Source organism: Phyllobates terribilis, unplaced genomic scaffold, assembly GCF_046119375.1.
Source record: "Phyllobates terribilis strain yellow unplaced genomic scaffold, ASM4611937v1 Scaffold_316__1_contigs__length_2197552, whole genome shotgun sequence".
NCBI classification, from domain to species: Eukaryota; Metazoa; Chordata; class Amphibia; order Anura; family Dendrobatidae; genus Phyllobates; species Phyllobates terribilis.
In genome coordinates this window covers 382,692-526,870 of record NW_027363076.1, presented here as the reverse complement: position 1 = coordinate 526,870, position 144,179 = coordinate 382,692, and positions in this window count along the sequence as shown.

Sequence of the window (144,179 nt, the reverse complement as noted above, 5' to 3'; positions counted from 1 at the left end):
AACATTCTTGTTAAGCTACTGCGACCTGCACATCTCTTCCAAGGGGCATTTAAACTGTCTTGTTAAGCTACTGCGACCTCCACTGCTCTTCCAAGGGGCATTTAAACAGTCTTGTTAAGCTACTGCGACCTGGACGTGTCTTCCAAGGGGCATTTAAACCGTCTTGGTAAGCTAGTGCGACTTGCACGTCTCTTCCAAGGTGCATTTAAACCGTCTTGTTAAGCTACTGTAACCTCCACCACTTTTCCAAGGTGCATTTAAAGCGTCTTGTTAAGCTACTGCGACCTGCACGTCTCTTCCATGGGGCATTTAAACCGTCTTGTTAAGCTACTGCGACCTGCACGTCTCTTCCAAGGGGCATTTAAACAGTCTTGTTAAGCTGCTGCACGAATACAAAAAGAATAGTCGGCACTCCGTAATCCTCGTTAGTAGTAGTGGTGCACGTGGAGAGATTACAAGTAAAATGAAGAAAATCCCAGCACTCACGTGTATACAATCTGTTCATTTATTCCACATGTAGGAAAACTACAACAAGACGTTTCAGCCCCTCACAGGCTTTTTTCAATTGTGGATAACAAGGAAAACTTTCACATATATATAAAGGAATTCAAAAGGAAATGACATCATAAGGAAGTTTTTACAAAAAGACAACAAAGGAATATACAATAGAATATAACACAAAATACAACATACAGAAGATGATAAAGTATCATAAAAAGCAAAATATAATAAAAAACAAAATATAATAAAAAACAAGTGACATCTCCATGTTGATATAAAAACAAAAAATGAAAATTAAATGCCACATTTTAAATGATCTAATCCACCTAATCATGATATGTAGATGAACAATCCACAGATTGCTATAAATAGTACAATTTTATAGAATATTTTTATACATCATTAATTATATATATTTTTTTGTATTTCTGTTAATTTTATAATTTTTTTATATATTTTATAATGCTCACCCAATCTAATTAGTGACCCCAATATACTATCACCAATCATTAAAATGTTACCAACATATAAGTCATGTCATATATAATGTAATATCACAACTGTAACGTCACAAAAAGCAATTATTACATAGAGAGTTCCCTATATAAACATCATATCAAAGAGAGATTTTTGCTGAAGAAATTTTAATTAATTTATTTACTATTATTATTCATCTCATAATGCTCTCTAGATTGAAAAGAAACTAATCTCTATATATATATACTAGATAACTAGATCTTTCTATGTAGAATCAGATCACAATTATATCATCAAATATCGTGCTCATAATCATCCAACTATTAATCCTATTGTGAGGATAAATTAATTCCAGGTGATGGAAAGTCTCAAAAACATAAAATTTCATATCACAAATAATGTATTATGTTGCTACAAAATGTAGCCATATCCCCAAATCACTTCTTTATAATAACGATATTCAAGTGATATCATGCATAGTCAAATCATGATGATTCCATGAAAAGTTATTATACAAATATATATTCCTCATTATAGAGGTTTTTTATATTCTATTTATTAATTAATTTATTTATTTACCTTGCGATATTCTCCAAATTAATATGCAAAGAGATTGATATCATAAAGTAGCCTCAATAATACATCCTTTAATAAAAGTAAATAAATAAAAAATTTTTTTCAAAAATACATGATTTCATATCCCAAATAATATATAACACTACTGTAGAATATAGCCATATCCACAGGTTGTTTTTTCTTGACCTCATCCAATATTGTAATATCCAGAAAAAATGTTCAATGATTTTGAATAGTCTAAAAAAGGGGGAAAAAGGAAAAAGATTTTTAGAACATTTGACTTATATTATAATCCCTATTAAGACCATTGGGAAATAAACTATTAAGTGTAAAAATCCAATATGCCTCTCTCTTCAAAAGCAATTTTTTGAGGCTTCCCCCTCTTCTAGGTGTACAAATTTCCTCAATTACTTGATATTTTAATTGTGCCACAGAGTGTTTTTTTTCTTTAAAATGTTGTGGCAACGGGAGTGTAATATCGCTACATCTAATAGTAGATTTATGCTTGTTAATACGTACACCGACAGCCTGCGTAGTCTCTCCTATATAAATAGAACCACAGGGGCACTTAATCAAGTAGACAACATTGGTAGATTTACAAGTGAAGAAACCTTTTATATCGAATCTCTTCCCAGTATGGGGATGGCAAAAATATTCTCCTCTGATAACGTTATTACATTGCGCACACCCAAGACAAGGATGTGTGCCTCTATTTCTTGTACTAAGGAATGTCTGTCTGGGGATCAATAAATCACTGCCTACATCAGCACGTACTAATTTATCCCTGATATTAGGAACCTTTTTGTTACAAATTCTGGGAAGCGTTTGAAACTCATTCACATTTGGAAAAGCTTCCTTCAAAATATGCCAATGTTTTTTAATGATTTTATCAACTTTAACATTAATTGGGTGATATTGTCTAACAAAAGGTATCCGAGACATATTATTATCTCTTTTAACCCTGTCCAATTCCATATCTTTCTCTGCCTGATTTAAAACATGTCTGGGGTAACCACGATGTTGAAAATTGTTCCTCATTTCTTTAATGCGCTGTTCACATAATATAGGATCTGTAACAATCCTTTTTACTCTCAAAAGTTGTGATTTGGGAATTGCCTGTTTCATAGAATACGGGTGGGCACTTTTAAAATGTAAAAAACTGTTTCTGTCTGTAGTTTTTTTATATAGATCAACATCCACACGTCCAGTCCCAGTCTTAATAATCATTGTATCCAGAAAATTCATGCGGAAATCATCGCATGATAAAATGAATTTTAATTCCAACCATATACTATTTAAATAGTTCTGGAACTCCATAAGTGTTTCATGTGGCCCCTCCCATATGCAAAATATGTCATCTATAAATCTTAACCAAACTTTAGCATGGGCTATAAATAATTCATGACAATAGACGAATTTTTCTTCAAAGAATGTCATATATAAATTTGCATATGGGGGGGCCACATTAGCACCCATCGCCGATCCTCTTTTTTGTTTATAAAAAACATCCTGAAATAAAAAGTAGTTCTCATAAAGAACGATTTCAAGCAAGTCTGATACAAACTCTCGCCGTGCTTCAGAGACTTGAAATTCCTCCAATATCCAATTAACTGCATTTAACCCCTTCTGGTGTTCAATAGAAGTATATAAACTAACCACATCAATAGTGGCAATAATAGCATTTGCAGAGATATCATCAATATTTTTAATTTTTTCCAAAAAGTCTCCTGTATCAAGTAGAAAAGATTTACTTTTTTTAGTAAAGGGAGTCAAAATACGTTCCAAAACAATCGACAGAGGGCTCAACACAGATTCTGATGAAGCTACTATTGGCCTCCCGGGGGGGTCAATTAAAGTCTTATGGACCTTAGGCAACACATAGATCACAGGGGTAATAGGGTCCACTTTAATCAAATATTCAACCAATTTAATATCAATGATGCCCCTGGATCTATGTTTGTCAACCACATTTTTAATCTTAATTTGTATTTCAGATAATGGATTCTTTTTCAAAGGCATATATGTTTCAATATCCATCAATTGTCTTTGAATCTCACCAATATATTTATCACGATCCATTATGACAATTGATCCCCCCTTATCGGCAGGTTTAATTTCAATATGTTTATCCCCTCGCAATTGTTTCAGAGCTTCCCTCTCCTCAAATGTTAAGTTGCCATAAATTTCAAAGTCTCCCCGTTGTACTTGATTAAGCAAACTATTCACATCCCTTTTGACAAAATCAATATACGTTTCAATAGGGTGGTATATCTTTGGGGGTACAAAATTACTTCTGTTCCTAAGACCTAAATCAAATAACTTCAAAAGATCATCTCTATCACCTGGAGTCCTCACTAGCGAAGACGATGGAACATTAGAAAAGTATGATTTCAACCTAAGATTTCTATAAAAACGATTCAAATCGACATCTAATTGAAAACCATTTAAATCAGTCAATATACCGAAGGATAAACCTTTTTGCAAGGTCTGTATCTGCTTCTGTGATAGAGTTTTAGACGAAATGTTTATAATCAATGATTCTTCAATACCTGAGACCTGGTGGTCATTGAAGATGTAGTTTCTCCTGTGGTGGCGGCCCCCTCTCCGCGTTTTCTTGTGGAATAACGTCCTCTTCCTCTCCGAAAAAAAGGAGTACGCTGTTGATTCCAGGAGCTGGAAGTATCGCTCCCAGAGTCTGAAGAATAATAACCAGTCCGGGAAAAGGATTTAAATCCTTTTCCCGGACTGGTTATTATTCTCCGCGTTTTCTTGTGGAATAACGTCCTCTTCCTCTCCGAAAAAAAGGAGTACGCTGTTGATTCCAGGAGCTGGAAGTATCGCTCCCAGAAGTATCGCTCCCAGAGTCTGAAGAATAATAACCAGTCCGGGAAAAGGATTTAAATCCTTTTCCCGGACTGGTTATTATTCTTCAGACTCTGGGAGCGATACTTCCAGCTCCTGGAATCAACAGCGTACTCCTTTTTTTCGGAGAGGAAGAGGACGTTATTCCACAAGAAAACGCGGAGAGGGGGCCGCCACCACAGGAGAAACTACATCTTCAATGACCACCAGGTCTCAGGTATTGAAGAATCATTGATTATAAACATTTCGTCTAAAACTCTATCACAGAAGCAGATACAGACCTTGCAAAAAGGTTTATCCTTCGGTATATTGACTGATTTAAATGGTTTTCAATTAGATGTCGATTTGAATCGTTTTTATAGAAATCTTAGGTTGAAATCATACTTTTCTAATGTTCCATCGTCTTCGCTAGTGAGGACTCCAGGTGATAGAGATGATCTTTTGAAGTTATTTGATTTAGGTCTTAGGAACAGAAGTAATTTTGTACCCCCAAAGATATACCACCCTATTGAAACGTATATTGATTTTGTCAAAAGGGATGTGAATAGTTTGCTTAATCAAGTACAACGGGGAGACTTTGAAATTTATGGCAACTTAACATTTGAGGAGAGGGAAGCTCTGAAACAATTGCGAGGGGATAAACATATTGAAATTAAACCTGCCGATAAGGGGGGATCAATTGTCATAATGGATCGTGATAAATATATTGGTGAGATTCAAAGACAATTGATGGATATTGAAACATATATGCCTTTGAAAAAGAATCCATTATCTGAAATACAAATTAAGATTAAAAATGTGGTTGACAAACATAGATCCAGGGGCATCATTGATATTAAATTGGTTGAATATTTGATTAAAGTGGACCCTATTACCCCTGTGATCTATGTGTTGCCTAAGGTCCATAAGACTTTAATTGACCCCCCCGGGAGGCCAATAGTAGCTTCATCAGAATCTGTGTTGAGCCCTCTGTCGATTGTTTTGGAACGTATTTTGACTCCCTTTACTAAAAAAAGTAAATCTTTTCTACTTGATACAGGAGACTTTTTGGAAAAAATTAAAAATATTGATGATATCTCTGCAAATGCCATTATTGCCACTATTGATGTGGTTAGTTTATATACTTCTATTGAACACCAGAAGGGGTTAAATGCAGTTAATTGGATATTGGAGGAATTTCAAGTCTCTGAAGCACGGCGAGAGTTTGTATCAGACTTGCTTGAAATCGTTCTTTATGAGAACTACTTTTTATTTCAGGATGTTTTTTATAAACAAAAAAGAGGATCGGCGATGGGTGCTAATGTGGCCCCCCCATATGCAAATTTATATATGACATTCTTTGAAGAAAAATTCGTCTATTGTCATGAATTATTTATAGCCCATGCTAAAGTTTGGTTAAGATTTATAGATGACATATTTTGCATATGGGAGGGGCCACATGAAACACTTATGGAGTTCCAGAACTATTTAAATAGTATATGGTTGGAATTAAAATTCATTTTATCATGCGATGATTTCCGCATGAATTTTCTGGATACAATGATTATTAAGACTGGGACTGGACGTGTGGATGTTGATCTATATAAAAAAACTACAGACAGAAACAGTTTTTTACATTTTAAAAGTGCCCACCCGTATTCTATGAAACAGGCAATTCCCAAATCACAACTTTTGAGAGTAAAAAGGATTGTTACAGATCCTATATTATGTGAACAGCGCATTAAAGAAATGAGGAACAATTTTCAACATCGTGGTTACCCCAGACATGTTTTAAATCAGGCAGAGAAAGATATGGAATTGGACAGGGTTAAAAGAGATAATAATATGTCTCGGATACCTTTTGTTAGACAATATCACCCAATTAATGTTAAAGTTGATAAAATCATTAAAAAACATTGGCATATTTTGAAGGAAGCTTTTCCAAATGTGAATGAGTTTCAAACGCTTCCCAGAATTTGTAACAAAAAGGTTCCTAATATCAGGGATAAATTAGTACGTGCTGATGTAGGCAGTGATTTATTGATCCCCAGACAGACATTCCTTAGTACAAGAAATAGAGGCACACATCCTTGTCTTGGGTGTGCGCAATGTAATAACGTTATCAGAGGAGAATATTTTTGCCATCCCCATACTGGGAAGAGATTTGATATAAAAGGTTTCTTCACTTGTAAATCTACCAATGTTGTCTACTTGATTAAGTGCCCCTGTGGTTCTATTTATATAGGAGAGACTACGCAGGCTGTCGGTGTACGTATTAACAAGCATAAATCTACTATTAGATGTAGCGATATTACACTCCCGTTGCCACAACATTTTAAAGAAAAAAAACACTCTGTGGCACAATTAAAATATCAAGTAATTGAGGAAATTTGTACACCTAGAAGAGGGGGAAGCCTCAAAAAACTGCTTTTGAAGAGAGAGGCATATTGGATTTTTACACTTAATAGTTTATTTCCCAATGGTCTTAATAGGGATTATAATATAAGTCAAATGTTCTAAAAATCTTTTTCCTTTTTCCCCCTTTTTTAGACTATTCAAAATCATTGAACATTTTTTCTGGATATTACAATATTGGATGAGGTCAAGAAAAAACAACCTGTGGATATGGCTATATTCTATAGTAGTGTTATATATTATTTGGGATATGAAATCATGTATTTTTGAAAAAAATTTTTTATTTATTTACTTTTATTAAAGGATGTATTATTGAGGCTACTTTATGATATCAATCTCTTTGCATATTAATTTGGAGAATATCGCAAGGTAAATAAATAAATTAATTAATAAATAGAATATAAAAAACCTCTATAATGAGGAATATATATTTGTATAATAACTTTTCATGGAATCATCATGATTTGACTATGCATGATATCACTTGAATATCGTTATTATAAAGAAGTGATTTGGGGATATGGCTACATTTTGTAGCAACATAATACATTATTTGTGATATGAAATTTTATGTTTTTGAGACTTTCCATCACCTGGAATTAATTTATCCTCACAATAGGATTAATAGTTGGATGATTATGAGCACGATATTTGATGATATAATTGTGATCTGATTCTACATAGAAAGATCTAGTTATCTAGTATATATATATAGAGATTAGTTTCTTTTCAATCTAGAGAGCATTATGAGATGAATAATAATAGTAAATAAATTAATTAAAATTTCTTCAGCAAAAATCTCTCTTTGATATGATGTTTATATAGGGAACTCTCTATGTAATAATTGCTTTTTGTGACGTTACAGTTGTGATATTACATTATATATGACATGACTTATATGTTGGTAACATTTTAATGATTGGTGATAGTATATTGGGGTCACTAATTAGATTGGGTGAGCATTATAAAATATATAAAAAAATTATAAAATTAACAGAAATACAAAAAAATATATATAATTAATGATGTATAAAAATATTCTATAAAATTGTACTATTTATAGCAATCTGTGGATTGTTCATCTACATATCATGATTAGGTGGATTAGATCATTTAAAATGTGGCATTTAATTTTCATTTTTTGTTTTTATATCAACATGGAGATGTCACTTGTTTTTTATTATATTTTGTTTTTTATTATATTTTGCTTTTTATGATACTTTATCATCTTCTGTATGTTGTATTTTGTGTTATATTCTATTGTATATTCCTTTGTTGTCTTTTTGTAAAAATTTCCTTATGATGTCATTTCCTTTTGAATTCCTTTATATATATGTGAAAGTTTTCCTTGTTATCCACAATTGAAAAAAGCCTGTGAGGGGCTGAAACGTCTTGTTGTAGTTTTCCTACATGTGGAATAAATGAACAGATTGTATACACGTGAGTGCTGGGATTTTCTTCATTTTACTTGTTAAGCTGCTGCGACTTGCATGTCTCTTCCAAGGGGCATTTAAACTGTCTTGTTAAGCTACTGCGACCTCCACCGCTCTTCCAAGGGGCATTTAAACTGTCTTGTTAAGCAAATGCGACCTGCACGTCTCTTCCAAGGGGCATTTAAATCGTCTTGGTAAGCTACTGCGACCTGCAGGTCTCTTCCAAGGGGCATTTAAACTGTCTTGTTAAGCTACTGCGACCTCCACCGCTCTTGCAAGGGGCATTTAAACCATCTTGTTAAGCTACTGCGACCTGCACGTCTCTTCCAAGGGGCATTTAAACTGTCTTGTTAAGCTACTGCGACCTGCACGTCTCTTCTAAGGGGCATTTAAACCGTATTGTTAAGCTACTGCGACTTGCACGTCTCTTCCAAGCGGCATTTAAACCGTCTTGTTAAGCTACTGTAACCTCCACCACTTTTCCAAGGGGCATTTAAACCTTCTTGTTAAGCTACTGCGACCTGCATGTTTCTTTCAAGGGGCATTTAAAATGCTTTGTTAAGCTACTGCGACCTGCACGTCTCTTCCAAGGGGCATTTAAACCGTCTTGTTAAGCTACTGCGACCTGCACGACTCTTCCAACTGGCATTTCAACCGTCTTGATAAGCTTCTGCGACCTGCATGTCTCTTGCAAGGGGCATTTAAACCGTCTTGTTAAGCTAGTGCGACCTCCACCGCACTTCCAAGGGGCATTTAAACAGTCTTGTGAAGCTACTGCGACCTGCACGTATCTTTCAAGGGGCATTTAAACTGTCTTGTTAAGATACTGCGAACTCCACCGCTCATCCAAGGGGCATTTAAAGTATCTTCTTAAGCTACTGCGACCTGCACGTCTCTTCCAATGAGCATTTAAACTGTCTTGTTAAGCTACGGCGACCTCCACCTCTCTTCCAAGGGGCATTTAAACCATCTTATTAAGCTACTGCGACCTGCACATCTCTTCCAAGGGCCATTTAAACCGTCTTATTAAGCTACTGCGACCTGCACGTCTCTTCCAAGGGGCATTTAAACTGTCTTGTTAAGCTACTGCGACCTCCACCGCTCTTCCAAGGGTCATTTAAACTGTCTTGTTAACCTACTGCGACCTGCACGTCTCTTCCAAGGGGCATTTAAATCGTCTTGGTAAGCTACTGCCACCTGGACGTCTCTTCCAAGGGGCATTTAAACTGTCTTTTTAAGCTACTGCGACATTCACCGCTCTTCCAAGGGGCATTTAAACCATCTTGTTAAGCTACTGCGACCTGCACGTCTCGTACAAGTGGCATTTAAACTGTCTTGTTCAGCTACTGCGACCTGCACTTCTCTTCCAAGGGGTATTTAAACTGTCTTGTTAAGCTACTGCGACCTCCACCGCTCTTCCAAGGGGCATTTAAACAGTCTTGTTAAGATACTGCGACCTGCACGTGTCTTCCAAGGGGCATTTAAACCGTCTTGTTAAGCTACTGCGACTTGCACGTCTCTTCCAAGGTGCATTTAAACCGTCTTGTTAAGCTACTGTAACCTCCACCACTTTTCCAAGGTGCATTTAAACCGTCTTGTTAAGCTACTGCGACCTGCACGTCTCTTCCATGGGGCATTTAAACCGTCTTGTTAAGCTACTGCGACCTGAACGTCTCTTCCAAGGGGCATTTAAACAGTCTTGTTAAGCTGCTGCGACCTGCATGTCTCTTCCAAGGGGCATTTAAACTGTCTTGTTAAGCTACTGCGACCTCCACCGCTCTTCCAAGGGGCATTTAAACTGTCTTGTTAAGCAAATGCGATTTGCACGTCTCTTCCAAGGGGCATTTAAATCGTCTTGGTAAGCTACTGCGACCTATACCGCTCTTCCAAGGGGCATTTAAACTGTCTTGTTAAGCTACTGCGACCGCCACCGCTCTTGCAAGGGGCATTTAAACCATCTTGTTAAGCTACTACGACCTGCAGGTCTCTTCCAAGGGGCATTTAAACTGTCTTGTTAAGCTACTGCGACCGCCACCGCTCTTGCAAGGGGCATTTAAACCATCTTGTTAAGCTACTATGACCTGCACGTCTCTTCCAAGGGGCATTTAAACTGTCTTGTTAAGCTACTGCGACCGCCACCGCTCTTGCAAGGGGCATTTAAACCATCTTGTTAAGCTACTATGACCTGCACGTCTCTTCCAAGGGGCATTTAAACTGTCTTGTTAAGCTACTGCGACCTGCACGTCTCTTCTAAGGGGCATGTAAACCGTATTGTTAAGCTACTGCGACTTGCACGTCTCTTCCAAGCGGCATTTAAACCGTCTTGTTAAGCTACTGTAACCTCCACCACTTTTCCAAGGGGCATTTAAACCGTCTTGTTAAGCTACTGCGACCTGCATGTTTCTTTCAAGGGGCATTTAAAATGCTTTGTTAAGCTACTGCGACCTGCACGTCTCTTCCAAGGGGCATTTAAACCGTCTTGTTAAGCTACTGCGACCTGCACGTCTCTTCCAACTGGCATTTCAACCGTCTTCATAAGCTTCTGCGACCTGCATGTCTCTTGCAAGGGGCATTTAAACCGTCTTGTTAAGCTACTGCAACCTGCACGTCTCTACCAAGGGGCATTTAAACATTCTTGTTAAGCTACTGCGACCTGCACATCTCTTCCAAGGGGCATTTAAACTGTCTTGTTAAGCTACTGCGACCTCCACTGCTCTTCCAAGGGGCATTTAAACAGTCTTGTTAAGCTACTGCGACCTGGACGTGTCTTCCAAGGGGCATTTAAACCGTCTTGGTAAGCTAGTGCGACTTGCACGTCTCTTCCAAGGTGCATTTAAACCGTCTTGTTAAGCTACTGTAACCTCCACCACTTTTCCAAGGTGCATTTAAAGCGTCTTGTTAAGCTACTGCGACCTGCACGTCTCTTCCATGGGGCATTTAAACCGTCTTGTTAAGCTACTGCGACCTGCACGTCTCTTCCAAGGGGCATTTAAACAGTCTTGTTAAGCTGCTGCGACTTGCATGTCTCTTCCAAGGGGCATTTAAACTGTCTTGTTAAGCTACTGCGACCTCCACCGCTCTTCCAAGGGGCATTTAAACTGTCTTGTTAAGCAAATGCGACCTGCACGTCTCTTCCAAGGGGCATTTAAATCGTCTTGGTAAGCTACTGCGACCTGCAGGTCTCTTCCAAGGGGCATTTAAACTGTCTTGTTAAGCTACTGCGACCTCCACCGCTCTTGCAAGGGGCATTTAAACCATCTTGTTAAGCTACTGCGACCTGCACGTCTCTTCCAAGGGGCATTTAAACTGTCTTGTTAAGCTACTGCGACCTGCACGTCTCTTCTAAGGGGCATTTAAACCGTATTGTTAAGCTACTGCGACTTGCACGTCTCTTCCAAGCGGCATTTAAACCGTCTTGTTAAGCTACTGTAACCTCCACCACTTTTCCAAGGGGCATTTAAACCTTCTTGTTAAGCTACTGCGACCTGCATGTTTCTTTCAAGGGGCATTTAAAATGCTTTGTTAAGCTACTGCGACCTGCACGTCTCTTCCAAGGGGCATTTAAACCGTCTTGTTAAGCTACTGCGACCTGCACGACTCTTCCAACTGGCATTTCAACCGTCTTGATAAGCTTCTGCGACCTGCATGTCTCTTGCAAGGGGCATTTAAACCGTCTTGTTAAGCTAGTGCGACCTCCACCGCACTTCCAAGGGGCATTTAAACAGTCTTGTGAAGCTACTGCGACCTGCACGTATCTTTCAAGGGGCATTTAAACTGTCTTGTTAAGATACTGCGAACTCCACCGCTCATCCAAGGGGCATTTAAAGTATCTTCTTAAGCTACTGCGACCTGCACGTCTCTTCCAATGAGCATTTAAACTGTCTTGTTAAGCTACGGCGACCTCCACCTCTCTTCCAAGGGGCATTTAAACCATCTTATTAAGCTACTGCGACCTGCACATCTCTTCCAAGGGCCATTTAAACCGTCTTATTAAGCTACTGCGACCTGCACGTCTCTTCCAAGGGGCATTTAAACTGTCTTGTTAAGCTACTGCGACCTCCACCGCTCTTCCAAGGGTCATTTAAACTGTCTTGTTAACCTACTGCGACCTGCACGTCTCTTCCAAGGGGCATTTAAATCGTCTTGGTAAGCTACTGCCACCTGGACGTCTCTTCCAAGGGGCATTTAAACTGTCTTTTTAAGCTACTGCGACATTCACCGCTCTTCCAAGGGGCATTTAAACCATCTTGTTAAGCTACTGCGACCTGCACGTCTCGTACAAGTGGCATTTAAACTGTCTTGTTCAGCTACTGCGACCTGCACTTCTCTTCCAAGGGGTATTTAAACTGTCTTGTTAAGCTACTGCGACCTCCACCGCTCTTCCAAGGGGCATTTAAACAGTCTTGTTAAGATACTGCGACCTGCACGTGTCTTCCAAGGGGCATTTAAACCGTCTTGTTAAGCTACTGCGACTTGCACGTCTCTTCCAAGGTGCATTTAAACCGTCTTGTTAAGCTACTGTAACCTCCACCACTTTTCCAAGGTGCATTTAAACCGTCTTGTTAAGCTACTGCGACCTGCACGTCTCTTCCATGGGGCATTTAAACCGTCTTGTTAAGCTACTGCGACCTGAACGTCTCTTCCAAGGGGCATTTAAACAGTCTTGTTAAGCTGCTGCGACCTGCATGTCTCTTGGAAGGGGCATTTAAACTGTCTTGTTAAGCTACTGCGACCTCCACCGCTCTTCCAAGGGGCATTTAAACTGTCTTGTTAAGCAAATGCGATTTGCACGTCTCTTCCAAGGGGCATTTAAATCGTCTTGGTAAGCTACTGCGACCTATACCGCTCTTCCAAGGGGCATTTAAACTGTCTTGTTAAGCTACTGCGACCGCCACCGCTCTTGCAAGGGGCATTTAAACCATCTTGTTAAGCTACTACGACCTGCAGGTCTCTTCCAAGGGGCATTTAAACTGTCTTGTTAAGCTACTGCGACCTGCACGTCTCTTCTAAGGGGCATGTAAACCGTATTGTTAAGCTACTGCGACTTGCACGTCTCTTCCAAGCGGCATTTAAACGGTCTTGTTAAGCTACTGTAACCTCCACCACTTTTCCAAGCGGCATTTAAACCATCTTGTTAAGCTACTGCGACCTGCATGTTTCTTTCAAGGGGCATTTAAAATGCTTTGTTAAGCTACTGCGACCTGCACGTCTCTTCCAAGGGGCATTTAAACCGTCTTGTTAAGCTACTGGGACCTGCACGTCTCTTCCAACTGGCATTTCAACCGTCTTGATAAGCTTCTGCGACCTGCATGTCTCTTGCAAGGGGCATTTAAACCGTCTTGTTAAGCTACTGCAACCTGCACGTCTCTACCAAGGGGCATTTAAACATTCTTGTTAAGCTACTGCGACCTGCACATCTCTTCCAAGGGGCATTTAAACTGTCTTGTTAATCTACTGCGAACTCCACTGCTCTTCCAAGGGGCATTTAAACAGTCTTGTTAAGCTACTGCGACCTGGACGTGTCTTCCAAGGGGCATTTAAACCGTCGTGTTAAGCTAGTGCGACTTGCACGTCTCTTCCAAGGTGCATTTAAACTGTCTTGTTAAGCTACTGTAACCTCCACCACTTTTCCAAGGTGCATTTAAAGCGTCTTGTTAAGCTACTGCGACCTGCACGTCTCTTCCATGGGGCATTTAAACCGTCTTGTTAAGCTACTGCGACCTGCACGTCTCTTCCAAGGGGCATTTAAACAGTCTTGTTAAGCTGCTGCGACTTGCATGTCTCTTCCAAGGGGCATTTAAACTGTCTTGTTAAGCTACTGCGACCTCCACCGCTCTTCCAAGGGGCATTTAAACTGTCTTGTTAAGCAAATGCGACCTGCACGTCTCTTCCAAGGGGCATTTAAATCGTCTTGGTAAGCTACTGCGACCTCTACCGCTCTTCCAAGGGGAATTTAAACTGTCTTGTTAAGCTACTGCGGCCGCCACCGCTCTTGCAAGGGGCATTTAAACCATCTTGTTAAGCTACTATGACCTGCACGTCTCTTCCAAGGGGCATTTAAACTGTCTTGTTAAGCTACTGCGACCTGCACGTCTCTTCTAAGGGGCATGTAAACCGTATTGTTAAGCTACTGCGACTTGCACGTCTCTTCCAAGCGGCATTTAAACCGTCTTGTTAAGCTACTGTAACCTCCACCACTTTTCCAAGGGGCATTTAAACCGTCTTGTTAAGCTACTGCGACCTGCATGTTTCTTTCAAGGGGCATTTAAAATGCTTTGTTAAGCTACTGCGACCTGCACGTCTCTTCCAAGGGGCATTTAAACCGTCTTGTTAAGCTACTGCGACCTGCACGTCTCTTCCAACTTGCATTTCAACCGTCTTCATAAGCTTCTGCGACCTGCATGTCTCTTGCAAGGGGCATTTAAACCGTCTTGTTAAGCTACTGCAACCTGCACGTCTCTACCAAGGGGCATTTAAACATTCTTGTTAAGCTACTGCGACCTGCACATCTCTTCCAAGGGGCATTTAAACTGTCTTGTTAAGCTACTGCGACCTCCACTGCTCTTCCAAGGGGCATTTAAACAGTCTTGTTAAGCTACTGCGACCTGGACGTGTCTTCCAAGGGGCATTTAAACCGTCTTGGTAAGCTAGTGCGACTTGCACGTCTCTTCCAAGGTGCATTTAAACCGTCTTGTTAAGCTACTGTAACCTCCACCACTTTTCCAAGGTGCATTTAAAGCGTCTTGTTAAGCTACTGCGACCTGCACGTCTCTTCCATGGGGCATTTAAACCGTCTTGTTAAGCTACTGCGACCTGCACGTCTCTTCCAAGGGGCATTTAAACAGTCTTGTTAAGCTGCTGCGACTTGCATGTCTCTTCCAAGGGGCATTTAAACTGTCTTGTTAAGCTACTGCGACCTCCACCGCTCTTCCAAGGGGCATTTAAACTGTCTTGTTAAGCAAATGCGACCTGCACGTCTCTTCCAAGGGGCATTTAAATCGTCTTGGTAAGCTACTGCGACCTGCAGGTCTCTTCCAAGGGGCATTTAAACTGTCTTGTTAAGCTACTGCGACCTCCACCGCTCTTGCAAGGGGCATTTAAACCATCTTGTTAAGCTACTGCGACCTGCACGTCTCTTCCAAGGGGCATTTAAACTGTCTTGTTAAGCTACTGCGACCTGCACGTCTCTTCTAAGGGGCATTTAAACCGTATTGTTAAGCTACTGCGACTTGCACGTCTCTTCCAAGCGGCATTTAAACCGTCTTGTTAAGCTACTGTAACCTCCACCACTTTTCCAAGGGGCATTTAAACCTTCTTGTTAAGCTACTGCGACCTGCATGTTTCTTTCAAGGGGCATTTAAAATGCTTTGTTAAGCTACTGCGACCTGCACGTCTCTTCCAAGGGGCATTTAAACCGTCTTGTTAAGCTACTGCGACCTGCACGACTCTTCCAACTGGCATTTCAACCGTCTTGATAAGCTTCTGCGACCTGCATGTCTCTTGCAAGGGGCATTTAAACCGTCTTGTTAAGCTAGTGCGACCTCCACCGCACTTCCAAGGGGCATTTAAACAGTCTTGTGAAGCTACTGCGACCTGCACGTATCTTTCAAGGGGCATTTAAACTGTCTTGTTAAGATACTGCGAACTCCACCGCTCATCCAAGGGGCATTTAAAGTATCTTCTTAAGCTACTGCGACCTGCACGTCTCTTCCAATGAGCATTTAAACTGTCTTGTTAAGCTACGGCGACCTCCACCTCTCTTCCAAGGGGCATTTAAACCATCTTATTAAGCTACTGCGACCTGCACATCTCTTCCAAGGGCCATTTAAACCGTCTTATTAAGCTACTGCGACCTGCACGTCTCTTCCAAGGGGCATTTAAACTGTCTTGTTAAGCTACTGCGACCTCCACCGCTCTTCCAAGGGTCATTTAAACTGTCTTGTTAACCTACTGCGACCTGCACGTCTCTTCCAAGGGGCATTTAAATCGTCTTGGTAAGCTACTGCCACCTGGACGTCTCTTCCAAGGGGCATTTAAACTGTCTTTTTAAGCTACTGCGACATTCACCGCTCTTCCAAGGGGCATTTAAACCATCTTGTTAAGCTACTGCGACCTGCACGTCTCGTACAAGTGGCATTTAAACTGTCTTGTTCAGCTACTGCGACCTGCACTTCTCTTCCAAGGGGTATTTAAACTGTCTTGTTAAGCTACTGCGACCTCCACCGCTCTTCCAAGGGGCATTTAAACAGTCTTGTTAAGATACTGCGACCTGCACGTGTCTTCCAAGGGGCATTTAAACCGTCTTGTTAAGCTACTGCGACTTGCACGTCTCTTCCAAGGTGCATTTAAACCGTCTTGTTAAGCTACTGTAACCTCCACCACTTTTCCAAGGTGCATTTAAACCGTCTTGTTAAGCTACTGCGACCTGCACGTCTCTTCCATGGGGCATTTAAACCGTCTTGTTAAGCTACTGCGACCTGAACGTCTCTTCCAAGGGGCATTTAAACAGTCTTGTTAAGCTGCTGCGACCTGCATGTCTCTTCCAAGGGGCATTTAAACTGTCTTGTTAAGCTACTGCGACCTCCACCGCTCTTCCAAGGGGCATTTAAACTGTCTTGTTAAGCAAATGCGATTTGCACGTCTCTTCCAAGGGGCATTTAAATCGTCTTGGTAAGCTACTGCGACCTATACCGCTCTTCCAAGGGGCATTTAAACTGTCTTGTTAAGCTACTGCGACCGCCACCGCTCTTGCAAGGGGCATTTAAACCATCTTGTTAAGCTACTACGACCTGCAGGTCTCTTCCAAGGGGCATTTAAACTGTCTTGTTAAGCTACTGCGACCTGCACGTCTCTTCTAAGGGGCATGTAAACCGTATTGTTAAGCTACTGCGACTTGCACGTCTCTTCCAAGCGGCATTTAAACGGTCTTGTTAAGCTACTGTAACCTCCACCACTTTTCCAAGCGGCATTTAAACCATCTTGTTAAGCTACTGCGACCTGCATGTTTCTTTCAAGGGGCATTTAAAATGCTTTGTTAAGCTACTGCGACCTGCACGTCTCTTCCAAGGGGCATTTAAACCGTCTTGTTAAGCTACTGGGACCTGCACGTCTCTTCCAACTGGCATTTCAACCGTCTTGATAAGCTTCTGCGACCTGCATGTCTCTTGCAAGGGGCATTTAAACCGTCTTGTTAAGCTACTGCAACCTGCACGTCTCTACCAAGGGGCATTTAAACATTCTTGTTAAGCTACTGCGACCTGCACATCTCTTCCAAGGGGCATTTAAACTGTCTTGTTAATCTACTGCGAACTCCACTGCTCTTCCAAGGGGCATTTAAACAGTCTTGTTAAGCTACTGCGACCTGGACGTGTCTTCCAAGGGGCATTTAAACCGTCGTGTTAAGCTAGTGCGACTTGCACGTCTCTTCCAAGGTGCATTTAAACTGTCTTGTTAAGCTACTGTAACCTCCACCACTTTTCCAAGGTGCATTTAAAGCGTCTTGTTAAGCTACTGCGACCTGCACGTCTCTTCCATGGGGCATTTAAACCGTCTTGTTAAGCTACTGCGACCTGCACGTCTCTTCCAAGGGGCATTTAAACAGTCTTGTTAAGCTGCTGCGACTTGCATGTCTCTTCCAAGGGGCATTTAAACTGTCTTGTTAAGCTACTGCGACCTCCACCGCTCTTCCAAGGGGCATTTAAACTGTCTTGTTAAGCAAATGCGACCTGCACGTCTCTTCCAAGGGGCATTTAAATCGTCTTGGTAAGCTACTGCGACCTCTACCGCTCTTCCAAGGGGAATTTAAACTGTCTTGTTAAGCTACTGCGGCCGCCACCGCTCTTGCAAGGGGCATTTAAACCATCTTGTTAAGCTACTACGATCTGCACGTCTCTTCCAAGGGGCATTTAAACTGTCTTGTTAAGCTACTGCAACCTGCACGTCTCTTCTAAGGGGCATGTAAACCGTATTGTTAAGCTACTGCGACTTGCACGTCTCTTCCAAGCGGCATTTAAACCGTCTTGTTAAGCTACTGTAACCTCCACCACTTTTCCAAGGGGCATTTAAACCGTCTTGTTAAGCTACTGCGACCTGCATGTTTCTTTCAAGGGGCATTTAAAATGCTTTGTTAAGCTACTGCGACCTGCACGTCTCTTCCAAGGGGCATGTAAACCGTATTGTTAAGCTACTGCGACTTGCACGTCTCTTCCAAGCGGCATTTAAACCGTCTTGTTAAGCTACTGTAACCTCCACCACTTTTCCAAGGGGCATTTAAACCGTCTTGTTAAGCTACTGCGACCTGCATGTTTCTTTCAAGGGGCATTTAAAATGCTTTGTTAAGCTACTGCGACCTGCACGTCTCTTCCAAGGGGCATTTAAACCGTCTTGTTAAGCTACTGCGACCTGCACGTCTCTTCCAACTTGCATTTCAACCGTCTTCATAAGCTTCTGCGACCTGCATGTCTCTTGCAAGGGGCATTTAAACCGTCTTGTTAAGCTACTGCAACCTGCACGTCTCTACCAAGGGGCATTTAAACATTCTTGTTAAGCTACTGCGACCTGCACATCTCTTCCAAGGGGCATTTAAACTGTCTTGTTAAGCTACTGCGACCTCCACTGCTCTTCCAAGGGGCATTTAAACAGTCTTGTTAAGCTACTGCGACCTGGACGTGTCTTCCAAGGGGCATTTAAACCGTCTTGGTAAGCTAGTGCGACTTGCACGTCTCTTCCGAGGTGCATTTAAACCGTCTTGTTAAGCTACTGTAACCTCCACCACTTTTCCAAGGTGCATTTAAAGCGTCTTGTTAAGCTACTGCGACCTGCACGTCTCTTCCATGGGGCATTTAAACCGTCTTGTTAAGCTACTGCGACCTGCACGTCTCTTCCAAGGGGCATTTAAACAGTCTTGTTAAGCTGCTGCGACTTGCATGTCTCTTCCAAGGGGCATTTAAACTGTCTTGTTAAGCTACTGCGACCTCCACCGCTCTTCCAAGGGGCATTTAAACTGTCTTGTTAAGCAAATGCGACCTGCACGTCTCTTCCAAGGGGCATTTAAATCGTCTTGGTAAGCTACTGCGACCTGCAGGTCTCTTCCAAGGGGCATTTAAACTGTCTTGTTAAGCTACTGCGACCTCCACCGCTCTTGCAAGGGGCATTTAAACCATCTTGTTAAGCTACTGCGACCTGCACGTCTCTTCCAAGGGGCATTTAAACTGTCTTGTTAAGCTACTGCGACCTGCACGTCTCTTCTAAGGGGCATTTAAACCGTATTGTTAAGCTACTGCGACTTGCACGTCTCTTCCAAGCGGCATTTAAACCGTCTTGTTAAGCTACTGTAACCTCCACCACTTTTCCAAGGGGCATTTAAACCTTCTTGTTAAGCTACTGCGACCTGCATGTTTCTTTCAAGGGGCATTTAAAATGCTTTGTTAAGCTACTGCGACCTGCACGTCTCTTCCAAGGGGCATTTAAACCGTCTTGTTAAGCTACTGCGACCTGCACGACTCTTCCAACTGGCATTTCAACCGTCTTGATAAGCTTCTGCGACCTGCATGTCTCTTGCAAGGGGCATTTAAACCGTCTTGTTAAGCTAGTGCGACCTCCACCGCACTTCCAAGGGGCATTTAAACAGTCTTGTGAAGCTACTGCGACCTGCACGTATCTTTCAAGGGGCATTTAAACTGTCTTGTTAAGATACTGCGAACTCCACCGCTCATCCAAGGGGCATTTAAAGTATCTTCTTAAGCTACTGCGACCTGCACGTCTCTTCCAATGAGCATTTAAACTGTCTTGTTAAGCTACGGCGACCTCCACCTCTCTTCCAAGGGGCATTTAAACCATCTTATTAAGCTACTGCGACCTGCACATCTCTTCCAAGGGCCATTTAAACCGTCTTATTAAGCTACTGCGACCTGCACGTCTCTTCCAAGGGGCATTTAAACTGTCTTGTTAAGCTACTGCGACCTCCACCGCTCTTCCAAGGGTCATTTAAACTGTCTTGTTAACCTACTGCGACCTGCACGTCTCTTCCAAGGGGCATTTAAATCGTCTTGGTAAGCTACTGCCACCTGGACGTCTCTTCCAAGGGGCATTTAAACTGTCTTTTTAAGCTACTGCGACATTCACCGCTCTTCCAAGGGGCATTTAAACCATCTTGTTAAGCTACTGCGACCTGCACGTCTCGTACAAGTGGCATTTAAACTGTCTTGTTCAGCTACTGCGACCTGCACTTCTCTTCCAAGGGGTATTTAAACTGTCTTGTTAAGCTACTGCGACCTCCACCGCTCTTCCAAGGGGCATTTAAACAGTCTTGTTAAGATACTGCGACCTGCACGTGTCTTCCAAGGGGCATTTAAACCGTCTTGTTAAGCTACTGCGACTTGCACGTCTCTTCCAAGGTGCATTTAAACCGTCTTGTTAAGCTACTGTAACCTCCACCACTTTTCCAAGGTGCATTTAAACCGTCTTGTTAAGCTACTGCGACCTGCACGTCTCTTCCATGGGGCATTTAAACCGTCTTGTTAAGCTACTGCGACCTGAACGTCTCTTCCAAGGGGCATTTAAACAGTCTTGTTAAGCTGCTGCGACCTGCATGTCTCTTCCAAGGGGCATTTAAACTGTCTTGTTAAGCTACTGCGACCTCCACCGCTCTTCCAAGGGGCATTTAAACTGTCTTGTTAAGCAAATGCGATTTGCACGTCTCTTCCAAGGGGCATTTAAATCGTCTTGGTAAGCTACTGCGACCTATACCGCTCTTCCAAGGGGCATTTAAACTGTCTTGTTAAGCTACTGCGACCGCCACCGCTCTTGCAAGGGGCATTTAAACCATCTTGTTAAGCTACTACGACCTGCAGGTCTCTTCCAAGGGGCATTTAAACTGTCTTGTTAAGCTACTGCGACCTGCACGTCTCTTCTAAGGGGCATGTAAACCGTATTGTTAAGCTACTGCGACTTGCACGTCTCTTCCAAGCGGCATTTAAACGGTCTTGTTAAGCTACTGTAACCTCCACCACTTTTCCAAGCGGCATTTAAACCATCTTGTTAAGCTACTGCGACCTGCATGTTTCTTTCAAGGGGCATTTAAAATGCTTTGTTAAGCTACTGCGACCTGCACGTCTCTTCCAAGGGGCATTTAAACCGTCTTGTTAAGCTACTGGGACCTGCACGTCTCTTCCAACTGGCATTTCAACCGTCTTGATAAGCTTCTGCGACCTGCATGTCTCTTGCAAGGGGCATTTAAACCGTCTTGTTAAGCTACTGCAACCTGCACGTCTCTACCAAGGGGCATTTAAACATTCTTGTTAAGCTACTGCGACCTGCACATCTCTTCCAAGGGGCATTTAAACTGTCTTGTTAATCTACTGCGAACTCCACTGCTCTTCCAAGGGGCATTTAAACAGTCTTGTTAAGCTACTGCGACCTGGACGTGTCTTCCAAGGGGCATTTAAACCGTCGTGTTAAGCTAGTGCGACTTGCACGTCTCTTCCAAGGTGCATTTAAACTGTCTTGTTAAGCTACTGTAACCTCCACCACTTTTCCAAGGTGCATTTAAAGCGTCTTGTTAAGCTACTGCGACCTGCACGTCTCTTCCATGGGGCATTTAAACCGTCTTGTTAAGCTACTGCGACCTGCACGTCTCTTCCAAGGGGCATTTAAACAGTCTTGTTAAGCTGCTGCGACTTGCATGTCTCTTCCAAGGGGCATTTAAACTGTCTTGTTAAGCTACTGCGACCTCCACCGCTCTTCCAAGGGGCATTTAAACTGTCTTGTTAAGCAAATGCGACCTGCACGTCTCTTCCAAGGGGCATTTAAATCGTCTTGGTAAGCTACTGCGACCTCTACCGCTCTTCCAAGGGGAATTTAAACTGTCTTGTTAAGCTACTGCGGCCGCCACCGCTCTTGCAAGGGGCATTTAAACCATCTTGTTAAGCTACTACGATCTGCACGTCTCTTCCAAGGGGCATTTAAACTGTCTTGTTAAGCTACTGCAACCTGCACGTCTCTTCTAAGGGGCATGTAAACCGTATTGTTAAGCTACTGCGAATTTGCACGTCTCTTCCAAGCGGCATTTAAACCGTCTTGTTAAGCTACTGTAACCTCCACCACTTTTCCAAGGGGCATTTAAACCGTCTTGTTAAGCTACTGCGACCTGCATGTTTCTTTCAAGGGGCATTTAAAATGCTTTGTTAAGCTACTGCGACCTGCACGTCTCTTCCAAGGGGCATTTAAACCGTCTTGTTAAGCTACTGCGACCTGCACGTCTCTTCCAACTGGCATTTCAACCGTCTTGATAAGCTTCTGCGACCTGCATGTCTCTTGCAAGGGGCATTTAAACCGTCTTGTTAAGCTACTGCAACCTGCACGTCTCTACCAAGGGGCATTTAAACATTCTTGTTAAGCTACTGCGACCTGCACATCTCTTCCAAGGGGCATTTAAACTGTCTTGTTAAGCTACTGCGACCTCCACTGCTCTTCCAAGGGGCATTTAAACAGTCTTGTTAAGCTACTGCGACCTGGACGTGTCTTCCAAGGGGCATTTAAACCGTCTTGTTAAGCTAGTGCGACTTGCACGTCTCTTCCAAGGTGCATTTAAACCGTCTTGTTAAGCTACTGTAACCTCCACCACTTTTCCAAGGTGCATTTAAAGCGTCTTGTTAAGCTACTGCGAACTGCACGTCTCTTCCATGGGGCATTTAAACCGTCTTGTTAAGCTACTGCGACCTGCACGTCTCTTCCAAGGGGCATTTAAATCGTCTTGTTAAGCTGCTGCGACTTGCATGTCTCTTCCAAGGGGCATTTAAACTGTCTTGTTAAGCTACTGCGACCTCCACCGCTCTTCCAAGGGGCATTTAAACTGTCTTGTTAAGCAAATGCGACCTGCACGTCTCTTCCAAGGGGCATTTAAATCGTCTTGGTAAGCTACTGCGACCTGCAGGTCTCTTCCAAGGGGCATTTAAACTGTCTTGTTAAGCTACTGCGACCTCCACCGCGCTTGCAAGGGGCATTTAAACCATCTTGTTAAGCTACTGCGACCTGCACGTCTCTTCCAAGGGGCATTTAAACTGTCTTGTTAAGCTACTGCGACCTGCACGTCTCTTCTAAGGGGCATTTAAACCGTATTGTTAAGCTACTGCGACTTGCACGTCTCTTCCAAGCGGCATTTAAACCGTCTTGTTAAGCTATTGTAACCTCCACCACTTTTCCAAGGGGCATTTAAACCTTCTTGTTAAGCTACTGCGACCTGCATGTTTCTTTCAAGGGGCATTTAAAATGCTTTGTTAAGCTACTGCGACCTGCACGTCTCTTCCAAGGGGCATTTAAACCGTCTTGTTAAGCTACTGCGACCTGCACGACTCTTCCAACTGGCATTTCAACCGTCTTGATAAGCTTCTGCGACCTGCATGTCTCTTGCAAGGGGCATTTAAACCGTCTTGTTAAGCTAGTGCGACCTCCACCGCACTTCCAAGGGGCATTTAAACAGTCTTGTGAAGCTACTGCGACCTGCACGTATCTTTCAAGGGGCATTTAAACTGTCTTGTTAAGATACTGCGAACTCCACCGCTCATCCAAGGGGCATTTAAAGGATCTTCTTAAGCTACTGCGACCTGCACGTCTCTTCCAATGAGCATTTAAACTGTCTTGTTAAGCTACGGCGACCTCCACCTCTCTTCCAAGGGGCATTTAAACCATCTTATTAAGCTACTGCGACCTGCACATCTCTTCCAAGGGCCATTTAAACCGTCTTATTAAGCTACTGCGACCTGCACGTCTCTTCCAAGGGGCATTTAAACTGTCTTGTTAAGCTACTGCGACCTCCACCGCTCTTCCAAGGGTCATTTAAACTGTCTTGTTAACCTACTGCGACCTGCACGTCTCTTCCAAGGGGCATTTAAATCGTCTTGGTAAGCTACTGCCACCTGCACGTCTCTTCCAAGGGGCATTTAAACTGTCTTTTTAAGCTACTGCGACCTTCACCGCTCTTCCAAGGGGCATTTAAACCATCTTGTTAAGCTACTGCGACCTGCACGTCTCGTACAAGTGGCATTTAAACTGTCTTGTTCAGCTACTGCGACCTGCACTTCTCTTCCAAGGGGTATTTAAACTGTCTTGTTAAGCTACTGCGACCTCCACCGCTCTTCCAAGGGGCATTTAAACAGTCTTGTTAAGATATTGCGACCTGCACGTGTCTTCCAAGGGGCATTTAAACCGTCTTGTTAAGCTACTGCGACTTGCACGTCTCTTCCAAGGTGCATTTAAACCGTCTTGTTAAGCTACTGCGACCTGCACGTCTCTTCCATGGGGCATTTAAACCGTCTTGTTAAGCTACTGCGACCTGCACGTCTCTTCCAAGGGGCATTTAAACAGTCTTGTTAAGCTGCTGCGACCTGCATGTCTCTTCCAAGGGGCATTTAAACTGTCTTGTTAAGCTACTGCGACCTCCACCGCTCTTCCAAGGGGCATTTAAACTGTCTTGTTAAGCAAATGCGACCTGCACGTCTCTTCCAAGGGGCATTTAAATCGTCTTGGTAAGCTACTGCGACCTGCAGGTCTCTTCCAAGGGGCATTTAAACAGTCTTGTTAAGCTACTGCGACCTCCACCGCTCTTGCAAGGGGCATTTAAACCGCATTGTTAAGCTACTGCGACTTGCACGTCTCTTCCAAGGAGCATTTAAACCGTCTTGTTAAGCTACTGCAACCTCCACCACTTTTCCAAGAGGCATTTAAACCGTCTTGTTAAGCTACTGCGACCTGCATGTCTCTTCCAAGGGGCATTTAAAACGCTTTGTTAAGCTACTGCGACCTGCACGTCTCTTCCAAGGGGAATTTAAACCGTCTTGTTAAGCTACTGCAACCCGCACTTCTCTTCCAAGGGGCATTTAAACCGTCTTGTTTAGCTGCTGCGAACTGCATGTCTCTTCCAAGGGGCATTTAAACCGTCTTGTTAAGCTACTGCTACCTCCAGCGCACTTCCAAGGGGCATTTAAACTGTCTTGTTAAGCTACTGCGACCTGTACGTCTCTTCCAAGGGGCGCTTAAACTGTCTTGTTAAGCTACTGCGACCTCCACCTCTCTTCCAAGGGGCATTTAAACCGTCTTGTTAAGCTACTGCGACCTGCAAGTCTCTTCCAAGGCTTATTTAAACCGTCTTTATAAGCTACTGCGACTTGAACGTCTCTTCCAAGGGGCATTTAAACCGTCTTGTTAAGCTACGGTAACCTCCACCACTTTTCAAAGGGGCATCTAAACCGTCTTGTTAAGGTACTGCGACCTGCACGTCTCTTTCAAGGGGCAATTAAACCGTCTTGTTAAGCTACTGCGACCTGCATGTCTCTTCCAAGGGGCATTTAAACCGTCTTGTTAAGCTACTGCGACCTGCACGTCTCTTCCAAGGGGAATTTAAACCGTCTTGTTAAGCTGCTGCGACCTGCATGTCTCTTCCAAGGGGCATTTAAACCGTCTTGTTAAGCTACTGCAACCTCCACCGCACTTGCAAGGGGCATTTAAACTGTTTTGTTAAGCTACTGCGACCTGCATGTCTCTTCCAAGGGGCATTTAAACGGTCTTGGTAAGCTACTGCGACCTCAACCGCTCTTCCAAGGGGCATTTAAACCGTCTTGTTAAGCTACTGCGACCTCCACCTCTCTTCCAAGGGGCATTTAAACCGTCTTATTAAGCTACTGCGACCTGCACATCTCTTCCTAGGGGCATTTAGACCGGCTTATTAAGCTACTGCGACCTCCACCTCTCTTCCAAGGGGCATTTAAACTGTCTTGTTAAGCTACTTCGACCTGCACGTCTCTTCCAAGGGGCATTTAAATCGTCTTGGTAAGCTACTGCGACCTGCAAACCTCTTCCAAGGGGCATTTAAAACGTCTTGTTAAGCTACTGCGACCTGCACGTCTCTTCCAAGGGGCATATAAACTGTCTTGTTAAGCTACTGCTACCTTCACCGCTCTTCCAAGGGGCATTTAAACCATCTTGTTAAGCTACTACGACCTGCACGTCTCGTACAAGGGGCATTTAAACTGTCTTGTTAAGCTGCTGCGACCTGCATGTGTCTTCCAAGTGGCATCTAAACCGTCTTGTTAAGCTACTGCAACCTCGACCGCACTTGCAAGGGGCATTTAAACCACCTTGTTAAGCTACTGCAACCTGCATGTCTCCTCCAAGGGGCATTTAAACCGTCTTGGTAAGCTACTGTGACCTCAACCGCTCTTCCAAGGGGCATGTAAACCGTCTTGTTAAGCTACTGCGACCTCCACCTCTTATCCAAGGGGCATTTAAACCGACTTATTAAGCTACAGCGACCTGCACATCTCTTCCAAGGGGCATTTAAATCGTCTTGGTAAGCTACTGCGACCTGCAAGCCTCTTCCAAGGGGCATTTAAAACGTCTTGGTAAGCTACTGCGACCTGCACGTCTCTTCCAAGGGGCATTTAAACTGTCTTTTTAAGCTACTGCGACCTTCACCGCTCTTCCAAGGGGCATTTAAACCATCTTGTTAAGCTACTGCGACCTGCACGTCTCGTACAAGTGGCATTTAAACTGTCTTGTTCAGCTACTGCGACCTGCACTTCTCTTCCAAGGGGTATTTAAACTGTCTTGTTAAGCTACTGCGACCTCCACCGCTCTTCCAAGGGGCATTTAAACAGTCTTGTTAAGATATTGCGACCTGCACGTGTCTTCCAAGGGGCATTTAAACCGTCTTGTTAAGCTACTGCGACTTGCACGTCTCTTCCAAGGTGCATTTAAACCGTCTTGTTAAGCTACTGCGACCTGCACGTCTCTTCCATGGGGCATTTAAACCGTCTTGTTAAGCTACTGCGACCTGCACGTCTCTTCCAAGGGGCATTTAAACAGTCTTGTTAAGCTGCTGCGACCTGCATGTCTCTTCCAAGGGGCATTTAAACTGTCTTGTTAAGCTACTGCGACCTCCACCGCTCTTCCAAGGGGCATTTAAACTGTCTTGTTAAGCAAATGCGACCTGCACGTCTCTTCCAAGGGGCATTTAAATCGTCTTGGTAAGCTACTGCGACCTGCAGGTCTCTTCCAAGGGGCATTTAAACAGTCTTGTTAAGCTACTGCGACCTCCACCGCTCTTGCAAGGGGCATTTAAACCGTATTGTTAAGCTACTGCGACTTGCACGTCTCTTCCAAGGAGCATTTAAACCGTCTTGTTAAGCTACTGCAACCTCCACCACTTTTCCAAGAGGCATTTAAACCGTCTTGTTAAGCTACTGCGACCTGCATGTCTCTTCCAAGGGGCATTTAAACCGTCTTGTTAAGCTACTGCTACCTCCACCGCACTTCCAAGGGGCATTTAAACTGTCTTGTTAAGCTACTGCGACCTGCACGTCTCTTCCAAGGGGAATTTAAACCGTCTTGTTAAGCTACTGCAACCCGCACTTCTCTTCCAAGGGGCATTTAAACCGTCTTGTTTAGCTGCTGCAAACTGCATGTCTCTTCCAAGGGGCATTTAAACCGTCTTGTTAAGCTACTGCTACCTCCAGCGCACTTCCAAGGGGCATTTAAACTGTCTTGTTAAACTACTGCGACCTGTACGTCTCTTCCAAGGGGCATTTAAACCGTCTTGTTAAGCTACTGCAACCCGCACGTCTCTTCCAAGGGGCATTTAAACCGTCTTGTTTAGCTGCTGCGAACTGCATGTCTCTTCCAAGGGGCATATAAACCGTCTTGTTAAGCTACTGCTACCTCCACCGCACTTCCAAGGGGCATTTAAACTGTCTTGTTAAGCTACTGCGACCTGTACGTCTCTTCCAAGGGGCGCTTAAACTGTCTTGTTAAGCTACTGCGACCTCCACCTCTCTTCCAAGGGGCATTTAAACCGTCTTGTTAAGCTACTGCGACCTGCAAGTCTCTTCCAAGGCTTATTTAAACCGTCTTTATAAGCTACTGCGACTTGAACGTCTCTTCCAAGGGGCATTTAAACCGTCTTGTTAAGCTACGGTAACCTCCACCACTTTTCAAAGGGGCATCTAAACCGTCTTGTTAAGGTACTGCGACCTGCACGTCTCTTTCAAGGGGCATTTAAACCGTCTTGTTAAGCTACTGCGACCTGCATGTCTCTTCCAAGGGGCATTTAAACCGTCTTGTTAAGCTACTGCGACCTGCACGTCTCTTCCAAGGGGAATTTAAACAGTCTTGTTAAGCTGCTGCGACCTGCATGTCTCTTCCAAGGGGCATTTAAACCGTCTTGTTAAGCTACTGCAACCTCCACCGCACTTGCAAGGGGCATTTAAACTGTTTTGTTAAGCTACTGCGACCTGCATGTCTCTTCCAAGGGGCATTTAAACGGTCTTGGTAAGCTACTGCGACCTCAACCGCTCTTCCAAGGGGCATTTAAACCGTCTTGTTAAGCTACTGCGACCTCCACCTCTCTTCCAAGGGGCATTTAAACCGTCTTATTAAGCTACTGCGACCTGCACATCTCTTCCTAGGGGCATTTAGACCGGCTTATTAAGCTACTGCGACCTCCACCTCTCTTCCAAGGGGCATTTAAACTGTCTTGTTAAGCTACTTCGACCTGCACGTCTCTTCCAAGGGGCATTTAAATCGTCTTGGTAAGCTACTGCGACCTGCAAACCTCTTCCAAGGGGCATTTAAAACGTCTTGTTAAGCTACTGCGACCTGCACGTCTCTTCCAAGGGGCATATAAACTGTCTTGTTAAGCTACTGCTACCTTCACCGCTCTTCCAAGGGGCATTTAAACCATCTTGTTAAGCTACTACGACCTGCACGTCTCGTACAAGGGGCATTTAAACTGTCTTGTTAAGCTGCTGCGACCTGCATGTGTCTTCCAAGTGGCATCTAAACCGTCTTGTTAAGCTACTGCAACCTCGACCGCACTTGCAAGGGGCATTTAAACCATCTTGTTAAGCTACTGCAACCTGCATGTCTCTTCCAAGGGGCATTTAAACCGTCTTGGTAAGCTACTGTGACCTCAACCGCTCTTCCAAGGGGCATTTAAACCGTCTTGTTAAGCTACTGCGACCTCCACCTCTTATCCAAGGGGCATTTAAACCGACTTATTAAGCTACTGCGACCTGCACATCTCTTCCAAGGGGCATTTAAATCGTCTTGGTAAGCTACTGCGACCTGCAAGCCTCTTCCAAGGGGCATTTAAAACGTCTTGGTAAGCTACTGCGACCTGCACGTCTCTTCCAAGGGGCATTTAAACTGTCTTGTTAAGCTACTGCGACCTTCACCGCTCTTACAAGGGGCATTTAAACCATCTTGTTAAGCTATTGCGACCTGCACGTCTCGTACAAGGTGCATTTAAACTGTCTTGTTAAGCTACTGCGACCTGCACGTCTCTTCCAAGGGGCATATAAACTGTCTTTTTAAGCTACTGCGACCTCCACCGCTCTTCCAAGCAGCATTTGAACCATCTTGTTAAGCTACTGTGACCTGCACGTCTCTTCCAAGGTGCATTTAAACTGTCTTTTTAAGCTACTGCGACCTGCACTTCTCTTCTAAGGGGCATGTAAACCGTCTTGTTAAGCTAATGCTACTTGCACGTCTCTTCCAAGGGGCATTTAAACCGTCTTGTTAAGCTACTGTAAACTCCACCACTTTTCCAAGAGGCATTTAAACCGTCTTGTTAAGCTTCTGCGACCTGCATATCTCTACCAAGGGACATTTAAACAGTCTTGTTAAGCTACTGCGACCTGCACGTCTCTTCCAAGGGGCATTTAAACCGTCTTTTTAAGCTGCTGCGACCTGCATGTCTCTTCCAAGGGGCATTTAAACTGTCTTGTTAAGCTACTGCGACCTCCACCGCTCTTGCAAGGGGCATTTAAACCATCTTGTTAAGCTACTGCGACCTGCACGTCTCTTCCAAGGGGCATTTAAACTGTCTTGTTAAGCTACTGCGACCTGCACGTCTCTTCTAAGGGGCATTTAAACCGTATTGTTAAGCTACTGCGACTTGCACGTCTCTTCCAAGCGGCATTTAAACCGTCTTGTTAAGCTACTGTAACCTCCACCACTTTTCCAAGGGGCATTTAAACCTTCTTGTTAAGCTACTGCGACCTGCATGTTTCTTTCAAGGGGCATTTAAAATGCTTTGTTAAGCTACTGCGACCTGCACGTCTCTTCCAAGGGGCATTTAAACCGTCTTGTTAAGCTACTGCGACCTGCACGACTCTTCCAACTGGCATTTCAACCGTCTTGATAAGCTTCTGCGACCTGCATGTCTCTTGCAAGGGGCATTTAAACCGTCTTGATAAGCTAGTGCGACCTCCACCGCACTTCCAAGGGGCATTTAAATAGTCTTGTTAAGCTACTGCGACCTGCACGTATCTTTCAAGGGGCATTTAAACTGTCTTGTTAAGATACTGCGAACTCCACCGCTCATCCAAGGGGCATTTAAAGTATCTTCTTAAGCTACTGCGACCTGCACGTCTCTTCCAATGAGCTTTTAAACTGTCTTGTTAAGCTACGGCGACCTCCACCTCTCTTCCAAGGGGCATTTAAACCATCTTATTAAGCTACTGCGACCTGCACATCTCTTCCAAGGGGCATTTAAACCGTCTTATTAAGCTACTGCGACCTGCACGTCTCTTCCAAGGGGCATTTAAACTGTCTTGTTAAGCTACTGCGACCTCCACCGCTCTTCCAAGGGTCATTTAAACTGTCTTGTTAACCTACTGCGACCTGCTCGTCTCTTCCAAGGGGCATTTAAATCGTCTTGGTAAGCTACTGCCACCTGCACGTCTCTTCCAAGGGGCATTTAAACTATCTTTTTAAGCTACTGCGACCTTCACCGCTCTTCCAAGGGGCATTTAAACCATCTTGTTAAGCTACTGCGACCTGCACGTCTCGTACAAGGGGCATTTAAACTGTCTTGTTCAGCTACTGCGACCTGCACTTCTCTTCCAAGGGGTATTTAAACTGTCTTGTTAAGCTACTGCGACCTCCACCGCTCTTCCAAGGGGCATTTAAACAGTCTTGTTAAGATACTGCGACCTGCACGTGTCTTCCAAGGGGCATTTAAACCGTCTTGTTAAGCTACTGCGACTTGCACGTCTCTTCCAAGGTGCATTTAAACCGTCTTGTTAAGCTACTGTAACCTCCACCACTTTTCCAAGGTGCATTTAAACCGTCTTGTTAAGCTACTGCGACCTGCACGTCTCTTCCATGGGGCATTTAAACCGTCTTGTTAAGCTACTGCGACCTGCACGTCTCTTCCAAGGGGCATTTAAACAGTCTTGTTAAGCTGCTGCGACCTGCATGTCTCTTCCAAGGGGCATTTAAACTGTCTTGTTAAGCTACTGCGACCTCCACCGCTCTTCCAAGGGGCATTTAAACTGTCTTGTTAAGCAAATGCGACCTGCACGTCTCTTCCAAGGGGCATTTAAATCGTCTTGGTAAGCTACTGCGACCTGCAGGTCTCTTCCAAGGGGCATTTAAACAGTCTTGTTAAGCTACTGCGACCTCCACCGCTCTTGCAAGGGGCATTTAAACCGTATTGTTAAGCTACTGCGACTTGCACGTCTCTTCCAAGGAGCATTTAAACCGTCTTGTTAAGCTACTGCAACCTCCACCACTTTTCCAAGAGGCATTTAAACCGTCTTGTTAAGCTACTGCGAACTGCATGTCTCTTCCAAGGGGCATTTAAAACGCTTTGTTAAGCTACTGCGGCCTGCACGTCTCTTCCAAGGGGCATTTAAACCGTCTTGTTAAGCTACTGCAACCCGCACTTCTCTTCCAAGGGGCATTTAAACCGTCTTGTTTAGCTGCTGCGAACTGCATGTCTCTTCCAAGGGGCATTTAAACCGTCTTGTTAAGCTACTGCTACCTCCACCGCACTTCCAAGGGGCATTTAAACTGTCTTGTTAAACTACTGCGACCTGTACGTCTCTTCCAAGGGGCATTTAAACCGTCTTGTTAAGCTACTGCAACCCGCACGTCTCTTCCAAGGGGCATTTAAACCGTCTTGTTTAGCTGCTGCGAACTGCATGTCTCTTCCAAGGGGCATTTAAACCGTCTTGTTAAGCTACTGCTACCTCCACCGCACTTCCAAGGGGCATTTAAACTGTCTTGTTAAGCTACTGCGACCTGTACGTCTCTTCCAAGGGGCGCTTAAACTGTCTTGTTAAGCTACTGCGACCTCCACCTCTCTTCCAAGGGGCATTTAAACCGTCTTGTTAAGCTACTGCAACCTGCAAGTCTCTTCCAAGGCTTATTTAAACCGTCTTTATAAGCTACTGCGACTTGAACGTCTCTTCCAAGGGGCATTTAAACCGTCTTGTTAAGCTACTGTAACCTCCACCACTTTTCAAAGGGGCATCTAAACCGTCTTGTTAAGGTACTGCGAACTGCACGTCTCTTTCAAGGGGCATTTAAACCGTCTTGTTAAGCTACTGCGACCTGCATGTCTCTTCCAAGGGGCATTTAAACCGTCTTGTTAAGCTACTGCGACCTGCACGTCTCTTCCAAGGGGAATTTAAACCGTCTTGTTAAGCTGCTGCGACCTGCATGTCTCTTCCAAGGGGCATTTAAACCGTCTTGTTAAGCTACTGCAACCTCCACCGCACTTGCAAGGGGCATTTAAACTGTTTTGTTAAGCTACTGCGACCTGCATGTCTCTTCCAAGGGGCATTTAAACGGTCTTGGTAAGCTACTGCGACCTCAACCGCTCTTCCAAGGGGCATTTAAACCGTCTTGTTAAGCTACTGCGACCTCCACCTCTCTTCCAAGGGGCATTTAAACTGTCTTACTAAGCTACTGCGACCTGCACATCTCTTCCTAGGGGCATTTAGACTGGCTTATTAAGCTACTGCGACCTCCACCTCTCTTCCAAGGGGCATTTAAACTGTCTTGTTAAGCTACTTCGACCTGCACGTCTCTTCCAAGGGGCATTTAAATCGTCTTGGTAAGCTACTGCGACCTGCAAACCTCTTCCAAGGGGCATTTAAAACGTCTTGTTAAGCTACTGCGACCTGCACGTCTCTTCCAAGGGGCATATAAACTGTCTTGTTAAGCTACTGCTACCTTCACCGCTCTTCCAAGGGGCATTTAAACCATCTTGTTAAGCTACTACGACCTGCACGTCTCGTACAAGGGGCATTTAAACTGTCTTGTTAAGCTGCTGCGACCTGCATGTGTCTTCCAAGTGGCATCTAAACCGTCTTGTTAAGCTACTGCAACCTCGACCGCACTTGCAAGGGGCATTTAAACCATCTTGTTAAGCTACTGCGACCTGCATGTCTCTTCCAAGGGGCATTTAAACCGTCTTGGTAAGCTACTGTGACCTCAACCGCTCTTCCAAGGGGCATTTAAACCGTCTTGTTAAGCTACTGCGACCTCCACCTCTTATCCAAGGGGCATTTAAACCGACTTATTAAGCTACTGCGACCTGCACATCTCTTCCAAGGGGCATTTAAATCGTCTTGGTAAGCTACTGCGACCTGCAAGCCTCTTCCAAGGGGCATTTAAAACGTCTTGTTAAGCTACTGCGACCTGCACGTCTCTTCCAAGGGGCATTTAAACTGTCTTGTTAAGCTACTGCGACCTTCACCGCTCTTACAAGGGGCATTTAAACCATCTTGTTAAGCTATTGCGACCTGCACATCTCGTACAAGGTGCATTTAAAGTGTCTTGTTAAGCTACTGCGACCTGCACGTCTCTTCCAAGGGGCATTTAAACTGTCTTTTTAAGCTACTGCGACCTCCACCGCTCTTCCAAGCAGCATTTGAACCATCTTGTTAAGCTACTGTGACCTGCACGTCTCTTCCAAGGTGCATTTAAACTGTCTTTTTAAGCTACTGCGACCTGCACTTCTCTTCTAAGGGGCATGTAAACCGTCTTGTTAAGCTAATGCTACTTGTACGTCTCTTCCAAGGGGCATTTAAACCGTCTTGTTAAGCTACTGTAAACTCCACCACTTTTCCAAGAGGCATTTAAACCGTCTTGTTAAGCTACTGTAAACTCCACCACTTTTCCAAGAGGCATTTAAACCGTCTTGTTAAGCTTCTGCGACCTGCATATCTCTACCAAGGGACATTTAAACAGTCTTGTTAAGCTACTGCGACCTGCCCGTCTCTTCCAAGGGGCATTTAAACCGTCTTTTTAAGCTGCTGCGACCTGCATGTCTCTTCCAAGGGGCATTTAAACTGTCTTGTTAAGCTACTGCAACTTCCACCGCTCCTCCAAGGGGCAATTAAACTGTCTTGTTAAGCAACTGCGACCTGCACTTCTCTTCCAAGGGGCATTTAAATCGTCTTGGTAAGCTACTGCGACCTGCACGTTTCTTCCAAGGGGCATTTAAACTGTCTTGTTAAGCTACTGCGACCTCCACCGCTACTCCAAGGGGCATTTAAACCCTCTTGTTAAGCTACTGCGACCTGCACGTCTCTTCCAAGGGGGATTTAAACCGTCTTGTTAAGCTACTGCGACCTGCACTTATCTTCCAAGGGGCATTTAAACCGTCTTTTTAAGCTACTGCGACTTGCACGTCTCTTCCAAGGGGCATTTTAACCGTCTTGTTAATCTACTGTAACCTCCACCACTTTTCCAAGGGGCATTTAAACCGTCTTGTTAAGCAACTGCGACCTGCACGTGTCTTCCAAGGTGCATTTAAACCATCTTGTTAAGCTACTGCGACCTGCATGTCTCTACCAAGGAACATTTAAACCATCTTGTTACGCTACTGCGACCTGCACGTCTCTTCCAAGGGGCATTTAAACAGTCTTGTTAAGCTACTGAGAACTCCACCGCTCTTCCAAGGGGCATTTAAATTGTCTTGTTAAGCAACTGCGACCTGCACGTCTCTTCCAAGGGGCATTTAAACTGTCTTGTTAAGCTACTGCGAACTCCACCGCTCTTCCAAGGGGCATTTAAACTGTCTTGTTAAGCAACTGCTACCTGCACGTCTCTTCCAAGGGGCATTTAAATCATCTTGGTAAGCTACTGCGACCTGCACGTCTCTTCCAAGGGGCATTTAAACTGTCTTGTTAAGCTACTGCGACCCCCACCGCTCTTCCATGGGGCATTTAAACCATCTTCTTAAGCTACTGCGACCTGCACATCTCTTCCAAGGGGCATTTAAACTGTCTTGTTAAGCTACTGCGACCTCCACCGCACTTCCAAGGGGCATTTAAACAGTCTTGTGAAGCTACTGCGACCTGCACGTCTCTTTAAAGGGGCATTTAAACTGTCTTGTTAAGCTACTGCTGCCTCCACCGCTCTTCCACGGGGCATTTAAACCGTCTTGTTAAGCTACTGCGAACTGGACGTCTCTTCCAAGTAGCATTTAAACCGTCTTGTTAAGCTACTGCGACCTGCAAGCCTCTTCCAAGGGGCATTTAAACTGTCTTGTTAAGCTACTGCGACCTACACGTCTCTTCCAAGGGGCATTTAAACTGTCTTGTTAAGCTACTGCATCCTTCACCGCTCTTCCAAGGGGCATTTAAACCATCTTGTTAAGCTACTGCGACCTGCACGTCTCTTCCAAGGGACATTTAAACTGTCTTGTTAAGCTACTGCGACCTGCACGTCTCTTCCAAGGGGCATTTTAACTGTCTTGTTAAGCTACTGCGACCTCCACCGCTCTTCCAAGGGGCATTTAAATCATCTTGTTAAGCTACTGTGACCTGCACGTCTCTTCCAAGGGGCATTTAAACTGTCTTGTTAAGCTACTGCGACCTCCACCGCTCTTCCAAGGGGCATTTAAACCGTCTTATTAAGCTACTGCGACCTGCACATCTCTTCCAAGTGCCATTTAAACAGTCTTGTTAAGCTACTGCGACCTGCACTTCTCTTCCAAGGTGCATTTAAACTGTCTTGTTAAGCTACTGCGACCTCCACCTCTCTTCCAAGGGGCATTTAAACCGTCTTATTAAGCTACTGCGACCTGCACATCTCTTCCAAGTGGCATTTAAACAGTCTTGTTAAGCTACTGCGACCTGCACTTCTCTTCCAAGGTGCATTTAAACTGTCTTGTTAAGCTACTGCGACCTCCACCCCTCTTCCAAGGGGCATTTAAACCGTCTTATTAAGCTACTGCGACCTGCACATCTCTTCCAAGGGGCAATTAAACCGTCTTATTAAACTTCTGCGACCTGCAAGCCTCTTCCAAGGGGCATTTAAACTGTCTTGTTAAGCTACTGCGACCTACACGTCTCTTCCAAGGGGCATTTAAACTGTCTTGTTAAGCTACTGCATCCTTCACCGCTCTTCCAAATGACATTTAAACCATCTTATTAAGCTACTGCGACCTGCACGTCTCTTCCAAGGGGCATTTAAACTGTCTTGTTAAGCTACTGCGACCTGCACGTCTCTTCCAAGGGGCATTTAAACTGTCTTGGTAAGCTACTGCGAACTCCACCGCTCTTCCAAGGGGCATTTAAACCATCTTGTTAAGCTACTGTGACCTGCACGTCTCTTCCAAGGGGCATTTAAACTGTCTTGTTAAGCTACTGCGACCTGCACGTCTCTTCTAAGGGGCATTTAAACCGTCTTGTTAAGCTACTGCGACTTGCACGTCTCTTCCAAGGGTCATTTAAAACGCTTTGTTAAGCTACTGCGACCTGCATGTCTCTTCCAAGGGGCATTTAAACCGTCTTGTTAAGCTACTGCGACCTGCACGTCTCTTCCAAGGGGCATTTAAACCATCTTGTTTAGCTGCTGCGACCTGCATGTCTCTTCCAAGGGGCATTTAAACCTTCTTGTTAAGCTACTGCGACCTCCACCGCTCTTCCAAGGGGCATTTAAACCGTCTTGTTAAGCTACTGTGACCTGCACGTCTCTTTCAAGGGGCATTTAAACTGTCTTGTTTAGCTACTGCGACCTGCACGTCTCTTCCAAGTGGTATTTAAACCGTCTTGTTAAGCTACTGCGACCAGCACGTCTCTTCCAAGGGGCATTTAAACTGTCTTGTTAAGCTACTGTAACCTCCCCCACTTTTCCAAGGGACATTTAAACCGTCTTGTTAAGCTACTGCGACCTGCACGTCTCTTCCATGGGGCATTTAAACAGTCTTGTTAAGCTACTGCCACCTGCATGTCTCTACCAAGGGGCATTTAAACCATCTTGTTAAGCCACTGTAACCTCCACCACTTTTCCAAGGGGCATTTAAACCGTCTTGTTAAGCTACTGCGACCTGCTCGTCTCTTTCAAGGGGCATTTAAGCTGTCTTGTTAAGCTATTGCGACATGCAAGTCTCTTCCAAGTCTTATTTAAACCGTCTTTTTAAGCTACTGCTACTTGAACGTCTCTTCCAAGGGGCATTTAAACTGTCTTGTTAAGCTACTGCGACATCCACTGCACTTCCAAGGGGCATTTAAACAGTCTTGTGAAGCTAATGCAAACTGCACGTCTCTTCCAAGGCGCATTTAAACTGTCTTGTTAAGCTACTGCGACCTGCACGTCTCTTCTAAGGGGCATTTAAACCGTCTTGTTAAGCTACTGCGACGTTCACATCTCTTTCAAGGGGCATTTAAACCGTCTTGTTAAGCCACTGTAACCTCCACCACTTTTCCAAGGGGCATTTAAACCGTCTTGTTAAGCTACTGCGACCTGCACGTCTCCTTCAAGGGGCATTTAAAATGCTTTGTTAAGCTACTGCGACCTGCACGTCTCTTCCAAGGGGCATTTAAACTGTCTGGTTAAGCTACTGCGACCTGCACGTCTCTTCCAAGGGGCATGTAAACCGTCTTGTTAAGCTACTGCGACCTCCACCGCATTTCCAAGGGGCATTTAAACAGTCTTGTGAAGCTACTGCGACCTGCACGTCTCTTTGAAGGGGCATTTAAACAGTCTTGTTAAGCTACTGCGACCTCCACCGCTCTTCCAAGTGGCATTTAAACCGTCTTGTTAAGCTACTGCGAACTGCACGTCTCTTCCAAGTGGCATTTAAACCATCTTGATAAGCTACTGCGACCTGCACGTCTCTTCCACGGGGCTTTTAAACTGTCTTGTTAAGCTACTGCGACCTCCACCTCTCTTCCAAGGGCGTTTAAACCGTCTTATTAAGCTACTGCGACTTGCACATCTCTTCAAAGGGGCATTTAAACCGTGTTATTAAGCTACTGCGACCTGCACGTCTCTTCCAAGGGGCATTTAAACTGTCTTGTTAAGCAACTGTGACCTGAACGTCTCTACCAAGGGGCATTTAAATCTTCTTGGTAATCTACTGCGACCTGCACGTCTCTTCCAAGGGGCATTTAAAAATTCTTGGTAATCTACTGCGACCTGCATGTCTCTTCCAAGGGGCATTTAAACCGTCTTGTTAAGCTGCTGTGACCTGCGCGTCTCTAATAAGGGGCATTTAAACCGTCTTGTTAAGCTTCTGCGACCTGCATGTCTCTTCCAAGGGGCATTTAAACCGTCTTGCTAAGCTACTGCGACCTCCACCGCACTTCCAAGGGGCATTTAAACAGTCTTGTGAAGCTACTGCGACCTGCACGTCTCTTTCAAGGGGCATTTAAACTGTCTTGTTAAGCTACTGCGACCTCCACCGCTCTTCCAAGGGGCATTTAAACCGTCTTGTTAAGCTACTGCGAACTGCACGTCTCTACCAAGTGGCATTTAAACCGTCTTGATAAGCTACTGCGACCTTCACGTCACTTCCACGGGGCTTTTAAACTGTCTTGTTAAGCTACTGCGATCTCCACCTCTTTTCCAAGGGCATTTAAACCGTCTTATTAAGCTACTGCAACCTGCACATCTCTTCCAAGGGGCATTCAAACCGTCTTATTAAGCTACTGCGACCTGCACGTCTCTTCCAAGGGGCATTTAAACTGTCTTGTTAAGCTACTGCGACCTGCACGTCTCTTCCAAAGGGCATTTAAATCGTCTTGGTAAGCTACTGCGACCTGCAATCCTCTTCCAAGGGGCATTTAAACCGTCATGTTAAGATACTGCGACCTGCACTTCTTTCCAAGGGGCATTTAAACTGTCTGGTTAAGCTACTGCGACTTGCACGTCTCTTCCAAGGGGCATTTAAACTGTCTTGTTAAGCTACTGCGACCTCCACCGCTCTTCCAAGTGGCATTTAAACCATCTTGTTAAGCTACTGTGACCTGCACGTCTCTTCCAAGGGGCATATAAACTGTCTTGTTAAGCTACTGCGACCTGCACGTCTCTTCTAAGGGGCATTTAAACCGTATTGTTAAGCTACTGCGACTTGCACGTCTCTTCCAAGCGGCATTTAAACCGTCTTGTTAAGCTACTGTAACCTCCACCACTTTTCCAAGGGGCATTTAAACCTTCTTGTTAAGCTACTGCGACCTGCATGTTTCTTTCAAGGGGCATTTAAAATGCTTTGTTAAGCTACTGCGACCTGCACGTCTCTTCCAAGGGGCATTTAAACCGTCTTGTTAAGCTACTGCGACCTGCACGACTCTTCCAACTGGCATTTCAACCGTCTTGATAAGCTTCTGCGACCTGCATGTCTCTTGCAAGGGGCATTTAAACCGTCTTGATAAGCTAGTGCGACCTCCACCGCACTTCCAAGGGGCATTTAAATAGTCTTGTTAAGCTACTGCGACCTGCACGTATCTTTCAAGGGGCATTTAAACTGTCTTGTTAAGATACTGCGAACTCCACCGCTCATCCAAGGGGCATTTAAAGTATCTTCTTAAGCTACTGCGACCTGCACGTCTCTTCCAATGAGCTTTTAAACTGTCTTGTTAAGCTACGGCGACCTCCACCTCTCTTCCAAGGGGCATTTAAACCATCTTATTAAGCTACTGCGACCTGCACATCTCTTCCAAGGGGCATTTAAACCGTCTTATTAAGCTACTGCGACCTGCACGTCTCTTCCAAGGGGCATTTAAACTGTCTTGTTAAGCTACTGCGACCTCCACCGCTCTTCCAAGGGTCATTTAAACTGTCTTGTTAACCTACTGCGACCTGCTCGTCTCTTCCAAGGGGCATTTAAATCGTCTTGGTAAGCTACTGCCACCTGCACGTCTCTTCCAAGGGGCATTTAAACTATCTTTTTAAGCTACTGCGACCTTCACCGCTCTTCCAAGGGGCATTTAAACCATCTTGTTAAGCTACTGCGACCTGCACGTCTCGTACAAGGGGCATTTAAACTGTCTTGTTCAGCTACTGCGACCTGCACTTCTCTTCCAAGGGGTATTTAAACTGTCTTGTTAAGCTACTGCGACCTCCACCGCTCTTCCAAGGGGCATTTAAACAGTCTTGTTAAGATACTGCGACCTGCACGTGTCTTCCAAGGGGCATTTAAACCGTCTTGTTAAGCTACTGCGACTTGCACGTCTCTTCCAAGGTGCATTTAAACCGTCTTGTTAAGCTACTGTAACCTCCACCACTTTTCCAAGGTGCATTTAAACCGTCTTGTTAAGCTACTGCGACCTGCACGTCTCTTCCATGGGGCATTTAAACCGTCTTGTTAAGCTACTGCGACCTGCACGTCTCTTCCAAGGGGCATTTAAACAGTCTTGTTAAGCTGCTGCGACCTGCATGTCTCTTCCAAGGGGCATTTAAACTGTCTTGTTAAGCTACTGCGACCTCCACCGCTCTTCCAAGGGGCATTTAAACTGTCTTGTTAAGCAAATGCGACCTGCACGTCTCTTCCAAGGGGCATTTAAATCGTCTTGGTAAGCTACTGCGACCTGCAGGTCTCTTCCAAGGGGCATTTAAACAGTCTTGTTAAGCTACTGCGACCTCCACCGCTCTTGCAAGGGGCATTTAAACCGTATTGTTAAGCTACTGCGACTTGCACGTCTCTTCCAAGGAGCATTTAAACCGTCTTGTTAAGCTACTGCAACCTCCACCACTTTTCCAAGAGGCATTTAAACCGTCTTGTTAAGCTACTGCGAACTGCATGTCTCTTCCAAGGGGCATTTAAAACGCTTTGTTAAGCTACTGCGACCTGCACGTCTCTTCCAAGGGGCATTTAAACCGTCTTGTTAAGCTACTGCAACCCGCACTTCTCTTCCAAGGGGCATTTAAACCGTCTTGTTTAGCTGCTGCGAACTGCATGTCTCTTCCAAGGGGCATTTAAACCGTCTTGTTAAGCTACTGCTACCTCCACCGCACTTCCAAGGGGCATTTAAACTGTCTTGTTAAACTACTGCGACCTGTACGTCTCTTCCAAGGGGCATTTAAACCGTCTTGTTAAGCTACTGCAACCCGCACGTCTCTTCCAAGGGGCATTTAAACCGTCTTGTTTAGCTGCTGCGAACTGCATGTCTCTTCCAAGGGGCATTTAAACCGTCTTGTTAAGCTACTGCTACCTCCACCGCACTTCCAAGGGGCATTTAAACTGTCTTGTTAAGCTACTGCGACCTGTACGTCTCTTCCAAGGGGCGCTTAAACTGTCTTGTTAAGCTACTGCGACCTCCACCTCTCTTCCAAGGGGCATTTAAACCGTCTTGTTAAGCTACTGCAACCTGCAAGTCTCTTCCAAGGCTTATTTAAACCGTCTTTATAAGCTACTGCGACTTGAACGTCTCTTCCAAGGGGCATTTAAACCGTCTTGTTAAGCTACTGTAACCTCCACCACTTTTCAAAGGGGCATCTAAACCGTCTTGTTAAGGTACTGCGAACTGCACGTCTCTTTCAAGGGGCATTTAAACCGTCTTGTTAAGCTACTGCGACCTGCATGTCTCTTCCAAGGGGCATTTAAACCGTCTTGTTAAGCTACTGCGACCTGCACGTCTCTTCCAAGGGGAATTTAAACCGTCTTGTTAAGCTGCTGCGACCTGCATGTCTCTTCCAAGGGGCATTTAAACCGTCTTGTTAAGCTACTGCAACCTCCACCGCACTTGCAAGGGGCATTTAAACTGTTTTGTTAAGCTACTGCGACCTGCATGTCTCTTCCAAGGGGCATTTAAACGGTCTTGGTAAGCTACTGCGACCTCAACCGCTCTTCCAAGGGGCATTTAAACCGTCTTGTTAAGCTACTGCGACCTCCACCTCTCTTCCAAGGGGCATTTAAACTGTCATACTAAGCTACTGCGACCTGCACATCTCTTCCTAGGGGCATTTAGACTGGCTTATTAAGCTACTGCGACCTCCACCTCTCTTCCAAGGGGCATTTAAACTGTCTTGTTAAGCTACTTCGACCTGCACGTCTCTTCCAAGGGGCATTTAAATCGTCTTGGTAAGCTACTGCGACCTGCAAACCTCTTCCAAGGGGCATTTAAAACGTCTTGTTAAGCTACTGCGACCTGCACGTCTCTTCCAAGGGGCATATAAACTGTCTTGTTAAGCTACTGCTACCTTCACCGCTCTTCCAAGGGGCATTTAAACCATCTTGTTAAGCTACTACGACCTGCACGTCTCGTACAAGGGGCATTTAAACTGTCTTGTTAAGCTGCTGCGACCTGCATGTGTCTTCCAAGTGGCATCTAAACCGTCTTGTTAAGCTACTGCAACCTCGACCGCACTTGCAAGGGGCATTTAAACCATCTTGTTAAGCTACTGCGACCTGCATGTCTCTTCCAAGGGGCATTTAAACCGTCTTGGTAAGCTACTGTGACCTCAACCGCTCTTCCAAGGGGCATTTAAACCGTCTTGTTAAGCTACTGCGACCTCCACCTCTTATCCAAGGGGCATTTAAACCGACTTATTAAGCTACTGCGACCTGCACATCTCTTCCAAGGGGCATTTAAATCGTCTTGGTAAGCTACTGCGACCTGCAAGCCTCTTCCAAGGGGCATTTAAAACGTCTTGTTAAGCTACTGCGACCTGCACGTCTCTTCCAAGGGGCATTTAAACTGTCTTGTTAAGCTACTGCGACCTTCACCGCTCTTACAAGGGGCATTTAAACCATCTTGTTAAGCTATTGCGACCTGCACATCTCGTACAAGGTGCATTTAAAGTGTCTTGTTAAGCTACTGCGACCTGCACGTCTCTTCCAAGGGGCATTTAAACTGTCTTTTTAAGCTACTGCGACCTCCACCGCTCTTCCAAGCAGCATTTGAACCATCTTGTTAAGCTACTGTGACCTGCACGTCTCTTCCAAGGTGCATTTAAACTGTCTTTTTAAGCTACTGCGACCTGCACTTCTCTTCTAAGGGGCATGTAAACCGTCTTGTTAAGCTAATGCTACTTGTACGTCTCTTCCAAGGGGCATTTAAACCGTCTTGTTAAGCTACTGTAAACTCCACCACTTTTCCAAGAGGCATTTAAACCGTCTTGTTAAGCTACTGTAAACTCCACCACTTTTCCAAGAGGCATTTAAACCGTCTTGTTAAGCTTCTGCGACCTGCATATCTCTACCAAGGGACATTTAAACAGTCTTGTTAAGCTACTGCGACCTGCCCGTCTCTTCCAAGGGGCATTTAAACCGTCTTTTTAAGCTGCTGCGACCTGCATGTCTCTTCCAAGGGGCATTTAAACTGTCTTGTTAAGCTACTGCAACTTCCACCGCTCCTCCAAGGGGCAATTAAACTGTCTTGTTAAGCAACTGCGACCTGCACTTCTCTTCCAAGGGGCATTTAAATCGTCTTGGTAAGCTACTGCGACCTGCACGTTTCTTCCAAGGGGCATTTAAACTGTCTTGTTAAGCTACTGCGACCTCCACCGCTACTCCAAGGGGCATTTAAACCCTCTTGTTAAGCTACTGCGACCTGCACGTCTCTTCCAAGGGGGATTTAAACCGTCTTGTTAAGCTACTGCGACCTGCACTTATCTTCCAAGGGGCATTTAAACCGTCTTTTTAAGCTACTGCGACTTGCACGTCTCTTCCAAGGGGCATTTTAACCGTCTTGTTAATCTACTGTAACCTCCACCACTTTTCCAAGGGGCATTTAAACCGTCTTGTTAAGCAACTGCGACCTGCACGTGTCTTCCAAGGTGCATTTAAACCATCTTGTTAAGCTACTGCGACCTGCATGTCTCTACCAAGGAACATTTAAACCATCTTGTTACGCTACTGCGACCTGCACGTCTCTTCCAAGGGGCATTTAAACAGTCTTGTTAAGCTACTGAGAACTCCACCGCTCTTCCAAGGGGCATTTAAATTGTCTTGTTAAGCAACTGCGACCTGCACGTCTCTTCCAAGGGGCATTTAAACTGTCTTGTTAAGCTACTGCGAACTCCACCGCTCTTCCAAGGGGCATTTAAACTGTCTTGTTAAGCAACTGCTACCTGCACGTCTCTTCCAAGGGGCATTTAAATCATCTTGGTAAGCTACTGCGACCTGCACGTCTCTTCCAAGGGGCATTTAAACTGTCTTGTTAAGCTACTGCGACCCCCACCGCTCTTCCATGGGGCATTTAAACCATCTTCTTAAGCTACTGCGACCTGCACATCTCTTCCAAGGGGCATTTAAACTGTCTTGTTAAGCTACTGCGACCTCCACCGCACTTCCAAGGGGCATTTAAACAGTCTTGTGAAGCTACTGCGACCTGCACGTCTCTTTAAAGGGGCATTTAAACTGTCTTGTTAAGCTACTGCTGCCTCCACCGCTCTTCCACGGGGCATTTAAACCGTCTTGTTAAGCTACTGCGAACTGGACGTCTCTTCCAAGTAGCATTTAAACCGTCTTGTTAAGCTACTGCGACCTGCAAGCCTCTTCCAAGGGGCATTTAAACTGTCTTGTTAAGCTACTGCGACCTACACGTCTCTTCCAAGGGGCATTTAAACTGTCTTGTTAAGCTACTGCATCCTTCACCGCTCTTCCAAGGGGCATTTAAACCATCTTGTTAAGCTACTGCGACCTGCACGTCTCTTCCAAGGGACATTTAAACTGTCTTGTTAAGCTACTGCGACCTGCACGTCTCTTCCAAGGGGCATTTTAACTGTCTTGTTAAGCTACTGCGACCTCCACCGCTCTTCCAAGGGGCATTTAAATCATCTTGTTAAGCTACTGTGACCTGCACGTCTCTTCCAAGGGGCATTTAAACTGTCTTGTTAAGCTACTGCGACCTCCACCGCTCTTCCAAGGGGCATTTAAACCGTCTTATTAAGCTACTGCGACCTGCACATCTCTTCCAAGTGCCATTTAAACAGTCTTGTTAAGCTACTGCGACCTGCACTTCTCTTCCAAGGTGCATTTAAACTGTCTTGTTAAGCTACTGCGACCTCCACCTCTCTTCCAAGGGGCATTTAAACCGTCTTATTAAGCTACTGCGACCTGCACATCTCTTCCAAGTGGCATTTAAACAGTCTTGTTAAGCTACTGCGACCTGCACTTCTCTTCCAAGGTGCATTTAAACTGTCTTGTTAAGCTACTGCGACCTCCACCCCTCTTCCAAGGGGCATTTAAACCGTCTTATTAAGCTACTGCGACCTGCACATCTCTTCCAAGGGGCAATTAAACCGTCTTATTAAACTTCTGCGACCTGCAAGCCTCTTCCAAGGGGCATTTAAACTGTCTTGTTAAGCTACTGCGACCTACACGTCTCTTCCAAGGGGCATTTAAACTGTCTTGTTAAGCTACTGCATCCTTCACCGCTCTTCCAAATGACATTTAAACCATCTTATTAAGCTACTGCGACCTGCACGTCTCTTCCAAGGGGCATTTAAACTGTCTTGTTAAGCTACTGCGACCTGCACGTCTCTTCCAAGGGGCATTTAAACTGTCTTGGTAAGCTACTGCGAACTCCACCGCTCTTCCAAGGGGCATTTAAACCATCTTGTTAAGCTACTGTGACCTGCACGTCTCTTCCAAGGGGCATTTAAACTGTCTTGTTAAGCTACTGCGACCTGCACGTCTCTTCTAAGGGGCATTTAAACCGTCTTGTTAAGCTACTGCGACTTGCACGTCTCTTCCAAGGGTCATTTAAAACGCTTTGTTAAGCTACTGCGACCTGCATGTCTCTTCCAAGGGGCATTTAAACCGTCTTGTTAAGCTACTGCGACCTGCACGTCTCTTCCAAGGGGCATTTAAACCATCTTGTTTAGCTGCTGCGACCTGCATGTCTCTTCCAAGGGGCATTTAAACCTTCTTGTTAAGCTACTGCGACCTCCACCGCTCTTCCAAGGGGCATTTAAACCGTCTTGTTAAGCTACTGTGACCTGCACGTCTCTTTCAAGGGGCATTTAAACTGTCTTGTTTAGCTACTGCGACCTGCACGTCTCTTCCAAGTGGTATTTAAACCGTCTTGTTAAGCTACTGCGACCAGCACGTCTCTTCCAAGGGGCATTTAAACTGTCTTGTTAAGCTACTGTAACCTCCCCCACTTTTCCAAGGGACATTTAAACCGTCTTGTTAAGCTACTGCGACCTGCACGTCTCTTCCATGGGGCATTTAAACAGTCTTGTTAAGCTACTGCCACCTGCATGTCTCTACCAAGGGGCATTTAAACCATCTTGTTAAGCCACTGTAACCTCCACCACTTTTCCAAGGGGCATTTAAACCGTCTTGTTAAGCTACTGCGACCTGCTCGTCTCTTTCAAGGGGCATTTAAGCTGTCTTGTTAAGCTATTGCGACATGCAAGTCTCTTCCAAGTCTTATTTAAACCGTCTTTTTAAGCTACTGCTACTTGAACGTCTCTTCCAAGGGGCATTTAAACTGTCTTGTTAAGCTACTGCGACATCCACTGCACTTCCAAGGGGCATTTAAACAGTCTTGTGAAGCTAATGCAAACTGCACGTCTCTTCCAAGGCGCATTTAAACTGTCTTGTTAAGCTACTGCGACCTGCACGTCTCTTCTAAGGGGCATTTAAACCGTCTTGTTAAGCTACTGCGACGTTCACATCTCTTCCAAGGGGCATTTAAACCGTCTTGTTAAGCCACTGTAACCTCCACCACTTTTCCAAGGGGCATTTAAACCGTCTTGTTAAGCTACTGCGACCTGCACGTCTCCTTCAAGGGGCATTTAAAATGCTTTGTTAAGCTACTGCGACCTGCACGTCTCTTCCAAGGGGCATTTAAACTGTCTGGTTAAGCTACTGCGACCTGCACGTCTCTTCCAAGGGGCATGTAAACCGTCTTGTTAAGCTACTGCGACCTCCACCGCATTTCCAAGGGGCATTTAAACAGTCTTGTGAAGCTACTGCGACCTGCACGTCTCTTTGAAGGGGCATTTAAACAGTCTTGTTAAGCTACTGCGACCTCCACCGCTCTTCCAAGTGGCATTTAAACCGTCTTGTTAAGCTACTGCGAACTGCACGTCTCTTCCAAGTGGCATTTAAACCATCTTGATAAGCTACTGCGACCTGCACGTCTCTTCCACGGGGCTTTTAAACTGTCTTGTTAAGCTACTGCGACCTCCACCTCTCTTCCAAGGGCGTTTAAACCGTCTTATTAAGCTACTGCGACTTGCACATCTCTTCAAAGGGGCATTTAAACCGTGTTATTAAGCTACTGCGACCTGCACGTCTCTTCCAAGGGGCATTTAAACTGTCTTGTTAAGCAACTGTGACCTGAACGTCTCTACCAAGGGGCATTTAAATCTTCTTGGTAATCTACTGCGACCTGCACGTCTCTTCCAAGGGGCATTTAAAAATTCTTGGTAATCTACTGCGACCTGCATGTCTCTTCCAAGGGGCATTTAAACCGTCTTGTTAAGCTGCTGTGACCTGCGCGTCTCTAATAAGGGGCATTTAAACCGTCTTGTTAAGCTTCTGCGACCTGCATGTCTCTTCCAAGGGGCATTTAAACCGTCTTGCTAAGCTACTGCGACCTCCACCGCACTTCCAAGGGGCATTTAAACAGTCTTGTGAAGCTACTGCGACCTGCACGTCTCTTTCAAGGGGCATTTAAACTGTCTTGTTAAGCTACTGCGACCTCCACCGCTCTTCCAAGGGGCATTTAAACCGTCTTGTTAAGCTACTGCGAACTGCACGTCTCTACCAAGTGGCATTTAAACCGTCTTGATAAGCTACTGCGACCTTCACGTCACTTCCACGGGGCTTTTAAACTGTCTTGTTAAGCTACTGCGATCTCCACCTCTTTTCCAAGGGCATTTAAACCGTCTTATTAAGCTACTGCAACCTGCACATCTCTTCCAAGGGGCATTCAAACCGTCTTATTAAGCTACTGCGACCTGCACGTCTCTTCCAAGGGGCATTTAAACTGTCTTGTTAAGCTACTGCGACCTGCACGTCTCTTCCAAAGGGCATTTAAATCGTCTTGGTAAGCTACTGCGACCTGCAATCCTCTTCCAAGGGGCATTTAAACCGTCATGTTAAGATACTGCGACCTGCACTTCTTTCCAAGGGGCATTTAAACTGTCTGGTTAAGCTACTGCGACTTGCACGTCTCTTCCAAGGGGCATTTAAACTGTCTTGTTAAGCTACTGCGACCTCCACCGCTCTTCCAAGTGGCATTTAAACCATCTTGTTAAGCTACTGTGACCTGCACGTCTCTTCCAAGGGGCATATAAACTGTCTTGTTAAGCTACTGCGACCTGCACGTCTCTTCTAAGGGGCATTTAAACCGACTTGTTAAGCTACTGTGAATTGCACGTCTCTTCCAAGTGGCATTTAAAACGCTTTGTTAAGATACTGCGATCTGCACGTCTCTTCCAAGGGGCATTTAAACCGTCTTGTTAAGCTACTGCGACCTGCACGTCTCTTCCAACGGACATTTAACCTGTCTTGTTAAGCTACTGCGACCTCCACCGCTCTTCCAAGTGGCATTTAAACCATCTTGTTAAGCTACTGTGACCTGCACGTCTCTTCCAAGGGGCATTTAAACTGTCTTGTTAAGCTACTGCGACCTGCACGTCTCTTCCAAGTGGCATTTAAAACGTTTTGTTAAGCTACTGCGACCTGCATGTCTCTTCCAAGGGGCATTTAAACCGTCTTGTTAAGCTACTGCGACCTGCACGTCTCTTCCAAGGGGTATTTATGCAATCTTGTTTAGCTTCTGCGACCTGCATGTCTCTTCCAAGGGGCATTTAAACCGTCTTGTTAAGCTACTGCGACCTGCACGTCTCTTTCAAGGGGCATTTAAACTGTCTTGTTAAGCTACTGCGACCTCCACCGCCCTTTCAAGGGGCATTTAAACCGACTTGTTAAGCTACTGCGACCTGCACGTCTCTTCCAAGTGGCATTTAAACCGTCTTGTTAAGCTACTACGACCTGCACGTCTCTTCCAAGGGGCATTTAAACTGTCTTGTTAAGCTACTGCGACCTCCACCTCTCTTCCAAGGGGCATTTAAACTGTCTTGTTAAGCTACTGCGACCTGGTCGTCTCTTCCAAGGGGAATTTAAACCGTCTTGTTAAGCTACTGCGACCTGCACGTCTCTTTCAAGGGGCATCTAAACTGTCTTGTTAAGCTACTGCGACCTCAACCGCTCTTCCAAGGGGCATTCAAACCGTCTTGTTAAGCTACTGCGACCTGCACGTCTCTTCCAATGGGCATTTAAATCACCTTGGTAAGCTACTGCGACCTGCAAGCCTCTTCCAAGGGGTATTTAAACCGTCATGTTAAGATACTGCGACCTGCACGTCTTTAAAACGGGCGTTTAAACTGTCTGGTTAAGCTACTGCGACCTGCACGTCTCTTCCAAGGGGCATTTAAACTGTCTTGTTAAGCTACTGCGACCTCCACCGCTCTTCCAAGTGGCATTTAAACCATCTTGTTAAGCTACTGAGACCTGCAGGTCTCTTCCAAGGGGCATTTAAACTGTCTTGTTAAACTACTGCGACCTGCACGTCTCTTCTAAGGGGCATTTAAACCGTCTTGTTAAGCTACTGCGACTTGCACGTCTCTTCCAAGTGGCATTTAAAACACTTTGTTAAGCTACTGCGACCTGCACGTCTTTTCCAAGGGGCATTTAAACCGTGTTTTTAAGCTACTCCGACCTGCACGTCTCTTCCAAGGGGCATTTAAACTGTCTTGTTAAGCTACTGCGAACTGCACGTCTCTTCCAACGGGCATTTAAACTGTCTTGTTAAGCTACTGCGACCTCCACCGCTCTTCCAAGTGGCATTTAAACCATCTTGTTAAGCTACTGTGACCTGCACGTCTCTTCCAAGGGGCATTTAAACTGTCTTGTTAAGCTACTGCGACCTGCACGTCTCTTCCAAGTGGCATTTAAAACGCTTTGTTAAGCTACTGAGACCTGCATGTCTCTTCCAAGGGGCATTTAAGCCGTCTTGTTAAGCTACTGCGACCTGCATGTCTCTTCCAAGGGGCATTTATGCAATCTTGTTTAGCTGCTGCGACCTGCATGTCTCTTCCAAGGGGCATTTAAACCGTCTTGTTAAGCTACTGCGACCTGCACGTCTCTTTCAAGGGGCGTTTAAACTGTCTTGTTAAGCTACTGCGACTTCCACCGCCCTTCCAAGGGGCATTTAAACCGACTTGTTAAGCTACTGCGACCTGCACGTCTCTTCCAAGTGGCATTTAAACCTTCTTGTTAAGCTACTGTGACCTGCAAGTCTCTTCCAAGGCTTATTTAAACCGTCTTTTTAAGCTACTGCTACTTGAACGTCTCTTCCAAGGGGCATTTAAACTGTCTTGTTAAGCTACTGCGACATCCACTGCACTTCCAAGGGGCATTTAAACAGTCTTGTGAAGCTACTGCAAACTGCACGTCTCTTCCAAGGCGCATTTAAACTGTCTTGTTAAGCTACTGCGACCTGCACGTCTCTTCTAAGGGGCATTTAAACCGTCTTGTTAAGCTACTGCGACGTTCACATCTCTTCCAAGGGGCATTTAAACCGTCTTGTTAAGCCACTGTAACCTCCACCACTTTTCCAAGGGGCATTTAAACCGTCTTGTTAAGCTACTGCGACCTGCACGTCTCCTTCAAGGGGCATTTAAAATGCTTTGTTAAGCTACTGCGACCTGCACGTCTCTTCCAAGGGGCATTTAAACTGTCTTGTTAAGCTACTGCGACCTGCACGTCTCTTCCAAGGGGCATGTAAACCGTCTTGTTAAGCTACTGCGACCTCCACCGCATTTCCAAGGGGCATTTAAACAGTCTTGTGAAGCTACTGCGACCTGCACGTCTCTTTCAAGGGGCATTTAAACAGTCTTGTTAAGCTACTGCGACCTCCACCGCTCTTCCAAGTGGCATTTAAACCGTCTTGTTAAGCTACTGCGAACTGCACGTCTCTTCCAAGTGGCATTTAAACCATCTTGATAAGCTACTGCGACCTGCACGTCTCTTCCACGGGGCTTTTAAACTGTCTTGTTAAGCTACTGCGACCTCCACCTCTCTTCCAAGGGCGTTTAAACCGTCTTATTAAGCTACTGCGACCTGCACATCTCTTCAAAGGGGCATTTAAACCGTGTTATTAAGCTACTGCGACCTGCACGTCTCTTCCAAGGGGCATTTAAACTGTCTTGTTAAGCTACTGCGACCTGCAAGCCTCTTCCAAGGGGCATTTAAACCGTCATGTTAAGCTACTGCGACCTGCACGTCTCTTCCAAGGGGCATTTAAACTGTCTTGTTAAGCTACTGCGACCTCCACCGCTCTTCAAAGGGTCATTTAAACTGTCTTTTTAAGCTACTGCGACCTGAACGTCTCTTCCAAGGGGCATTTAAATCGTTTGGTAAGCTACTGCGACCTGCAAGCCTCATCCAAGGGGCATTTAAACCGTCATGTTAAGCTACTGCGACCTGCACATCTCTTCAAAAGGGCATTTAAACCGTCTTATTAAGCTACTGCGACCTGCACGTCTCTTCCAAGGGGCATTTAAACCATCTTGTTAAGCTACTGCGACCTGCACGTCTCTTCCAAGGGGCATTTAAACTGTCTTGTTAAGCAACTGTGACCTGAACGTCTCTTCCAAGGGGCATTTAAATCTTCTTGGTAATCTACTGCGACCTGCACGTCTCTTCCAAGGGGCATTTAAATCTTCTTGGTAATCTACTGCGACCTGCACGTCTCTTCCAAGGGGCATTTAAACCATCTTGTTAAGCTACTGCGACCAGCATGTCTCTTTCAAGGGGCATTTAAAATGCTTTGTTAAGCTACTGCGACCTGCCCGTCTCTTCCAAGGGGCATTTAAACCGTCTTGTTAAGCTGCTGTGACCTGCGCGTCTCTAATAAGGGGCATTTAAACCGTCTTGTTAAGCTTCTGCGACCTGCATGTCTCTTCCAAGGGGCATTTAAACCGTCTTGCTAAGCTACTGCGACGTCCACCGCACTTCTAAGGGGCATTTAAACAGTCTTGTGAAGCTACTGCGACCTGCACGTCTCTTTCAAGGGGCATTTAAACTGTCTTGTTAAGCTACTGCGACCTCCACCGCTCTTCCAAGGGGCATTTAAACCGTCTTGTTAAGCTACTGCGAACTGCACGTCTCTACCAAGTGGCATTTAAACCGTCTTGATAAGCTACTGCGACCTGCACGTCTCTTCCACGGGGCTTTTAAACTGTCTTGTTAAGCTACTGCGATCTCCACCTCTCTTCCAAGGGCATTTAAACCGTCTTATTAAGCTACTGCAACCTGCACATCTCTTCCAAGGGGCATTCAAACCGTCTTATTAAGCTACTGCGACCTGCACGTCTCTTCCAAGGGGCATTTAAACTGTCTTGTTAAGCTACTGCGACCTGCACGTCTCTTCCAAAGGGCATTTAAATCGTCTTGGTAAGCTACTGCGACCTGCAATCCTCTTCCAAGGGGTATTTAAACCGTCATGTTAAGATACTGCGACCTGCACGTCTTTCCAAGTGGCATTTAAACTGTCTGGTTAAGCTACTGCGACTTGCACGTCTCTTCCAAGGGGCATTTAAACTGTCTTGTTAAGCTACTGCGACCTCCACCGCTCTTCCAAGTGGCATTTAAACCATCTTGTTAAGCTACTGTGACCTGCACGTCTCTTCCAAGGGGCATTTAAACTGTCTTGTTAAGCTACTGCGACCTGCACGTCTCTTCTAAGGGGCATTTAAACCGTCTTGTTAAGCTACTGTGAATTGCACGTCTCTTCCAAGTGGCATTTAAAACGCTTTGTTAAGATACTGCGATCTGCACGTCTCTTCCAAGGGGCATTTAAACCGTCTTGTTAAGCTACTGCGACCTGCACGTCTCTTCCAAGGGGCATTTAAACTGTCTTGTTAAGCTACTGCGACCTGCACGTCTCTTCCAACGGACATTTAACCTGTCTTGTTAAGCTACTGCGACCTCCACCGCTCTTCCAAGTAGCATTTAAACCATCTTGATAAGCTACAGTGACCTGCACGTCTCTTCCAAGGGGCATTTAAACTGTCTTGTTAAGCTACTGCGACCTGCACGTCTCTTCCAAGTGGCATTTAAAACGTTTTGTTAAGCTACTGCGACCTGCATGTCTCTTCCAAGGGGCATTTAAACCGTCTTGTTAAGCTACTGCGACCTGCACGTCTCTTCCAAGGGGTATTTATGCAATCTTGTTTAGCTGCTGCGACCTGCATGTCTCTTCCAAGGGGCATTTAAACCGTCTTGTTAAGCTACTGCGACCTGCACGTCTCTTTCAAGGGGCATTTAAACTGTCTTGTTAAGCTACTGCGACCTCCACCGCCCTTCCAAGGGGCATTTAAACCGACTTGTTAAGCTACTGCGACCTGCACGTCTCTTCCAAGTGGCATTTAAACCTTCTTGTTAAGCTACTACGACCTGCACGTCTCTTCCAAGGGGCATTTAAACTGTCTTGTTAAGCTACTGCGACCTGCACGTCTCTTCCAATGGGCATTTAAATCACCTTGGTAAGCTACTGCGACCTGCAAGCCTCTTCCAAGGGGTATTTAAACCGTCATGTTAAGATACTGCGACCTGCACGTCTTTCCAACGGGCATTTAAACTGTCTGGTTAAGCTACTGCGACCTGCACGTCTCTTCCAAGGGGCATTTAAACTGTCTTGTTAAGCTACTGCGACCTCCACCGCTCTTCCAAGTGGCATTTAAACCATCTCGTTAAGCTACTGAGACCTGCAGGTCTCTTCCAAGGGGCATTTAAACTGTCTTGTTAAGCTACTGTCACCTGCACGTCTCTTCTAAGGGGCATTTAAACCGTCTTGTTAAGCTACTGCGACTTGCACGTCTCTTCCAAGTGGCATTTAAAACACTTTGTTAAGCTACTGCGACCTGCACGTCTCTTCCAAGGGGCATTTAAACCGTGTTTTTAAGCTACTGCGACCTGCACGTCTCTTCCAAGGGGCATTTAAACTGTCTTGTTAAGCTACTGCGACCTGCACGTCTCTTCCAACGGGCATTTAAACTGTCTTGTTAAGCTACTGCGACCTCCACCGCTCTTCCAAGTGGCATTTAAACCATCTTGTTAAGCTACTGTGACCTGCACGTCTCTTCCAAGGGGCATTTAAACTGTCTTGTTAAGCTACTGCGACCTGCACGTCTCTTCCAAGTGGCATTTAAAACGCTTTGTTAAGCTACTGAGACCTGCATGTCTCTTCCAAGGGGCATTTAAGCCGTCTTGTTAAGCTACTGCGACCTGCATGTCTCTTCCAAGGGGCATTTATGCAATCTTGTTTAGCTGCTGCGACCTGCATGTCTCTTCCAAGGGGCATTTAAACCGTCTTGTTAAGCTACTGCGACCTGCACGTCTCTTTCAAGTGGCGTTTAAACTGTCTTGTTAAGCTACTGCGACTTCCACCGCCCTTCCAAGGGGCATTTAAACCGACTTGTTAAGCTACTGCGACCTGCACGTCTCTTCCAAGTGGCATTTAAACCTTCTTGTTAAGCTACTGTGACCTGCAAGTCTCTTCCAAGGCTTATTTAAACCGTCTTTTTAAGCTACTGCTACTTGAACGTCTCTTCCAAGGGGCATTTAAACTGTCTTGTTAAGCTACTGCGACATCCACTGCACTTCCAAGGGGCATTTAAACAGTCTTGTGAAGCTACTGCGAACTGCACGTCTCTTCCAAGGCGCATTTAAACTGTCTTGTTAAGCTACTGCGACCTGCACGTCTCTTCTAAGGGGCATTTAAACCGTCTTGTTAAGCTACTGCGACGTTCACATCTCTTCCAAGGGGCATTTAAACCGTCTTGTTAAGCCACTGTAACCTCCACCACTTTTCCAAGGGGCATTTAAACCGTCTTGTTAAGCTACTGCGACCTGCACGTCTCCTTCAAGGGGCATTTAAAATGCTTTGTTAAGCTACTGCGACCTGCACGTCTCTTCCAAGGGGCATTTAAACTGTCTTGTTAAGCTACTGCGACCTGCACGTCTCTTCCAAGGGGCATGTAAACCGTCTTGTTAAGCTACTGCGACCTCCACCGCATTTCCAAGGGGCATTTAAACAGTCTTGTGAAGCTACTGCGACCTGCACGTCTCTTTCAAGGGGCATTTAAACAGTCTTGTTAAGCTACTGCGACCTCCACCGCTCTTCCAAGTGGCATTTAAACCGTCTTGTTAAGCTACTGCGAACTGCACGTCTCTTCCAAGTGGCATTTAAACCATCTTGATAAGCTACTGCGACCTGCACGTCTCTTCCACGGGGCTTTTAAACTGTCTTGTTAAGCTACTGCGACCTCCACCTCTCTTCCAAGGGCGTTTAAACCGTCTTATTAAGCTACTGCGACCTGCACATCTCTTCAAAGGGGCATTTAAACCGTGTTATTAAGCTACTGCGACCTGCACGTCTCTTCCAAGGGGCATTTAAACTGTCTTGTTAAGCTACTGCGACCTGCAAGCCTCTTCCAAGGGGCATTTAAACCGTCATGTTAAGCTACTGCGACCTGCATGTCTCTTCCAAGGGGCATTTAAACTGTCTTGTTAAGCTACTGCGACCTCCACCGCTCTTCAAAGGGTCATTTAAACTGTCTTTTTAAGCTACTGCGACCTGAACGTCTCTTCCAAGGGGCATTTAAATCGTTTGGTAAGCTACTGCGACCTGCAAGCCTCATCCAAGGGGCATTTAAACCGTCATGTTAAGCTACTGCGACCTGCACATCTCTTCAAAAGGGCATTTAAACCGTCTTATTAAGCTACTGCGACCTGCACGTCTCTTCCAAGGGGCATTTAAACCATCTTGTTAAGCTACTGCGACCTGCACGTCTCTTCCAAGGGGCATTTAAACTGTCTTGTTAAGCAACTGTGACCTGAACGTCTCTTCCAAGGGGCATTTAAATCTTCTTGGTAATCTACTGCGACCTGCACGTCTCTTCCAAGGGGCATTTAAATCTTCTTGGTAATCTACTGCGACCTGCACGTCTCTTCCAAGGGGCATTTAAACCATCTTGTTAAGCTACTGCGACCAGCATGTCTCTTTCAAGGGGCATTTAAAATGCTTTGTTAAGCTACTGCGACCTGCCCGTCTCTTCCAAGGGGCATTTAAACCGTCTTGTTAAGCTGCTGTGACCTGCGCGTCTCTAATAAGGGGCATTTAAACCGTCTTGTTAAGCTTCTGCGACCTGCATGTCTCTTCCAAGGGGCATTTAAACCGTCTTGCTAAGCTACTGCGACGTCCACCGCACTTCTAAGGGGCATTTAAACAGTCTTGTGAAGCTACTGCGACCTGCACGTCTCTTTCAAGGGGCATTTAAACTGTCTTGTTAAGCTACTGCGACCTCCACCGCTCTTCCAAGGGGCATTTAAACCGTCTTGTTAAGCTACTGCGAACTGCACGTCTCTACCAAGTGGCATTTAAACCGTCTTGATAAGCTACTGCGACCTGCACGTCTCTTCCACGGGGCTTTTAAACTGTCTTGTTAAGCTACTGCGATCTCCACCTCTCTTCCAAGGGCATTTAAACCGTCTTATTAAGCTACTGCAACCTGCACATCTCTTCCAAGGGGCATTCAAACCGTCTTATTAAGCTACTGCGACCTGCACGTCTCTTCCAAGGGGCATTTAAACTGTCTTGTTAAGCTACTGCGACCTGCACGTCTCTTCCAAAGGGCATTTAAATCGTCTTGGTAAGCTACTGCGACCTGCAATCCTCTTCCAAGGGGTATTTAAACCGTCATGTTAAGATACTGCGACCTGCACGTCTTTCCAAGTGGCATTTAAACTGTCTGGTTAAGCTACTGCGACTTGCACGTCTCTTCCAAGGGGCATTTAAACTGTCTTGTTAAGCTACTGCGACCTCCACCGCTCTTCCAAGTGGCATTTAAACCATCTTGTTAAGCTACTGTGACCTGCACGTCTCTTCCAAGGGGCATTTAAACTGTCTTGTTAAGCTACTGCGACCTGCACGTCTCTTCTAAGGGGCATTTAAACCGTCTTGTTAAGCTACTGTGAATTGCACGTCTCTTCCAAGTGGCATTTAAAACGCTTTGTTAAGATACTGCGATCTGCACGTCTCTTCCAAGGGGCATTTAAACCGTCTTGTTAAGCTACTGCGACCTGCACGTCTCTTCCAAGGGGCATTTAAACTGTCTTGTTAAGCTACTGCGACCTGCACGTCTCTTCCAACGGACATTTAACCTGTCTTGCTAAGCTACTGCGACCTCCACCGCTCTTCCAAGTAGCATTTAAACCATCTTGATAAGCTACAGTGACCTGCACGTCTCTTCCAAGGGGCATTTAAACTGTCTTGTTAAGCTACTGCGACCTGCACGTCTCTTCCAAGTGGCATTTAAAACGTTTTGTTAAGCTACTGCGACCTGCATGTCTCTTCCAAGGGGCATTTAAACCGTCTTGTTAAGCTACTGCGACCTGCACGTCTCTTCCAAGGGGTATTTATGCAATCTTGTTTAGCTGCTGCGACCTGCATGTCTCTTCCAAGGGGCATTTAAACCGTCTTGTTAAGCTACTGCGACCTGCACGTCTCTTTCAAGGGGCATTTAAACTGTCTTGTTAAGCTACTGCGACCTCCACCGCCCTTCCAAGGGGCATTTAAACCGACTTGTTAAGCTACTGCGACCTGCACGTCTCTTCCAAGTGGCATTTAAACCTTCTTGTTAAGCTACTACGACCTGCACGTCTCTTCCAAGGGGCATTTAAACTGTCTTGTTAAGCTACTGCGACCTGCACGTCTCTTCCAATGGGCATTTAAATCACCTTGGTAAGCTACTGCGACCTGCAAGCCTCTTCCAAGGGGTATTTAAACCGTCATGTTAAGATACTGCGACCTGCACGTCTTTCCAACGGGCATTTAAACTGTCTGGTTAAGCTACTGCGACCTGCACGTCTCTTCCAAGGGGCATTTAAACTGTCTTGTTAAGCTACTGCGACCTCCACCGCTCTTCCAAGTGGCATTTAAACCATCTCGTTAAGCTACTGAGACCTGCAGGTCTCTTCCAAGGGGCATTTAAACTGTCTTGTTAAGCTACTGTCACCTGCACGTCTCTTCTAAGGGGCATTTAAACCGTCTTGTTAAGCTACTGCGACTTGCACGTCTCTTCCAAGTGGCATTTAAAACACTTTGTTAAGCTACTGCGACCTGCACGTCTCTTCCAAGGGGCATTTAAACCGTGTTTTTAAGCTACTGCGACCTGCACGTCTCTTCCAAGGGGCATTTAAACTGTCTTGTTAAGCTACTGCGACCTGCACGTCTCTTCCAACGGGCATTTAAACTGTCTTGTTAAGCTACTGCGACCTCCACCGCTCTTCCAAGTGGCATTTAAACCATCTTGTTAAGCTACTGTGACCTGCACGTCTCTTCCAAGGGGCATTTAAACTGTCTTGTTAAGCTACTGCGACCTGCACGTCTCTTCCAAGTGGCATTTAAAACGCTTTGTTAAGCTACTGAGACCTGCATGTCTCTTCCAAGGGGCATTTAAGCCGTCTTGTTAAGCTACTGCGACCTGCATGTCTCTTCCAAGGGGCATTTATGCAATCTTGTTTAGCTGCTGCGACCTGCATGTCTCTTCCAAGGGGCATTTAAACCGTCTTGTTAAGCTACTGCGACCTGCACGTCTCTTTCAAGTGGCGTTTAAACTGTCTTGTTAAGCTACTGCGACTTCCACCGCCCTTCCAAGGGGCATTTAAACCGACTTGTTAAGCTACTGCGACCTGCACGTCTCTTCCAAGTGGCATTTAAACCTTCTTGTTAAGCTACTGTGACCTGCAAGTCTCTTCCAAGGCTTATTTAAACCGTCTTTTTAAGCTACTGCTACTTGAACGTCTCTTCCAAGGGGCATTTAAACTGTCTTGTTAAGCTACTGCGACATCCACTGCACTTCCAAGGGGCATTTAAACAGTCTTGTGAAGCTACTGCGAACTGCACGTCTCTTCCAAGGCGCATTTAAACTGTCTTGTTAAGCTACTGCGACCTGCACGTCTCTTCTAAGGGGCATTTAAACCGTCTTGTTAAGCTACTGCGACTTGCACATCTCTTCCAAGGGGCATTTAAACCGTCTTGTTAAGCCACTGTAACCTCCACCACTTTTCCAAGGGGCATTTAAACCGTCTTGTTAAGCTACTGCGACCTGCACGTCTCCTTCAAGGGGCATTTAAAATGCTTTGTTAAGCTACTGCGACCTGCACGTCTCTTCCAAGGGGCATTTAAACCGTCTTGTTAAGCTACTGCGACCTGCACGTCTCTTCCAAGGGGCATGTAAACCGTCTTGTTAAGCTACTGCGACCTCCAGCGCATTTCCAAGGGGCATTTAAACAGTCTTGTGAAGCTACTGCGACCTGCACGTCTCTTTCAAGGGGCATTTAAACAGTCTTGTTAAGCTACTGCGACCTCCACCGCTCTTCCAAGGGGCAATTAAACCGTCTTGTTAAGCTACTGCGAACTGCACATCTCTTCCAAGTGGCATTTAAACCATCTTGATAAGCTACTGCGACCTGCACGTCTCTTCCACTGGGCTTTTAAACTGTCTTGTTAAGCTACTGCGACCTCCACCTCTCTTCCAAGGGCGTTTAAACCGTCTTATTAAGCTACTGCGACCTGCACATCTCTTCAAAGGGGCATTTAAACCGTGTTATTAAGCTACTGCGACCTGTACGTCTCTTCCAAGGGGCATTTAAACTGTCTTGTTAAGCTACTGTGACCTCCACCGCTCTTCCAAGGGTCATTTAAACTGTCTTGTTAAACTACTGCGACCTGCACGTCTCTTCCAAGGGGCATTTAAATCGTCTTCGTAAGCTACTGCGACCTGCAAGCCTCTTCCAAGGGGCATTTAAACCGTCATGTTAAGCTACTGCGACCTGCACTTCTCTTCCAAGGGGCATTTAAACTGTCTTGTTAAGCTACTGCGACCACCACCGCTCTTCCAAGGGTCATTTAAACTGTCTTTTTAAGCTACTGCGACCTGCACGTCTCTTCCAAGGGACATTTAAATCGTCTTGGTAAGCTACTGCGACCTGCAAGCCTCATCCAAGGGGCATTTAAACCGTCATGTTAAGCTACTGCGACCTGTACATCTCTTCAAAAGGGCATTTAAACCGTCTTATTAAGCTACTGCGACCTGCACGTCTCTTCCAAGGGGCATTAAAACCATCTTGTTAAGCTACTGCGACCTGCACGTCTCTTCCAAGGGGCATTTAAACTGTCTTGTTAAGCAACTGTGACCTGAACGTCTCTTCCAAGGGGCATTTAAATCTTCTTGGTAATCTACTGCGACCTGCACGTCTCTTCCAAGGGGCATTTAAATCTTCTTGGTAATCTACTGCGACCTGCACGTCTCTTCCAAGGGGCATTTAAACCATCTTGTTAAGCTACTGCGACCTGCATGTCTCTTTCAAGGGGCATTTAAAATGCTTTGTTAAGCTACTGCGACCTGCCCGTCTCTTCCAAGGGGCATTTAAACCGTCTTGTTAAGCTACTGTGACCTGCGCGTCTCTAATAAGGGGCATTTAAACCGTCTTGTTAAGCTTCTGCGACCTGCATGTCTCTTCCAAGGGGCATTTAAACAGTCTTGCTAAGCTACTGCGACCTCCACCGCACTTCCAAGGGGCATTTAAACTGTCTTGTTAAGCTACTGCGACCTCCACCGCTCTTCCAAGAGGCATTTATACCGTCTTGATAAGCTACTGCGACCTGCACGTCTCTTCCATGGGGCTTTTAAACTGTCTTGTTAAGCTACTGCGATCTCCACCTCTCTTCCAAGGGCATTTAAACCGTCTTATTAAGCTACTGCAACCTGCACATCTCTTCCAAGGGGCATTCAAACCGTCTTATTAAGCTACTGCGACCTGCACGTCTCTTCCAAGGGGCATTTAAACTGTCTTGTTAGGCTACTGCGACCTGCACGTCTCTTCCAATGGGCATTTAAATAGTCTTGGTAAGCTACTGCGACCTGCAATCCTCTTCCAAGGGGTATTTAAACAGTCATGTTAAGATACTGCGACCTGCACGTCTTTCCAAGGGCCATTTAAACTGTCTGGTTAAGCTACTGCGACCTGCACGTCTCTTCCAAGGGGCATTTAAACTGTCTTGTTAAGCTACTGTAACCTCCACCACTTTTCCAAGGGGCATCTAAACCGTCTTGTTAAGCTACTGCAACCTGCACGTCTCTTTCAAGGGGCATTTAAACCGTCTTGTTAAGCTACTGCGACCGGCACGTCTCTTCCAAGGGGCATTTAAACCGTCTTGTTAAGCTGCTGCGACCTGCATGTCTCTTCCAAGGGGCATTTAAAACGTCTTGATAAGCTACTGCGACCGGCACGTCTCTTCCAAGGGGCATTTAAACCGTCTTGTTAAGCTGCTGCGACCTGCATGTCTCTTCCAAGGGGCATTTAAACCATCTTGTTAAGCTACTTCAACCTCCACCGCACTTCCAAGGGGCATTTAAACCGTCTTGTTAAGCTACTGCGACCTGCACGTCTCTTTCAAGGGGCATCTAAACTGTCTTGTTAAGCTACTGCGACCTGCACGTCTCTTCCAAGTGGCATTTAAACCATCTTGATAAGCTACTGCGACCTGCACGTCTCTTCAACGGGGCTTTTAAACTGTCTTGTTAAGCTACTGCGACCTCCACCTCTCTTCCAAGGGCGTTTAAACCGTCTTATTAAGCTACTGCAACCTGCACATCTCTTCAAAGGGGCATTTAAACCGTGTTATTAAGCTACTGCGACCTGCACGTCTCTTCCAAGGGGCATTTAAACTGTCTTGTTAAGCTACTGTGACCTCCACCGCTCTTCCAAGGGTCATTTAAACTGTCTTGTTAAGCTACTGCGACCTGCATGTCTCTTCCAAGGGGCATTTAAATCGTCTTGGTAAGCTACTGCGACCTGCAAGCCTCTTCCAAGGGGCATTTAAACCGTCATGTTAAGCTATTGCGACCTGCACGTCTCTTCCAAGGGGCATTTAAACTGTCTTGTTAAGCTACTGCGACCTCCACCGCTCTTCAAAGGGTCATTTAAACTGTCTTGTTAAGCTACTGCGACCTGCACGTCTCTTCCAAGGGGCATTTAAATCGTCTTGGTAAGCTTCTGCGACCTGCAAGCCTCATCCAAGGGGCATTTAAACCGTCATGTTAAGCTACTGCGACCTGCACATCTCTTCAAAAGGGCATTTAAACAGTCTTATTAAGCTACTGCGACCTGCACGTCTCTTCCAAGGGGCATTAAACCATCTTGTTAAGCTACTGCGACCTGCACGTCTCTTCCAAGGGGCATTTAAACTGTCTTGTTAAGCAACTGTGACCTGAACGTCTCTTCCAAGGGGCATTTAAATCTTCTTGGTAATCTACTGCGACCTGCACGTCTCTTCCAAGGGGCATTTAAATCTTAGTGGTAATCTACTGCGTCCTGCACGTCTCTTCCAAGGGGCATTTAAACTGTCTTGTTAAGCTACTGCGACCTGCATGTCTCTTCCAAGGGGCATTTAAACCGACTTCTTAAGCTACTGCAACCTCCACCACTTTTCCAAGGGGCATTTAAACCGTCTTGTTAAGCTAATGCGACCTGCATGTCTCTTTCAAGGGGCATTTAAAATGCTTTGTTAAGCTACTGCGACCTCCACGTCTCTTCCAAGGGGCATTTAAACCGTATTGTTAAGCTACTGTGACCTGCACGTCTCTTCTAAGGGGCATTTAAACCGTCTTGTTAAGGTTCTGCGACCTGCATGTCTCTTCCAAGGGGCATTTAAACCGTCTTGTTAAGCTACTGCGACCTCCACCGCACTTCCAAGGGGCATTTAAACAGTCTTGTGAAGATACTGCGACCTGCACGTCTCTTTCAAGGGGCATTTAAACTGTCTTGTTAAGCTACTGCGACCTCCACCGCTGTTCCAAGGAGCATTTAAACCGTCTTGTTAAGCTACTGCGAACTGCACGTCTCTTCCAAGTGGCATTTAAACCGTCTTGATAAGCTACTGAGACCTGCACGTCTCTTCCACGGGGCTTTTAAACTGTCTTGTTAAGCTACTGCGATCTCCACCTCTCTTCCAAGGGCATTTAAACCGTCTTATTAAGCTACTGCGACCTGCACATCTCTTCCAAGGGGCATTCAAACCGTCTTATTAAGCTACTGCGACCTGCATGTCTCTTCCAAGGGGCATTTAATACGTCTTGTTAAGCTACTGCGACCGGCACGTCTCTTCCAAGGGGCATTTAAACCGTCTTGTTAAGCTGCTGCTACCTGCATGTCTCTTCCAAGGGGCATTTAAACCATCTTGTTAAGCTACTTCAACCTCCACCGCTCTTCCAAGGGGCATTTAAACCGTCTTGTTAAGCTACTGCGACCTGCACGTCTCTTTCAAGGGGCATCTAAACTGTCTTGTTAAGCTACTGCGACCTCAACCGCTCTTCCAAGGGGCATTCAAACCGTCTTGTTAAGCTACTGCGACCTGCACGTCTCTTCCAATGGGCATTTAAATCGTCTTGGTAAGCTACTGCGACCTGCAAGCCTCTTCCAAGGGGTATTTAAACCGTCATGTTAAGATAATGCGACCTGCACGTCTTTCCAAGGGGCATTTAAACTGTCTGGTTAAGCTACTGCGACCTGCTCGTCTCCTCCAAGGGGCATTTAAACTGTCTTGTTAAGCTACTGCGACCTCCACCGCTCTTCCAAGTGGCATTTAAACCATCTTGTTAAGCTACTGTGACCTGCACGTCTCTTCCAAGGGACATTTAAACTGTCTTGTTAAGCTACTGCGACCTGCACGTCTCTTCTAAGGGGCATTTAAACCGTCTTGTTAAGCTACTGCGACTTGCACGTCTCTTCCAAGTGGCATTTAAAACGCTTTGTTAAGATACTGCGACCTGCACGTCTCTTCCAAGGGGCATTTAAACCGTCTTGTTAAGCTACTGCGACCTGCAAGTCTCTTCCAAGGGGCATTTAAACTGTCTTGTTAAGCTACTGCGACCTGCACGTCTCTTCCAACGGGCATTTAAACTGTCTTGTTAAGCTACTGCGACCTCCACCGCTCTTCCAAGTGGCATTTAAACCATCTTGTTAAGCTACTGTGACCTGCGCGTCTCTTCCAAGGGGCATTTAAACTGTCTTGTTAAGCTACTGCGACCTGCACGTCTCTTCCAAGTGGCATTTAAAACGCTTTGTTAAGCTACTGCGACCTGCATGTCTCTTCCAAGGGGCATTTAAACCGTCTTGTTAAGCTACTGCGACCTGCACGTCTCTTCCAAGAGGCATTTATGCAATCTTGTTTGGCTGCTGCGACCTGCATTTCTCTTCCAAGGGGCATTTAAACCGTCTTGTTAAGCTACTGCGACCTGCACGTCTCTTTCAAGGGGCATTTAAACTGTCTTTTTAAGCTACTGCGACCTCCACCCCCCTTCCAAGGGGCATTTAAACCGACTTGTTAAGCTACTGCGACCTGCACGTCTCTTCCAAGTGGCATTTAAACCTTCTTGTTAAGCTACTACGAAAGGCACGTCTCTTCCAAGGGGCATTTAAACTGTCTTGTTAAGCTACTGCGACCTCCACCTCTCTTCCAATGGGCATTTAAACTGTCTTGTTAAGCTACTGCGACCTGCTCGTCTCTTCCAAGGGGCATTTAAACCGTCTTGTTAAGCTACTGCGACCTGCAAGTCTCTTCCAAGGCTTATTTAAACTGTCTTTTTAAGCTACTGCGACTTGAACGTCTCTTCCAAGGGGTATTTAAACCGTCTTGTTAAGCTACTGTAACCTCCACCACTTTTCCAAGGGGCATCTAAACAGTCTTGTTAAGCTACTGCAACCTGCACGTCTCTTTCAAGGGGCATTTAAACCGTCTTGTTAAGCTACTGCGACCTGCATGTCTCTTCCAAGGGGCATTTAAAACGTCTTGTTAAGCTACTGCGACCGGCACGTCTCTTCCAAGGGGCATTTAAACCGTCTTGTTAAGCTGCTGAGACCTGCATGTCTCTTCCAAGGGGCATTTAAACCATCTTGTTAAGCTACTTCAACCTCCACCGCACTTCCAAGGGGCATTTAAACCGTCTTGTTAAGCTACTGCGACCTGCACGTCTCTTTCAAGGGGCATCTAAACTGTCTTGTTAAGCTACTGCGAACTGCACGTCTCTTCCAAGTGGCATTTAAACCATCTTGATAAGCTACTGCGACCTGCACGTCTCTTCCACGGGGCTTTTAAACTGTCTTGTTAAGCTACTGCGACCTCCACCTCTCTTCCAAGGGCGTTTAAACCGTCTTATTAAGCTACTGCGACCTGCACATCTCTTCAAAGGGGCATTTAATCCGTGTTATTAAGCTACTGCGACCTGCACGTCTCTTCCAAGGGGCATTTAAACTGTCTTGTTAAGCTACTGTGACCTCCACCGCTCTTCCAAGGGTCATTTAAACTGTCTTGTTAAGCTACTGCGACCTGCACGTCTCTTCCAAGGGGCATTTAAATCGTCTTGGTAAGCTACTGCGACCTGCAAGCCTCTTCCAAGGGGCATTTAAACCGTCATGTTAAGCTACTGCGACCTGCACGTCTCTTCCAAGGGGCATTTAAACTGTCTTGTTAAGCTACTGTGACCTCCACCGCTCTTCCAAGGGTCATTTAAACTGTCTTGTTAAGCTACTGCGACCTGCACGTCTCTTAAAAGCGGCATTTAAATTGTCTTGGTAAGCTACTGCAACCTGCAAGCCTCATCCAAGGGGCATTTAAACCGTCATGTTAAGCTACTGCGACCTGCGCATCTCTTCAAAAGGGCATTTAAACAGTCTTATTAAGCTACTGCGACCTGCACGTCTCTTCCAAGGGGCATTTAAACCATCTTGTTAAGCTACTGCGATGCGACCTGCACGACTCTTCCAAGGGGCATTTAAACTGTCTTGTTAAGCAACTGTGACCTGAACGTCTCTTCCAATGGGCATTTAAATCTTATTGGTAATCTACTGCGACCTGCACGTCTCTTCCAAGGGGCATTTAAATCTTCTTGGTAATCTACTGCGACCTGCACGTCTCTTCCAAGGGGCATTTAAACTGTCTTGTTAAGCTACTGCGACCTGCACGTCTCTTCCAAGGGGCATTTAAACCGTCTTCTTAAGCTACTGTAACCTCCACCACTTTTCCAAGGGGCAATTAAACCGTCTTGTTAAGCTACTGCGACCTGCATGTCTCTTTCAAGGGGCATTTAAAATGCTTTGTTAAGCTACTGCGACCTGCACGTCTCTTGCAAGGGGCATTTAAACCGTCTTGTTAAGCTACTGTGACCTGCACGTCTCTTCTAAGGGGCATTTAAACCGTCTTGTTAAGCTTCTGCGACCTGCATGTCTCTTCCAAGGGGCATTTAAACCGTCTTGTTAAGCTACTGCGACCTCCACTGCACTTCCAAGGGGCATTTAAACAGTCTTGTGAAGCTACTGCGACCTGCACGTCTCTTTCAAGGGGCATTTAAACTGTCTTGTTAAGCTACTGCGACCTCCACCGCTCTTCCAAGGGGCATTAAACCGTCTTGTTAAGCTACTGCGAACTGCACGTCTCTTCCAAGTGGCATTTAAACCGTCTTGATAAGCTACTGCGACCTGCACGTCTCTTCCACGGGGCTTTTAAACTGTCTTGTTAAGCTACTGCGATCTCCACCTCTCTTCCAAGGGCATTTAAACCGTCTTATTAAGCTACTGCGACCTGCACATCTCTTCCAAGGGGCATTCAAACCGTCTTATTAAGCTACTGCGACCTGCATGTCTCTTCCAAGGGGCATTTAAAACTTCTTGTTAAGCTACTGCGACCGGCACTTCTCTTCCAAGGGGCATTTAAACCGTGTTGTTAAGCTGCTGCGACCTGCATGTCTCTTCCAAGGGGCATTTAAACCATCTTGTTAAGCTACTTCAACCTCCACCGCACTTCCAAGGGGCATTTAAACCGTCTTGTTAAGCTACTGCAACCTGCACGTCTCTTTCAAGGGGCATCTAAACCGTCTTGTTAAGCTACTGCGACCTGCACGTGTCTTCCAAGGGGCATTTAAACCGTCTTGTTAAGATACTGCGACTTGAGCGTCTCTTCCAAGGGGCATTTAAACCGTCTTGTTAAGCAACTGTAACCTGCACCACTTTTCGAAGGGGCATTTAGACCGTCTTGTTAAGCTACTGCGACCTGCATGACTCTACCAAGGGACATTTAAACCGTCTTGTTAAGCTACTGCGACCTGCACGTCTCTTCCAAGGGGCATTTAAACAGTCCTGTTAAGCTGCTGCGACCTGCATGTCTCTTCAAGGGGCATTTAAATCGTCTTGTTAAGCTACTGCGACCTCCACCGCTCTTCCAAGGAGCATTTAAACTGTCTTGTTAAGCTACTGCGACCGCCACCGCTCTTGCAAGGGGCATTTAAACCATCTTGTTAAGCTACTGCGACCTGCACGTCTCTTCCAAGCGGCATTTAAACCGTCTTGTTAAGCTACTGCGACCTGCATGTTTCTTTCAAGGGGCATTTAAAATGCTTTGTTAAGCTACTGCGACCTGCACGTCTCTTCCAAGGGGCATTTAAACCGTCTTGTTAAGCTACTGCGACCTGCACGACTTTTCCAACTGGCATTTCAACCGTCTTGATAAGCTTCTGCGACCTGCATGTCTCTTGCAAGGGGCATTTAAACCGTCTTTTTAAGCTACTGCAACCTGCACGTCTCTACCAAGGGGCATTTAAACATTCTTGTTAAGCTACTGCGACCTGCACATCTCTTCCAAGGGGCATTTAAACTGTCTTGTTAAGCTACTGCGACCTCCACTGCTCTTCCAAGGGGCATTTAAACAGTCTTGTTAAACTACTGCGACCTGGACGTGTCTTCCAAGGGGCATTTAAACCGTCTTGTTAAGCTAGTGCGACTTGCACGTCTCTTCCAAGGTGCATTTAAACCGTCTTGTTAAGCTACTGTAACCTCCACCACTTTTCCAAGGTGCATTTAAACCGTCTTGTTAAGCTACTGCGACCTGCACGTCTCTTCCATGGGGCATTTAAACCGTCTTGTTAAGCTACTGCGACCTGCACGTCTCTTCCAAGGGGCATTTAAACAGTCTTGTTAAGCTGCTGCGACTTGCATGTCTCTTCCAAGGGGCATTTAAACTGTCTTGTTAAGCTACTGCGACCTCCACCGCTCTTCCAAGGGGCATTTAAAATGTCTTGTTATGCAAATGCGACCTGCACGTCTCTTCCAAGGAGCATTTAAATCGTCTTGGTAAGCTACTGCGACCTGCACGTCTCTTCCAAGGGGCATTTAAACTGTCTTGTTAAGCTACTGCGACCTGCATGTCTCTTCCAAGTGGCATTTAAACCATCTTGATAAGCTACTGCGACCTGCACGTCTCTTCCACGGGGCTTTTAAACTGTCTTGTTAAGCTACTGCGACCTCCACCTCTCTTCCAAGGGCGTTTAAACCGTCTTATTAAGCTACTGCGAAGTGCACATCTCTTCAAAGGGGCATTTAAACTGTGTTATTAAGCTACTGCGACCTGCACGTCTCTTCCAAGGGGCATTTAAACTGTCTTGTTAAGCTACTGTGACCTCCACCGCTCTTCCAAGGGTCATTTAAACTGTCTTGTTAAGCTACTGCGACCTGCACGTCTCTTCCAAGGGGCATTTAAATCGTCTTGGTAAGCTACTGCGACCTGCAAGCCTCTTCCAAGGGGCATTTAAGCCGTCATGTTAAGCTACTGCGACCTGCACGTCTCTTCCAAGGGGCATTTAAACTGTCTTGTTAAGCTACTGCGACCTCCACCGCTCTTCCAAGGGTCATTTAAACTGTCTTGTTAAGCTACTGCGACCTGCACGTCTCTTAAAAGGGGCATTTAAATTGTCTTGGTAAGCTACTGCGACCTGCAAGCCTCATCCAAGGGGCATTTAAACCATCATGTTAAGCTACTGCGACCTGCGCATCTCTTCAAAAGGGCATTTAAACAGTCTTATTAAGCTACTGCGACCTGCACGTCTCTTCCAAGGGGCATTTAAACCATCTTGTTAAGCTACTGCGATGCGACCTGCACGTCTCTTCCAAGGGGCATTTAAACTGTCTTGTTAAGCAACTGTGACCTGAACGTCTCTTCCAAGGGGCATTTAAATCTTCTTGGTTATCTACTGCGACCTGCACGTCTCTTCCAAGGGGCATTTAAATCTTCTTGGTAATCTACTGCGACCTGCACGTCTCTTCCAAGGGGCATTTAAACTGTCTTGTTAAGCTACTTCGACCTGCACGTCTCTTCCAAGGGGCATTTAAACCGTCTCCTTAAGCTACTGTAACCTCCACCACTTTTCCAAGGGGCAATTAAACCGTCTTGTTAAGCTACTGCGACCTGCATGTCTCTTTCAAGGGGCATTTAAAATGCTTTGTTAAGCTACTGCGACCTGCACGTCTCTTCCAAGGGGCATTTAAACCGTCTTGTTAAGCTACTGTGACCTGCACGTCTCTTCTAAGGGGCATTTAAACCGTCTTGTTAAGCTTCTGCGACCTGCATGTCTCTTCCAAGGGGCATTTAAACCGTCTTGTTAAGCTACTGCGACTTCCACTGCACTTCCAAGGGGCATTTAAACAGTCTTGTGAAGGTACTGCAACCTGCATGTCTCTTTCAAGGGGCATTTAAACTGTCTTGTTAAGCTACTGCGACCTCCACCGCTCTTCCAAGGGGCATTTAAACCATCTTGTTAAGCTACTGCGATCTCCACCTCTCTTCCAAGGGCATTTAAACCATCTTATTAAGCTACTGCGACCTGCACATCTCTTCCAAGGGGCATTCAAACCATCTTATTAAGCTACTGCGACCTGCATGTCTCTTCCAAGGGGCATATAAAACTTCTTGTTAAGCTACTGCGACCGGCACGTCTCTTCCAAGGGGCATTTAAACCGTCTTGTTAAGCTGCTGTGACCTGCATGTCTCTTCCAAGGGGTATTTAAACCATCTTGTTAAGCTACTTCAACCTCCACCGCACTTCCAAGGGGCATTTAAACCGTCTTGTTAAGCTACTGCAACCTGCACGTCTCTTTCAAGGGGCATCTAAACCGTCTTGTTAAGCTACTGCGACCTGCACGTGTCTTCCAAGGGGCATTTAAACCGTCTTGTTAAGCTACTGCGACTTGAACGTCTCTTCCAAGGGGCATTTAAACCGTTTTGTTAAGCAACTGTAACCTGCACTACTTTTCGAAGGGGCATTTAAACCGTCTTGTTAAGCTACTGCGACCTGCATGTCTCTACCAAGGGACATTTAAACCGTCTTGTTAAGCTACTGCGACCTGCACATCTCTTCCAAGGGGCATTTTAAAAGTCTTGTTAAGCTGCTGCGACCTGCATGTCTCTTCAAGGGGCATTTAAATCGTCTTGTTAAGCTACTGCGACCTCCACCGCTCTTCCAAGGGGCATTTAAACTGTCTTGTTAAGCTACTGCGACCGCCACCGCTCTTGCAAGGGGCATTTAAACCATATTGTTAAGCTACTACGACCTGCACGTCTCTTCCAAGGGGCATTTAAACTGTCTTGTTAAGCTACTGCGACCTGCACGTCTCTTCTAAGGGGCATGTAAACCGTATTGTTAAGCTACTGCGACTTGCACGTCTCTTCCAAGCGGCATTTAAACCGTCTTGTTAAGCTACTGTAACCTCCACCACTTTTCCAAGGTGCATTTAAACCGTCTTGTTAAGCTACTGCGACCTGCACGTCTCTTCCATGGGGCATTTAAACCGTCTTGTTAAGCTACTGCGACCTGCACGTCTCTTCCAAGGGGCATTTAAACAGTCTTGTAAAGCTGCTGCGACTTGCATGTCTCTTCCAAGGGGCATTTAAACTGTCTTGTTAAGCTACTGCGACCTCCACCGCTCTTCCAAGGGGCATTTAAACTGTCTTGTTAAGCAAATGAGACCTGCACGTCTCTTCCAAGGGGCATTTAAATCGTCTTGGTAAGCTACTGCGACCTGCAGGTCTCTTCCAAGGGGCATTTAAACTATCTTGTTAAGCTACTGCGACCTCCACCGCTCTTGCAAGGGGCATTTAAACCATCTTGTTAAGCTACTGCGACCTGCACGTCTCTTCCAAGGGGCATTTAAACTGTCTTGTTAAGCTACTGCGACCTGCACGTCTCTTCTAAGGGGCATTTAAACCGTATTGTTAAGCTACTGCGACTTGCACGTCTCTTCCAAGCGGCATTTAAACCGTCTTGTTAAGCTACTGCGACCTGCATGTTTCTTTCAAGGGGCATTTAAAATGCTTTGTTAAGCTACTGCGACCTGCACGTCTCTTCCAAGGGGCATTTAAACCGTCTTGTTAAGCTACTGCGACCTGCACGACTCTTCCAACTGGCATTTCAACCGTCTTGATAAGCTTCTGCGACCTGCATGTCTCTTGCAAGGGGCATTTAAACCGTCTTGTTAAGCTAGTGCGACCTCCACAGCACTTCCAAGGGGCATTTAAACAGTCTTGTGAAGCTACTGCGACCTGCACGTGTCTTTCAAGGGGCATTTAAACTGTCTTGTTAAGATACTGCGAACTCCACCGCTCATCCAAGGGGCATTTAAAGTATCTTCTTAAGCTACTGCGACCTGCACGTCTCTTCCAATGGGCATTTAAACTGTCTTGTTAAGCTACGGCGACCTCCACCTCTCTTCCAAGGGGCATTTAAACCATCTTATTAAGCTACTGCGACCTGCACATCTCTTCCAAGGGGCATTTAAACCGTCTTATTAAGCTACTGCGACCTGCACGTCTCTTCCAAGGGGCATTTAAACTGTCTTGTTAAGCTACTGCGACCTCCACCGCTCTTCCAAGGGTCATTTAAACTGTCTTGTTAAGCTACTGCGACCTGCACGTCTCTTCCAAGGGGCATTTAAATCGTCTTGGTAAGCTACTGCCACCTGCACGTCTCTTCCAAGGGGCATTTAAACTGTCTTTTTAAGCTACTGCGACCTTCACCGCTCTTCCAAGGGGCATTTAAACCATCTTGTTAAGCTACTTCGACCTGCACGTCTCGTACAAGGGGCATTTAAACTGTCTTGTTCAGCTACTGCGACCTGCACGTCTCTTCCAAGGGGCATTTAAACTGTCTTGTTAAGCTACTGCGACCTCCACCGCTCTTCCAAGGGGCATTTAAACAGTCTTGTTAAGATACTGCGACCTGCACGTGTCTTCCAAGGGGCATTTAAACCGTCTTGTTAAGCTACTGCGACTTGCACGTCTCTTCCAAGGTGCATTTAAACCGTCTTGTTAAGCTACTGTAACCTCCACCACTTTTCCAAGGTGCATTTAAACCGTCTTGTTAAGCTACTGCGACCTGCACGTCTCTTCCAAGGGGCATTTAAATCGTCTTGGTAAGCTACTGCGACCTGCAGGTCTCTTCCAAGGGTCATTTAAACTGTCTTGTTAAGCTACTGCGACCTCCACCGCTCTTGCAAGGGGCATTTAAACCGTATTGTTAAGCTACTGCGACTTGCACGTCTCTTCCAAGGGGCATTAAAACCATCTTGTTAAGCTACTTCGACCTGCACGTCTCGTACAAGGGGCATTTAAACTGTCTTGTTCAGCTACTGCGACCTGCACGTCTCTTCCAAGGGGCATTTAAACTGTCTTGTTAAGCTACTGCGACCTCCACCGCTCTTCCAAGAGGCATTTAAACCGTCTTGTTAAGCTACTGCGACCTGCATGTCTCTTCCAAGGGGCATTTAAAACGCTTTGTTAAGCTACTGCGACCTGCACGTCTCTTCCAAGGGGCATTTAAACCGTCTTGTTAAGCTACTGCAACCCGCACTTCTCTTCCAAGGGGCATTTAAACCGTCTTGTTTAGCTGCTGCGAACTGCATGTCTCTTCCAAGGGGCATTTAAACCGTCTTGTTAAGCTACTGCTACCTCCACCGCACTTCCAAGGGGCATTTAAACTGTCTTGTTAAACTACTGCGACCTGTACGTCTCTTCCAAGGGGCATTTAAACCGTCTTGTTAAGCTACTGCAACCCGCACGTCTCTTCCAAGGGGCATTTAAACCGTCTTGTTTAGCTGCTGCGAACTGCATGTCTCTTCCAAGGGGCATTTAAACCGTCTTGTTAAGCTACTGCTACCTCCACCGCACTTCCAAGGGGCATTTAAACTGTCTTGTTAAGCTACTGCGACCTGTACGTCTCTTCCAAGGGGCGCTTAAACTGTCTTGTTAAGCTACTGCGACCTCCACCTCTCTTCCAAGGGGCATTTAAACCGTCTTGTTAAGCTACTGCGACCTGCAAGTCTCTTCCAAGGCTTATTTAAACCGTCTTTATAAGCTACTGCGACTTGAACGTCTCTTCCAAGGGGCATTTAAACCGTCTTGTTAAGCTACTGTAACCTCCACCACTTTTCAAAGGGGCGTCTAAACCATCTTGTTAAGGTACTGCGACCTGCACGTCTCTTTCAAGGGGCATTTAAACCGTCTTGTTAAGCTACTGCGACCTGCATGTCTCTTCCAAGGGGCATTTAAACCGTCTTGTTAAGCTACTGCGACCTGCACGTCTCTTCCAAGGGGAATTTAAACCGTCATGTTAAGCTGCTGCGACCTGCATGTCTCTTCCAAGGGGCATTTAAACCGTCTTGTTAAGCTACTGCAACCTCCACCGCACTTGCAAGGGGCATTTAAACAGTTTTGTTAAGCTACTGTGACCTGCATGTCTCTTCCAAGGGGCATTTAAACGGTCTTGGTAAGCTACTGCGACCTCAACCGCTCTTCCAAGGGGCATTTAAACCGTCTTGTTAAGCTACTGCGACCTCCACCTCTCTTCCAAGGGGCATTTAAACCGTCTTATTAAGCTACTGCGACCTGCACATCTCTTCCTAGGGGCATTTAGACCTGCTTATTAAGCTACTGCGACCTCCACCTCTCTTCCAAGGGGCATTTAAACTGTCTTGTTAAGCTACTTCGACCTGCACGTCTCTTCCAAGGGGCATTTAAATCATCTTGGTAAGCTACTGCGACCTGCAAACCTCTTCCAAGGGGCATTTAAAACGTCTTGTTAAGCTACTGCGACCTGCACGTCTCTTCCAAGGGGCATATAAACTGTCTTGTTAAGCTACTGCTACCTTCACCGCTCTTCCAAGGGGCATTTAAACCATCTTGTTAAGCTACTGCGACCTGCACGTCTCGTACAAGGGGCATTTAAACTGTCTTGTTAAGCTGCTGCGACCTGCATGTGTCTTCCAAGTGGCATCTAAACCGTCTTGTTAAGCTACTGCAACCTCGACCGCACTTGCAAGGGGCATTTAAACCATCTTGTTAAGCTACTGCGACCTGCATGTCTCTTCCAAGGGGCATTTAAACCGTCTTGGTAAGCTACTGTGACCTCAACCGCTCTTCCAAGGGGCAATTAAACCGTCTTGTTAAGCTACTGCGACCTCCACCTCTTATCCAAGGGGCATTTAAACCGTCTGATTAAACTACTGCGACCTGCACATCTCTTCCAAGGGGCATTTAAATCGTCTTGGTAAGCTACTGCGACCTGCAAGCCTCTTACAAGGGGCATTTAAAACGTCTTGTTAAGCTACTGCGACCTGCACGTCTCTTCCAAGGGGCATTTAAACTGTCTTGTTAAGCTACTGCGACCTTCACCGCTCTTACAAGGGGCATTTAAACCATCTTGTTAAGCTATTGCGACCTGCACGTCTCGTACAAGGTGCATTTAAACTGTCTTGTTACGCTACTGCGACCTGCACGTCTCTTCCAAGGGGCATTTAAACTGTCTTTTTAAGCTACTGCGACCTCCACCGCTCTTCCAAGCAGCATTTGAACCATCTTGTTAAGCTACTGTGACCTGCACGTCTCTTCCAAGGTGCATTTAAACTGTCTTTTTAAGCTACTGCGACCTGCACTTCTCTTCTAAGGGGCATGTAAACCGTCTTGTTAAGCTACTGCTACTTGCACGTCTCTTCCAAGGGGCATTTAAACCGTCTTGTTAAGCTACTGTAAACTCCACCACTTTTCCAAGAGGCATTTAAACCGTCTTGTTATGCTACTGCGACCTGCATGTCTCTTCCAAGGGGCATTTAAAACGCTTTGTTAAGCTACTGCGACCTGCATGTCTCTTCCAAGGGGCATATAAACCATCTTGTTAAGCTGCTGCGACCTGCATGTCACTTCCAAGGGGCATTTAAACCATCTTGTTAAGCTACTGCAACCTCCACCGCACTTGCAAGGGGCATTTAAACCGTCTTGTTAAGCTACTGCGACCTGCACATCTCTTTCAACGGGCATTTAAACTTTCTTGTTAAGCTACTGCGACCTCCACCTCTCTTCCAAGGGGCGTTTAAACCATCTTGTTAAGCTACTGCGACCTGCAAGTCTCTTCCAAGGCGCATTTAAACCGTCTTTTTAAGCTACTTCGACTTGAACGTCTCTTCCAAGGGGTATTTAAACCGTCTTGTTAAGCTACCGTAACCTCCACCACTTTTCCAAGGGGCACCTAAACAGTCTTGTTAAGCTACTGCGACCTCCACGTCTCTTCCAAGGGGCATTTAAACCGTCTTGTTAAGCTACTGCGACTTCCACCTCTCTTCCAAGGGGCATTTAAACCATCTTGTTAAGCTACTGGGACCTGCACGTCTCGTCCAAGGGGCATTTAAACTGTCTCGTTAAGCTACTGCGACCTCCACCGCTCTTCCAAGTGGCATTTAAACCATCTTGTTAAGCTACTGCGACCTGCATGTCTCTTCCAGGGGCATTTAAACCGTCTTGTTAAGCTACTGCGACCTGCACGTCTCTTCCAAGGGGCATTTAAACCATCTTGTTAAGCTACTGCGACCTGCACGTCTCTTCCAAGGGGCTTTTAAACCGTCTTATTAAGCTACTGCGACCTGCACGTCTCTTTCAAGGGGCATCTAAACTGTCTTGTTAAGCTACTGCGAACTGCACGTCTCTTCCAAGTGGCATTTAAACCATCTTGATAAGCTACTGCGACCTGCACGTCTCTTCCACGGGGCTTTTAAACTGTCTTGTTAAGCTACTGCGACCTCCACCTCTCTTCCAAGGGCGTTTAAACCGTCTTATTAAGCTACTGCGACCTGCACATCTCTTCAAAGGGGCATTTAATCCGTGTTATTAAGCTACTGCGACCTGCACGTCTCTTCCAAGGGGCATTTAAACTGTCTTGTTAAGCTACTGTGACCTCCACCGCTCTTCCAAGGGTCATTTAAACTGTCTTGTTAAGCTACTGCGACCTGCACGTCTCTTCCAAGGGGCATTTAAATCGTCTTGGTAAGCTACTGCGACCTGCAAGCCTCTTCCAAGGGGCATTTAAACCGTCATGTTAAGCTACTGCGACCTGCACGTCTCTTCCAAGGGGCATTTAAACTGTCTTGTTAAGCTACTGTGACCTCCACCGCTCTTCCAAGGGTCATTTAAACTGTCTTGTTAAGCTACTGCGACCTGCACGTCTCTTAAAAGGGGCATTTAAATTGTCTTGGTAAGCTACTGCGACCTGCAAGCCTCATCCAAGGGGCATTTAAACCGTCATGTTAAGCTACTGCGACCTGCGCATCTCTTCAAAAGGGCATTTAAACAGTCTTATTAAGCTACTGCGACCTGCACGTCTCTTCCAAGGAGCATTTAAACCATCTTGTTAAGCTACTGCGATGCGACCTGCACGACTCTTCCAAGGGGCATTTAAACTGTCTTGTTAAGCAACTGTGACCTGAACGTCTCTTCCAATGGGCATTTAAATCTTATTGGTAATCTACTGCGACCTGCACGTCTCTTCCAAGGGGCATTTAAATCTTCTTGGTAATCTACTGCGACCTGCACGTCTCTTCCAAGGGGCATTTAAACTGTCTTGTTAAGCTACTGCGACCTGCACGTCTCTTCCAAGGGGCATTTAAACCGTCTTCTTAAGCTACTGTAACCTCCACCACTTTTCCAAGGGGCAATTAAACCGTCTTGTTAAGCTACTGCGACCTGCATGTCTCTTTCAAGGGGCATTTAAAATGCTTTGTTAAGCTACTGCGACCTGCAGGTCTCTTGCAAGGGGCATTTAAACCGTCTTGTTAAGCTACTGTGACCTGCACGTCTCTTCTAAGGGGCATTTAAACCGTCTTGTTAAGCTTCTGCGACCTGCATGTCTCTTCCAAGGGGCATTTAAACCGTCTTGTTAAGCTACTGCGACCTCCACTGCACTTCCAAGGGGCAATTAAACAGTCTTGTGAAGCTACTGCGACCTGCACGTCTCTTTCAAGGGGCATTTAAACTGTCTTGTTAAGCTACTGCGACCTCCACCGCTCTTCCAAGGGGCATTTAAACCGTCTTGTTAAGCTACTGCGAACTGCACGTCTCTTCCAAGTGGCATTTAAACCGTCTTGATAAGCTACTGCGACCTGCACGTCTCTTCCACGGGACTTTTAAACTGTCTTGTTAAGCTACTGCGATCTCCACCTCTCTTCCAAGGGCATTTAAACCGTCTTATTAAGCTACTGCGACCTGCACATCTCTTCCAAGGGGCATTCAAACCGTCTTATTAAGCTACTGCGACCTGCATGTCTCTTCCAAGGGGCATTTAAAACTTCTTGTTAAGCTACTGCAACCGGCACTTCTCTTCCAAGGGGCATTTAAACCGTGTTGTTAAGCTGCTGCGACCTGCATGTCTCTTCCAAGGGGCATTTAAACCATCTTGTTAAGCTACTTCAACCTCCACCGCACTTCCAAGGGGCATTTAAACCGTCTTGTTAAGCTACTGCAACCTGCACGTCTCTTTCAAGGGGCATCTAAACCGTCTTGTTAAGCTACTGCGACCTGCACGTGTCTTCCAAGGGGCATTTAAACCGTCTTGTTAAGCTACTGCGACTTGAGCGTCTCTTCCAAGGGGCATTTAAACCGTCTTGTTAAGCAACTGTAACCTGCACCACTTTTCGAAGGGGCATTTAGACCGTCTTGTTAAGCTACTGCGACCTGCATGACTCTACCAAGGGACATTTAAACCGTCTTGTTAAGCTACTGCGACCTGCACGTCTCTTCCAAGGGGCATTTAAACAGTCTTGTTAAGCTGCTGCGACCTGCATGTCTCTTCAAGGGGCATTTAAATCGTCTTGTTAAGCTACTGCGACCTCCACCGCTCTTCCAAGGAGCATTTAAACTGTCTTGTTAAGCTACTGCGACCGCCACCGCTCTTGCAAGGGGCATTTAAACCATCTTGTTAAGCTACTGCGACCTGCACGTCTCTTCCAAGCGGCATTTAAACCGTCTTGTTAAGCTACTGCGACCTGCATGTTTCTTTCAAGGGGCATTTAAAATGCTTTGTTAAGCTACTGCGACCTGCACGTCTCTTCCAAGGGGCATTTAAACCGTCTTGTTAAGCTACTGCGACCTGCACGACTTTTCCAACTGGCATTTCAACCGTCTTGATAAGCTTCTGCGACCTGCATGTCTCTTGCAAGGGGCATTTAAACCGTCTTGTTAAGCTACTGCAACCTGCACGTCTCTACCAAGGGGCATTTAAACATTCTTGTTAAGCTACTGCGACCTGCACATCTCTTCCAAGGGGCATTTAAACTGTCTTGTTAAGCTACTGCGACCTCCACTGCTCTTCCAAGGGGCATTTAAACAGTCTTGTTAAACTACTGCGACCTGGACGTGTCTTCCAAGGGGCATTTAAACCGTCTTGTTAAGCTAGTGCGACTTGCACGTCTCTTCCAAGGTGCATTTAAACCGTCTTGTTAAGCTACTGTAACCTCCACCACTTTTCCAAGGTGCATTTAAACCGTCTTGTTAAGCTACTGCGACCTGCACGTCTCTTCCATGGGGCATTTAAACCGTCTTGTTAAGCTACTGCGACCTGCACGTCTCTTCCAAGGGGCATTTAAACAGTCTTGTTAAGCTGCTGCGACTTGCATGTCTCTTCCAAGGGGCATTTAAACTGTCTTGTTACGCTACTGCGACCTCCACCGCTCTTCCAAGGGGCATTTAAACTGTCTTGTTATGCAAATGCGACCTGCACGTCTCTTCCAAGGGGCATTTAAATCGTCTTGGTAAGCTACTGCGACCTGCACGTCTCTTCCAAGGGGCATTTAAACTGTCTTGTTAAGCTACTGCGACCTGCATGTCTCTTCCAAGTGGCATTTAAACCATCTTGATAAGCTACTGCGACCTGCACGTCTCTTCCACGGGGCTTTTAAACTGTCTTGTTAAGCTACTGCGACCTCCACCTCTCTTCCAAGGGCGTTTAAACCGTCTTATTAAGCTACTGCGAAGTGCACATCTCTTCAAAGGGGCATTTAAACTGTGTAATTAAGCTACTGCGACCTGCACGTCTCTTCCAAGGGGCATTTAAACTGTCTTGTTAAGCTACTGTGACCTCCACCGCTCTTCCAAAGGTCATTTAAACTGTCTTGTTAAGCTACTGCGACCTGCACGTCTCTTCCAAGGGGCATTTAAATCGTCTTGGTAAGCTACTGCCACCTGCACGTCTCTTCCAAGGGGCATTTAAACTGTCTTTTTAAGCTACTGCGACCTTCACCGCTCTTCCAAGGGGCATTTAAACCATCTTGTTAAGCTACTTCGACCTGCACGTCTCGTACAAGGGGCATTTAAACTGTCTTGTTCAGCTACTGCGACCTGCACGTCTCTTCCAAGGGGCATTTAAACTGTCTTGTTAAGCTACTGCGACCTCCACCGCTCTTCCAAGGGGCATTTAAACAGTCTTGTTAAGATACTGCGACCTGCACGTGTCTTCCAAGGGGCATTTAAACCGTCTTGTTAAGCTACTGCGACTTGCACGTCTCTTCCAAGGTGCATTTAAACCGTCTTGTTAAGCTACTGTAACCTCCACCACTTTTCCAAGGTGCATTTAAACCGTCTTGTTAAGCTACTGCGACCTGCACGTCTCTTCCAAGGGGCATTTAAATCGTCTTGGTAAGCTACTGCGACCTGCAGGTCTCTTCCAAGGGGCATTTAAACTGTCTTGTTAAGCTACTGCGACCTCCACCGCTCTTGCAAGGGGCATTTAAACCGTATTGTTAAGCTACTGCGACTTGCACGTCTCTTCCAAGGGGCATTAAAACCATCTTGTTAAGCTACTTCGACCTGCACGTCTCGTACAAGGGGCATTTAAACTGTCTTGTTCAGCTACTGCGACCTGCACGTCTCTTCCAAGGGGCATTTAAACTGTCTTGTTAAGCTACTGCGACCTCCACCGCTCTTCCAAGAGGCATTTAAACCGTCTTGTTAAGCTACTGCGACCTGCATGTCTCTTCCAAGGGGCATTTAAAACGCTTTGTTAAGCTACTGCGACCTGCACGTCTCTTCCAAGGGGCATTTAAACCGTCTTGTTAAGCTACTGCAACCCGCACTTCTTTTCCAAGGGGCATTTAAACCGTCTTGTTTAGCTGCTGCGAACTGCATGTCTCTTCCAAGGGGCATTTAAACCGTCTTGTTAAGCTACTGCTACCTCCACCGCACTTCCAAGGGGCATTTAAACTGTCTTGTTAAACTACTGCGACCTGTACGTCTCTTCCAAGGGGCATTTAAACCGTCTTGTTAAGCTACTGCAACCCGCACGTCTCTTCCAAGGGGCATTTAAACCGTCTTGTTTAGCTGCTGCGAACTGCATGTCTCTTCCAAGGGGCATTTAAACCGTCTTGTTAAGCTACTGCTACCTCCACCGCACTTCCAAGGGGCATTTAAACTGTCTTGTTAAGCTACTGCGACCTGTACGTCTCTTCCAAGGGGCGCTTAAACTGTCTTGTTAAGCTACTGCGACCTCCACCTCTCTTCCAAGGGGCATTTAAACCGTCTTGTTAAGCTACTGCGACCTGCAAGTCTCTTCCAAGGCTTATTTAAACCGTCTTTATAAGCTACTGCGACTTGAACGTCTCTTCCAAGGGGCATTTAAACCGTCTTGTTAAGCTACTGTAACCTCCACCACTTTTCAAAGGGGCGTCTAAACCATCTTGTTAAGGTACTGCGACCTGCACGTCTCTTTCAAGGGGCATTTAAACCGTCTTGTTAAGCTACTGCGACCTGCATGTCTCTTCCAAGGGGCATTTAAACCGTCTTGTTAAGCTACTGCGACCTGCACGTCTCTTCCAAGGGGAATTTAAACCGTCATGTTAAGCTGCTGCGACCTGCATGTCTCTTCCAAGGGGCATTTAAACCGTCTTGTTAAGCTACTGCAACCTCCACCGCACTTGCAAGGGGCATTTAAACAGTTTTGTTAAGCTACTGTGACCTGCATGTCTCTTCCAAGGGGCATTTAAACGGTCTTGGTAAGCTACTGCGACCTCAACCGCTCTTCCAAGGGGCATTTAAACCGTCTTGTTAAGCTACTGCGACCTCCACCTCTCTTCCAAGGGGCATTTAAACCGTCTTATTAAGCTACTGCGACCTGCACATCTCTTCCTAGGGGCATTTAGACCTGCTTATTAAGCTACTGCGACCTCCACCTCTCTTCCAAGGGGCATTTAAACTGTCTTGTTAAGCTACTTCGACCTGCACGTCTCTTCCAAGGGGCATTTAAATCATCTTGGTAAGCTACTGCGACCTGCAAACCTCTTCCAAGGGGCATTTAAAACGTCTTGTTAAGCTACTGCGACCTGCACGTCTCTTCCAAGGGGCATATAAACTGTCTTGTTAAGCTACTGCTACCTTCACCGCTCTTCCAAGGGGCATTTAAACCATCTTGTTAAGCTACTGCGACCTGCACGTCTCGTACAAGGGGCATTTAAACTGTCTTGTTAAGCTGCTGCGACCTGCATGTGTCTTCCAAGTGGCATCTAAACCGTCTTGTTAAGCTACTGCAACCTCGACCGCACTTGCAAGGGGCATTTAAACCATCTTGTTAAGCTACTGCGACCTGCATGTCTCTTCCAAGGGGCATTTAAACCGTCTTGGTAAGCTACTGTGACCTCAACCGCTCTTCCAAGGGGCAATTAAACCGTCTTGTTAAGCTACTGCGACCTCCACCTCTTATCCAAGGGGCATTTAAACCGTCTGATTAAACTACTGCGACCTGCACATCTCTTCCAAGGGGCATTTAAATCGTCTTGGTAAGCTACTGCGACCTGCAAGCCTCTTACAAGGGGCATTTAAAACGTCTTGTTAAGCTACTGCGACCTGCACGTCTCTTCCAAGGGGCATTTAAACTGTCTTGTTAAGCTACTGCGACCTTCACCGCTCTTACAAGGGGCATTTAAACCATCTTGTTAAGCTATTGCGACCTGCACGTCTCGTACAAGGTGCATTTAAACTGTCTTGTTACGCTACTGCGACCTGCACGTCTCTTCCAAGGGGCATTTAAACTGTCTTTTTAAGCTACTGCGACCTCCACCGCTCTTCCAAGCAGCATTTGAACCATCTTGTTAAGCTACTGTGACCTGCACGTCTCTTCCAAGGTGCATTTAAACTGTCTTTTTAAGCTACTGCGACCTGCACTTCTCTTCTAAGGGGCATGTAAACCGTCTTGTTAAGCTACTGCTACTTGCACGTCTCTTCCAAGGGGCATTTAAACCGTCTTGTTAAGCTACTGTAAACTCCACCACTTTTCCAAGAGGCATTTAAACCGTCTTGTTATGCTACTGTGACCTGCATGTCTCTTCCAAGGGGCATTTAAAACGCTTTGTTAAGCTACTGCGACCTGCATGTCTCTTCCAAGGGGCATATAAACCATCTTGTTAAGCTGCTGCGACCTGCATGTCACTTCCAAGGGGCATTTAAACCATCTTGTTAAGCTACTGCAACCTCCACCGCACTTGCAAGGGGCATTTAAACCGTCTTGTTAAGCTACTGCGACCTGCACATCTCTTTCAACGGGCATTTAAACTTTCTTGTTAAGCTACTGCGACCTCCACCTCTCTTCCAAGGGGCGTTTAAACCATCTTGTTAAGCTACTGCGACCTGCAAGTCTCTTCCAAGGCGCATTTAAACCGTCTTTTTAAGCTACTTCGACTTGAACGTCTCTTCCAAGGGGTATTTAAACCGTCTTGTTAAGCTACCGTAACCTCCACCACTTTTCCAAGGGGCACCTAAACAGTCTTGTTAAGCTACTGCGACCTCCACGTCTCTTCCAAGGGGCATTTAAACCGTCTTGTTAAGCTACTGCGACTTCCACCTCTCTTCCAAGGGGCATTTAAACCATCTTGTTAAGCTACTGGGACCTGCACGTCTCGTCCAAGGGGCATTTAAACTGTCTCGTTAAGCTACTGCGACCTCCACCGCTCTTCCAAGTGGCATTTAAACCATCTTGTTAAGCTACTGCGACCTGCATGTCTCTTCCAGGGGCATTTAAACCGTCTTGTTAAGCTACTGCGACCTGCACGTCTCTTCCAAGGGGCATTTAAACCATCTTGTTAAGCTACTGCGACCTGCACGTCTCTTCCAAGGGGCTTTTAAACCGTCTTATTAAGCTACTGCGACCTGCACGTCTCTTTCAAGGGGCATCTAAACTGTCTTGTTAAGCTACTGCGAACTGCACGTCTCTTCCAAGTGGCATTTAAACCATCTTGATAAGCTACTGCGACCTGCACGTCTCTTCCACGGGGCTTTTAAACTGTCTTGTTAAGCTACTGCGACCTCCACCTCTCTTCCAAGGGCGTTTAAACCGTCTTATTAAGCTACTGCGACCTGCACATCTCTTCAAAGGGGCATTTAATCCGTGTTATTAAGCTACTGCGACCTGCACGTCTCTTCCAAGGGGCATTTAAACTGTCTTGTTAAGCTACTGTGACCTCCACCGCTCTTCCAAGGGTCATTTAAACTGTCTTGTTAAGCTACTGCGACCTGCACGTCTCTTCCAAGGGGCATTTAAATCGTCTTGGTAAGCTACTGCGACCTGCAAGCCTCTTCCAAGGGGCATTTAAACCGTCATGTTAAGCTACTGCGACCTGCACGTCTCTTCCAAGGGGCATTTAAACTGTCTTGTTAAGCTACTGTGACCTCCACCGCTCTTCCAAGGGTCATTTAAACTGTCTTGTTAAGCTACTGCGACCTGCACGTCTCTTAAAAGGGGCATTTAAATTGTCTTGGTAAGCTACTGCGACCTGCAAGCCTCATCCAAGGGGCATTTAAACCGTCATGTTAAGCTACTGCGACCTGCGCATCTCTTCAAAAGGGCATTTAAACAGTCTTATTAAGCTACTGCGACCTGCACGTCTCTTCCAAGGAGCATTTAAACCATCTTGTTAAGCTACTGCGATGCGACCTGCACGACTCTTCCAAGGGGCATTTAAACTGTCTTGTTAAGCAACTGTGACCTGAACGTCTCTTCCAATGGGCATTTAAATCTTATTGGTAATCTACTGCGACCTGCACGTCTCTTCCAAGGGGCATTTAAATCTTCTTGGTAATCTACTGCGACCTGCACGTCTCTTCCAAGGGGCATTTAAACTGTCTTGTTAAGCTACTGCGACCTGCACGTCTCTTCCAAGGGGCATTTAAACCGTCTTCTTAAGCTACTGTAACCTCCACCACTTTTCCAAGGGGCAATTAAACCGTCTTGTTAAGCTACTGCGACCTGCATGTCTCTTTCAAGGGGCATTTAAAATGCTTTGTTAAGCTACTGCGACCTGCACGTCTCTTGCAAGGGGCATTTAAACCGTCTTGTTAAGCTACTGTGACCTGCACGTCTCTTCTAAGGGGCATTTAAACCGTCTTGTTAAGCTTCTGCGACCTGCATGTCTCTTCCAAGGGGCATTTAAACCGTCTTGTTAAGCTACTGCGACCTCCACTGCACTTCCAAGGGGCAATTAAACAGTCTTGTGAAGCTACTGCGACCTGCACGTCTCTTTCAAGGGGCATTTAAACTGTCTTGTTAAGCTACTGCGACCTCCACCGCTCTTCCAAGGGGCATTTAAACCGTCTTGTTAAGCTACTGCGAACTGCACGTCTCTTCCAAGTGGCATTTAAACCGTCTTGATAAGCTACTGCGACCTGCACGTCTCTTCCACGGGACTTTTAAACTGTCTTGTTAAGCTACTGCGATCTCCACCTCTCTTCCAAGGGCATTTAAACCGTCTTATTAAGCTACTGCGACCTGCACATCTCTTCCAAGGGGCATTCAAACCGTCTTATTAAGCTACTGCGACCTGCATGTCTCTTCCAAGGGGCATTTAAAACTTCTTGTTAAGCTACTGCAACCGGCACTTCTCTTCCAAGGGGCATTTAAACCGTGTTGTTAAGCTGCTGCGACCTGCATGTCTCTTCCAAGGGGCATTTAAACCATCTTGTTAAGCTACTTCAACCTCCACCGCACTTCCAAGGGGCATTTAAACCGTCTTGTTAAGCTACTGCAACCTGCACGTCTCTTTCAAGGGGCATCTAAACCGTCTTGTTAAGCTACTGCGACCTGCACGTGTCTTCCAAGGGGCATTTAAACCGTCTTGTTAAGCTACTGCGACTTGAGCGTCTCTTCCAAGGGGCATTTAAACCGTCTTGTTAAGCAACTGTAACCTGCACCACTTTTCGAAGGGGCATTTAGACCGTCTTGTTAAGCTACTGCGACCTGCATGACTCTACCAAGGGACATTTAAACCGTCTTGTTAAGCTACTGCGACCTGCACGTCTCTTCCAAGGGGCATTTAAACAGTCTTGTTAAGCTGCTGCGACCTGCATGTCTCTTCAAGGGGCATTTAAATCGTCTTGTTAAGCTACTGCGACCTCCACCGCTCTTCCAAGGAGCATTTAAACTGTCTTGTTAAGCTACTGCGACCGCCACCGCTCTTGCAAGGGGCATTTAAACCATCTTGTTAAGCTACTGCGACCTGCACGTCTCTTCCAAGCGGCATTTAAACCGTCTTGTTAAGCTACTGCGACCTGCATGTTTCTTTCAAGGGGCATTTAAAATGCTTTGTTAAGCTACTGCGACCTGCACGTCTCTTCCAAGGGGCATTTAAACCGTCTTGTTAAGCTACTGCGACCTGCACGACTTTTCCAACTGGCATTTCAACCGTCTTGATAAGCTTCTGCGACCTGCATGTCTCTTGCAAGGGGCATTTAAACCGTCTTGTTAAGCTACTGCAACCTGCACGTCTCTACCAAGGGGCATTTAAACATTCTTGTTAAGCTACTGCGACCTGCACATCTCTTCCAAGGGGCATTTAAACTGTCTTGTTAAGCTACTGCGACCTCCACTGCTCTTCCAAGGGGCATTTAAACAGTCTTGTTAAACTACTGCGACCTGGACGTGTCTTCCAAGGGGCATTTAAACCGTCTTGTTAAGCTAGTGCGACTTGCACGTCTCTTCCAAGGTGCATTTAAACCGTCTTGTTAAGCTACTGTAACCTCCACCACTTTTCCAAGGTGCATTTAAACCGTCTTGTTAAGCTACTGCGACCTGCACGTCTCTTCCATGGGGCATTTAAACCGTCTTGTTAAGCTACTGCGACCTGCACGTCTCTTCCAAGGGGCATTTAAACAGTCTTGTTAAGCTGCTGCGACTTGCATGTCTCTTCCAAGGGGCATTTAAACTGTCTTGTTAAGCTACTGCGACCTCCACCGCTCTTCCAAGGGGCATTTAAACTGTCTTGTTATGCAAATGCGACCTGCACGTCTCTTCCAAGGGGCATTTAAATCGTCTTGGTAAGCTACTGCGACCTGCACGTCTCTTCCAAGGGGCATTTAAACTGTCTTGTTAAGCTACTGCGACCTGCATGTCTCTTCCAAGTGGCATTTAAACCATCTTGATAAGCTACTGCGACCTGCACGTCTCTTCCACGGGGCTTTTAAACTGTCTTGTTAAGCTACTGCGACCTCCACCTCTCTTCCAAGGGCGTTTAAACCGTCTTATTAAGCTACTGCGAAGTGCACATCTCTTCAAAGGGGCATTTAAACTGTGTAATTAAGCTACTGCGACCTGCACGTCTCTTCCAAGGGGCATTTAAACTGTCTTGTTAAGCTACTGTGACCTCCACCGCTCTTCCAAAGGTCATTTAAACTGTCTTGTTAAGCTACTGCGACCTGCACGTCTCTTCCAAGGGGCATTTAAATCGTCTTGGTAAGCTACTGCGACCTGCAAGCCTCTTCCAAGGGGCATTTAAGCCGTCATGTTAAGCTACTGCGACCTGCACGTCTCTTCCAAGGGGCATTTAAACTGTCTTGTTAAGCTACTGCGACCTCCACCGCTCTTCCAAGGGTCATTTAAACTGTCTTGTTAAGCTACTGCGACCTGCACGTCTCTTAAAAGGGGCATTTAAATTGTCTTGGTGAGCTACTGCGACCTGCAAGCCTCATCCAAGGGGCATTTAAACCATCATGTTAAGCTACTGCGACCTGCGCATCTCTTCAAAAGGGCATTTAAACAGTCTTATTAAGCTACTGCGACCTGCACGTCTCTTCCAAGGGGCATTTAAACCATCTTGTTAAGCTACTGCGATGCGACCTGCACGTCTCTTCCAAGGGGCATTTAAACTGTCTTGTTAAGCAACTGTGACCTGAACGTCTCTTCCAAGGGGCATTTAAATCTTCTTGGTAATCTACTGCGACCTGCACGTCTCTTCCAAGGGGCATTTAAATCTTCTTGGTAATCTACTGCGACCTGCACGTCTCTTCCAAGGGGCATTTAAACTGTCTTGTTAAGCTACTTCGACCTGCACGTCTCTTCCAAGGGGCATTTAAACCGTCTTCTTAAGCTACTGTAACCTCCACCACTTTTCCAAGGGGCAATTAAACCGTCTTGTTAAGCTACTGCGACCTGCATGTCTCTTTCAAGGGGCATTTAAAATGCTTTGTTAAGCTACTGCGACCTGCACGTCTCTTCCAAGGGGCATTTAAACCGTCTTGTTAAGCTACTGTGACCTGCACGTCTCTTCTAAGGGGCATTTAAACCGTCTTGTTAAGCTTCTGCGACCTGCATGTCTCTTCCAAGGGGCATTTAAACCGTCTTGTTAAGCTACTGCGACTTCCACTGCACTTCCAAGGGGCATTTAAACAGTCTTGTGAAGGTACTGCATCCTGCATGTCTCTTTCAAGGGGCATTTAAACTGTCTTGTTAAGCTACTGCGACCTCCACCGCTCTTCCAAGGGGCATTTAAACCATCTTGTTAAGCTACTGCGATCTCCACCTCTCTTCCAAGGGCATTTAAACCATCTTATTAAGCTACTGCGACCTGCACATCTCTTCCAAGGGGCATTCAAACCATCTTATTAAGCTACTGCGACCTGCATGTCTCTTCCAAGGGGCATATAAAACTTCTTGTTAAGCTACTGCGACCGGCACGTCTCTTCCAAGGGGCATTTAAACCGTCTTGTTAAGCTGCTGTGACCTGCATGTCTCTTCCAAGGGGCATTTAAACCATCTTGTTAAGCTACTTCAACCTCCACCGCACTTCCAAGGGGCATTTAAACCGTCTTGTTAAGCTACTGCAACCTGCACGTCTCTTTCAAGGGGCATCTAAACCGTCTTGTTAAGCTACTGCGACCTGCACGTGTCTTCCAAGGGGCATTTAAACCGTTTTGTTAAGCTACTGCGACTTGAACGTCTCTTCCAAGGGGCATTTAAACCGTTTTGTTAAGCAACTGTAACCTGCACTACTTTTCGAAGGGGCATTTAAACCGTCTTGTTAAGCTACTGCGACCTGCATGTCTCTACCAAGGGACATTTAAACCGTCTTGTTAAGCTACTGCGACCTGCACGTCTCTTCCAAGGGGCATTTTAACAGTCTTGTTAAGCTGCTGCGACCTGCATGTCTCTTCAAGGGGCATTTAAATCGTCTTGTTAAGCTACTGCGACCTCCACCGCTCTTCCAAGGGGCATTTAAACTGTCTTGTTAAGCTACTGCGACCGCCACCGCTCTTGCAAGGGGCATTTAAACCATCTTGCTAAGCTACTACGACCTGCACATCTCTTCCAAGGGGCATTTAAACTGTCTTGTTAAGCTACTGCGACCTGCACGTCTCTTCTAAGGGGCATGTAAACCGTATTGTTAAGCTACTGCGACTTGCACGTCTCTTCCAAGCGGCATTTAAACCGTCTTGTTAAGCTACTGTAACCTCCACCACTTTTCCAAGGTGCATTTAAACCGTCTTGTTAAGCTACTGCGACCTGCACGTCTCTTCCATGGGGCATTTAAACCGTCTTGTTAAGCTACTGCGACCTGCACGTCTCTTCCAAGGGGCATTTAAACAGTCTTGTAAAGCTGCTGCGACTTGCTTGTCTCTTCCAAGGGGCATTTAAACTGTCTTGTTAATCTACTGCGACCTCCACCGCTCTTCCAAGGGGCATTTAAACTGTCTTGTTAAGCAAATGAGACCTGCACGTCTCTTCCAAGGGGCATTTAAATCGTCTTGGTAAGCTACTGCGACCTGCAGGTCTCTTCCAAGGGGCATTTAAACTATCTTGTTAAGCTACTGCGACCTCCACCGCTCTTGCAAGGGGCATTTAAACCATCTTGTTAAGCTACTGCGACCTGCACGTCTCTTCCAAGGGGCATTTAAACTGTCTTGTTAAGCTACTGCGACCTGCACGTCTCTTCTAAGGGGCATTTAAACCGTATTGTTAAGCTACTGCGACTTGCACGTCTCTTCCAAGCTGCATTTAAACCGTCTTGTTAAGCTACTGCGACCTGCATGTTTCTTTCAAGGGGCATTTAAAATGCTTTGTTAAGCTACTGCGACCTGCACGTCTCTTCCAAGGGGCATTTAAACCGTCTTGTTAAGCTACTGCGGCCTGCACGACTCTTCCAACTGGCATTTCAACCGTCTTGAGAAGCTTCTGCGACCTGCATGTCTCTTGCAAGGGGCATTTAAACCGTCTTGTTAAGCTAGTGCGACCTCCACCGCACTTCCAAGGGGCATTTAAACAGTCTTGTGAAGCTACTGCGACCTGCACGTATCTTTCAAGGGGCATTTAAACTGTCTTGTTAAGATACTGCGAACTCCACCGCTCATCCAAGGGGCATTTAAAGTATCTTCTTAAGCTACTGCGACCTGCACGTCTCTTCCAATGGGCATTTAAACTGTCTTTTTAAGCTACTGCGACCTTCACCGCTCTTCCAAGGGGCATTTAAACCATCTTGTTAAGCTACTTCGACCTGCACGTCTCGTACAAGGGGCATTTAAACTGTCTTGTTCAGCTACTGCGACCTGCACGTCTCTTCCAAGGGGCATTTAAACTGTCTTGTTAAGCTACTGCGACCTCCACCGCTCTTCCAAGGGGCATTTAAACAGTCTTGTTAAGATACTGCGACCTGCACGTGTCTTCCAAGGGGCATTTAAACCGTCTTGTTAAGCTACTGCGACTTGCACGTCTCTTCCAAGGTGCATTTAAACCGTCTTGTTAAGCTACTGTAACCTCCACCACTTTTCCAAGGTGCATTTAAACCGTCTTGTTAAGCTACTGCGACCTGCACGTCTCTTCCAAGGGGCATTTAAATCGTCTTGGTAAGCTACTGCGACCTGCAGGTCTCTTCCAAGGGGCATTTAAACTGTCTTGTTAAGCTACTGCGACCTCCACCGCTCTTGCAAGGGGCATTTAAACCGTATTGTTAAGCTACTGCGACTTGCACGTCTCTTCCAAGGAGCATTTAAACCGTCTTGTTAAGCTACTGCAACCTCCACCACTTTTCCAAGAGGCATTTAAACCGTCTTGTTAAGCTACTGCGACCTGCATGTCTCTTCCAAGGGGCATTTAAAACGCTTTGTTAAGCTACTGCGACCTGCACGTCTCTTCCAAGGGGCATTTAAACCGTCTTGTTAAGCTACTGCAACCCGCACTTCTCTTCCAAGGGGCATTTAAACCGTCTTGTTTAGCTGCTGCGAACTGCATGTCTCTTCCAAGGGGCATTTAAACCGTCTTGTTAAGCTACTGCTACCTCCACCGCACTTCCAAGGGGCATTTAAACTGTCTTGTTAAACTACTGCGACCTGTACGTCTCTTCCAAGGGGCATTTAAACCGTCTTGTTAAGCTACTGCAACCCGCACGTCTCTTCCAAGGGGCATTTAAACCGTCTTGTTTAGCTGCTGCGAACTGCATGTCTCTTCCAAGGGGCATTTAAACCGTCTTGTTAAGCTACTGCTACCTCCACCGCACTTCCAAGGGGCATTTAAACTGTCTTGTTAAGCTACTGCGACCTGTACGTCTCTTCCAAGGGGCGCTTAAACTGTCTTGTTAAGCTACTGCGGCCTCCACCTCTCTTCCAAGGGGCATTTAAACCGTCTTGTTAAGCTACTGCGACCTGCAAGTCTCTTCCAAGGCTTATTTAAACCGTCTTTATAAGCTACTGCGACTTGAACGTCTCTTCCAAGGGGCATTTAAACCGTCTTGTTAAGCTACTGTAACCTCCACCACTTTTCAAAGGGGCATCTAAACCGTCTTGTTAAGGTACTGAGACCTGCACGTCTCTTTCAAGGGGCATTTAAACCGTCTTGTTAAGCTACTGCGACCTGCATGTCTCTTCCAAGGGGCATTTAAACCGTCTTGTTAAGCTACTGCGACCTGCACGTCTCTTCCAAGGGGAATTTAAACCGTCATGTTAAGCTGCTGCGACCTGCATGTCTCTTCCAAGGGGCATTTAAACCGTCTTGTTAAGCTACTGCAACCTCCACCGCACTTGCAAGGGGCATTTAAACAGTTTTGTTAAGCTACTGTGACCTGCATGTCTCTTCCAAGGGGCATTTAAACGGTCTTGGTAAGCTACTGCGACCTCAACCGCTCTTCCAAGGGGCATTTAAACCGTCTTGTTAAGCTACTGCGACCTCCAACTCTCTTCCAAGGGGCATTTAAACCGTCTTATTAAGCTACTGCGACCTGCACATCTCTTCCTAGGGGCATTTAGACCGGCTTATTAAGCTACTGCGACCTCCACCTCTCTTCCAAGGGGCATTTAAACTGTCTTGTTAAGCTACTTCGACCTGCACGTCTCTTCCAAGGGGCATTTAAATCATCTTGGTAAGCTACTGCGACCTGCAAACCTCTTCCAAGGGGCATTTAAAACGTCTTGTTAAGCTACTGCGACCTGCATGTCTCTTCCAAGGGGCATATAAACTGTCTTGTTAAGCTACTGCTACCTTCACCGCTCTTCCAAGGGGCATTTAAACCATCTTGTTAAGCTACTGCGACCTGCACGTCTCGTACAAGGGGCATTTAAACTGTCTTGTTAAGCTGCCTGCGACCTGCATGTGTCTTCCAAGTGGCATCTAAACCGTCTTGTTAAGCTACTGCAACCTCGACCGCACTTTCAAGGGGCATTTAAACCATCTTGTTAAGCTACTGCGACCTGCATGTCTCTTCCAAGGGGCATTTAAACCGTCTTGGTAAGCTACTGTGACCTCAACCGCTCTTCCAAGGGGCAATTAAACCGTCTTGTTAAGCTACTGCGACCTCCACCTCTTATCCAAGGGGCATTTAAACCGTCTTATTAAGCTACTGCGACCTGCACATCTCTTCCAAGGGGCATTTAAATCGTCTTGGTAAGCTACTGCGACCTGCAAGCCTCTTACAAGGGGCATTTAAAACGTCTTGTTAAGCTACTGCGACCTGCACGTCTCTTCCAAGGGGCATTTAAACTGTCTTGTTAAGCTACTGCGACCTTCACCGCTCTTACAAGGGGCATTTAAACCATCTTGTTAAGCTATTGCGACCTGCACGTCTCGTACAAGGTGCATTTAAACTGTCTTGTTACGCTACTGCGACCTGCACGTCTCTTCCAAGGGGCATTTAAACTGTCTTTTTAAGCTACTGCGACCTCCACCGCTCTTCCAAGCAGCATTTGAACCATCTTGTTAAGCTACTGTGACCTGCACGTCTCTTCCAAGGTGCATTTAAACTGTCTTTTTAAGCTACTGCGACCTGCACTTCTCTTCTAAGGGGCATGTAAACCGTCTTGTTAAGCTACTGCTACTTGCACGTCTCTTCCAAGGGGCATTTAAACCGTCTTGTTAAGCTACTGTAAACTCCACCACTTTTCCAAGAGGCATTTAAACCGTCTTGTTATGCTACTGCGACCTGCATGTCTCTTCCAAGGGGCATTTAAAACGCTTTGTTAAGCTACTGCGACCTGCATGTCTCTTCCAAGGGGCATATAAACCATCTTGTTAAGCTGCTGCGACCTGCATGTCACTTCCAAGGGGCATTTAAACCATCTTGTTAAGCTACTGCAACCTCCACCGCACTTGCAAGGGCATTTAAACCGTCTTGTTAAGCTACTGCGACCTGCACATCTCTTTCAACGGGCATTTAAACTTTCTTGTTAAGCTACTGCGACCTCCACCTCTCTTCCAAGGGGCGTTTAAACCATCTTGTTAAGCTACTGCGACCTGCAAGTCTCTTCCAAGGCGCATTTAAACCGTCTTTTTAAGCTACTTCGACTTGAACGTCTCTTCCAAGGGGTATTTAAACCGGCTTGTTAAGCTACCGTAACCTCCACCACTTTTCCAAGGGGCACCTAAACAGTCTTGTTAAGCTACTGCGACCTCCACGTCTCTTCCAAGGGGCATTTAAACCGTCTTGTTAAGCTACTGCGACTTCCACCTCTCTTCCAAGGGGCTTTTAAACCATCTTGTTAAGCTACTGCGACCTGCACGTCTCGTCCAAGGGGCATTTAAACTGTCTCGTTAAGCTACTGCGACCTCCACCGCTCTTCCAAGTGGCATTTAAACCATCTTGTTAAGCTACTGCGACCTGCATGTCTCTTCCAGGGGCATTTAAACCGTCTTGTTAAGCTACTGCGACCTGCACGTCTCTTCCAAGGGGCATTTAAACCATCTTGTTAAGCTACTGCGACCTGCACGTCTCTTCCAAGGGGCTTTTAAACCGTCTTATTAAGCTACTGCGACCTGCGCGTCTCTTCCAAGGGGCATTTAAACTGTCTTCTTAAGCTACTGCGACCTCCACCGCTCTTCCAAGGGGCATTTAAACCATCTTGTTAAGCTACTGCGACCTCCACATCTCTTCCAAGGGGCATTTAAACCGTCTTGTTAAGCTCCTGCGACCTGCACGTCCCTTGAAAGGGGCATTTAATCCCTCTTGTTAAGCTACTGCGACCTGCATGTCTCTTCCAAGGGGCATTTAAACCATCTTGCTAAGCTACTGCGACCTCCACCGCTCTTCCAAGGGGCATTTAAACAATCTTGTTAAGCTACTGCGACCTGCACGTCTCTTCCAAGGGGCATTTAAACCGTCTTGGTAAGCTACTGTGACTTGCAAGCCTATCCCAAGGGGCATTTAAACCCTCTTGTTAAGCTACTGCGACCTGCACGTCTCTTCCAAGGGGGATTTAAACTGTCTTGTTAAGCTACTGTGACCTGCACGTCTCGTCCAAGATGCATTTAAACTGTCTCGTTAAGCTACTGCGACCTCCACGTCTCTTCCAAGTGGCACTTAAACCATCTTGTTAAGCTACTGCGACCGGCACGTCTCTTCCAAGGGGCATTTAAACTATCTTGTTACGCTACTGCGACCTGCACGTCTCGTCCAAGGGGCATTTAAACTGTCTCGTTAAGCTACTGCGACCTCCACGTCTCTTCCAAGTGGCATTTAAACCATCTTGTTAAGCTACTGCGACCGGCACGTCTCTTCCAAGGGGCATTTAAACCATCTTGTTAAGCTACTGCGACCTGCACATCTCTTCCAAGGGGCATTTAAACCATCTTGTTAAGCTACTGCGACCTGCACGTCTCTTCTAAGGGGCATTTAAACCGTCTTATTAAGCTACTGCGACCTGCATGTCTCTTCCAAGGGGCATTTAAACTGTCTTGATAAGCTACTGCGACCTCCACCGCTCTTCCAAGGGGCATTTAAACCGTCTCGTTAAGCTACTGCGACCTCCACATCTCTTCCAAGGGGCATTTAAACCGTCTTGTTAAGTTACTGCGACCTGCACGTGTCTTCCGAGGGGCATTTAAACCGTCTTGTTAAGCTACTGCGTCTTGCACGTCTCTTCCAAGGGGCATTTAAACCGTCTTGTTAAGCTATTGTAACCACCACCACTTTTCCAAGGAGCATTTAAACCGTCTTGTTAAGCCACTGCGACCTGCACGTCTCTTCCAAGGGGCATTTAAACCATCTTGTTAAGCTACTGTGACCTGCACGTCTCTTCCAAGGGGCAATTAAACCATCTTATTAAGCTACTGCGACCTGAACGTCTCTTCCAAGGGGCATTTAAACTGTCTTGTTAAGCTACTGTGACCTCCACCGCTCTTCCAAGGGGCATTTAAGCAGTCTTGTTATGCTGCTGCGACCTTCACATCTCTTCCAAGGGGCATTTAAATTGTCTTATTAAGCTACTGTAACCTCCACCACTTTTCCAAGGGGCATTTAAACCGTCTTGTTAAGCTACTGCGACCTGCACGTCTCTTCCAAGAGGCATTTAAGCCGTCTTGTTAAGCTACTGCGACCTGCACGTCTCTTTCAAGGGGCATTTAAACCGTCTTGTTAAGCCACTGCAACCTGCACGTCTCTTCCAAGGGGCATTTAAGCCATCTTGCTAAGCTACTTCCACCTCCACCTCTCTTCCAAGGGGCATTTAAACCATCTTGTTAAGCTACTGCGACCTGCACGTCTCTTCCAAGGGGGATTTAAACCGTCTTGTTAAGCTACTGCGACCTGCACCTCTCTTCCAAGGTGCATTTAAACCATCTTGTTAAGCTACTGCGACCTGCACGTCTCGTCCAAGGGTCATTTAAACTGTCTCGTTAAGCTACTGCGACCTCCACCGCTCTTCCAAGTGGCATTTAAACCATCTTGTTAAGCTACTGCGACCTGCACGTCTCTTCCAAGGGGCATTTAAACCGTCTTGTTAAGCTACTGCGACCTGCACGTCTCTTCCAAGGGGCATTTAAACTGTCTTGTTAAGCTACTGCGACCTGCACGTCTCTTCCAAGGGGCATTTAAACCGTCTTATTAAGCTATTGTGACCAGCACGTCTCTTCCAAGGGGCATTTAAACTGTCTTGTTAAGCTACTGCGACCTCCACCGCTCTTCCAAGGGGCATTTACACTGTCTTGGTAAGCTACTGTGACCTCCACGTTTCTTCCAAGGGGCATTTAAACCGTCTTGTTAAGCTACTGCGACCTGCACGTGTCTTCCAAGGGGCATTTAAACCGTCTTGTTAAGCTACTTCGACCTCCCCTGCTCTTCCAAGGGTCATTTAAACTGTCTTGTTGAGCTACTGCGACCTGCACGTCTCTTCCAAGGGGCATTTAAATCGTCTTGGTAAGCTACTGCGACCTGCAAGCCTCTTCCAAGGGGCATTTAAAACGTCTTGTTAAGCTCCTGCGACCTGCACGTCTCTTCCAAGGGGCATTTAAACTGTCTTGTTAAGCTACTGCGACCTTACCGCTCTTCTAAGGGGCATTTAAACCATCTTGTTAAGCTACTGCGACCTGCACGTCTCGTACAAGGGGCATTTAAACTGGCTTGTTAAGCTACTGCGACCTGCACGTCTCTTCCAAGGGGCATTTAAACTGTCTTGTTAAGCTACTGCGACCTCCAACGCTCTTCCAAGGGACATTTAAACCATCTTGTTAAGCTACTGTGACCTGCACGTCTCTTCCAAGGGGCATTTAAACTGTCTTGTTAAGCTACTGCGACCTGCACGTCTCTTCTAAGGGGCATTTAAACCGTCTTGTTAAGCTACTGCGACTTGCACATCTCTTCCAAGGGGCAATTAAACCGTCTTGTTAAGCTACTGTAACCTCCACCACTTTTCCAAGAGGCATTTAAAGAGTCTTGTTAAGCTACTGCGACCTGCATGTCTCTTCCAAGGGGCATTTAAAACGCTTTGTTAAGCTACTGCGACCGGATGTCTCTTCCAAGGGGCATTTAAACCGTCTTGTTAAGCTACTGCGACCTGCACGTCTCTTCCAAGGGGCATTTAATCTGTCTTGTTTAGCTGCTGCGACCTCCACCGCTCTCCCAAGGGGCATTTAAACCGTCTTTTTAAGCTACTGCGACCTGCACGTCTCTTCCAAGGGGCATTTAAACCGTCTTGGTAAGCTACTGCGACCTGCAAGCCTATTCCAAGGGGCATTTAAACCCTCTTCTTAAGCTTCTGCGACCTGCACGTCTCTTCCAAGGGGGATTTAATCCGTCTTGTTAAGATACTGCGAACTGCACGTCTCTTCCAAAGGGCATTTAAACCGTCTTGTTAAGCCACTGCGACCTGCACGTCTCTTCCAAGGGGCATTTAAGCCATCTTGCTAAGCTACTTCCACCTCCACCTCTCTTCCAAGGGGCATTTAAACCATCTTGTTAAGCTACTGCGACCTGCACGTCTCTTCCAAGGGGGATTTAAACCGTCTTGTTAAGCTACTGCGACCTGCACCTCTCTTCCAAGGTGCATTTAAACCATCTTGTTAAGCTACTGCGACCTGCACGTCTCGTCCAAGGGTCATTTAAACTGTCTCGTTAAGCTACTGCGACCTCCACCGCTCTTCCAAGTGGCATTTAAACCATCTTGTTAAGCTACTGCCACCTGCACGTCTCTTCCAAGGGGCATTTAAACCGTCTTGTTAAACTACTGCGACCTGCACGTCTCTTCCAAGGGGCATTTAAACTGTCTTGTTAACCTATTGCGACCTGCACGTCTCTTCCAAGGGGCATTTAAACCGTCTTATTAAGCTATTGTGACCTGCACGTCTCTTCCAAGGGGCATTTAAACTGTCTTGTTAAGCTACTGCGACCTCCACCGCTCTTCCAAGGGGCATTTAAACTGTCTTGTTAAGCAACTGCGACCTCCCCGTCTCTTCCAAGGGGCATTTAAACCGTCTTGTTAAGCTACTGCGACCTGCACGTGTCTTCCAAGGGGCATTTAAACCGTCTTGTTAAGCTACTGCGACTTGCACGTCTCTTCCAAGGGGCATTTAAACCGTCTTGTTAAGCTACTGTAACCACCATCACTTTTCCAAGGGGCATTTAAACCGTCTTGTTAAGCTACTGCGACCTGCACGTCTCTTCCATGGGGCATTTAAACCATCTTGTTGAGCTACTGCGACCTGCATGTCTGTACCAAGGGACATTTAAACCGTCTTGTTAAGCTACTGCGACCTGCACGTCTCATCCAAGGGGCATTTAAACAGTCTTGATAAGCTGCTGCGACATGCATGTCTCTTCCAAGGGGCATTTAAACTGTCTTGTTAAGCTACTGCGACCTCCACCGCTCTTCCAATGGGCATTTAAACCTTCTTGTTAAGCAACTGCGACCTGCACGTCTCTTCCAAGGGGCATTTAAATAGTCTTGGTAAGCTACTGCGACCTGAATGTCTCTTCCAAGGGGCATTTAAACTGTCTTGTTAAGCTACTGCGACATGCACTTCTCTTCCAAGGGGCTTTTAAACTGTCTTGTTAAGCTACTGCGACCTGCACGTCTCTTCTAAGGGGCATTTAAACCGTGCTGTTAAGCCACTGCGACCTGCACGTCTCTTCCAAGGGGCATTTAAACCGTCTTGTTGAGCTACTTTAACCTCCACCACTTTTCCAAGGGGCATTTAAACCGTCTTGTTAAGCTACTGCGACCTGCACGTCTCTTTCAAGGGGCATTTAAAATGCTTTCTTAAGCTACTGCGACCTGCACTTCTCTTCCAAGGGGCATTTAAACCGTCTTGTTAAGCTACTGCGACCTGCACGTCTATTTCAAGGGGCATTTAAAATGCTTTCTTAAGCTACTGTGACCTGCACGTCTCTTCCAAGGGGCATTTAAACCGTCTTGTTAAGCTACTGCGACCTGCACGTCTCTTCCAAGGGGCATTTAAACCGTCTTGTTAAGCTTCTGCGACCTGCATGTCTCTACCAAGGGGCATTTAAACCGCCTTGTTAAGCTACTGCGACCTCCACCGTACTTCCAAGGGGCATTTAAACAGTCTTGTGAAGCTACTGCGAACTGCACGTCTCTTCCAAGGGGCATTTAAATCGTCTTGGTAAGCTACTGCGACCTGCACGTCTCTTCAAAGTGGCATTTAAACCGTCATGTTAAGCTACTGCAACCTGCACGTCTCTTCCAAGGGGCATTTAAACTGTCTTGTTAAGCTACTGCGACCTCCACCTCACTTCCAAGGGGCATTTAAACCGTCTTATTAAGCTACTGCGACCTGCACATCTCTTCCAAGGGGCATTTAAACCGTCTTATTAATCTACTGCGACCTACACGTCTCTTCCAAGGGGCATTTAAACTGTCTTGTTAAGCTACTGCGACCTGCACGTCTCTTCCAAGGGGCATTTAAACCATCTTGTTAAGCTACTGCGACCTCCACCGCTTTACCAAGGGGCATTTAAACTGACTTGTTAAGCTACTGCGACCTGCACTTCTCTTCCAAGTGGCATTTAAACCGTCTTGTTAAGCTACTGCGACCTGCACGTCTCTTCCAAGGGGCATTTAAACTGTTTTGTTAAGCTACTGCGACCTCCACCTCTCTTCCAAGGGGTATTTAAACCATCTTGTTAAGCTACTGCGACCTCCACCGCTTTACTAAGGGGCATTTAAACCGACTTGTTAAGCTACTGCGACCTGCACTTCTCTTCCAAGTGGCATTTAAACCGTCTTGTTAAGCTACTGCGACCTGCACTTCTCTTCCAAGGGGCATTTAAACTGTTTTGTTAAGCTACTGCGACCTCCACCTCTCTTCCAAGGGGTATTTAAACCATCTTGTTAAGCTACTGCGACCTGCTCGCCTCTTCCAAGGGGCATTTAAACCGTCTTGTTAAGCTACTGCGACCTGCACGTCTCTTCCAAGGGCCATTTAAACCATCTTGTTAAGCTACTGCGACCTCCACCGCTTTACCAAGGGGCATTTAAACCGAATTGTTAAGCTACTGCGACCTGCACTTCTCTTCCAAGTGGCATTTAAACCGTCTTGTTAAGCTACTGCAACCTGCACGTCTCTTCCCAGGGGCATTTAAACTGTCTTGTTAAGCTACTGCGACCTCCATCTCTCTTCCAAGGGGCATTTAAACCATCTTGTTAAGCTACTGCGACCTGCTCGTCTCTTCCAAGGGGCATTTAAACCGTGATGTTAAGCTACTGCGACCTGCAAGTCTCTTCCAAGGCTTATTTAAACCGTCTTTTTAAGCTACTGCGACTTGAACGTCTCTTCCAAGGGGCATTTAAACCGTCTTCTTAAGCTACTGCGACCTGCACGTCTCTTCCAAGGGGCATTTAAACCGTCTTGTTAAGCTACTGCGAACTGCATGTCTCTTTCAAGGGGCATTTAAACTGTCTTGTTAAGCCACTGCGACCTGCACGTCTCTTCCAAGGGGCATTTAAGCCATCTTGCTAAGCTACTTCCACCTCCACCTCTCTTCCAAGGGGCATTTAAACCATCTTGTTAAGCTACTGCGACCTGCACGTCTCTTCCAAGGTGGATTTAAACTGTCTTGTTAAGCTACTGCGACCTGCACGTCTCTTCTAAGGGGCATTTAAACCGTCTTGTTGAGCTACTTTAACCTCCACCACTTTTCCAAGGGGCATTTAAACCGTCTTGTTAAGCTACTGCGACCTGCATGTCTCTTTCAAGGGGCATTTAAGCCATCTTGCTAAGCTACTTCCACCTCCACCTCTCTTCCAAGGGGCATTTAAACCGTCTTGTTAAGCTACTGCGACCTGCACGTCTCTTCCAAGGGGGATTTAAACCGTCTTGTTAAGCTACTGCGACCTGCACCTCTCTTCCAAGATGCATTTAAACCATCTTGTTAAGCTACTGCGAACTGCACGTCTCGTCCAAGTGGCATTTAAACTGTCTCGTTAAGCTACTGCGACCTCCACCGCTCTTCCAAGTGGCATTTAAACCCTCTTGTTAAGCTACTGCGACCTGCACGTCTCTTCCAAGGGGCATTTAAACCGTCTTGTTAAGCTACTGCGACCTGCACGTCTCTTCCAAGGGGCATTTAAACTGTCTTGTTAAGCTACTGCGACCTGCACGTCTCTTCCAAGGGGCATTTAAACCGTCTTATTAAGCTACTGCGACCTGCACGTCTCTTCCAAGGGAGATTTAAACTGTCTTGTTAAGCTACTGCGACCTCCACCGCTCTTCCAAGGGGCATTTAAACCGTCTTGTTAAGCTACTGCGACGTCCACCGCTCTTCCAAGGGGCATTTAAACCGTCTTGTTAAGCTACTGCGACTTGCACGTCTCTTCCAAGGGGCATTTAAACCGTCTTGTTAAGCTACTGTAACCACCACCACTTTTCCAAGGGGCATTTAAACCGTCTTGTTAAGCTACTGCGACCTGCACGTCTCTTCCATGGGGCATTTAAACCGTCTTGTTGAGCTACTGCGACCAGCATGTCTCCACCAAGGGACATTTAAACCGTCTTGTTAAGCTACTGCGACCTGCACGTCTCTTCCAAGGGGCATTTAAACAGTCTTGTTAAGCTGCTGCGACATGCATGTCTCTTCCAAGGGGCATTTAAACTGTCTTGTTAAGCTACTGCGACCTCCACCGCTCTTCCAATGGGCATTTAAACTTTCTTGTTAAGCAACTGCGACCTGCACGTCTCTTCCAAGGGGCATTTAAATCGTCTTGGTAAGCTACTGCGACCTGAACGTCTCTTCCAAGGGGCATTTAAACTGTCTTGTTAAGCTACTGCGACATGCACTTCTCTTCCAAGGGGCTTTTAAACTGTCTTGTTAAGCTACTGCGACCTGCACGTCTCTTCTAAGGGGCATTTAAACCGTGCTGTTAAGCTACTGCGACCTGCACGTGTCTTCCAAGGGGCATTTAAACCGTCTTGTTGAGCTACTTTAACCTCCACCACTTTTCCAAGGGGCATTTAAACCGTCTTGTTAAGCTACTGCGACCTGCACGTCTCTTTCAAGGGGCATTTAAAATGCTTTCTTAAGCTACTGCGACCTGCACTTCTCTTCCAAGGGGCATTTAAACCGTCTTGTTAAGCTACTGCGACCTGCACGTCTATTTCAAGGGGCATTTAAAATGCTTTCTTAAGCTACTGCGACCTGCACTTCTCTTCCAAGGGGCATTTAAACCGTCTTGTTAAGCTACTGCGACCTGCACTTCTCTTCCAAGGGGCATTTAAACTGTCTTGTTAAGCTACTGCGACCTGCACGTCTCTTCCAAGGGGCATTTAAACCGTCTTGTTAAGCTTCTGCGACCTGCATGTCTCTACCAAGGGGCATTTAAACCGCCTTGTTAAGCTACTGCGGCCTCCACCGCACTTCCAAGGGGCATTTAAACAGTCTTGTGATTCTACTGCGAACTGCACGTCTCTTCCAAGGGGCATTTAAATCGTCTTGGTAAGCTACTGCGACCTGCACGTCTCTTCCAAGTGGCATTTAAACCGTCATGTTAAGCTACTGCGACCTGCACGTCTCTTCCAAGGGGCATTTAAACTGTCTTGTTAAGCTACTGCGACCTCCACCTCACTTCCAAGGGGCATTTAAACCGTCTTATTAAGCTACTGCGACCTGCACATCTCTTCCAAGGGGCATTTAAACCGTCTTATTAATCTACTGCGACCTACACGTCTCTTCCAAGGGGCATTTAAACTGTCTTGTTAAGCTACTGCGACCTGCACGTCTCTTCCAAGGGGCATTTAAACCATCTTGTTAAGCTACTGCGACCTCCACCGCTTTACCAAGGGGCATTTAAACCGACTTGTTAAGCTACTGCGATCTGCACTTCTCTTCCAAGTGGCATTTAAACCGTCTTGTTAAGCTACTGCGACCTGCACGTCTCTTCCAAGGGGCATTTAAACTGTTTTGTTAAGCTACTGCGACCTCCACCTCTCTTCCAAGGGGTATTTAAACCATCTTGTTAAGCTACTGCGACCTGCTCGCCTCTTCCAAGGGGCATTTAAACCGTCTTGTTAAGCTACTGCGACCTGCAAGTCTCTTCCAAGGCTTATTTAAACCGTCTTTTCAAGCTACTGTGACTTGAACGTCTCTTCCAAGCGGCATTTAAACCGTCTTCTTAAGCTACTGCGACCTGCACGTCTCTTCCAAGGGGCATTTAAACCATCTTGTTAAGCTACTGCGACCTCCACCGCTTTACCAAGGGGCATTTAAACCGAATTGTTAAGCTACTGCGACCTGCACTTCTCTTCCAAGTGGCATTTAAACCGTGTTGTTAAGCTACTGCGACCTGCACGTCTCTTCCCAGGGGCATTTAAACTGTCTTGTTAAGCTACTGCGACCTCCATTTCTCTTCCAAGGGGCATTTAAACCATCTTGTTAAGCTACTCCGACCTGCTCGTCTCTTCCAAGGGGCATTTAAACCGTGTTGTTAAGCTACTGCGACCTGCAAGTCTCTTCCAAGGCTTATTTAAACCGTCTTTTTAAGCTACTGCGACTTGAACGTCTCTTCCAAGGGGCATTTAAACCGTATTCTTAAGCTACTGCGACCTGCACGTCTCTTCCAATGGGCATTTAAACCGTCTTGTTAAGCTACTGCGAACTGCATGTCTCTTTCAAGGGGCATTTAAACTGTCTTGTTAAGCCACTGCGACCTGCACGTCTCTTCCAAGGGGCATTTAAGCCATCTTGCTAAGCTACTTCCACCTCCACCTCTCTTCCAAGGGGCATTTAAACCATCTTGTTAAGCTACTGCGACCTGCACGTCTCTTCCAAGGGGGATTTAAACTGTCTTGTTAAGCTACTGCGACCTGCACGTCTCTTCTAAGGGGCATTTAAACCGTCTTGTTGAGCTACTTTAACCTCCACCACTTTTCCAAGGGGCATTTAAACCGTCTTGTTAAGCTACTGCGACCTGCACGTCTCTTCCAAGAGGCATTTAAACCGTCTTGTTAAGCTACTGCGACCTGCATGTCTCTTTCAAGGGGTATTTAAACCGTCTTGTTAAGCCACTGCGACCTGCACGTCTCTTCCAAGGGGCATTTAAGCCTTCTTGCTAAGCTACTTCAACCTCCACCTCTCTTCCAAGGGGCATTTAAACCATCTTGTTAAGCTACTGCGACCTGCACGTCTCTTCCAAGGGGGATTTAAACCGTCTTGTTAAGCTACTGCGACCTGCACCTCTCTTCCAAGATGCATTTAAACCATCTTGTTAAGCTACTGCGAACTGCACGTCTCGTCCAAGTGGCATTTAAACTGTCTCGTTAAGCTACTGCGACCTCCACCGCTCTTCCAAGTGGCATTTAAACCCTCTTGTTAAGCTACTGCGACCTGCATGTCTCTTCCAAGGGGCATTTAAACCGTCTTGTTAAGCTACTGCGACCTGCACGTCTCTTCCAAGGGGCATTTAAACTGTCTTGTTAAGCTACTGCGACCTGCACGTCTCTTCCAAGGGGCATTTAAACCGTCTTATTAAGCTACTGCTACCTGCACGTCTCTTCCAAGGGAGATTTAAACTGTCTTGTTAAGCTACTGCGACCTCCACCGCTCTTCCAAGGGGCATTTAAACCATCTTGTTAAGCTACTGCGACGTCCACCGCTCTTCCAAGGGGCATTTAAACCGTCTTGTTAAGCTACTGCAACTTGCACGTCTCTTCCAAGGGGCATTTAAACCGTCTTGTTAAGCTACTGTAACCACCACCACTTTTCCAAGGGGCATTTAAACCGTCTTGTTAAGCTACTGCGACCTGCACGTCTCTTCCATGGGGCATTTAAACCGTCTTGTTGAGCTACTGCGACCTGCATGTCTCTACCAAGGGACATTTAAACCGTCTTGTTAAGCTACTGCGACCTGCACGTCTCTTCCAAGGGGCATTTAAACAGTCTTGTTAAGCTGCTGCGACATGCATGTCTCTTCCAAGGGGCATTTAAACTGTCTTGTTAAGCTACTGCGACCTCCACCGCTCTTCCAATGGGCATTTATACTTTCTTGTTAAGCAACTGCGACCTGCACGTCTCTTCCAAGAGGCATTTAAATCGTCTTGATAAGCTACTGCGACCTGAACGTCTCTTCCAAGGGGCATTTAAACTGTCTTGTTAAGCTATTGCGACAGGCACTTCTCTTCCAAGGGGCATTTAAACTGTCTTTTTAAGCTACTGCGACCTGCACGTCTCTTCTAAGGGGCATTTAAACCGTGCTGTTAAGCTACTGCGAACTGCACGTCTCTTCCAAGGGGCATTCAAACCGTCTTGTTGAGCTACTTTAACCTCCACCACTTTTCCAAGGGGCATTTAAACCGTCTTGTTAAGCTACTGCGACCTGCACGTCTCTTTCAAGGGGCATTTAAAATGCTTTCTTAAGCTACTGCGACCTGCACTTCTCTTCCAAGGGGCATTTAAACCGTCTTGTTAAGCTACTGCGACCTGCACGTCTCTTCCAAGGGGCATTTAAACCGTCTTGTTAAGCTTCTGCGACCTGCATGTCTCTACCAAGGGGTATTTAAACCGCCTTGTTAAGCTACTGCGACCTCCACCGCACTTCCAAGGGGCATTTAAACAGTCTTGTGAAGCTACTGCGAACTGCCCGTCTCTTCCAAGGGGCATTTAAATCGTCTTGGTAAGCTACTGCGACCTGCACGTCTCTTCCAAGTGGCATTTAAACCGTCATGTTAAGCTACTGCTACCTGCACGTCTCTTCCAAGGGGCATTTAAACTGTCTTGTTAAGCTACTGCGACCTCCACCTCACTTCCAAGGGGCATTTAAACCGTCTTATTAAGCTACTGCGACCTGCACATCTCTTCCAAGGGGCATTTAAACCGTCTTATTAATCTACTGCGACCTACACGTCTCTTCCAAGGGGCATTTAAACTGTCTTGTTAAGCTACTGCGACCTGCACGTCTCTTCCAAGGGGCATTTAAACCATCTTGTTAAGCTACTGCGACCTCCACCGCTTTACCAAGGGGCATTTAAACCGACTTGTTAAGCTACTGCGACCTGCACTTCTCTTCCAAGTGGCATTTAAACCGTCTTGTTAAGCTACTGCGACCTGCACGTCTCTTCCAAGGGGCATTTAAACTGTTTTGTTAAGCTACTGCGACCTCCACCTCTCTTCCAAGGGGTATTTAAACCATCTTGCTAAGCTACTGCGACCTGCTCGCCTCTTCCAAGGGGCATTTAAACCGTCTTTTTAAGCTACTGCGACCTGCAAGTCTCTTCCAAGGCTTATTTAAACCGACTTTTCAAGCTACTGTGACTTGAACGTCTCTTCCAAGGGGCATTTAAACCGTCTTCTTAAGCTACTGCGACCTGCACGTCTCTTCCAAGGGGCATTTAAACCATCTTGTTAAGCTACTGCGACCTCCACCGCTTTACCAAGGGGCATTTAAACCGAATTGTTAAGCTACTGCGACCTGCACTTCTCTTCCAAGTGGCATTTAAACCGTCTTGTTAAGCTACTGCGACCTGCACGTCTCTTCCCAGGGGCATTTAAACTGTCTTGTTAAGCTACTGCGACCGCCATCTCTCTTCCAAGGGGCATTTAAACCATCTTGTTAAGCTACTCCGACCTGCTCGTGTCTTCCAAGGGGCATTTAAACCGTCTTGTTAAGCTACTGCGACCTGCAAGTCTCTTCCAAGGCTTATTTAAACCGTCTTTTTAAGCTACTGCGACTTGAACGTCTCTTCCAAGGGGCATTTAAACCGTCTTCTTAAGCTACTGCGACCTGCACGTCTCTTCCAAGGGGCATTTAAACCGTCTTGTTAAGCTACTGCGAACTGCATGTCTCTTTCAAGGGGCATTTAAACTGTCTTGTTAAGCCACTGCGACCTGCACGTCTCTTCCAAGGGGCATTTAAGCCATCTTGCTAAGCTACTTCCACCTCCACCTCTCTTCCAAGGGGCATTTAAACCATCTTGTTAAGCTACTGCGACCTGCACGTCTCTTCCAAGGGGGATTTAAACTGTCTTGTTAAGCTACTGCGACCTGCACGTCTCTTCTAAGGGGCATTTAAACCGTCTTGTTGAGCTAATTTAACCTCCACCACTTTTTCAAGGGGCATTTAAACCGTCTTGTTAAGCTACTGCGACCTGCACGTCTCTTCCAAGAGGCATTTAAACCGTCTTGTTAAGCTACTGCGACCTGCATGTCTCTTTCAAGGGGCATTTAAACCGTCTTGTTAAGCCACTGCGACCTGCACGTCTCTTCCAAGGGGCATTTAAGCCATCTTGCTAAGCTACTTCCACCTCCACCTCTCTTCCAAGGGGCATTTAAACCATCTTGTTAAGCTACTGCGACCTGCACGTCTCTTCCAAGGGGGATTTAAACCGTCTTGTTAAGCTACTGCGACCTGCACCTCTCTTCCAAGATGCATTTAAACCATCTTGTTAAGCTACTGCGAACTGCACGTCTCGTCCAAGTGGCATTTAAACTGTCTCGTTAAGCTACTGCGACCTCCACCGCTCTTCCAAGTGGCATTTAAACCCTCTTGTTAAGCTACTGCGACCTGCACGTCTCTTCCAAGGGGCATTTAAACCGTCTTGTTAAGCTACTGCGACCTGCACGTCTCTTCCAAGGGGCATTTAAACTGTCTTGTTAAGCTACTGCGACCTGCATGTCTCTTCCAAGGGGCATTTAAACCGTCTTATTAAGCTACTGCGACCTGCACGTCTCTTCCAAGGGAGATTTAAACTGTCTTGTTAAGCTACTGCGACCTCCACCGCTCTTCCAAGGGGCATTTAAACCGTCTTGTTAAGCTACTGCGATGTCCACCGCTCTTCCAAGGGGCATTTAAACCGTCTTGTTAAGCTACTGCAACTTGCACGTCTCTTCCAAGGGGCATTTAAACCGTCTTGTTAAGCTACTGTAACCACCACCACTTTTCCAAGGGGCATTTAAACCGTCTTCTTAAGCTACTGCGACCTGCACGTCTCTTCCATGGGGCATTTAAACCGTCTTGTTGAGCTACTGCGACCTGCATGTCTCTACCAAGGGACATTTAAACCATCTTGTTAAGCTACTGCGACCTGCACGTCTCTTCCAAGGGGCATTTAAACAGTCTTGTTAAGCTGCTGCGACATGCATGTCTCTTCCAAGGGGCATTTAAACTGTCTTGTTAAGCTACTGCGACCTCCACCGTTCTTCCAATGGGCATTTAAACTTTCTTGTTAAGCAACTGCGACCTGCACGTCTCTTCCAAGGGGCATTTAAATCGTCTTGGTAAGCTACTGCGACCTGAACGTCTCTTCCAAGGGGCATTTAAACTGTCTTGTTAAGCTACTGCGACATGCACTTCTCTTCCAAGGGGCTTTTAAACTGTCTTGTTAAGCTCCTGCGACCTGCACGTCTCTTCTAAGGGGCATTTAAACCGTGCTGTTAAGCTACTGCGACCTGCACGTCTCTTCCAAGGGGCATTTAAACCGTCTTGTTGAGCTACTTTAACCTCCACCTCTTTTCCAAGGGGCATTTAAACCGTCTTGTTAAGCTACTGCGACCTGCACGTCTCTTTCAAGAGGCATTTAAAATGCTTTCTTAAGCTACTGCGACCTGCACTTCTCCTCCAAGGGGCATTTAAACCGTCTTGTTAAGCTACTGCGACCTGCACGTCTATTTCAAGGGGCATTTAAAATGCTTTCTTAAGCTACTGCGACCTGCACGTCTCTTCCAAGGGGCATTTAAACCGTCTTGTTAAGCTACTGCGACCTGCACGTCTCTTCCAAGGGGCATTTAAACCGTCTTGTTAAGCTTCTGCGACCTGCATGTCTCTACCAAGGGGCATTTAAACCGCCTTGTTAAGCTACTGCGACCTCCACCGCACTTCCACGGGGCATTTAAACAGTCTTGTGAAGCTACTGCGAACTGCACGTCTCTTCCAAGGGGCATTTAAATCGTCTTGGTAAGCTACTGCGACCTGCACGTCTCTTCCAAGTGGTATTTAAACCATCAGGTTAAGCTACTGCGACCTGCACGTCTCTTCCAAGGGGCATTTAAACTGTCTTGTTAAGCTACTGCGACCTCCACCTCACTTCCAAGGGGCCTTTAAACCGTCTTGTTGAGCTACTTTAACCTCCACCACTTTTCCAAGGGGCATTTAAACCGTCTTGTTAAGCTACTGCGACCTGCACGTCTCTTCCAAGAGGCATTTAAACCGTCTTGTTAAGCTACTGCGACCTGCATGTCTCTTTCAAGGGGCATTTAAACCGTCTTGTTAAGCCACTGCAACCTGCACGTCTCTTCCAAGGGGCATTTAAGCCATCTTGCTAAGCTACTTCCACCTCCACCTCTCTTCCAAGGGGCATTTAAACCATCTTGTTAAGCTACTGCGACCTGCATGTCTCTTCCAAGGGGGATTTAAACCGTTTTGTTAAGCTACTGCGACCTGCACCTCTCTTCCAAGATGCCTTTAAACCATCTTGTTAAGCTACTGCGACCTGCACGTATCGTCCAAGTGGCATTTAAACTGTCTCGTTAAGCTACTGCGACTTCCACCGCTCTTCCAAGTGGCATTTAAACCATCTTGTTAAGCTACTGCGACCTGTACGTCTCTTCCAAGGGGTATTTAAACCGTCTTGTTAAGCTACTGCGACCTGCACGTCTCTTCCAAGGGGCATTTAAACTGTCTTTTTAAGCTACTGCGACCTGCACGTCTCTTCCAAGGGGCATTTAAACCGTCTTATTAAGCTACTGCAACCTGCACGTCTCTTCCAAGGGGAATTTAAACTGTCTTGTTAAGCTACTGCGACCTCCACCGCTCTTCCAAGGGGCATTTAAACTGTCTTGTTAAGCTACTGCGACCTCCACGTCTCTTCCAAGGGGCATTTAAACCATCTTGTTAAGCTACTGCGACCTGCACTTGTCTTCCAAGGGGCATTTAAACCGTCTTGTTAAGCTACTGCGACTTGCACGTCTCTTCCAAGGGGCATTTAAACCGTCTTGTTAAGCTACTGTAACCACCACCACTTTTCCAAGGGGCATTTAAACCGTCTTGTTAAGCTATTGCGACCTGCACGTCTCTTCCATGGGGCATTTAAACCGTCTTGTTGAGCTACTGCGACCTGCATGTCTCTACCAAGGAACATTTAAACCATGTTGTTAAGCTACTGCGACCTGCACGTCTCTTCCAAGGGGCATTTAAACAGTCTTGTTAAGCTGCTGCGACATGCATGTCTCTTCCAAGGGGCATTTAAACTGTCTTGGTAAGCTACTGCGACCTCCACCGCTCTTCCAATGGGCATTTAAACTTTCTTGTTAAGCAACTGCGACCTGCACGTCTCTTCCAAGGGGCATTTAAATCGTCTTGGTAAGCTACTGCGACCTGAACGTCTCTTCCAAGGGGCATTTAAACTGTCTTGTTAAGCTACTGCGACATGCACTTCTCTTCCAAGGGGCTTTTAAACTGTCTTGTTAAGCTACTGCGACCTGCTCTTCTCTTCTAAGGGGCATTTAAACCGTGCTGTTAAGCTTCTGCGACCTGCACGTTTCTTCCAAGGGGAATTTAAACTGTCTTGTTAAGCTACGGCGACCTCCACCGCTCTTCCAAGGGGCATTTAAACTGTCTTGTTAAGTTACTGCGACCTCCACGTCTCTTCCAAGGGGCATTTAAACCGTCTTGTTAAGCTACTGCGACCTGCACGTGTCTTCCAAGGGGCATTTAAACCATCTTGTTAAGCTACTGCGACTTGCACGTCTCTTCCAAGGGGCATTTAAACCGTCTTGTTAAGCTACTGTAACCACCACCACTTTTCCAAGGGGCATTTAAACCGTCTTGTTAAGCTACTGCGACCTGCATGTCTTTACCAAGGGACATTTAAACCGTCTTGTTAAGCTACTGCGACCTGCACGTCTCTTCCAAGGGGCATTTAAACAGTCTTGTTAAGCTGCTGCGACATGCATGTCTCTTCCAAGGGGCATTTAAACTGTCTTGTTAAGCTACTGCGACCTCCACCGCTCTTCCAATGGGCATTTAAACTGTCTTTTTAAGCTACTGCGACCTCCACCGCTCTTCCAAGGGGCATTTAAACCGTCTTGTTAAGCTACTGCGACCTGCACGTCTCTTCCAAGGGGCATTTAAACCGTATTGGTAAGCTACTGCGACCTGCAAGCCTATTCCAAGGGGCATTTAAACCCTCTTCTTAAGCTACTGCGACCTGCACGTCTCTTCCAAGGGGGATTTAATCCGTCTTGTTAAGCTACTGCGATCTGCAAGTCTCTTCCAAGGGGCATTTAAACCATCTTGTTAAGCTACTGCGACCTGCTCGTTTCTTCCAAGGGGCATTTAAACCGTCTTGTTAAGCTACTGCGACCTCCACGGCACTTCCAAGGGGCATTTAATCCGTCTTGTTAAGCTACTGCGACCTGCACGTCTCTTTCAAGGGGCATTTAAACTGTCTTGTTAAGCTACTGCGACCTCCACCGCTCTTCCAAGGAGCATTTAAACCGTCTTGTTAAGCTAATGCGACCTGCATGTCTCTACCAAGTGTCATTTAAACCGTCTTGTTAAGCTACTGCGACCTGCACTTCTCTTCCAAAGGGCATTTAAACTGTCTTGTTAAGCTACTGCGACCTCCACCGCTCTTCCAAGGGGCATTTAAACCGTCTTGTTAAGCTACTGCGACCTGCACGTCTCTTCCAAGGGGCATTTAAACCATCTTGGTAAGCTACTGTGACCTGCAAGGCTATTCCAAGGTACAGTTAAACACTCTTGTTAAGCTACTGCGACCTGCACGTCTTTTCCAAGGGGGATTTAAACCATCTTGTTAAGATACTGAGAACTGCACGTCTCTTCCAAGGGGCATTTAAAATGTCTTGTTAAGCTCCTGCGACCTGCTCGTCTCATCCAAGGGGCATTTAAACCGTCTTGTTAAGCTACTGCGACCTGCACGTCTCTTCCAAGGTGCATTTAAACCGTCTTTTTAAGCTACTGCAACTTGCACGTCTCTTCCAAGGGGCATTTAAACCGTCTTGTTTAGCTACTGTAATCCCCACCACTTTTTCAAGGGGCATTTAAACCGTCTTGTTAAGCTACTGCGACCTGCACGTCTCTTCCAAGGGGCATTTAAACTGTCTTGTTAAGCTGCTGCGACCTGCATGTCTCTTCCAAGGGGCATTTAAATCGCCTTGTTGAGCTACTGCGACCTCCACGTCACTTCCAAGGGGCATTTAATCCGTCTTGTTAAGCTCCTGCGACCTGCACGTCCCTTCAAAGGGGCATTTAAACCCTTTTGTTAAGCTACTGCGACCTGCACGTCTCTTCCAAGGGGCATTTAAACGGCCTTGTTAAGCTACTGCGACCTCCACCTCTCTTCCAAGGGGCATTTATACAGTCTTATTAAGCTACTGCGACCTGCACATCTCTTCCAAGGGGCATTTAAACCGTCTTATTAAGCTACTGCGACCTGCACGTCTCTTCCAAGGGGCATTTAAACTGTCTTTTTAAGCTACTGCGACCTCCACCGCTCTTCCAAGGGGCATTTAAACCGTCTTGTTAAGCTACTGCGACCTACACGTCTCTTCCAAGGGGCATTTAAACCGTATTGGTAAGCTACTGCGACCTGCAAGCCTATTCCAAGGGGCATTTAAACCCTCTTCTTAAGCTACTGCGACCTGCACGTCTCTTCCAAGGGGGATTTAATCCGTCTTGTTAAGCTACTGCGATCTGCAAGTCTCTTCCAAGGGGCATTTAAACCATCTTGTTAAGCTACTGCGACCTGCTCGTTTCTTCCAAGGGGCATTTAAACCGTCTTGTTAAGCTACTGCGACCTGCACGTCTCTTCCAAGGTGCATTTAAACCGTCTTTTTAAGCTACTGCGACTTGCACGTCTCTTCCAAGGGGCATTTAAACCATCTTGTTAAGCTACTGCCACCTCCACCGCTCTTCCAAGGGGCATTTAAACTGTCTTGTTAAGCTACTGCGACCTGCACGTCTCCTCCAAGGGGCATTTAAACCGTGTTTTTAAGCAGCTGCGACCTGCACGGCTCTTCCCAGGGGCATTTAAACCATCTTGTTAAGCTACTGCCACCTCCACCGCTCTTCCAAGGGGCATTTAAACCATCTTGTTAAGATACTGCGACATGCACATCTCTTCCAAGGGGCATTTAAACCGTCTTTGTAAGCTACTGCGACTTGCAAGCCTATTCCAAGGGGCATTTAAACTGTCTTATTAAGCTACTGCGACCTGCACTTCCCTTCCAAGGGGCATTTAAACTGTCTCGTTAAGCTACTGCGACCTCCACCCCTCTTCCAAGTGGCATTTAAACCATCTTGTTAAGCTACTGGGACCTGCACGTCTCTTCCAAGGGGCATTTAAACCATCTTGTTAAGCTACTGCGACCTCCACGTCTCTTCCAAGTGGCATTTAAACCGTTTTGTTAAGCTACTGCGACCTGCACGTGTCTTCCAAGGGTCATTTAAACCGTCTTGTTAAGCTACTGCCACTTGCACGTCTCTTCCAAGGGGCATTTAAACCGTCTTGTTAAACTTCTATAACCTCCACCAATTTTCCAAGGGGCATTTAAACCTTCTTGTTAAGCTACTGCGACCTGCACGTCTCTTCCATGGGGCATTTAAACCATCTTGTTAAGCTACTGCGACATGCATGTCTCTACCAAGGGGCATTTAAACCGTCTTGTTAAGCTACTGCGACCTGAACGTCTCTTCCAAGGGGCATTTAAACAGTCTTGTTAAGATGCTGCGACCTGCATGTCTCTTCCAAGGGGCATTTAAACTGTCTTGTTAAGCTACTGCGACCTCCACCGCTTTTCTAAGGGGCATTTAAACTGTCTTGTTTAGCAATTGCGACCTGCACGTCTCTTCCAAGGGGCATTTAAATCGTCTTGGTAAGCGACTACGACCTGCAAGCCTCTTCCAAGGGGCATTTAAACTGTCTTGTTAAGCTACTGCGACCTGCACGTCTCTTCCAAGGGGCATTTAAACTGTCTTGTTAATCTACTGCGACCTCCACCGCTCTTCCAAGGGGCATTTAAACCATCTTGTTAAGCTACTGCGACGTGCACGTCTCTTCCAAGGGGCATTTACACTGTCTTGTTAAGCTACTGCGACCTGCACGGCTCTTCCCAGGGGCATTTAAACCATCTTGTTAAGCTACTGCGACCTCCACCGCTCTTCCAAGGGGCATTTAAACCATCTTGTTAAGCTACTGCGACATGCACATCTCTTCCAAGGGGCATTTAAACCGTCTTTGTAAGCTACTGCGACTTGCAAGCCTATTCCAAGGGGCATTTATACCCTCTTGTTAAGCTACTGTGACCTGCACGTCTCTTCCAAGGGGGATTTAAACCGTCTTGTTAAGCTACTGCGAACTGCACCTCTCTTCCAAGGTGCATTTAAGTCGTCTGGTTAAGCTACTGCGACCTGCACGTCTCTTCCAAGGGGCATTTAAACTGTCTTATTAAGCTACTGCGACCTGCACTTCCCTTCCAAGGGGCATTTAAACTGTCTCGTTAAGCTACTGCGAACTCCACCACTCTTCCAAGTGGCATTTAAACCATCTTGTTAAGCTACTGGGACCTGCACGTCTCTTCCAAGGGCATTTAAACCATCTTGTTAAGCTACTGCGACCTCCACGTCTCTTCCAAGGGGCATTTAAACAGTTTTGTTAAGCTACTGCGACCTGCACGTGTCTTCCAAGGGTCATTTAAACCGTCTTGTTAAGCTACTGCCACTTGCACGTCTCTTCCAAGGGGCATTTAAACCGTCTTGTTAAACGTCTATAACCTCCACCAATTTTCCAAGGGGCATTTAAACCTTCTTGTTAAGCTACTGCGACCTGCACGTCTCTTCCATGGGGCATTTAAACCATCTTGTTAAGCTACTGCGACATGCATGTCTCTACCAAGGGGCATTTAAACCGTCTTGTTAAGCTACTGCGACCTGCACGTCTCTTCCAAGGGGCATTTAAACAGTCTTGTTAAGATGCTGCGACCTGCATGTCTCTTCCAAGGGGCATTTAAACTGTCTTGTTAAGCTACTGCGACCTCCACCGCTTTTCTAAGGGGCATTTAAACTGTCTTGTTTAGCAATTGCGACCTGCACGTCTCTTCCAAGGGGCATTTAAATCGTCTTGGTAAGCGACTACGACCTGCAAGCCTCTTCCAAGGGGCATTTAAACTGTCTTGTTAAGCTACTGCGACCTGCACGTCTCTTCCAAGGGGCATTTAAACTGTCTTGTTAAGCTACTGCGACCTCCACCGCTCTTCCAAGGGGCATTTAAACCATCTTGTTAAGCTACTGCGACGTGCACGTCTCTTCCAAGGGGCATTTACACTGTCTTGTTAAGCTACTGCGACCAGCACATCTCTTCTAAGGGGCATTTAAAGCGTCTTGTTAAGCTACTGTGACTTGCACGTCTCTTCCAAGGGGCATTGAAGCCGTCTTGTTAAGCTACTGTAACCTCCACCACTTTTCCAAGGGGCATTAAACCGTCTTGTTAAGCTACTGCGACCTGCACTTCTCTTCCAAGGGGCATTTAAAATGCTTTGTTAAGCTACTGCGACCTGCACATCTCTTCCAAGGGGCATTTAAACCGTCTTGTTAAGCTACTGCGACCTGCACGTCTCTTCCAAGGGGCATTTAAACCGTCTTGTTAAGCTACTGCGACCTGCATGTCTCTTCCAATTGGCATTTAAAGCGTGTTGTTAAGCTACTGCGACCTGCATGTCTCTTCCAATTGGCATTTAAACTGTCTTGTTAAGCTACTGCGACCTCCACCTCTCTTCCAAGGTACATTTAAACCGTCTTATTAAGCTACTGCGACCTGCACATCTCTTCCAATGGGCATTTAAACCGTCTTATTAAGCTACTGCGACCTGCACATCTCTTCCAAGGGGCATTTAAACTGTCTTTTTAAGCTACTGCGACCTCCACCGCTCTACCAAGGGGCATTTAAACCGTCTTGTTAAGCTACTGCGACCTGCACGTCTCTTCCAAGGGGCATTTAAACCGTCTTTTTAAACTACTGTGACCTGCAAGCCTATTCCAAGGTACATTTAAACCCTATTGTTAAGCTACTGCAACCTGCACTTCTTTTCCAATGGGGATTTAAACCATCTTGTTAAGATACTGCGACCTGCACGTCTCTTCCAAGGGGCATTTAAAACGTCTTGTTAAGCTCCTGCGACCTGCTCGTCTCTTCCAAGGGGCATTTAAACCGTCTTGTTAAGCTACTGCGACCTGCAAGTCTCTTCCAAGGCGCATTTAAGCCGTCTTTTTAAGCCACTGCGACTTGCACGTCTCTTCCAAGGGGCATTTAAACCGTCTTGTTAAGCTACTGTAATCCCAACCACTTTTCCAAGGGGCATTTAAACCGTCTTGTTAAGCTGCTGCGACCTGCATGTCTCTTCCAAGGGGCATTTAAATCGCCTTGTTAAGCTACTGCGACCTCCACGGCACTTCCAAGGGGCATTTAAACCGTCTTGTTAAGCTACTGCGACCTGCACGTCTCTACCAAGTGTCATTTAAACAGTCTTGTTAAGCTATTGCGACCTGCACTTCTCTTCCAAAGGGCATTTAAACTGTCTTGTTAAGCTACTGCGACATCCACCGCTCTTCCAAGGGGCATTTAAACCGTCTTGTTAAGCTACTGCGACCTGCACGTCTCTTCCAAGGGGCATTTAAACCGTCTTGGTAAGCTACTGTGACCTGCAAGCCTATTCCAAGGTACATTTAAACCCTCTTGTTAAGCTACTGCGACCTGCATGTCTTTTCCAAGGAGGATTTAAACCATCTTGTTAAGATACTGCGAACTGCACGTCTCTTCCAAGGGGCATTTAAAACGTCTTGTTAGGCTCCTGCGACCTCCTCGTCTCTTCCAAGGGGCATTTATACCGTCTTGTTAAGCTACTGCGACCTGCACGTCTCTTCCAAGGCGCATTTAAACCGTCTTTTTAAGCTACTGCAACTTGCACGTCTCTTCCAAGGGGCATTTAAACCGTCTTGTTAAGCTACTGTAATCCCCACCACTTTTCCAAGGGGCATTTAAACCGTCTTGTTAAGCTACTGCGACCTGCACGTCTCTTCCAAGGGGCATTTAAACCGCCTTGTTAAGCCACTGCGACCTGCACGTCTCTTCCAAGGGTCATTTTAACTGTCTTGTTAAGCTGCTGCGACCTGCATGTCTCTTCCAAGGGGCATTTAAATCGCCTTGTTAAGCTACTGCGACCTCCACGGCACTTCCAAGGGGCATTTAATCCGTCTTGTTAAGCTACTGCGACCTGCACGTCTCTTTAAAGGGGCATTTAAACTGTCTTGTTAAGCTAATGCGACCTCCACCGCTCTTCCAAGGGGCATTTAAACCATCTTGTTAAGCTACTGCGACCTGCACGTCTCTACCAAGTGGCATTTAAACCGCCTTGTTAAAATACTGGGACCTGCACTTCTCTTCCAAAGTGCTTTTAAACTGTCTTGTTAAGCTACTGAGACTTCCACCGCTCTTCCAAGGGGCATTTAAACCATCTTATTAAGCCACTGCGACTTGCACATCTTTTCCAAGGGGCATTTAAACTGTTTTATTAAGCTACTGCGACCTGCACGTCTCTTCCAAGGGGCATTTAAACTGTCTTATTAAGCTACTGCGACCTCCACCGCTCTTCCAAGGGACATTTAAACCGTCTTGTTAAGCTACTGCGTCCTGCATGTCTCTTCCAAGGGGGATTTAAACCGTCTTGTTAAGCTACTGTGACCTGCACGACTCTTCCAAGGGGCATTTAAACAGTCTTGTTAAGCTACTGCGACCTGCATGTCTCTTCCAAGGGGGATTTAAACCGTCTTGTTAAGCTACTGCTACCTGCTCATCTCTACCAACGGGCATTTAAACCATTTTGTTAAGATACTGCGACTTGCACTTCTCTTCCAAGGGGCATTTAAACCGTCTTGTTAGGCTACTGTAACCTCCACCACTTTTCCAAGGGGCATTTAAATCGTCATGTTAAGCTACTGCGACCTGCACTTCTCTTATAAGGGGCATTTAAACCGTCTTGTTAAACTACTGCGACATGCATGTCTCTTCCAAGGGGCATTTAATCCATCTTGTTAAGCTACTGCGACCTACACGTCTCTTCCAAGGGGCATTTAACCCGTCTTGGTAATCTACTGCGACCTGCAATCCTATTCCAAGGCACATTTAAACCGTCTTGTTAAGCCACTGCGACCTCCACTGCACTTCCAAGGGGCATTTAAACCGTCTTGTTAAGCTACTGCGACCTGCACGTCTCTTTCAAAGGGCATTTAAACTGTCTTGTTAAGCTACTGCGACCTCAACCGCTCTTCCAAGGGGCATTTAAACCATCTTGGAAAGCTACTGCGACCTGCACGTCTCTTCCAAGGGGCATTTAAACCGTCTTGTTAAGCTACTGCTACCTGCAAGTCTCTTCCAAGGGGCATTTAAACTGTCTTGTTAAGCTACTGCGACTTCCACCTCTCTTCCAAGAGGCATTTAAACGGTCTTGTTAAGCTACTGCGACCTGCAAGTCTCTTCCAAGGCGCATTTAAACCGTCTTTTTAAGCTACTGCCACTTGAATGTCTCTTCCAAGGGGCATTTAAACCGTCTTATTAAGCTACTGTAACCTCCACCATTTTTCCAAGGAGCATCTAAACCGTCTTGTTAAGCTACTGCGACCTGCACGTCTCTTTCAAGGGGCATTTAAACCGTCTTTTTAAGATACTGCGCCCTACACATCTCTTCCAAGGGGCATTTAAACCTTCTTGTTAAGCTACTGCGACCTGCATGTCTTCTCCAAGGGGCATTTAAACCATCTTGTTAAGCCACTGCGACCTGCACGTCTCCTCCAAGGGGCATTTAATCCGTCTTTTTAAGCAGCTGAGAGCTGCACGTCTCTTCCAAGGGGCATTTAAACCATCTTGTTAAGCTACTGCAACCTCCACCGCTCTTCCAAGGGGCATCTACACCATCTTGTTAAGCTCCTGCGACATGCATGTCTCTTCCAAGGGTCATTTAAACCATCTTGTTAAGCTTCTGCGACCTCCACCTCTCTTCCAAGGGGCATTTAAACGGTCTTGTTAAGCTACTGTGACCTGCAAGTCTCTTCCAAGGCGCATTTAAACCGTCTTTTTAAGCTACTGCCACTTGAATGTCTCTTCCAAGGGGCATTTAAACCGTCTTGTTAAGCTACTGTAACCTCCACCACTTTTCCAAGGAGCATCTAAACCGTCTTGTTAAGCTACTGCGACCTGCACGTCTCTTTCAAGGGGCATTTAAACCGTCTTGTTAAGCTACTGCGACCTACACGTCTCTTCCAAGGGGCATTTAAACCTTCTTGTTAAGCTACTGCGACCTGCATGTCTTCTCCAAGGGACATTTAAACCATCTTGTTAAGCCACTGCGACCTGCACGATTCCTCCAAGGGGCATTTAATCCGTCTTTTTAAGCAGCTGCGAGCTGCACGTCTCTTCCAAGGGGCATTTAAACCATCTTGTTAAGCTACTGCAACTTCCACCGCTCTTCCAAGGGGCATCTACACCATCTTGTTAAGCTCCTGTGACATGCATGTCTCTTCCAAGGGTCATTTAAACCCTCTTGTTAAGCTCCTGCGACCTGCACGTCCCTTGAAAGGGGCATTTAAACCCTCTTGTTAAGCTACTGCGACCTGCACGTCTCTTCCAATGGGCATTTAAACTGTCTTGTTAAGCTACTGCGACCTCCACCTCTCTTCCAAGGAGCATTTATACAGTCTTATTAAGCTACTGCGACCTGCACATCTCTTCCAAGGGGCATTTAAACCATCTTATTAAGCTACTGCGACCTGCACGTCTCTTCCAAGGGGCATTGAAACTGTCTTGTTAAGCTACTGCGACCTCCACCGCTCTTCCAAGGGGCATTTAAACCGTCTTGTTAAGCTACTGCGACCTGCACTTCTCTTCCAAGGGGCATTTAAACCGTCTTGGTAAGCTACTGCGATCTGCAAGCCTATTCCAAGGGGCATTTAAACCCTCTTCTTAAGCTACTGCGAACTGCACGTCTCTTCCAAGGGGTATTTAAACCGTCTTGTTAAGCTACTGCGATCTGCACGTTTCTTCCAAGGTGCATGTAAACCGTCTTTTTAAGCTACTGCGACCTGCACGTCTCTTCCAAGGGGCATTTAAACCGTCTTATTAAGCTTCTGTAACCTCCACCACTTTTCCAAGGGGCATTTAAACCGTCTTGTTAAGCTACTGCGACCTGCACGTCTCTTCCAAGGGGCATTTAAACCGTCTTGTTAAGCTACTTCGACCTGCATGTCTCTTCCAAGGGGCATTTAAACCGTCTTGTTAAGCCACTGCCACCTGCACGTCTCCTCCAAGGCACATTTAAACCGTCTTTTTAAGCAGCTGCGACCTGCACGTCTCTTCCAAGGGGCATTTAAACCATCTTGTTAAGCTACTGCGACCTCCACCGCTCTTCCAAGGGCCATTTAAACCATCTTGTTAAGCTATTGCGACATGCACGTCTCTTCCAAGGGGCATTTAAACCGTCTTGGTAAGCTACTGCGACTTGCAAGCCTTTTCCAAGGGGCATTTAAACCCTCTTGTTAAGCTACTGCGACCTGCACGTCTCTTCCAAGGGGGATTTAAACCGTCTTGTTAAGCTACTGCGACCTGCACCTCTCTTCCAAGGTGCATTTAAACAGTCTTGTTAAGCTACTGCGACCTGCACGTCTCTTCCAAAGGGCATTTAAACTGTCTTATTAAGCAACTGCGACCCTCACGTCTCTTCCAAGGGGCATTTAAACTGTCTAGTTAAGCTACTGCGACCTCCATCGCTCTTCCAAGTGGCATTTAAACCACCTTGTTAAGCTACTGGGACCTGCACGTCTCTTCCAAGGGGCATTTAAACCATCTTGTTAAGCTACTGCGACCTCCACGTCTCTTCCAAGGGGCATTTAAACAATTTTGTTAAGCTACTGCGACCTGCACGTGTCTTCCAAGGGTCATTTAAACCGTCTTGTTAAGCTACTGCCACTTGCACGTCTCTTCCAAGGGGCATTTAAACCGTCTTGTTAAGCTTCTGTAACCTCCACCAATTTTCCAAGGGACATTTAAACCGTCTAGTTAAGCTACTGCGACCTGCACGTCTCTTCCAAGGGGCATTTAAATCGTCTTGGTAAGCGACTGCGACCTGCAAGCCTCTTCCAAGGGGCATTTAAACTGTCTTGTTAAGCTACTGCGACCTGCACGTCTCTTCCAAGGGGCATTTAAACTGTTTTGTTAAGCTACTGCGACCTCCACCGCTCTTCCAAGGGGCATTTAAACCATCTTGTTAAGCTACTGCGACCTGCACGTCTCTTCCAAGGGGCATTTAAACTGTCTTGTTAAGCTACTGCGACCTGCACATCTCTTCTAAGGGGCATTTAAACCGTCTTGTTAAGCTACTGCGACTTGCACGTCTCTTCCAAGAGGCATTTAAGCCGTATTGTTAAGCTACTGTAACCTCCACCACTTTTCCAAGGGGCATTTAAAACGTCTTGTTAAGCTACTGCGACCTGCACGTCTCTTCCAAGGGGCATTTAAAATGCTTTGTTAAGCTACTGCGACCTGCACGTCTCTTCCAAGGGGCATTTAAACAGTCTTGTTAAGCTACTGCGACCTGCACGTCTCTTCCAAGGGGCATTTAAACCTTCTTGTTAAGCTTCTGCGACCTGCACGTCTCTTCCAAGGGGCATTTAAACAGTCTTTTTAAGCAACTGCGACCTCCACTGCACTTTCAAGGGGCACTTAAACAGGCTTGTGAAGCTACTGCGACTTGCACGTCTCTTTCAAGGGGCATTTAAACCATCTTGTTAAGCTACTGCGACCTCCACCGCTCTTCCAAGGGGCATTTAAACCATCTTGTTAAGCTACTGCGACATGCACGTCTCTTCCAAGGGGCATTTAAAACCTCTTGTTAAGCTACTGCGACCTGCACGTCTCTTCCAAGGGGGATTTAAACCGTCTTGTTAAGCTACTGCGACCTGCACCTCTCTTCCAAGGTGCATTTAAACCGTCTTGTTAAGCTACTGCGACCTGCACGTCTCTTCCAAGGGGCATTTAAACTGTCTTATTAAGATACTGCGACCTGCACGTCTCTCCCAAGTGGCATTTAAACCATCTTGTTAAGCTACTGCGACCTGCACGTCCCTTCCAAGGGGTATTTAAAACGTCTTGTTAAGCTACTGCGACCTCCACGTCTCTTCCAAGGTGCATTTAAACCATTTTGTTAAGCTACTGTGACCTGCACGTGTCTTCCAAGGGTCATTTAAACCGTCTTGTTAAGCTACTGCCACTTGCACATCTCTTCCAAGGGGCATTTAAAATGCTTTGTTAAGCTACTGCGACCTGCACGTCTCTTCCAAGGGGCATTTAAACAGTCTTGTTAAGCTACTGCGAACTGCACGTCTCTTCCAAGGGGCATTTAAACCTTCTTGTTAAGCTTCTGCGACCTGCACGTCTCTTCCAAGGGGCATTTAAACAGTCTTTTTAAGCTACTGCGACCTCCACTGCACTTTCAAGGGGCATTTAAACAGGCTTGTGAAGCTACTGCGACTTGCACGTCTCTTTCAAGGGGCATTTAAACCATCTTGTTAAGCTACTGCGACCTCCACCGCTCTTCCAAGGGGCATTTAAACCATCTTGTTAAGCTACTGCGACATGCACGTCTCTTCCAAGGGGCATTTAAACCCTCTTGTTAAGCTACTGCGACCTGCACGTCTCTTCCAAGGGGGATTTAAACCGTCTTGTTAAGCTACTGCGACCTGCACCTCTCTTCCAAGGTGCATTTAAACCGTCTTGTTAAGCTACTGCGACCTGCACGTCTCTTCCAAGGGGCATTTAAACTGTTTTATTAAGATACTGCGACCTGCAAGTCTCTCCCAAGTGGCATTTAAACCATCTTGTTAAGCTACTGCGACCTGCACGTCCCTTCCAAGGGGTATTTAAAACGTCTTGTTAAGCTACTGCGACCTCCACGTCTCTTCCAAGGTGCATTTAAACCATTTTGTTAAGCTACTGTGACCTGCACGTGTCTTCCAAGGGTCATTTAAACCGTCTTGTTAAGCTACTGCCACTTGCACATCTCTTCCAAGGGGCATTTAAACCTTCTTGTTAAGCTTCTGTAACCTCCACCAATTTTCCAAGGGGCATTTAAACCTTCTTGTTAAGCTACTGCGACCTGCACGTCTCTTCCATGGGGCATTTAAACCATCTTGTTAAGCTACTGCGACATGCATGTCTCTACCAAGGGACATTTAAACCGTCTTGTTAAGCTACTGCGACCTGCACGTCTCTTCCAAGGGGCATTTAAATCGTCTTGGTAAGCGACTGCGACCTGCAAGCCTCTTCCAAGGGGCATTTAAACTGTCCTGTTAAGCTACTGCGACCTGCACGTCTCTTCCAAGGGGCATTTAAACTGTCTTGTTAAGCTACTGCGACCTCCACCGGTCTTCCAAGGGGCATTTAAACCATCTTGTTAAGCTACTGTGACCTGCACGTCTCTTCCAAGGGACATTTAAACTGTCTTGTTAAGCTACTGCGACCTGCACATCTCTTCTAAGGGGCATTTAAACCGTCTTGTTAAGCTACTGCGACATGCACGTCTCTTCCAAGGGGCATTTAAGCCGTCTTGTTAAGCTACTGTAACCTCCACCACTTTTCCAAGGGGCATTTAAACCGTCTTGTTAAGCTACTGCGACCTGCACGTCTCTTCCAAGGGGCATTTAAAATGCTTTGTTAAGCTACTGCAACCTGCACGTCTCTTCCAAGGGGCATTTAAACCGTCTTGTTAAGCTACTGCGACCTGCACGTCTCTTCCAAGGGGCATTTAAACCATCTTGTTAAGCTTCTGCGACCTGCACGTCTCTTCCAAGGGGCATTTAACCCATCTTGGTAATCTACTGCGACCTGCAATCCGATTCAACGGCGCATTTAAACCGTCTTGTTAAGCCACTGCGACCTCCACCGCACTTCCAAGGGGCATTTAAACCGTCTTGTTAAGCTACTGCGAGCTGCACGTCTCTTTCAAGGGGCATTTAAACTGTCTTGTTAAGCTACTGCGACCTCAACTGCTCTTCCAAGGGGCATTTAAACCGTCTTGGAAAGCTACTGCGACCTGCAAGTCTCTTCCAAGGGGCATTTAAACTGTCTTGTTAAGCTACTGCGACCTCCACCTCTCCTCCAAGGGGCATTTAAATGGTCTTGTTAAGCTACTGCGACCTGCAAGTCTCTTCCAAGGCGCATTTAAACCGTCTTTTTAAGCTACTGCGACTTGAACGTCTCTTCCAAGTGGCATTTAAACCATCTTGTTAAGATACTGCGACCTGCCTGTCTCTTCCAAGGGGCATTTAAAACGTCTTGTTAAGCTCCTGCGACCTGCTCGTCTCTTCCAAGGGGCATTTAAACCGCCTTGTTAAGCTACTGCGACTTGCACGTCTCTTCCAAGGGGCATTTAAACCGTCTTGTTAAGCTACTGCGAACTGCATGTGTCTTCCAAGGGGCATTTAAACCGTCTTGTTAAGCCACTGCGACCTGCACATCTCTTCCAAGGGGCATTTAAACCGTCTTGTTAAGCTGCTGCGACCTGCATGTCTCTTCCAAGGGGCATTTAAATCGCCGTGTTAAGCCACTGCGACCTCCACGGCACTTCCAAGGTGCATTTAAACCGACTTGATAAGCTACTGCGACCTGCACGTCTCTACCAAGTGGCATTTAAACCGTCTTGTTAAGCTACTGCGACCTGCACTTCTCTTCCAAAGGGCATTTAAACTGTCTTTTTAAGCTACTGAGACTTCCACCTCTCTTCCAAGGGGCATTTAAAACGTCATGTTAAGCTACTGCGACCTGCCCGTCTCTTATAAGGGGCATTTAAACCGTCTTGTTAAACTACTACGGCCTGCATGTCTCTTCCAAGGGGCATTTAAACCATCTTGTTAAGCTACTGCGACCTGCACGTCTCTTCCAAGGGGCATTTAACCCGTCTTGTTAAGCCACTGCGAACTCCACCGCACTTCAAAGGGGCATTTAAACCGTCTTGTTAAGCTACTGCGACCTGCACGTCTCTTTCAAGCGCCATTTAAACTGTCTTGTTAAGCTACTGCGACCTCAACCGCTCTTCCAAGGGGCATTTAAACCGTCTTGGAAAGCTACTGCGACCTGCATGTCTCTTCCAAGGGACATTTAAACCGTCTTGAAAAGCTACTGCGACCTGCACGTCTCTTCCAAGGGGCATTTAAACCGTCTTGTTAAGCTGCTGTGACCTGCAAGTCTTTTCCAAGGGGCATTTAAACTTTCTTGTTAAGCTACTGCGACCTCCACCTCTCTTCCAACGGGCATTTAAACGGTCTTGTTAAGCTACTGCGACCTGCAAGTCTCTTCCAATGCGCATTTAAACTGTCTTTTTAAGCTACTGCGACTTGAACGTCTCTTCCAAGGGGCATTTAAACCGTCTTGTTAAGCTACTGCGACCTACAAGTCTCTTTCAAGGGGCATTTAAACCATCTTTTTAAGCTGCTGCGACCTGCATGTCTCTTCCAAGGGGCATTTAAACCGCCTTGTTAAGCTACTGACACCTGCACGTCTCTTTCAAGGGGCTTTTAAACTGTCTTGTTAAGCTACTGCGACCTCAACTGCTCTTCCAAGGGGCATTTAAACTGTCTTGTTAAGCTAATGCGACCTGCACGTAACTTCCAAGTGGCATTTAAACCGTCTTGTTAGGCTACTGTGACCTGCAAGTCTCATCCAAGGGGCATTTAAACTGTCTTGTTAAGCTACTGCGACCTCCACCTCTCTTCCAAGGGGCATTTAAACCATCTTGTTAAGCTACTGCGACCTGCAAGTCTCTTCCAAGGCGCATTTAAACCGTCTTTTTAAGCTACTGCGCCTTGAACTTCTCTTCCAAGGGGCATTTAAACCGTCTTGTTAAGCTACTGCGACCTGCACGTCTCTTCCAAGGGTCATTTAAACCGTCTTTTTAAGCTACTGCGACCTCCAACTCTCTTCCAAGGGGGATTTAAACCATCTTGTTAAGCTACTGCGACCTGCATGTCTCTTCCAAGGGGCATTTAAACCCTCTTGTTAAGCTCCTGCGACCTGCACGTCTCTTCCAAGGGGCATTTAAACTGTCTTATTAAGCGGCTGCGACCTGCACATCTCTTCCAAAGGGCATTTAAACCGTCTTATTAAGCTACTGCGACCTGCACGTCTCTTCCAAGGGGCATTTAAGCTGTCTAGTTAAGCTACTGCAACCTCCATCGCTCTTCCAATGGGCATTTAAACCGTCTTGGTAAGCTACTGCGACCTGCACGTCTCTTCCAAGGTGCATTTAAACCGTCTTTTTAAGCTACTGCGACTTGCATGTCTCTTCCAAGGGGCATTTAAACCGTCTTATTAAGCTACTGTAACCTCCACCACTTTTCCAAGGGGCATTTAATACGTCTTGTTAAGCTACTGCGACCTGCACGTCACTTCCAAGGGGCATTTAAACCATCTTGTTAAGCTACTGCGACCTGCATGTCTCTTCCAAGGGGCATTTAAACCGTCTTATTAAGCTACTGTAACCTCCACCACTTTTCCAAGGGGCATTTAATACGTCTTGTTAAGCTACTGCGACCTGCACGTCACTTCCAAGGGGCATTTAAACCATCTTGTTAAGCTACTGCGACCTGCATGTCTCTTCCAAGGGGCATTTAAACCGTCTTGTTAAGCCACTGCGACCTGTACGTCTCTTCCAAGGGGCATTTAAACCGTCTTTTTAAGCAGCTGCGGCCTGCACTTCTCTTCCAAGGGGCATTTAAACCTTCTTGTTAAGCTACTGCGACCTCCACCGCTCTTCCAAAGGGCATTTAAACTATCTTGTTAAGCTACTGCGACTTGCATGTCTCTTCCAAGGGGCATTTAAACCGTCTTATTAAGCTACTGTAACCTCCACCACTTTTCCAAGGGGCATTTAAACCGTCTTGTTAAGTTACTGTAACCTCCACCACTTTTCCAAGGGGCATTTAAACCGTCTTTTTAAGCTACTGCGACCTGCACGTCTCTTCCAAGAGCAATTTAAAATGCTTTGTTAAGCTATTGCGACCTGCACGTCTCTTCCATGGGGCATTTAAACCGTCTTGTTAAGCTACTGCGACCTGCACGTCTCTTCCAAGGGGCACTTAAACCGTCTTGTTAAGCTTCTGCGACCTGCATATCTCTTCCAAGGGGCATTTAAACCGTCTTGTTAAGCTACTGCGACCTCCACCGCACTTTCAAGGGGCATTTAAACAGTCTTGTGAAGCTACTGCGTCCTGCACGTCTCTTTCATGGGGCATTTAAACTGTCTTGTTAAGCTACTGTGACCTCCACCGCTCTTCCAAAGGGGATTTAAAAAGTCTTGTTAAGCTACTGCGACCTGCACGTCTTTTCCAATGGGCATTTACCCCATCTTGTTAAGCTACTGCGACCTGCTCGTCTCTTCCAAGGGGCATTTAAACCGTTTTGTTAAGCTACTGCGACCTGCACGTCTCTTCTAAGGCGCATTTAAACCGTCTTTTGAAGCTACTGCAACTTGCACGTCTCTTCGAAGGGGCATTTAAACCATCGTGTTAAGCTACTGTAACTTCCACCAATCTTCCAAGGGGCATATAAACCGTCTTGTTAAGCTAGTGCGACCTGCATGTCTGTTCCAAGGTGTCATTTTTAACCGTCTTGTTAAGCTACTGCGACCTGCCTGTCTCTTCCAAGGGGCATTAAAACCATCTTGTTAAGCCACTGCGACCTGCATGTCTCTTCCAAGGGGCATTTAAAACGTCTTGTAAAGCTACTGCGACCTCCTCCGCTCTACCAAGGGGCATTTAAACCATCTTTTTAAGCTACTGCGACATACACGTCTCTTCCAAGGGGCATTTAAACCGTCTTGGTAAGCTACTGCGACCTGCACGTCTCCTCCAAGGGGCATTTAAACCGTTTTGTTAAGCTACTGTGACCTGCACGTGTCTTCCAAGGGTCATTTAAACAGTCTTGTTAAGCTACTGCCACTTGCACCTCTCTTCCAAGGGGCATTTAAACCGTCTTGTTAAGCTTCTGTAACCTCCACCAATTTTCCAAGGGGTATTTAAATCTTCTTGTTAAGCTAGTGCGACCTGTACGTCTCTTCCATGGGGCATTTAAACCATATTGTTAAGCTACTGCGACATGCATGTCTCTACCAAGGGACCTTTAAACCATCTTGTTAAGCTACTGCGACCTGCACGTCTCTTCCAAGGGGCAATTAAACAGTCTTGTTAAGCTGCTGCGACCTGCATGTCTCTTCCAAGGGGCATTTAAACTGTCTTGTTAAGCTACTGCGACCTCCACCGCTTTTCCAAGGGGCATTTAAACTGTCTTGTTTAGCAACTGTGACCTGCACGTCTCCTCCAAGGGGCATTTAAATCGTCTTGGTAAGCGACTGCGACCTGCAAGCCTCTTCCAAGGGGCATTTAAACTGTTTGGTAAGCTACTGCGACCTGCACGTCTCTTCCAAGGGGCATTTAAACTGTCTTGTTAAGCTACTGCGACCTGCACATCTCTTCTAAGGGGAATTTAAACGTCTTGTTAAGCTACTGCGACTTGCACGTCTCTTTCAAGGGGCATTTAAGCCGTCTTGTTAAGCTACTGTAACCCCCATCACTTTTCCAAGGGGCATTTAAACCGTCTTGTTAAGCTACTGCGACCTGCACGTCTCTTCCAAGGGGCATTTAAAATGCTTTGTTAAGCTACTGCGACCAGCACGTCTCTTCCAAGGGGCATTTAAACCATCTTGTTAAGCTGCTGCGACCTGCAGATCTCTTCCAAGGGGCATTTAAACCGTCTGGTTAAGCTACTGCGACCTCCACTGCACTTTCAAGGGGCATTTAAACAGTCTTGTGAAGCTACTGCGACTTGCACGTCTCTTTCAAGGGGCATTTAAACTGTCTTGTTAAGCTACTGCGACCTCCACCGCTCTTCCAAGGGGCATTTAAACCGTCTTGTTAAGCTACTGCGACCTGCACGTCTCTTCCAAGGGGCATTTAAAAAATGTTGTTAAACTACTGAGACCTGCACGTCTCTTCCAAGGGGCATTTAAACTGTCTTGTTAAGCTACTGCGACCTCTACCGCTTTTCCAAGGGGCATTTAAACTGTCTTGTTTAGCAACTGCGACCGGCACGTCTCTTCCAAGGGGTATTTAAATCGTCTTGGTAAACGACTGCGACCTGCAAGCCTCTTCCAAGGGGCATTTAAACTGTCTTGTTAAGCTACTGCGACCTGTACTTCTCTTCCATGGGGCATTTAAACCATCTTGTTAAGCTACTGCGACCTGCACGTCTGTTCCAAGGGGCATTTAAAATGTCTTGTTAAGCTACTGCGACCTGCACATCTCTTCTAAGGGGCATTTAAACCATCTTGTTAAGCTACTGCAACTTGCACGTCTCTTCCAAGGGGCATTTAAGCCGTCTTGTTAAGCTACTGTACCCTCCACCACTTTTCCAAGGGGCATTTAAACCGTACTGTTAAGCTACTGCAACCTGCACGTCTCTTCCAAGGGGCATTTAAAATGCTTTGTTAAGCTACTGCGACCTGCACGTCTCTTCCAAGGGGCATTTAAACCGTCTTGTTAAGCTACTGCGACCTGCGCCTCTCTTCCAAGGGGCATTTAAACCGTCTTGTGAAGCTACTGCGACCTCCACTGCACTCTCAAGGGGCATTTAAACAGTCTTGTGAAGCTACTGCGACTTGCACGTCTCTTTCAAGGGGCATTTAAACTGTCTTGTTAAGCTACTGCGACCTCCACCGCTCTTCCATTGGGCATTTAAACCGTCTTGTTAAGCTACGGCGACCTGCACGTCTCTTCCAAGTGGCATTTAAACCATGTTGTTAAGCTACTGCGACCTGCACGTCTCTTCCAAGGGGCATTTAAACTGTCTTGTTAAGCTACTGCGACCCCCACCTCTCTTAAAAGGGGCATTTAAACCATCTTATTAAGCTACTGCGACCTGCACATCTCTTCCAAGGGGCATTTAAACCGTCTTATTAAGCTACTGCGACCTGCACGTCTGTTCCAAGGGGCATTTAAACTTTCTTGTTAAGCTACTGCGACCTCCACCGTTCTTCCAAGGGGCATTAAAACCGTCTTGTTAAGCTACTGCGACCTGCACGTCTCTTCCAAGGGGTCATTTAAACCGTCTTGGTAAGCTGCTGTGACCTGCAAGCCTATTCCAAGGGACATTTAAACCCTCTTATTAAGCTACTGCGACCTGCACGTCTTTTCCAAGGGGGATTTAAACCATCTTGTTAAGATACTGCGACCTGCACGTCTCTTCCAAGGGGCATTTAAAACGTCTTGTTAAGCTCCTGCGACCTGCTCGTCTCTTCCAAGGGGCATTTAAACCGCCTTGTTAAGCTACTGCGACTTGCACGTCTCTTCCAAGGGGCATTTAAACCGTCTTGTTAAGCTACTGTAATCCTCACCACTTTTCCAAGGGGCATTTAAACCGTCTTTTTAAGCTACTGCGACCTGCACGTCTCTTCCAAGGGGCATTAAAACCGTCTTCTTAAGCTGCTGCGAACTGCATGTCTCTTCCAAGGGGCATTTAAATTGCCTTGTTAAGCTACTGCGACCTTCACGGCACTTCCAAGGGGCATTTAAACAGACTTGTTAAGATACTGCGACCTGCACGTCTCTACCAAGTGGCATTTAAACTGTCTTGTTAAGCTTCTGAGACTTCCACCTCTCTTCCAAGGGGCATTTAAAACATCATGTTAAGCTACTGCGACCTGGACGTCTCTTATAAGGGGCATTTAAACCGTCTTGTTAAACTACTGCAACCTCCACCGCACTTCCAAGGGGCATTTAAACCGTCTTGTTAAGCTACTGCGACCTGCACGTCTCTTTCAAGGGGCATTTAAACTGTCTTGTTAAGCTACTGCGACCTCAACCGCTCTTCCAAGGGGCATTTTAACCGTCTTGGAAAGCTACTGCGACCTGCATGTCTCTTCCAAGGGGCATTTAAACCGTCTTGAAAAGCTACTGCGACCTGCACGTCTCTTCCAAGGGGCATTTAAACCGTCTTGTTAAGCTGCTGTGACCTGCAAGTCTCTTCCAAGGGGCATTTAAACTGTCTTGTTAAGCTAATGCGACCTCCACCTCTCTTCCAACGGGCATTTAAACGGTCTTGTTAAGCTACTGCGACCTGCAAGTCTCTTCCAATGCGCATTTAAACTGTCTTTTTAAGCTACAGCGACTTGAGCGTCTCTTCCAAGGGGCATTTAAACCGTCTTGTTAAGCTACTGCGACCTGCACGTCTCTTTCAAGGGGCATTTAAACCGTCTTGTTAAGCTACTGCGACCTACACGTCTCTTCCAAGGGGCATTTAAACCGTCTTGTTAAGCTGCTGCGACCTGCATGTCTCTTCCAAGGGGCATTTAAACCGTCTTGTTAAGCTACTGCGACCTCTACCGCACTTCCAAGGGGCATTTAAACCGCCTTGTTAAGCTTCTGACACCTGCACGTCTCTTTCAAGGGGCATTTGAACTGTCTTGTTAAGCTACTGCGACCTCAACTGCTCTTCCAAGGGGCATTTAAACTGTATTGTTAAGCTAATGCGACCTGCACGTCTCTTCCAAGTGGCATTTAAACCGTCTTGTTAGGCTACTGTGACCTGCAAGTCTCTTCCAAGGGGCATTTAAACTGTCTTGTTAAGCTACTGCGACCTCCACCTCTCTTCCGAGGGGAATTTAAACCATCTTGTTAAGCTACTGCGACTTGCAAGTCTCTTCCAAGGCGCATTTAACCCGTCTTTTTAAGCTACTGCGACTTGAACGTCTCTTCCAAGGGGCATTTAAACAGTCTTGTGAAGCTACTGCGACCTGCACCTCTCTTCCAAGGGTCATTTAAACCGTCTTTTTAAGCTACTGCGACCTCCAACTCTCTTCCAAGGGGGATTTAAACCATCTTGTTAAGCTACTGCGACCTGCACGTCTCTTCTAAGGGGCATTTAAACCCTCTTGTTAAGCTCCTGCGACCTGCACGTCTCTTCCAAGGGGCATTTAAACTGTCTTATTAAGCGACTGCGACCTGCACATCTCTTCCAAGGGGCATTTAAACCGTCTTATTAAGCTACTGCGACCTGCACGTCTCTTCCAAGGGGCATTTAAACTGTCTTGTTAAGCTACTGCGACCTCCACCGCTCTTCCAAGGGGCATTTAAACCATCTTGGTAAGCTACTGCGACCTGCACGTCTCTTCCAAGGTGCATTTAAACCGTCTTTTTAAGCTACTGCGACTTGCACGTCTCTTCCAAGGGGCATTAAAACCGTCTTCTTAAGCTGCTGCGAACTGCATGTCTCTTCCAAGGGGCATTTAAATTGCCTTGTTAAGCTACTGCGACCTTCACGGCACTTCCAAGGGGCATTTAAACAGACTTGTTAAGATACTGCGACCTGCACGTCTCTACCAAGTGGCATTTAAACTGTCTTGTTAAGCTTCTGAGACTTCCACCTCTCTTCCAAGGGGCATTTAAAACATCATGTTAAGCTACTGCGACCTGGACGTCTCTTATAAGGGGCATTTAAACCGTCTTGTTAAACTACTGCAACCTCCACCGCACTTCCAAGGGGCATTTAAACCGTCTTGTTAAGCTACTGCGACCTGCACGTCTCTTTCAAGGGGCATTTAAACTGTCTTGTTAAGCTACTGCGACCTCAACCGCTCTTCCAAGGGGCATTTTAACCGTCTTGGAAAGCTACTGCGACCTGCATGTCTCTTCCAAGGGGCATTTAAACCGTCTTGAAAAGCTACTGCGACCTGCACGTCTCTTCCAAGGGGCATTTAAACCGTCTTGTTAAGCTGCTGTGACCTGCAAGTCTCTTCCAAGGGGCATTTAAACTGTCTTGTTAAGCTAATGCGACCTCCACCTCTCTTCCAACGGGCATTTAAACGGTCTTGTTAAGCTACTGCGACCTGCAAGTCTCTTCCAACGCGCATTTAAACTGTCTTTTTAAGCTACAGCGACTTGAGCGTCTCTTCCAAGGGGCATTTAAACCGTCTTGTTAAGCTACTGCGACCTGCACGTCTCTTTCAAGGGGCATTTAAACCGTCTTGTTAAGCTACTGCGACCTACACGTCTCTTCCAAGGGGCATTTAAACCGTCTTGTTAAGCTGCTGCGACCTGCATGTCTCTTCCAAGGGGCATTTAAACCGTCTTGTTAAGCTACTGCGACCTCTACCGCACTTCCAAGGGGCATTTAAACCGCCTTGTTAAGCTTCTGACACCTGCACATCTCTTTCAAGGGGCATTTGAACTGTCTTGTTAAGCTACTGCGACCTCAACTGCTCTTCCAAGGGGCATTTAAACTGTATTGTTAAGCTAATGCGACCTGCACGTCTCTTCCAAGTGGCATTTAAACCGTCTTGTTAGGCTACTGTGACCTGCAAGTCTCTTCCAAGGGGCATTTAAACTGTCTTGTTAAGCTACTGCGACCTCCACCTCTCTTCCGAGGGGAATTTAAACCATCTTGTTAAGCTACTGCGACCTGCAAGTCTCTTCCAAGGCGCATTTAACCCGTCTTTTTAAGCTACTGCGACTTGAACGTCTCTTCCAAGGGGCATTTAAACAGTCTTGTGAAGCTACTGCGACCTGCACCTCTCTTCCAAGGGTCATTTAAACCGTCTTTTTAAGCTACTGCGACCTCCAACTCTCTTCCAAGGGGGATTTAAACCATCTTGTTAAGCTACTGCGACCTGCACGTCTCTTCTAAGGGGCATTTAAACCCTCTTGTTAAGCTCCTGCGACCTGCACGTCTCTTCCAAGGGGCATTTAAACTGTCTTATTAAGCGACTGCGACCTGCACATCTCTTCCAAGGGGCATTTAAACCGTCTTATTAAGCTACTGCGACCTGCACGTCTCTTCCAAGGGGCATTTAAACTGTCTTGTTAAGCTACTGCGACCTCCACCGCTCTTCCAAGGGGCATTTAAACCATCTTGGTAAGCTACTGCGACCTGCACGTCTCTTCCAAGGTGCATTTAAACCGTCTTTTTAAGCTACTGCGACTTGCACGTCTCTTCCAAGGGGCATTTAATCCGTCTTGTTAAGCTACTGCGACCTGCACGTCTCTTCCAAGTGGCATTTAAACTGTCTTGTTAAGCTACTGCGACCTGCACGTCTCTTCCAAGGGGCATTTAAACCGTCTTGTTAATCCACTGCGACCTGCACGTCTCTTCCAAGGGGCATTTAAACCGTCTTTTTAAGCAGCTGCGAAATGCACTTCTCTTCCAAGGGGCAGTTAAACCATCTTATTAAGCTACTGCGACCTCCACCGCTCTTCCAAGGGGCATTTAAACCATCTTGTTAAGCTACTGCGACCTGCACGTCTCTTCCAAGGGGCATTTAAACCGTCTTGGTAAGCTACTGCGACTTGCAAGCCTATTCCAAGGGGCATTTAAACCCTCTTGTTAAGCTACTGCGATTTGCACGTCTCTTCCAAGGGGCATTTAAACAGTCTTGTTAAGCTACTGTAACCTCCACCACTTTTCCAAGGGCATTTAAAACGTCTTTTTAAGCTACTGCAACCTGCACGTCTCTTCCAAGGGGCATTTAAAATGCTTTGTTAAGCTACTGTAACCTCCACCGCTCTTCCAAGGGGCATTTAAAACGTCTTGTTAAGCTACTGCGACCTGCATGTTTCTTTCAAGGGGCATTTAAAATGCTTTGTTAAGCTACTGCAACCTGCACGTCTCTTCCAAGGGGCATTTAAACCGTCTTGTTAAGCTACTGCGACCTGCACGTCTCTTCCAAGGGGCATGTAAACCGTCTTGTTAAGCTTCTGCGACCTGCATGTCTCTTCCAAAGGGCATTTAAACCGTCTTGTTAAGCTACTGCGTCCTGCACGTCTCTTTCATGGGGCATTTAAACTGTCTTGTTAAGCTACTGTGACGTCCACCGCTCTTCCAAGGGGGATTTAAATAGTCTTGTTAAGCTACTGCGACCTGCACGTCTCTTCCAATGGGCATTTAACCCATCTTGTTAAGCTACTGCGAACTGCTCGTCTCTTCCAAGGGACATTTAAACCGTTTTGTTAAGCTACTGCGACCTGCACGTCTCTTCTAAGGCACATTTAAACCGTCTTTTTAAGCTACTGCAACTTGCACGTCTCTTCGTAGGGGCATTTAAACCGTCTTGTTAAGCTACTGTAACCTCCACCAATTTTCCAAAGGGCATATAAACCGTCTTGTTAAGCTAGTGCGACCTGCATGTCTCTTCCAAGGTGTCATTTTTAGCAGTCTTGTTAAGCTACTGCGACCTGCATGTCTCTTCCAAGGGGCATTAAAACCATCTTGTTAAGCCACTGCGACCTGCACGTCTCTTCCAAGGGGCATTTAAACCGTCTTTTTAAGCTGCTGCGACCTGCATGTCTCTTCCAAGGGGCATTTAAACCGTCTTGTTAAGCTACTGCGACCTCCTCCGCTCTATCAAGGGGCATTTCAACCATCTTGTTAAGCTACTGCGACCTGCACGTCTCTTCCAAGGGGCATTTAAACCGTCTTGGTAAGCTACTGAACCTGCAAGCCTATTCCAAGGGGCTTTTAAACCCTCTTGTTAAGCTACTGCGACCTGCACGTCTCTTCCAAGGCGGATTTAAACAGTCTTGTTAAGCTACTGCGACCTGCACGTCTCTTCCAAGGGGCATTTAAACCATCTTGTTAAGCTACTGCGACCTGCAAGTCTCTTCCAAGGGGCATTTAAACCGTCTTATTAAGCTACTGCGACCTGCACGTCTTTTCCAAGGGGCATTTAAACTATCTTGTTAAGCTACTGCGACCTCCACCGCTCTTCCAAGGGGCATTTAAACCGTATTGTTAAGGTACTGCGACCTGCACTTCTCTTCCAAGGGGCATTTAAATCGTCTTGTTAAGATACTGCGATCTGCACGTCTCTTGCAAGGGGCATTTAAACCGTCTTTTTAAGCTACTGTTACCTGCACGTCTCTTCCATGGGGCATTTAAACAGTCTAGTTAAGCTGCTGCGACCTGCATGTCTCTTCCAAGGGGCATTTAAACTGTCTTGTTAAGCTACTGCGTCCTCCACCGCTCTTCCAAGGGGCATTTAAACTGTCATGTCAAGCTACTGCGACCTTCACGTCTCTTCCAAGGGGCATTTAAATCGTCTTGGTAAGCTACTGCCACCTGCAAGCCTCTTCCAAGGGGCATTTAAACCGTCTTGTTAAGCTACTGCGACCTGCACGTCTCTTCTAAGGGGCATTTAAACTGTCTTGTCAAGCTACTGCGACCTCCACCGTTCTTCCAAGGGGTATTTAAACCATCTTGTTAAGCTACTGCGACCTGCACGTCTCTTCCAAGGGGCATTTAAACCATCTTGTTAAGCTACAGTGACCTGCATGTCTCTTCCAAGGGGCATTTAAACTGTGTTGTTAAGCTACTGCGACCTGCACGTCACTTCTAAGGGGCATTTAAACCATCTTGTTAAGCTACTGCGACTTGCACGTCTCTTCCAAGGGGCATTTAAACCGTCTTGTTAAGCTACTGTAACCTCCACTACTTTTCCAAGAGGCATTTAAACGGTCTTGTTAAGCTGCTGCGACCTGCATGGCTCTTCCAAGGGGCATTTAAAACGCTTTGTTAAGCTACTGCGACCTGTACGTCTCTTCCAAGGGGCATTTAAACCGTCTTGTTAAGCTGCTGCGACCTGCATGTCTCTTCCAAGGGGCATTTAAACTGTCTTGTTAAGCAACTGCGACCTGCTCGTCTCTTCCAAGGGGCATTTAAACCGTCTTGTTAAGCTACTGAGACCTTCAAGTCTCTTCCAAGGCTTATTTAAACCGTCTTTATAAGCTACTGCGACTTGAACGTCTCTTCCAAGGGGCATTTAAACAGTCTTGTTAAGCTACTGTAACCTCCACCACTTTTCCCATTGGCATCTAAACCGTCTTGAAAAGCTACTGCGACCTGCACGTCTCTTCCAAAGGGCATTTAAACCGTCTTTTTAAGCTGCTGTGACCTGCATGTCTCTTCCAAGGGGCATTTAAACCGTCTTGTTAAGCTACTGTAACCGCCACTACTTTTCCAAGAGGCATTTAAACCGTCTTGTTAAGCTACTGTAACCGCCACTACTTTTCCAAGAGGCATTTAAACCGTCTTGTTAAGCTACTGCGACTTGCACGTCTCTTCCAAGGGGCATTTAAACTGTCTTGCTAAGCTACTGTAACCGCCACTACTTTTCCAAGAGGCATTTAAACCGTCTTGTTAAGCTACTGCGACCTGCATGGCTCTTCTAAGGGGCATTTAAAACGCTTTGTTAAGCTACTGCGACCTGCGCGTCTCTTCCAAGGGGCATTTAAACCATCTTGGTAAGCTACTGCGACTTGCAAGCCTATTCCAAGGGACATTTAAACCCTCTTGTTAAGCTACTGCGACCTGCACGTCTCTTCCAAGGGGGATTTAAACCGTCTTGTTAAGCTACTGCGACCTGCACGTCTCTTCCAAGGGGCATTTAAACTGTCTCGTTAAGCTACTGTGACCTCCACCGCTCTTCCAAGTGGCATTTAAACCATCTTGTTAAGCTACTGCGACCTGCACGTCTCTTCCAAGGGACATTTAAACCATCTTGTTAAGCTACTGCGACCTGCACGTCCCTTCCAAGGGGCATTTAAACCGTCTTGTTTAGCTACTGCGACCTGCACGTCTCTTCCAAGGGACATTTAAGCCTTCTTATTAAGCTACTGCGACCTGCACGTCTCTTGCAAGGGGAATTTAAACTGTCTTGTTAAGCTACTGCGACCTCCACCGCTCTTCCAAGGGGCATTTAAATCGTCTTGTTAAGCTACTGCGACCTCCACGTCTCTTCCAAGGGGCATTTAAACTGTCTTGTTAAGCTACTGCGACCTGTACGTGTCTTCCAAGTGGCATTTAAACCGTCTTGTTAAGCTACTGCGACTTGCACGTCTCTTCCAAGGGACATATAAACCATCTTGTTAAGCTACTGTAACCTCCACCACTTTTCCAAGGGGCATTTAAACTGTCTTGTTAAGCTACTGCGACCTGCACGTCTCTTCCATGGGTCATTTAAACCGTTTTATTAAACTACTGCGACCTGCATGTCTCTACCAAGGGACATTTAAACCGTCTTGTTAAGCTACTGCGACCTGCATGTCTCTTCCAAGGGACATTTAAACTGTCTTGTTAAGCTACTGCGACCTCCACCGCTCTTCCAAGGGGCATTTAAACTGTCTTGTTTAGCAACTGCGACCTGCACGTCTCTTCCAAGTGGAATTTAAATCGTCTTGGTAAGCGACTGCGACCTGTAAGCCTCTTCCAAGGGACATTTAAACTGTCTTGTTAAGCTACTGCGACCTGCACGTCTCTTCCAAGGGGCATTTAAACTGTCTTGTTAAGCTACTGCGACCTGCACGTCTCTTCTAAGGTGCATTTAAACAGTCTTGTTAAGCTACTGCGACCTGCACGTCTCTTCTAAGGTGCATTTAAACCGTCTTATTAAGCTACTGCGACCTGCTCTTCTCTTCCAAGGAGCATTTAAACCGTCTTGTTAAGCTATTGCGACCTGCATGTCTCTTCCAAGGCGCATTTAATCCGTCTTTTTATGCTACTGCGACTTGCACGTCTCTTCCAAAGGGCATTTAAACCGTCTTTTTAAGCTACTGTAACCTCCACCTCTTTTTCAAGGGGCATTTAAACCGTCATGTTAAGCTACAGCGACCTGCACGTCTCTTCCAAGGGGCATTTAAACCGTCTTTTTAAGCTACTGCGACCTGCATGTCTCTTCCAATCGGTATTTAAACCGTCTTGTTAAGCTGCTGCGAACTGCATGTCTCTTCCAAGTGGCATTTAAACCGTCTTTTTAATCTACTGCGACTTGCACGTCTTTTCCAAGGGGCATTTAAACCGTCTTGTTAAGCTACTGTAACCTCCACCAATTTTCCAAGGGGCATTTAAACCGTCTTGTTAAGCTACTGCGACCTGCATGTCTCTTCCAAGGGGCATTTTTAACCGTCTTGTTAAGCTACTGTGACCTGCATGTCTCTTCCAAGGGGCATTTAAACCATCTTGTTAAGCCACTGCGACCTGCACGTCTCTTCCAAGGGGCATTTAAACTGTCTATTTAAGCTGCTGCGACCTGCATGTCTCCTCCAAGGGGCATTTAAACCGTCTTGTTAAACTACTGCAACCTCCTCCGCTCTTCCAAGGGGCATTTAAACCATCTTGTTAAGCTACTGCGACCTGCACGTCTCTTCCAAGGGGCATTTAAACCGTCTTGGTAAGCTACTGCGACCAGCACGTCTCTTCCAAGGGGCATTTAAACCATCTTGTTAAGCTACTGTAACCTCCACCACTTTTCCAAGGGGCATTTAAACCGTCTTGTTAAGCTACTTCTACCTGCATGTCTCTTCCAAGGGGCATTTAAACCGTCTTGTTAAGCTACTGCGACCTGCAAGCCAATTCCCAGGGGCTTTTAAACCCTCGTGTTAAGCTACAGCGACCTGTACGTCTCTTCCAAGGGGGATTTAAACTGTCTTGTTAAGCTACTGCGACCTGCACGTCTCTTCCAAGGGGCATTTAAACCGTCTTGTTAAGCTACTGCGACCTGCACGTCTCTTCCAAGGGGCATTTAAACTGTCTTATTAAGCTACTGCGACCTGCATGTCTCTTCCAAGGGGCATTTAAACTGTCTTGTTAAGCTACTGCGACCTCCACCGCTCTTCCAAGGGGCATTTAAACCGTCTTGTTAAGCTACTGTGACCTGCATGTCTCATCCAAGGGGCATTTAAACTGTCTTGTTAAGCTACTGCGACCTGCACATCTCTTCCAAGGGGCATTTAAACTGTCTTGTTAAGCTACTGCGTCTTGCAAGTCTCTTCCAAGGGGTATTTAAACGGTCTTTTTAAGCTACTGTAACCTTCACCACTTTTCCAAGGGGCATTTAAACCGTCTTGTTAAGCTGCTTCGACCTGCATCTCTCTTCCATGGGGCATTTAAACCGTCTTGTTAAGATACTGCGACCTGCATGTCTCCACCAAGGGACATTTAAACCGTCTTGTTAAGCTACTGCGTCCTGCACGTCTCTTCCAAGGGGCATTTAAAAAGTCTTGTTAAGCTGCTGCGACCTGCACGTGTCTTCCAAGGGGCATTTAAACTGTCTTGTTAAGCTACTGCGACCTCCACCGCTTTTCCAAGGGGCATATAAACCGTCTTTTTAAGCTACTTCCACCTGCACGTCTCTTCCAAGGGGCATGTAACTGTCTTGTTAAGCTACTGCGACCTCCACCGCTTTTCCAAGGGGCATTTAAACTGTCTTGTTAAGCTACTGCGACATGCACGTCTCTTCCAAGGGGCATTTAAACCGTCTTGGTAAGCTACTGCGACCAGCATGTCTCTTCCAAGGGGCATTTAAACCATCTTGTTAAGCTACTGTAACCTCCACCACTTTTCCAAGGGGCATTTAAACCGTCTTGTAAAGCTACTTCTACCTGCATGTCTCTTCCAAGGGGCATTTAAACCGTCTTGTTAAGCTACTGCGACCTGCAAGCCTATTCCCAGGGGCTTTTAAACCCTCGTGTTAAGCTACTGCGACCTGCACGTCTCTTCCAAGGGGGATTTAAACCGTCTTGTTAAGCTACTGCGACCTGCACGTCTCTTCCAAGGGGCATTTAAACCGTCTTGTTAAGCTACTGCGACCTGCACGTTTCTTCCAAGGGGCATTTAAACTGTCTTATTAAGCTACTGCCACCTGCATATCTCTTCCAAGGGGCATTTAAACTGTCTTGTTAAGCTACTGCGACCTCCACCGCTCTTCCAAGGGGCATTTAAACCGTCTTGTTAAGCTACTGTGACCTGCATGTCTCATCCAAGGGGCATTTAAACCGTCTTGTTAAGCTTCTGCGACCTGCACATCTCTTCCAAGGGGCATTTAAACCGTCTTGTTAAGCTACTGCGTCTTGCAAGTCTCTTCCAAGGGGCATTTAAACGGTCTTTTTAAGCTACTGTAACCTCCACCACTTTTCCAAGGGGCATGTAAACCGTCTTGTTAAGCTGCTTCGACCTGCATCTCTCTTCCATGCGGCATTTAAACCGTCTTGTTAAGATACTGCGACCTGCATGTCTCCACCAAGGGACATTTAAACCGTCTTGTTAAGCTACTGCGTCCTGCACTTCTCTTCCAAGGGGCATTTAAAAAGTCTTGTTAAGCTACTGCGACATGCACGTCTCTTCCAAGGGGCATTTATATCGTCTTGGTAATCTACTGCGACCTGCAAGCCTCTTCCAAGGGGCATTTAAACCGTCTTTTTAAGCTACTGCGACCTGCACGTCTCTTCCAAGGGGAATTTAAACTGTATTGTTAAGCTACTGCGACCTCCACCGCTATTCCAAGGAGCATTTGAACCATCTTTTTAAGCTACTGCGACCTGCACATCTCTTCCAACGGGCATTTAAACTGTCTTATTAAGCTATTGTGACCTGCACGTCTCTTATAAGGGGCATTTAAACCGTCTTGTTAAGCTACTGCGACTTGCATGGCTCTTCCAAGGGGCATTTAAACCGTCTTGTTAAGCTCCTGTAACCTCCACCACTTTTCCAAGAGGTCTTTAAACCGTCTTGTTAAGCTACAGCGACCTGCACTTCTCTTCCAAAGGGCATTTAAAACCCTTTGTTAAGCTACTGCGATCTGCATGTCTCTTCCAATGGGCATTTAAACCCTCTTGTTAAGCTACTGTGACCTGCACGTCTCTTCCAAGGGGGATTTAAAAAGTCTTGTTAAGCTACTGCGACCTGCACGTCTCTTCCAAGGGGCATTTAAACGATCTTGTTAAGCTACTGCGACCTGCTCGTCTCTTCCAAGGGGCATTTAAACTGTCTTTTTAAGCTACTGCTACTTGCACATCTCTTCCAAGGGGCATTTAAACCGTCTTGTTAAGCTACTGCGACCTGCATGTCTCTTCCAAGGGGCATTTAAACCATCTTGTTAAGCCACTGCGACCTGCACGTCTCTTCCAAGGGGCATTTAAACCATCTTGTTAAGCTGCTGCGACCTGCACGTCTCTTCCAAGTGGCATTTAAACCGTCTTGTTAAGCTACTGCGACCTCCTCCGCTCTTCCAAGGGGCATTTAAACCATCTTGTTAAGTTACTGCGACCTGCACGTCTCTTCCAATGGGCATTTAAACCGTCTTGGTAAGCTACTGCCACTTGCACGTCTCTTCCAAGGGGCATTTAAACCATCTTGTTAAGCTACTGAAACCTCCACCACTTTTCCAAGGGGCATTTAAACCGTCTTGTTAAGCTACTTCTGCCTGCATGTCTCTTCCAAGGGGCATCTAAACCGTCTTCTTAAGCTTCTGCGACCTGCAAGCCTATTCCCAGGGGCTTTTAAACGCTCGTGTTAAGCTACTGCGACCTGCACGTCTCTTCCAAGGGGGATTTAAACCGTCTTGTTAAGCTACTGCGACCTGCACGTCTCTTCCAAGGGGCATTTAAACCGTCTTGTTAAGCTACTGCGACCTGCACGTCTCTTCCAAGGGGCATTTAAACTGTCTTATTAAGCTACTGCGATCTGCATGTCTCTTCCAAGGGGCATTTAAACTGTCTTGTTAAGCTACTGCGACCTCCACCGCTCTTCCAAGGGGCATTTAAACCGTCTTGTTAAGCTTCTGCGACCTGCATGTCTCTTCCAAGGGGCATTTAAACCGTCTTGTTTAGCTGCTGCGACCTGCACGTCTCTTCCAAGGGGCATTTAAACCGTCTTGTTAAGCTACTGCGTCTTGCAAGTCTCTTCCAAGGGGCCTTTAAACAGTCTTTTTAAGCTACTGTAACCTCCACCACTTTTCCAAGGGGCATTTAAACCGTCTTGTTAAGCTGATGCGACCTGCATGTCTCTTCCATGGGGCATTTAAACCGTCTTGTTAAGATACTGCGACCTGCATGTCTCTTCCAAGGGGCATTTAAACAGTCTTGTTAAGCTGCAGAGACCTGCATGTCTCTTCCAAGGGGCATTTAAACTGTCTTGTTAAGCTACTGCGACCTCCACCGCTCTTCCAAGGGGCATTTAAACTGTCTTGTTAAGCTACTGCGACATGCACGTCTCTTCCAAGGGGCATTTAAATCGTCTTGGTAAGCTACTGCGACCTGCAAGCCTCTTCCAAGGGGCATTTAAACCATCTTGTTAAGCTACTGTGACCTGCACGTCTCTTCAAAGGGGCATTTAAACTGTCTTATTAAGCTACTGCGACCTGCAAGTCTCTTCTAAGGGGCATTTAAACCGTCTTGTTAAGCTACTGCGACTTCCACGTCTCCTCCAAAGGGGCATTTAAACCGTCGTGTTAAGCTCCTGTAACCTCCACCACTTTTCCAAGAGGTAATTACACCATCTTGTTAAGCTACTGCGACCTGCACATCTCTTCCAAGGGGCATTTAAAACCCTTTGTTAAGCTACTGCTACCTGCATGTCTCATCCAAGGGGCATTTAAATCATCTTGTTAAGCTACTGCGACCTCCACCGCACTTCCAAGGGGCATTTAAACCGTCTTGTTAAGCTACTGCGACCTGCACGTCTCTTCCAAGTGGCATTTAAACCGTCTTGTTAAGCTACTGCGACTTGCAAGTTTCTTCCAATGGGCATTTAAACTGTCTTGTTAAGCTACTGCGACCTCCACCTCTCTTTCAAAGGGCATTTAAACCGTCTTATTACGCTACTGCGACTTGAACGTCTCTTCCAAGGGGCATTTAAACCGTCTTGTTAAGCTAACGTAACCTCCACCACTTTTCCAAGGGACATCTAAATAGTCTTGTTAAGCTACTGCGATCTGAACGTTTCTTCCAAGGGTCATTTAAATAGTCTTGTTAAGCTACTGAGACCTCCACCTCTCTTCCAAGGTGCATTTAAACCATCTTGTTAAGCTACTGCGACCTGCACGTCTCTTCCAAGGGGCATTTAAACCCTTTTGTTAAGCTCCTGCGACCTGCATGTCCCTAGAAAGGGGCATTTAAACCCTCTTGTTAAGCTACTGCGACCTGCAAGTCTCTTCCAAGGGGCATTTAAACTGTCTTGTTAAGCTACTGCGACCTCCACCTCTCTTCCAAGGGGCATTTAAACAGTCTTATTAAGCTAATGCGACCTGCACGTCTCTTCCAAGGGGCATTTAAACTCTCTTGTTAAGCTACTGCGACCTCCACCGCTCTTCCAAGGGGCATTGAAACCGTCTTGTTAAGCTACTGGGATCTGCACGTCTCTTCCAAGGGGCATTTA